Source organism: Trematomus bernacchii, unplaced genomic scaffold (genome assembly GCF_902827165.1).
Source record: "Trematomus bernacchii unplaced genomic scaffold, fTreBer1.1, whole genome shotgun sequence".
NCBI classification, from domain to species: domain Eukaryota; kingdom Metazoa; phylum Chordata; class Actinopteri; order Perciformes; family Nototheniidae; genus Trematomus; species Trematomus bernacchii.
The window spans coordinates 3,819,992-3,964,170 of record NW_022987778.1 but is presented as its reverse complement, the minus strand read 5'-3'; the positions used below and the strand labels follow the sequence as shown (position 1 = coordinate 3,964,170).

At 40.0% G+C, this 144,179-nt stretch overlaps 1 protein-coding gene across 1 annotated transcript; it reads left to right on the top strand.

The window, feature by feature from the left end:
* Positions 1–71,226: 71,226 nt before the first annotated feature.
* Positions 71,227–143,201, top strand: cspg4 (chondroitin sulfate proteoglycan 4). Its single transcript, XM_034149307.1, has 11 exons — positions 71,227–71,319; positions 110,840–111,003; positions 111,787–115,335; positions 116,709–116,897; positions 117,074–117,349; positions 122,925–123,101; positions 132,563–132,761; positions 133,609–133,740; positions 135,069–135,229; positions 137,768–137,951; positions 138,756–143,201. The coding sequence occupies exons 1-11, from the start codon at positions 71,244–71,246 to the stop codon at positions 140,630–140,632; spliced, it is 6,984 nt and encodes a 2,327-aa protein (XP_034005198.1). The 5' UTR covers positions 71,227–71,243; the 3' UTR covers positions 140,633–143,201.
* The last annotated feature ends 978 nt before the right edge of the window (positions 143,202–144,179 follow it).

Sequence of the window (144,179 nt, the reverse complement as noted above, 5' to 3'; positions counted from 1 at the left end):
ACATATTGACCGTGATTTAATTGTAATACACGTTTCAAAGTGATGCCGAAGTAACTACATACTGATACCGGTTAGTAAAAACCATGAATTAATGCTTTGACAAGTCTGCAGACAAGACGGCAGGCGAAAAGCTTTTAAAATGCGTGTTTTCTGAATGGAAACTTTTGTCCAGTTTCTGAACAGATATGAGGAGCTGTGAGCTCTGAGTGTGTGCTAACACTGTTAGCACACACTCAGAGCTCACAGCTCCTCATATCTGTTCAGAAACGTGACAAAAGTTAAACAAGTACAAACCATAGACTGTATATGTCATGGCGAATACAGTCCCTGCTTTATTTATGTCTGTATGACGCTGTTGTGAGTGTGGACGGAGCAGCTACAGGTTAGTTTAGCCGGATGGATCCGATTCCATTCAGAAAACACGCATTTTAAAAGCTTTTCGCCTGCCGTCTTGTCTGCAGACTTGTCAAAGCATTAATTCATGGTTTTTACTAACCGGTATCAGTATGTAGTTACTTCGGCATCATTTTGAAACGTGTATTACAATTAAATCACGGTCAATATGTTCATTTTGTTGTCGAGTTTCACCGCAGCTGTCAGTGTTTACTCCTGTCATTCAAACAAGACGTGCTGGAGAGGGGGCGGATCGATCAGGCTAAACTAACCTGTAGCTGCTCCGTCCACACTCACAACAGCGTCATACAGACATAAATAAAGCAGCGACTGTATTCGCCATGACATAGACAGTCTGTGGTTTGTACTTGTTTAACTTTTGTCCAGTTTCTGAACAGATATGAGGAGCTGTGAGCTCTGAGTGTGTGCTAACAGCTAACGGTTGATGTGTTGGGACATGTTGCGCTTGGGTGCTGACCAATCACGAAGCGTCATTTCTTGACTGGCAGCAAAAACAACCAATCACAGCAGTGCTTCTCTGGCTGGCTCTGTCCAATCACAAACAAGAAGTGTTCTCCCTAAAGGAATACCCTTTCCGTCCAATGTGAAATGCTGTGGTGTTTTCTGAAATGCTGTTGTGTTTTCTGAAATGCTGTTGTGTTTTCTGAAATGCTGTTGTGTTTTCTGAAATGCTGTTGTGTTTTCTGAAATGCTGTTGTGTTTTCTGAAATGCTGCGGCGTTTTCTGAAATGCTGCGGCGTTTTGTGAAATGCTGTTGTGTTTTCTGAAATGCTGTTGTGTTTTCTGAAATGCTGTTGTGTTTTGTGAAATGCTGTTGTGTTTTCTGAAATGCTGTAGTGTTTTGTGAAATGCTGTTGTGTTTTGTGAAATGCTGTAGTGTTTTCTGAAATGCTGTAGTGTTTTCTGAAATGCTGTAGTGTTTTGTGAAATGCTGTAGTGTTTTGTGAAATGCTGTTGTGTTTTGTGAAATGCTGTAGTGTTTTGTGAAATGCTGTTGTGTTTTCTGAAATGCTGTAGTGTTTTGTGAAATGCTGCGGCGTTTTGTGAAATGCTGCGGCGTTTTGTGAAATGCTGCGGCGTTTTGTGAAATGCTGTTGTGTTTTGTGAAATGCTGTTGTGTTTTGTGAAATGCTGTAGTGTTTTGTGAAATGCTGTTGTGTTTTCTGAAATGCTGTTGTGTTTTGTGAAATGCTGTAGTGTTTTGTGAAATGCTATTGTGTTTTGTGAAATGCTGTTGTGTTTTGTGAAATGCTGTTGTGTTTTGTGAAATGCTGTTGTATTTTCTGAAATGCTGTTGTGTTTTGTGAAATGCTGTTGTGTTTTCTGAAAGGCTGTTGTGTTTTGTGAAATGCTGCGGCGTTTTGTGAAATGCTGTGGTGTTTTCTGAAATGCTGTTGTGTTTTCTGAAATGCTGTTGTGTTTTCTGAAATGGTGTAGCGTTTTCTGAAATGCTGTTGTGTTTTCTGAAATGCTGTTGTGTTTTGTGAAATGCTGTTGTGTTTTCTGAAATGCTGCGGTGTTTTCTGAAATGCTGTTGTGTTTTCTGAAATGCTGTTGTGTTTTCTGAAATGCTGTGGTGTTTTGTGAAATGCTGTGGTGTCTTGCACTTCCGGGCCACCGTAGAATGGATATAGAAATAGTATTCATAAATAGTTTCTAGGTTAGTTTTCTTTGAAACCTTTCAAATGCTCCAGCAGGGCGAAAGACAGAGTGGCGACCAACGTGGAGAAGAGTCATATTCAATACATCAGCTGCTGCATGTGGCCTTGTGTCATGATTTTAATTCTGATTAGCAGCAAAAGGCTGAAAAAACCTTGAAAGAAATCTCACTTTTATATTTTTCCTCATTACGAAATCATCCCAATCCTTGTATGTATTGTTTGATTTCCATCGATTGGCTGACACTGGGATAAACAAGACATCCAAAACGTATATTTTAAACCCATTCCATGCAGGAAAACACACAGAGAATCGTAAAATGTGTCTTGTTTAGAAAACCATGAAGGAATCGGACCAAGTGGTTAAAAAAACATTATCTTTCGGTTGCTGCTTCAAACTATTCTGATGAATGAGAGGAGGGCATGTGAGGGACTTGGGCCTGTCATGTTTTAAGATGCAGAGGATGGTTTTTACACCCAGAGGCATGCTCTTTGGTCAGAGTGAAAACTGTGTAGTATGTCATTTGAATTTTATCAGACCCAAACCCTTCGCAGTGCTGTCACAGGCAATAGATTTGTGTGGGAGTTTGGGTGTGAGGGAGAAGGGGACGTGTGTGGGGGTAACATCTGTTTCAAAGCAACCCGGGGCCGCTGCCTGTGTGTTTGACCTTGCATCAGCAAAGTTGGCTGGGGCTGTCTTCCATGGACAACGCGTCGCCCGTGGCATAAACAAGAGGAAGTGATGCTTAAACAGCTCTGTTGTGTCCAGAAAAGAGCAGCATTATTCCCCCCGAATCACACTTGCATTCACTCACACAAAAAAGTCTTATTTGCTTCGCGCTTGATGCACAAACATCAATTCACAGACACACAAGTTAATGCTGTTGTGCTGAGCTCCATATTTTCTTTGCCTTGGGCCTCATGGAGGAATACAGTCGGCTGGCTTGCATGATTGCAACATGGAGTATGGCTTCAAACACACAGCTGCTCCCCCTCACGTATCCCTCCCACCCTATAGCTCTATGCTTATGACAATTATATTAATGTTCGCCGGGCACACACGCATGCAAACACAAGTGAAAACGCAGCACATGTGCATCCACAAACGCAAACGAATGCAGAATGGAATACGCACAAAGCACACATAGACACAGATGCTCAAACAGTCCTGCAGGCTTTGTTTGTATAAACAGAGATTCTGCTGGAGCTGTGCTGCCGACCTGCTTTTCAGTGTCTGTGCCTCCTGTCTTTTGTCACATGGTCTTAAACAACAGTTGTCTAGCTCCTATAGATGTTTCTGTCTCTGTCAGTGTCTCCCCATTTCCCTCTCTTTCACTCTTACTCTCAGCCTTTGTCATCTCTCCAAGCTACTGTCCTCTTTTGCTCTCTCTTTGTCACTCTGTCTACCTTTTGCAATGTCTCATTACATTAGAGGGTGAGCAAGGAATGTGTTTTTCCTGTGTTTTGCCTCCATCATCGCCGTCTCTATGTCGTTCCCTTACCTAACTCGCCCCTCACTCCCTATCTTCCTCTTTTTATGTCTATCCTCCTTGCTTCTCTTCTTTCTCACCTTTCTCTCCCATCACTCTCCTTACTGTCTATCACAGGCAGGAGTTGCCAGAGCTTTTGCATCCCTGCAGCATCAGGACACGGAGAGGAGGAGGAGGAGGAGGGGGAGAGGGTGTTAGCAGGAGGAGAGTGAAATCTGGCACCGAAGTTGGCATGTGACTGGCACAGAGAGCATGGCGTTAAGTGAAAGTGGAACAAAAAGTTATGATTTTAGCACTTTGTGGCTATCCCAAGGCAGGCTAGCAGTGACACTGTCTGGTAACAGCTAAGCTAACTGACTGCTGGCTCCAGCTTCTTATCCAACAGAGACATGTAAGTGGAATCGATTTCTTTACTCGAGTACAAGAAAGCAAAGGAAATGCTAATATTTCCCAAAATGTCACACTGTAACGGAGCGTCCACACAGCAGCGTTAAAAAAATCTTGGAGGTGGGCGTATCTGAAGCTTGGGGATTTTTGGCGAGCAACGCGACCAACAACCAATCACATGAATCTCCCGCCCCCGACATACGAAGCAAAAAAGCCCGAAGTAAACTGGATATAAACTCCCCAAACAGGCGAAAACCTACCACTGTCTCTGCCACCTCCCTCCATGCCTGGCTCCTCCGGTTTGTATCCCGGTAGGTAAATAGGGACTGGTCATAAAGCACCGGGTGATTCCCTACCGCTATAATTAATTTCTCCTCCATTTTTTGGAATATGAGGAAATGACCTGCGGTATGTCTCTCCCAGCATACACGCGGTTTGATTGGCTAGAGCTTGAACTGTCAGATTTGCATAAAACGGGATTTGATTGGCTGACGCTTCCAACTCAGCTTCAAAAGTTGAACATTGCTCAACTTTGAATCCTGAAAATCCTGAAAATCTCCGCTTTGCTTCCCACAATGCAGTTCGGCGAAAAGTGAGGCAAAGTGACGTCACCCCATTCAAAGTGAATGGGCAGAAGCGTTGGAAGATTGTTTTAACGCTGCTGTGTGGACGCTCCGTAACGGCCCGTCCACACAGCAGCGTTAAAAAAATCTTGGAGGTGGGCGTATCTGAAGCTTGGGGATTTTTTGCGAGCAACGCACCAACAACCAATCACATGAATCTCCCGCCCCCGACATACGAAGCAAAAAAGCCTGAAGTAAACTGGATATAAACTCCCCAAACAGGCGAAAACCTACCACTGTCTCTGCCACCTCCCTCCATGCCTGGCTCCTCCGGTTTATATCCCGGTAGGTAAATAGGGACTGGTCATAAAGCACCGGGTGATTCCCTACCGCTAATTTCTCCTCCATTTTTTGGAATATGAGGAAATGACCTGCGGTACGTCTCTCCCAGCATACACGCGGTTTGATTGGCTAGCGCTTGAACTGTCAGATTTGCATAAACGGGATTTGATTGGCTGACGCCTCCACCTCAGCTTCAGAAGTTGAACATTGCTCAACTTTTGAATCCTGAAAATCCTGAAAATCTCCGCTCTGCTTCCCACAATGCAGTTCGGCGAAAAGTGAGGCAAAGTGACGTCACCCCATTCAAAGTGAATGGGCAGAAGCGTTGGAAGATTTTTTTAACACTGCTGTGTGGACGCTCCGTAAGTCAATACGAACCACACAAAATCATAGCGGTGCAGTATTTCCTCCTTGCTTTCCATAATCGATTGTAACTCTTTTCACAACAATTTACATATGCAGGAAGACTACAATAAAGTACATGTTATTTATAGTATATGTGCATTATTTATCTTAATAACATTCCACCTAATAATTGACAAACATTCCAGCATGCCCTATAACATGCACAATTGTCCTTATTGACAACTGTATATTATCTATAGTAGAATTGACACAACTGTTGTAGTAAATGTTCTTCAACAGCCTTTTTTTCCATGACTAAAACTTGACAGTCACAAGGTGTTAACGAGATCATTAAGCGATAACTGCGACAATGTCAGCATGCAGTACTGTTGACGAAAGAAGACAAGACTAAAATGTTGAGTTTTTTTTAATAAAAACGTCTTCTCTATATTTGTGTGAGCTTGCACCATCTGTTCCCCTTGTTTTTAATCAAAGAATGATAATGTGTATTCCTTTATGACATAAGTTTGACTAAAATGACACAATAATTGGTTTTGGCTAGACTACACACTGAAATGTTTAATCTATTTTATGATTAATTAAAAAATGCAATACTCGACTAAAACTTAATTCGAAGATGACAAAATGAATATAATTAATACATTCTATAAGGATATGTTCATATCATTTGAACATGTAATGATTAATCATTGACTAAAACTGGTCAAAAAAGTTTGGATTTGACGCAAAAGGAAATTACTGAAATGTGACTTAATTCTAAAATGGCTGCCAAATTAACACTTGGACAAAAAAGTATGTAGAGAGAAGAGTCCAATCACTTTGGGCCATATAGTGAAGCATTGTAATCAGGCAACAATAGAAGGTCAAGATTGAGTCACTTAAATGCAAATGTTTCAGCAGTATTTTGATCTTTTGCACTTCCCTTTTCTAATTCAACCCCTTCCATTTTTCTAATGCAACCCCCTGCTGCTGCTTTCCATCCGTCTTCCACTTTTCCACTCTCTCCTCCTGTAATTCTCCTCCTCTGGCTCTTTCTGACTTCCTTTCTCTACGCTAATCTCCCATTACCAGAGATGCCATGTTGGAGAATGAGAGTTTTGAGGCAGCAGAGGCGTGTGTCTCTCCCTCTGCAATGAGGCCGGCCTAATCTCAGACTACTCTTTGAAACATATACATCTAAATCTCTTCCGCTCACACACTTCCAATCACGCACTCACCACTTAAAAAGCTATACGTAACTTTACATATGAGTCGATGGGAGGTGAGTTCTGGTTTCATGGTGTGAAAACTAAAAAAACATGGGGATTTATTGAAGCACAATGTGGCCCCCTGGTGACAGGCAGGGTTAGTGCAGGAGCTCTGCAGAGGTTTTCCACCCAAAGCCCTGCTGCTCTGCTGTGCTCTCATTCTGTACACACTCACAGTCTGGGCTTTCTCTGTCAAGTCTGTAGCTGATTTAAGAAAGATACTGCTCTCTGAAGTTGCATCCAAAAAGCAGCGGAGTTCTATTTGTGGAGGCAGATGGTTTACCCTGTTAGTGAGCCTAATTTCTCAGCAGGGAAAAACATTTGCATTATGGTAATAGTTGTAATAGTTTCACTCTAAATGATGACCTTGTGCTTCTGGGCTGCTCAGTGGAGACAGCATGGAGCCAACATCACCAAGGTCAGGAGACTGATTCCCACTGTGATTACCCACCCTTTAAGAGCCATTCACCCATATTACAGAAGAAATACATATTTGTCTCACTAAGTGGTGTCTACCCATGCAGACTGTTTTGAAGCTCTGATTTCTGCCACCTCTCCAACACAATGGGGTAGAATGGAAATAGGTCTGTGGTGCTCACAGTATTGAAAGTTCACACAAGACATGTTGGCCAACAACAAGCATCCTATGACTTGACACAGATCAACTGGCACCTTTGGTACACACAATGCAATAAGAAATAAATCAAGCAGCCAGAATTTCATACATCTCTGTTCCTTTAAAGGACAATATGTGTGGGTTTCACAGGGTGTGCTGGGTGACTGTCCATTTTTTAAAAGGTGCATTATTCTGAAACCCTAAAGGTCCCATTTGACCAAAAGAGGTTGTCATAGAGGTAACTTTATTTCGGACCCTAACCCTAACCCTTAGGTCCAATAGAACATTTTCCAGACTGTAGAACAATGGCAGGGCGTCTTGTGCTTGTCATTTGAAAAGGCCTCCTGTGCTGTAATACCGATATGAGCAAATATATATGAATTATATATGAATGTCACAGTTCAACATTGAACAAATGGCTGACTTCAATGGTTGAGTAAAGTAAAAAAAACAGGTTTGATTTTGATTGATCTTCTTTTTCATTCCGAATGTTTGAGTAGTACACCCAAATAACAGATAAATAGGTCTATTATGAATGCATTAGGTATCTAAACACTTGTTTACGTTTTCTGCTGCCATCCTATTAGAGTTTAAATATATTCTTGTCAGCCTTTCATTCAGCCGAAGACATATGAATACAAAACCTTATATTTCTGAATAACTTCCAGATTGCATTGTTAAGCCACACTGACATAATGAAAACAATACATCCACAGAGACAGGCAGGCAGGCAGGCATGTTGACACTGCCTGCGCCATTTCCATTCCAGTTTTTCTCCTTCCACAGATGCTGAAGCTGGATAGCAGGTTTTCTGTCAGTGTGAGGAGATTTAATCTGAGGCTGGTGACAGTGTGAGAGAGACACGAGTGCAAGACACATCATTATACAGATATCACACAGAGCATCAACGAGCAAGACTACTAATTGTACGTACGCTAAGGAGCATGCACGTGACGAACAGTGCACAGAAGAGCATGCACACTGCAGAAGTAACAGCGGGAAAGTAATTGTGATGAATGATGAGGATTTAAAGAAGATGTATACTGATCTTTGCACCCCTTACATTAGAACTCATCATTATGAATATTATTTATATATAAAGCAACATTACAATCTAAACAGGCCTACCCTGACAAGGCAAGAGTTTCCCCCTAAATCTAAAAACATAATATCAGCCTCCATGTTTTAACGTCTGCCTGTGAGTGCAGCACTATTGCACAACACATGAGCATGATTCATCACTTAGGGAATACTGTACGCAAAGCAGTGGGGGAAGGATAGGATGGTTGATAAGGAAAGAAGCTAATTACTGTTTTTCTTCTCTCTTTTTGAGTAGAAATGTGGCAATCAATAAAATATGAAAAAGCTCAGACTGCCACTTTGCTTTTCACGGGACTCAAATTCCTCGCAGTATGAAATCTCAGTGAGGAACCTTTCCAACCTGCAGCCATCCAAATGCACCACCCACAACCTACCGTCCCCCCCTGAAACCACCGCCCCTCCACAGCCAGACACCCTCATAAACCAACTTGCTGCCCCTGCAACCTTCACACGCTCCTTGCAAGCTGTTCGCAGCCTCACCTCGATTTCCCTTGTTTCTTGTGCAGCGAGGGGCCCTGTGGCAACAGTTAGATTCTGTAGCATCCTCTGCAGAACACTCAGAGACGCTTTGGTGAGTCAGTTCAACAGAAGGAGAAACATATATGCCAGTACATCTTGGTTTCTGTGGACTGGGAACCTTCCAAGACACTAATAAAATGATAAATTACAGTAGTTGTGTCCAGAATCAGCTCATGCTCATTCCTGCGTGGTAAAGCTATGCAGTTGAATACATTGCCATTTAAAAATGTCCATATTCCACTCATCATTAAAGGTGGAACTAAACAGCGATTGCTAAAAAGCTCTCCATAGCAAACACAGGGTTACGTAACAAATCTGCTCCCTGCTCCAGGAGGTTGTCTCTTTCTGTAAATTATGCATTTAAGAAGAACAGTATGTTTGACGTTAAATCAGGGTCTGACAGAAGGCCAAAACTCATTAAGCATGAATTTGACATGCATCATATTGAGTGTCTCCTCTGATGTGGCCATGGGCAAGCCACAGATGGGAGAGTTGAAGCATCAAGGGAACGTCGTTTTGAATTTCCCTGGGCAAAGTTCTAATTAATATATTCTTTAAAGATACTTTCAAACATTTCACATCAAAATTTATTAATTTAAATGTAACACATCAGGCTTCAACCAGTTTGCCAAACTTCTGAAATCAAATCAACATGCAAAAACTTGCTCCTCTGTCTAGCCGGTCAATAATCTCCAAGTTTCATCTAAACCACAGTGTGGCCCACAGTAGACAGACTGCAGACTGGCTGACTCAGACCATCCCAATGGTATAAGATAACTTAGTACAAGACCCACTAATGTGAACAGTTATGGAAAAAGTTGATGCAACAATATATGATCCATTTATTGTGTTATGTCAATAGTAAAAAGCTTGCTGCCCACTAATGGCTCCAGATGTCCCCTGGGGTCTGTCACTTCAACTATTTTTGCCTCCTTCATCAAAAGCTCCTTTTTTCTCATTCTGTTAAGGAGGGTACAGCTGTTAGGAGAGTGTTTCTTCAATAGGTACACCATCTGCCATTTTGAGCAGGTTCACGCTGTTCATTCACAATGAGGTGCTTCACTTCCTGTTTTGCTGATGCATATTCTTTGTGACAAAGTCATTCCTCCGCAATCATTGGGAAATCATAAATGACGCAACTAAATGTTCTACACATAGCTGCCTTATCTTATGGACTGTTAAAGCATTTTTTTAAACATTGCATTAAAGCAGTCTTAAACAATCAACTTTAAAAAATCAGTGATCTGTATTTTTATATGACACAAATTGGTAAGCATGTGAAAGGGATAGCACAGTGATAATCCTACAGAAAATGATCACCCAATTCTGCAAAATGTCGCTCTACTGGTAAATGTATAGCATCTCTTTAGCTTATTGTCCATGTTTTATAGCCCGAAACTTTTGGTATTTATTTTTATTTAAACAGACAGGTCATTGAGTCAGGATTACATGTAAGGGTCTAATTCCAGTCCTGTGACAGCCGCAGATATTTTCTTTAATTTATGTATTTTTGTCAGAGAATTTGATGGATATATTCATACTGTTGGGATATGTAAAAGTGTTTCTACACACTGCTTCAGGGCCGCCCCTGGTCAACTTGTGGCCCCACGCAAAGTTATATGACGAGGCCCTCTGTGTCGCGATCGTCGCTGCCGGGGGGGGGGGGATGGGGGTGGTAGTGGAGCACGCGCGTGAACTGCGAACACCGGAGCCTCGCAGCGGCGAAACTGTGGCGCGCTTACACTAATTGCGCCGCATAAGCACATAAAGGTTTGCGCATTTGCGCTTCAGATGAGGCCCCCTCCGCAAGGTGAGGCCCCCTCCGCAAGGTGAGGCCCCCTCCGCAAGGTGAGGCCCCCTCCGCAAGGTGAGGCCCCACGCAGTCTGCGTGATCTGCGTGTAGAGGGGGGGCAGGCCTGCACTGCTTACATGTAAGCCTATGCTTTTTCCCCATATTTCTATCTTTCTATGGACACATTAGTCACACAGGGATGGAATATAGGGTGGGGCAGGGATGATGTAGTTCTGTAGGCCGAGACAAAAGTTAGCAGCAAAAGGGTCCTTCAACAAAAAGCACCAGGACTTTTCCATTTGATTTTACAGGGGATCACCAGAAATAAGAGCTAACATGAGTAGTAACAGAACTACATCACGGTCACTAAGCTAAAGACTTGCTTCCGGTGATGTTAAGTTGTCTACTTTAGTCGCTTGTTAGCAACTTGCCGGTTTATAACACGTAGCTTCAGACATTGATACCTGGATGAGTATTAAAACGTGAACATCTCTTCTTAACCAAATACCTTATTTCAGGCATCTTCCTAAACACCCATTCAAACAAACATTGACTGAATAGCGAACTAGAATTGTTAATAGCTAACTGCTTTCTGGGTTTTACGACTCATTCCTGCACCACACTATAAGCTACTGTGATGTTTAGGACCTCTAACTTGTGACTTTCCATGTACTTTCTAGTCTTGCTACTTCTCACAAGACAGTGTGTCTGCAGTGCTGATGCTATCAGGACCTGCACAGCGACACTGATGCTCATTGTAGAGGAGAGGAATTTCATTACACGCCTGTCATACCTGGGCACATAACCTCACAGAGAGCGAGAGCTGGCTCTGGGTTCAGACTGTTGACTGTCCTTCGCCCCATCAGTCTGATATCACTGACAGACCTGGCCTCTCTTGGCAAATTTAAAATAACTATGAAGGTTCTTCAGGCCAATTCAATAAGGGACTGTCCATACTTTATTTATCCAATATTTGTATTGGCATGGCCTCTGCACCTTCATCTTCTACTGCTAGACTATTGACTTTTGAGAGCTTGTGTAATGAGTTTTTTTACGTTATGTGTTTCTTACGCTTCTTTCTTTATGTTTTGCTTACGTAAAAAGCTTACTGTATATAGTGCTTACGCTACCATATTGTAAGTGGCAAAGTTAAAAAGGATTTAGTTAAAATGAAACATACTGAAATTGATACAAAGTAAAAATAATATATATTATTATTAATTTCAATGGGATGAATGTACTTTTAAAAAACCCCAATCAGATGTTACCGTCGGTTTTAATACTGTTAATTAACATTCTCCTGTCCTGCCTATATTCCATGAAAACTGAAGACAGCAGATGAATAGACAACATATATATTTTGCTAATGTGTCCAATATTTTTCCATTACTCTTTTGTAGCTATATTTTTTAATATCTTTCTATTTTATTTATTTAAATGTCATTCTGAAATGACTTCATTACGCACGGTTATCATGTTAGATGTCCTTGAAACCGCAATGCCTGGGACTAAACTTCTCTATTGGTGTGAGAAGCCCACATTTATTTTAACGTAAATTAGTGCTATGCTGCCTCTCTTGGTTCGACTAATCCTTTTTACTGCCGGCTGAAAAGGGAGAGGGAGAGAATGAGACGGGATGAGATAGAAAGAGGGCGAGAGTGTGTGAGGGAGTCGAGTGAGAAATGAAGTCACAAGTTGTGAGGGAGGATAGAGGTAGGGATGCAGGAGGGGAGTCCATCAGCGAGGAGGGTGTGGGAGAATGGGAAAAGTGAACATCAGGACAGAGAGGATGAGACGACGGACAAAAGGAGCCAGATAGTAGATTAGGGAGAAAGGTTAGAAGTGCTTTAGTCCATTTTCTACAGCTAGGCAAGACGGTCTCAATGGCTCTATTACCACAAAGGCTACTTAACAACTTTTATTACACGGCTTAGTTGAATACTCGATTCTGATTGTAAATTCTTAACATGTGACACGTTGTTAATACAGTAGTACAGACCACTGTCAAGGACTATAATGAAGGTTGCTAAGGAGGATCAAGAAAGAGAAAGGAAAAGAGGTTCAAAGACGGAGAGCTGGACGTCAGATAAATCACCAGAAGAAGGCAGAGAGGAAGTAAACAATAACAGGAACACGGAATTGCCTCTGTAGTTTGTTTAGTATGGCCGTGTAATAACCGGGATAATGTGCAGCGAGGCGGTCATTATGGGGAAAAGAACACCCGACAGGCTGATCAGGGAACCCGACGCGAAGCGGAGGGATCTTGATGAGCCTGAAGGGTAAACACCAGGTTTAATCTACCCGCACAATTTTTCCCTGGTATCGGAATGTCTGGCGAAACAAAAACAAAACAAAACACCATTTAATTTCGAGTTAAAATGTGTTGTAACTGCGTTACTGAGAATTGTAACGGGTAGTATATTACCCAAATGTAATTAGTAATGCGTTACATTACTTCGTTACAGCAAAAAGTAATACATTACTGTAACTCCGTTACTTTTGTAACGCGTTACACCCAACACTGCTAACAAGTGGCTAAATGAGAATACTAAACATCATCACGTGGAACACAAGTCTGCCGTTAGCTTAGCGGTGGTGACGTGAAGACATGCGAACGTGACGTTGTTTGTTTATAGTCTAACATTAGCTTATAACTTGCTTCTAAAATCACAAAGTGGTGGTAATATGAGTAAATTAACCTGTTGAACAAAACGTGTAAGTATCATAAACGTGTGTCTGCCACAGATCTAATTGGCTGCAATATTTCAAAATCCAATGGAAAATTCCCATTGCTATTTTGTTGAGGGAGCCCTTCACTGCACCACTCTGTAGGCTGCTGTTCTTTCCATGTGTTACTCGGGCTCCTTTTCAAATGGCTCTAAGGAGATTTCTCTATATGAGTCTGACGTCCTCAAATGCAAGTACTGCACAGATGAAGAGAAATTCATTTGAATGCCAAAGGGTGGTGGCGTTGATGGTGACAGCAGGTCACATTAACATTAAAGGTAATTTGTGGATGCCTGGATGGTCAGCCTGTACATGTGCCCTTATAGTTTCTACTCTCAGTGCTTCTTTTCAATGTCCTTGCATAAAGCCTTACAATAAGTTCTGCAATATACTCCTGTCAAATGAATCGTGCTGCATAGTATAATAGCAGTAGGAAAATGAGACTGTGACCTTGTGATAAAGCTCATATTCTTTGCCTGCGTATACCAGTTATTTCATTCAAGCCTTATTTGGTCATATACAGTGCAGAGGGTTAACTCTCATCTTATCTATGGATATTTGACCACACCAGTGCCAAACAAATTGTGTGACAACATCCAAGGTTGTGTGAAACAAGCTGACAAATAGGCAGAATAAATCATAGAAAACAACTCTAGCAGAGACAAGAGCAAACACGTATTTTGCCGTATTTTCTGTTAAAGCACTATTTGGCTAGAGTTGATACGATAGTTGCCCTCACCAAGGTTGAGTCACAACATGCAAAAGTTGCAGTGAGATGCAGTGAAGGAGCTTTAAACGAGGTAAAAATGTATTTTTTCGATTTATTTATGTCCTTCACAAATAACCTCTCAGTGTGAATGATGGTTTGCTTTTAGTAGGGAAGTATGGACGAGCTTTAGGGTTGAGGCAGCAATATTTCTTAATGGTTTTGAAAAGATTCAGGTGGCACAGTTTATGAGCTTTTTAAGTCTTTCAATCAGAAAATACAGCAAGATAGAAAGCTTTTTTTTCTGTACACACATGAGATATATGCCAATTTTCTTTCAAACAACATTTGGGGATTACTTTTAGACACTACTGTGAATAATCTAGTTGTTATCATTGCCTCTAGTGTTGATAATTGCATACTAATCTAAATCCTTTGGCAAGCTAGAACTGCCACACACTCACCTTCCTAGTCTTTACAAATATTTTACTCTGTTTTATATATTTTAAAGTAATTGAAGTGTTGAAAGTAAGTAATGTAATGACTGCACATTTACCTTTACCACATTCTGTGAGATTATAATGAAAAGTTCCCCTCACTTGCCAAAAATGTATGGGAAAATGTTTACAAAAGCCAAAACTAATGGCTACCATGATGTTGCACTCTGTGTATGGAGGGGACTGAGATTGAGCGCTGATTCAGTGTTCACATTAAAATCTGAGTCGGAAATGCAAAGTGGGTATCTATTGGTATGCATTATTAGATGAAAAGATTTAGAGTTGGGAACAATGCAATTTCACTGCAAGTATAACAGGAGGAAAATCAACTGACTCATCGTATTGGCAGGATTATTGAATACAGCTTCACTTTCCCCATTTTTCACTATCTAGGGAAAAGGAAGTCAAATGGCATTTATCGAGTCTATAAGGCTTGGCCGGGGATAATGGAAAATTGCTCATGAAAGCGGAGAAAATGCCTTGAATAGCAGAAAAACATCAAGGCTGGATCCGGCTCTAAGCCATTACAATAGCATATAGGCAGAGCGAAGAGAAAGAATGTAGGGCGAGAAAATGAGTGAGCACGATTAAAGATTATGTGGGACCTGAAATGGTCGATTATGTGGGGATTGTTAGGGGGGGTCAAAGATGGCCTGCCGTCTTGAAATTAACAACTTCATCTGATAGTTTATGTTTGGCCTGTCACACGCAGAAGGTGGAATTGAATCCCACGTCTTCCGCTCGTGCAGCTACACGCCACAAATGCCCAGTTCTTCAACCTCTGTCGATGGCAAACAAGGAAGCAACCTCCCCTCCTGCCAGCTCTACGGCTGACTGACCCCCTCTCGCAGCTTCATTTTGCAGATTAATAAATAATGAAGGCTTGGTTTCTCAGAGGGTTGTCTTCACACTCTGCACCTGGACACCCTGCGTGTCTGCTGGCAGGCGTTAAAAAGAGCCCGCCAACAAAGCTGAGAACCACGACCACTTACCGCCTCCACAACATCATGTTCACTGCATATATGTGATGTATGAGAGAGCCATTTTGACTAAACTGATGCTTTACGTGGGAATTTGAATATTCTGTGCAATGTTGAATTCCTTCTTGAAGTCTTTGGCAGTTACCAAAATAAATGAAACACTGCTGCTTACTACAAAACAAAAAGAGCAACACAGTTTTATAAACATGGAGACCTTGAGGTCAAATCTGCTTGCTTATGTGTCAAGAAGCATTTTTTTGTGTCAGGGACATGGTAAGGACATGACAATGAAAAAGCTCATTTGAAAGGATCGTATGGTCTTTAAGCTTTGGATTTAAAACAGCTCCTGATAGAAATGTGTCATTTCCATATGTGAATCATTGACCTTTTACAATATACTAGTCTGATGAGAAAACACCAGAAACACCAGAGTGGAGCTCTAATCTTTAATATGGGAATCAATCCTTCAAATGGAAACTGAAGAAGTTGGAAGATTAGACAGATCAAATCCCCGGACTGACCTCAGTGAAATTCATATGAATCAGAACAAGATGGATTCCAATTTCCCTTATCCAATACTGAGTTTCCTTTGGGCAAGGCACAGGAAAGGTCCACCCTCAGTTTGTCTTGTATTATTACTGTACTTGTCAAAGTATGTGATGTTAGGTTCATTCCAGGTATTCATTTGGAAATGGTGTAATGTCTTTCATTTGTTGAGTGTATTTTGCTTCAACCATATCCAATTCTACTTCAGGAAGTAATTTCCCACATTGCCCAGAATTACTTTAAAATCCCAAGAGAGCAGCAAGGGACGTATTGCATTTAGCGGTAGAGCTGCACATGGAGGTGGAGAGAGAAATAGTGATAGCAACAGCATTAAAAAAGCAAGGCAGCATGAGCTTTTTCACTCTGGTGAAAGCGCCTCACATAAAATGTAACATGTCTCGTGGCTGCATTGCATTCTGGTCTACTGAGGATTATGTCAGGTTAGAAATGTGCATCTTCAATGATGGACTTCGGCGAACATGAGTGCACAATGGTGCATGACTGAAAAACCCTCACATTTAGATTAATGTTCACGTCTAAGACAAGTGGATTTTTCTCTCTCAAAACCACTTTGTAAAAAGTCTGGAAATAAACATTTCAGAATATATCAGAAACGTTTAATTCCCCAACTTCTACTATTTGGGAAATTAGCTTATTTGCTTTCTTTCCCCAAGATATAGGACAGAAGATTGATATCACTTTTATGTCTGTCCATTAAATATAAAGCTGAAACAAGAAGATGGCTAGCTTAGCTTAGCACAAACACTGGAACCAGGTGGAAACAGCTAGCCTAGCTTTGTCTAGATACCAATAAGAGGCAACTGCAGGAGCTCCATACAAGAAAAATGGTTAGCATTTATGTTGATAAAACCAATGTGTATTTGATCTAGAAGTTGATTGAATCCGGGTTCTTATCAGTAAAAGCTCAGATAATAAATAGGTAGAATGCAAACTGGAGCGAGACGGCTTGAAGCTCCTGCTCAGCGGCCATGCAGGTGTAGTCCAGTCTGGCTATTTCTTCATTTTCCTGCTGACCAGGCATCAGTAGTTTTTAATAAGATTCATTCATCTTCCCTTCATGCTTTCCCTGCTTACTACTTTATTGGATCAGACTGCTGACGGCTATTATTCCCCATGGAATCTATTTACTCACCATTTAGGTAATATTACACTCACTTTGTATCAGTATGAGGCAGCAGGAGAGTATATTAAGCCTGGCAACATGTTTGTAATAGCTGGAGAACAGATAAGAATGTTACAGTTCTGGTTGACACAGTCCTGGAGGCTAGTTAAAGAATGATGCATTAAAATATGAAACACTTTGAATGATGAAACATTAAAAATTACCGTTTCAGTTGCAGTAATTATTATTGCACTGCATAGACACTCTGGTTCAAATCAGGTGAAGCAGACACCTGACATGTTCTGTTTGGGTATTAGTATTGTATTATTTTTAAAGGGTTTGAGTTCAGCATACTGGGAATTTGTTTTGACATTTAAATGCAAACAAGAGTGAAAGATCAAATGCATTAACACAAACAGCGAGTGCTCTTACAGCAAGGTTGAATCGAGCCTGCAATGGAATTAACATGCAACAATGAAAGCTTACATACTTAGTCCTTTTCGTTATTGGTTTTATCCACAGTAAACCTTTTTCATATTTACATGTAGCTACCCTTTCTTCTAGCTGAAAGTTCAAATATCTGAGGTAACACCTCTTAGGTTTTTAATAACGCCTCAAAGGACGACGATGCTTTATAGCATTTCCCACACTCTCACTTTCTTCCTGGAATTCTTTCACATTTTAGACAAAAGACTCAATATCCTGATTTAACCAGACTTCAACTGTTTGTTTGATTGATCTGATCTTGAAAACGCTGTCGTATCTCACCATTGTAGGCCGCAGAAAGCTGTCTGGTTTATATCCTATTGGTGTCAGCCGTAGCTGAAGGCAATGTGATGCATCAAAAAAGCTCTGGGACTCATTACCAATTCTCCCTTCCAAAGAGGGATTAAATATTATTTATAGGGCAGGGGGTAGACTTAAGTTCACTTCAATTGCTTCTGCCTCTGTTGTCAATCTAAATGATACGCTTGCAGGCGTGAGGCCTTTATTGGAGCAATGGATGTACGAGAGAGTGTGAATTCTTCATTTTGCTGGAGGTAGTCTGCGTGATGAGCTGCAGCCGAAATTACAGTGAATGCATGGGAGCGAAAAAATGATATTGATTTACAGCAAGTAATTAAAATCCATCTATTTATTCTGATCTGCAATTAATCATCTGTATATGGCTATTGACTGCTCTCAGTTTAAGCTTAATATAGATCAAACACCAGGATAGTAAAAGCTTTTGCGAATGAAAATAGTTTATCTTAAAGAGGCACATGGTATGAGATATTCTAAGGGGCAGGACATTTTCAAAACATCAATAAACCAATTTGCCAATCACAACAGAGCTGGCCAGCTAACCAATCAGAGCAGGCTGGGCTCTGGTTTCAGACAGAGGGTGAAAAGAGGTGCTTTTTGAACATTAAAGAATGGAAACATGTCACAGTAGAGGCACAAAATACAAATATGAAACCTGAAAATGAGCATAACTAAGCCCCTTTAAATATTCTAACAGAGTCACGTAAAGCAGGGTAGGATTTTTTTTTCTTGCCTTTTTTTCTTCGCACTACCACACCTTTCCCATTGGTCTGAGGTTATGGTGCACTAAAACACACTCCACTGCCTCCACTGACCCTGTCCGGCTCCATGGATCTACATTACAGGCTGTGGTCCTGCACAGACTGTCTGTGTGACTGATTCTGCTTTGTGCCTCTTCCTCCTTCTTCCTCTTCAAAAGGGCAGAACTCTGAGTTCCTGTAAAGTTTTGTCAGGGTGATGGTGCAGTAATGTGTTACAGTAACTCATAACTCATAACTTTTTGTTTATGAAAACCCTTTAATTAATCTGTCAAACTTCATCAATTCGAAAAAATAATCTTGGAGATCTGTTTATAGATAAGCTCTCTTTAATTGTGATGAATGAAAAACGAATTAACGCCTTTGCTGTTGTTTCTAAACATTTAAACTTATTTTGTTTCATGTTAAAAGTCAACATTTCTGTTGCAGGGATTTATCGATAAGAACAGCGATGTCCTTCAACACATCCAAGTAGCACTGATGTTTATGATGTTTACTCTGTTATCTTCTAATCGCTACAGCTCTGCCACCCGTATTCATTTGCTCTGACTGTTTGAATTCTGCTCCAGCAAGCACCAGCATGGGATTTAAGAGGCTTCCCTTTCATTAGCCATGCTGCTCGTCACTTAGCTACCCATCTCAGGATTTGTGCGTCCGTCACCTGCTTTCTCGTTAAGGTCCAAATCCTTTGTCAGAGGATTACTTTATGAGCAGGTTCCCTTTTCGTGTTTTTTTTTAGGTGTTGATTTGATGGCGGCAGAGGATATTGATGGGCTGCACCCAGAGTCTGTCAGAATTAATTTAAGTCGTGGCTCTTTTGATGTCTCCTCCCGCCGACGAGGTGTGGAGTTATTACCTCCTCGTCACGGGCTGCCCCTCTCTCCCGTCTTTGCTCGGCCCCTCTGTCTCTCCATCTGTCTGTCCTTATCAATGTGTCTGCCGTCGGAGAGGGTGGGAACGAAGGGGGAGGAAAAACATCTCAATACAAAGTAGCCTTCAAATTCTCAGCTCCACTAAAAGCAATTCCACCATGACGGCAGCATGGCTGAGCTGTACTGTATCAAAGGTGTCAGCTGAGTGCTTGACACAAGCCGTTGGATTTCTGATGGGGTTATTTCCCAAAGACTTACTTGACAGCGCCTGTTTTCGCCGTTACATTTACAGCCTAACTGGCCCCATACACAGGATTCTTGTAGGCAATGGGGAAAATGCAGTGTGGGAGGGCTCTTGTAATTCATTTCCTCTCAGTTACTTAGTTTTTGCATTCTTAAAAATATCAACAAGCACATTTTCTGGCTTTTTCACCAAGTGCCTTGCAAGGACATTATCTGCATATTTCAATTATTCAACAGTCATCGAAACTAAACCATAACAACATGATATTTTGCCCATAAAACATTTACTTGCAATGTTTTTCGAAAACGAAAAGGATGAACCATTATTTTTTGGCACAATATATAATTTACGACTTCAGCTTGAGTTTCCTTACCTGCAAAAACCATCAGATCCTAGTCTGACATTGTGTGCCAATAGTTTTCCATATATTTCACGGGGAAGGCAAAAATGTTGCCACACAGTGATATCAGGAAAGCAGCAGAATTGTGTTCTGTTCTGGCTTTATTTTGTCTATGATAGTGGCCGTGCTGTCTTACAAAGTGCAGCAGGTAGCTGTTTTGTGTTGGCATTCATGTTGGCTGCAAGTTTATCTGCAAACTGCGCTGTACCCTCTTTTAGCTTAAAGGTCACCTATTATGCAAAATCCACGTTTTCATGTCTTTTCTACATCAACATGTGTCCCCTCTGTGTAAAGAGATTCTGAAAGTTTCAGGAAAAAAGATTCTCTCTCTTTTTGTCCTGAACCATTTATATAAAAACCTGTCTGAAAATGAGCTGATCAGATTTTGGCCACTTTATGATGTCATAAGGATTTTTTGGCTTGAGTAACCATTAGCCAATCACCAACCAAGGTAACCCCCCCACCTTATCACCTGAATCTCCTCCTAGAGCACCATTGTGTTCTTTTTAACCAAATATCTCTCAGAGGGGCGTGGGGAGGGGCTCCTTATTTTCATCTAAAGTAACAGACAGAGAATCAGCACTTTTGAAACAGGGCTGAAACAGAGGGGATTATGGGATGCTACAATGATCTGTTTGGTATTTGGAGCCAAACACTTCAGAGACATGTTTTGTATATAACTGAGACCTATAAAATATTGATGAAAAACAGTATAATAGGGGACCTTTAAAGCTCAAGCTACACTGTGTGTGTTGTCTTTAATTAAAGGTGCCATTAAGCTGTGTTATGTCTAAGTATCACTGTGGGGGTTGTTTTGTTCTTCGTGCAGGTAGAAATTCAGGTAAAAAAATAAGAATTGCAGATCTTTTTGATGATCGAAATGGAGAGCTCAACTCAAGCGATTCCTAATTTAGAATCAAAATGATGACATCCTTAAACTGTATATACAGTATAGTTATATTTGTGAACATGTCCAAGAAATAGTGCGCATGAATTCCATACAAGTTCTCCAATGTATTGCAGACTGAACAGCTCTTGCCTTACATTAGCAAAGTGATAAAACATGTGCCCTATATTGTCCAGTGTAATCTTACTGAAGACCATTAAACCTGGTTTAACCTGGTTAGCCTTATGTACTAGGTCACAGTTGTCCATCATACTAAGGGAATAGAAGGGAAGAAGTGAAACGGAAAGTCGAGGGCAGTGTTCAGGAAGACATGACTGTCCTCGCCTTGTTAAAGTAACATTGATTAACTTGAATTAAGACACAGACGCCTGGCCTTCAGTTTGCCACCATCATTTTGCTAAGGGGAAAGAGTCTGGGAAGAGTAGGGTTATTCCTTTCCATTGTGAAACATAATATAGTTGTTTCAGCCCTACAGTACTTTTCAGTGTCCATGAAATACAATAGCTTATAACTACAGTTAATATGTATTGATATTGGCTTTGATAGCAGTGGTTACTGTCATGATATTTATTTATAAACTCTTTAATACTCTGCTGAATGGTGTTAAATTAGTACCTATTGCTTTATAACAAAGTAAGACCATATATGTCTGTTGTGACTTGATAGTAGACGTCGAAACAATTGTATTTTAAAGATAAAGTCAGTTGATTCATGTTTTTTTCCCTGTTAAAGAGGACATATTCATTTTCAGGTTCATATTTGTATTGTGTCCCTCTACTGTGACATGTTTACATGCTTAATGTTCAAAAAGGTCTTTATTTGAAACTGTAATTTGAACAATGCTGCTTTCACTGTCTGCTGATCTGCAGGTGGTTAACAGGGTTGTATCTGTTTAGCATTTCCAAAAATGTGCTTTTGATTACTCTTGCTTTCAGGCTTGTGGTTTTAAATAGTGTGTAAATCCATGTGAAGTCAGTAAAGCTCCCAGATGACAACCTTAAGGCTATTTATCCACATCACTAACTAAGCTTTGTTCCATGTTTTCTTTAATGGGCTAGTGGGGTAATGCATGGCATTAAAGGGGACCTATTGTGCACATTTTCAGGTTCATATTTGATTTGTGCTTCTACTGTGACATGTGTCCACGCTTTAATGTTCTTTTCTTTTTTCATACTGCCTGTTTTCACCCTCTGTCTGAAACCAGAGCACAGTCTGCTCTGATTGGTTAGCTAGTCGGCTCTGTTGTGATTGGTTAACCGCTTAAAGGTCCCATGTCATGCTTTTCTGGTTATTACCCGTCCCCTTGTGTGTTATGCAGCTTTTTATGCATGTAAACGGTCTGCAGAGTCACAAACCCTCAAAGTACACCCTGTAGCGAGTAAAACTCTAACACAGAAAAGACCTGTCTATGCTGCCCCAGAACGCCTCGTTGGAGATTTCTCTTATTCCATTTGTTTCTTCCGGGAACCAAAATGGACCAATCCGCGGAGCTCCTCACACACCAGGACCTTTAGCGTACATTTTCAACTAACAGGGAGTCCCATTGACTTGCATAGAGCTCCCTGGTTGGTAATAGACGAGTTGGGATCGCGGAGAAATGCTCTCCGCAGACCCATTCTCACAGTGTTTATAAACCTTTTTCTTACTCAATATCAAGCCACACTTATTGTTTTTACTTCGGCTGTGAGTGTTTGTGTGTGCTCAGGATGAGTTTCGCGCTGTCTCGCTGTATCGCCGACCAGGAAACCACACCAGTAAGCCAGCTCACTGAGCAGCGAGCCTCGCAACATCCCGACCAATCAGAGCACACTGAGCTCAACAATGGAATTATGATCAGTAGAAATGGCCATGACATGGGACCTTTAAAGATGTCCCGCCCCTTAGCCTGTCACATACAATTTGTTGAAGCGCTAGCCAATAGAAGCATGAAAGTTACATAGTGAGGTCACCCAAAACCCCAGAAAGCTTAACTGAATCAATGGTCTAAAGATGGCGAGTTCCATATGTACAGACTGTTAAGCCCCTAGAGGGTTATTTGTGAAATTTGATAATAGCTCCACCTTTTTACCTTAATCTTGTGGTTTATAAGTCTTGGAATAAATGGTGCATTTAGAAATTGATTTGTGATTTAAAATGTATTTGTAGAGCGCCTGGGTTTACATCAGACTAAACTCATCTGTTGTTTTTTCAAGTCTTTAAAACATCATGATCATAAAGTTAAAATAAAGTGGAATTATTTTGAAGATAAGAGAGCTATAAGAATAATATTAACCAACATAGTTATACAAAGAAATTATAAATGTTCTTATTAAATTACTCTATGCTGTGGGTCTGCACTGATGTGTGGCCTTTATGAGATGCCATAGTGATGATGCTGCATTTCAAAGATAACACTTTCATTAAGCTTAAATAAATCAATTTAGGAAGGCAAAATTAAAATTACCCAGCTATGAACAATTTGAGGCAGTCGCATATTAGCAATCTGTAATTAAAGTGAAATGTAAAACCAGTTAGTCATGGCTCATTTAAGGCGAGAAACCAGCTTGAAACTTTCGTTCAAGGAGGGTTCAGAAAAGTAGTGTCTAGATACAAAATATAGGCACCGGAGAGGGCATGGTCAAGTTTCCAAGTACGGGTTTTTGATCAGGCTAAGTGAGGAGGATTTGCTGTGATCTTGATGCAGACCTGGCCAAGCAGCTTGAAGCGTGAAGCTGTGTTTAATTCCTTCAATGTAACTACATCTAATCCTGCACTCTTAATTTCACAAATTCTTGTTTCTCACGAATCACTGACTGCTTATCCCTCAGAGCCATGTCGTTGAGATGAAATATTAAACACGCTGTAAACAGAGTGGACCCCCGTCTGTCTTCTGGTCATACAGGAAATGAAAGTTGAGCGTTAGCACGAAAAGGGCATTTGCTTATTTGTAATACCCAAGGCACCACTCTGACTAGCCATGCTGGAAGGACGAGGACTGGGCAATAAAATGCAAGGACATCGGGCCCCCTCCCCACCACCACCACCACCACCCACACATCGCCCTTCCCTCCACACTCACAATGAGGAGGGAAATGATGCGTTAAACACGATGGAGCCGCTCATTCTATAAAACAGCTCCATGAAAGAGAGGAGATAGTGCCGGTAAAAAATGCAGAAATGACACGTTGTTTTTCACAGTTTTCAGACACTGTGCCTGTTGTTTTATGATTATGAGCTCCACAACCGGGCACAATGATAAATCTACTCGTAAATCTCTCCACAGAATAGACGTAGACTAAAATCAACGACTTAGTAGCCGGTCAAAAATTCATCATCATGACAAAATAGACATGAGGATAGCATTGCTGTTTCATATTTAATGAAAATTGTCTTGGCAACATCCCCTTGACACTCTGTTGTTACATTGTGCTATACGTAACTTTCTGCTTGGCCTACATCACAATGTGGTGCTCTTCAATGATTCAACTGTGTAGCCAAGTGAGTGAGCTCCTTAAAGAAGCTGAAGGCACCTGGGAAATGCAATCATATCAAATGATATATTGTTTGCTGCTACGGTTTATCTTTTCCCCATGTGGACTCTGTAAAAGGATCTCCGGAAGCACCGGGAAACATCTCTAACACACAGAAGCACACAACAATAATATGCACATTATCCACAATGTAGAGCGGAAATAGATTGAAGCAGAAATTGGATTGCTAAACCTTATTTGTCAGCGAACAAAAAGCAGAGGAGGGATGAAGTAGAAAAGAAGTGCAGCACCAGTGTGAGAGACGCTGACATTCTTCTTCGCCTTGTCTTGTTTTAATTGCTTTCTGCTTCCTTTTATTTCTCCGGCTGGCAGATAACAGTCAGTTCGCCTTATTGTGCACAATTCTGATATAAGTACAAAAACCATCATGTTGATATATGTCATCTTTATGTGGAAATGCATCTTAGCCTTTGTGGTTTTTAATTAAATGTATATACAACGCTTAAGTGAATCACAGTAACAGATGTCCCAAACCAAACATTAAGATAATTATTGAGGCAGATCTTGGCTTTTTTTTTTTATTTAACTCTGCTTCTGCTTAGATAAAGCCAATTAAAATCCAATGCTTTCTTTACATAACAATACTTGTTTCTCCATCTCAGCCGACAAATGGTTACATGGTAATCGTGTTAAGAGTAAGTACAAGTGCACACGTTTTTACTTCTACTCCACTACATTTCCAGCCAACCTATTTCCCTTTGTCTTTTGAAGACAATTAGAACAAAGTGAATGAAAAACACAGAAAATATTCCTGACTGTCCTCAGGACCAATTAATAAATATCTGTGCTGATGTCAATCTGCGTTTTTTGCTGTTTTGCCCAAGGGCCCCGAGGTCGTAGAAACAGACTTATGTTATAAAAACTTTGCTCAAACACACCGGGGCTGCCGATGAACCGGGTCACGGCTGACCACCTTTGCAGAATCACAGCACATTTAGGGGCTGTTTCCTTTAATTGTGCATCTTCCACTTTAGTAGAGGCAGCATTAGAGCTAAATACAACCTGGTGATCAGCTGTCGGTGCAAATGTGTCCAAAATGAATCCATGTGTAGTTTGATGGTACAAATAACTATAGATTTCATTTCGGAGAACTGTGAGTCAGTTGGATGGGTTGTCTGCTGCCTCCAGACAGGACAGGTACATGAAAGCTAGGTGTTTGTTGTGCAGACAGCGGTAGCGTCAGGGTCTATTGATTCAGCAGCTAGCTCCAAGCATAATCAAAGCCCATCCCAGAGGCAGCAGCGTCACTGCTCCACTGCACTCCAATCATATTTACGCTTGATCACATCCCAAAGAGCTTGTCACCTTGGTGTTTTGTGACACTTAAACCCAATATATACACCCTGAACTTGTAAGGAAGAAGTTGCCCTTCTTCTCCTCTTCAGGTAAACTGCAGGCTCCAGTGCTCTCTGAATGAGATGTTTCACACTGCCACCATGCAGCGCTGTTAAGGTTACAGAGGCCCTATTAGCCTTTTTGGAGGTTTTCTCTTTCCTGTAGTGTGTTAAAAATGTTTTTTGTGCATGTAAGTAGTCTGCAAAAGGCTAATATCCCAAAGTCCCCTCCTACTTATGTAACATAATGACATCACTTTGTAACACTGGTGCTTCTATTGTCTAGTGTTCCAACACATTGAGCGTGATAGGCTAAGGGGCGGGACATCTCTCTTAAGCAGTTGACCAATCACAACAAAGCTGGCCAGCTAACCAATCAGAGCTGACTGGACTCTGGTTTCAGACAGAGGGTGAAAACAGGCAGTATGAAAAAAGAAAAGAACATTAAAGCGTGGACACATGTCACAGTAGAAGCACAAATCAAATATGAACCTGAAAATGTGCACAATAGGTCCCCTTTAATGCCATGCATTACCCCACTAGCCCATTAAAGAAAACATGGAACAAAGCTTAGTTAGTGATGTGGATAAATAGCCTTAAGGTTATCATCTGGGAGTTTTACTGACTTCACATGGATTTACACACTATTTAAAACCACAAGCCTGAAAGCAAGAGTAATCAAAAGCACATTTTTGGAAATGCTAAACAGATACAACCCTGTTAACCACCTGCAGATCAGCAGACAGTGAAAGCAGCATTGTTTGAATTACAGTTGCATGGGGTGAGACAGGACTTTAAATCTTGCATACTCTTTACTTTAGAGTAGGAAGACACAGATGTTGGAGATGTTGTCAAAGATCATAAACATGAAATGATGGCACAGCTCTACTTCCACCCACTCCCTCTTTTAAAATCCTCTTGTGACCGTTAGTATTACCATAATAACTTGTTTATTGTATGGATTAAAATAAACAAGTGCGAAATGAGGCCTTGATGTGCTATGCAGTAAAGTTAAGTCGGTCTAAACTATATATGATTAATTATTAAAGAATGTTTTCCGGATGTTTTATAACAGTCAAATTATTAAATTATGAATGTCTACTATGCAACATTACATTACACTCACACACTGTAGGCCTTCACATGTAATATTCTCATGCCCTGGATGCATTTATTTTATTGCTCTTTCTACCAGACTGTAACCTGACGACATACATGTCGTCAGGGGAAATGGAAATATCACCTATATAGTGGAGGCTGAGAAAACAAGATTTGTTGAGAGTTAGCTCAAGCTGTCTGGTGTGTTCAGAGTCAGTGAGCTCCATCCAATGGAAACTCCTCAGAGACAAAGCAGTATCTCTGTCCTGTCTATCAGACTGCCCTCCACCGGCCCTATTTAGCTTCTGGGTTTCTCAGTCTCTCCTTTCTCAACTTTTCCTTTTTTTGTCCATCCTTTCACATTCTTGCTGCCTTGCCTTCAAATCCAAATTCTCCAAATGCACAATTATATGTCATTTTCTCATTACATTTATTTATGTAAAAGTGCAACCATAAGACCATAAGCTATACCAAGATTGAGGGCCCAGGCACATACAACATATTACTTCTATATTGAGTTATATGCCAACCCATCAGAGCAGACTGGGCTCTGGTTTCAGACGGAGGGTGAAAAGAGGAGCGAAATCGAAATAAACGAGAGAAATAAAGAGCTTTTTGAACATTAAAGCATAAACATAGAGGCACAAAATACAAATATTTATTCAAGCATAAGCTTAATACCATAAGAGTTTAAAACGTTTTTCAAAGTGTGTCTCCATTTAAGCAAGGTTTGTTTTTGGTGTGTTGGACATTGCAGCTTTTTCTTCATCAGGCAAATCCAGCCTGTTGGCCCTGAAAATATCAATAAAGCAGTGTCACTGCTCCGTAACATCCCTGTGAAATGGAGCATGTCACATAGAGGCTTGACCCTGGAAAAGCAATTGATTGATAGATGGTCCGATGGATTAATGGCAGACAGCATTACACCAGAGACTGGCTGGCAAAAAGACATATCCGGTAAACTGTGTACGAATCGCCATTCTAGCCAACGTGCCCCTTGCTGTCAACCTGCATCTGTCTGGTGGGGCGAGTGATTGATGACAGCTGTCAGTCTGCTATCCGCTCTGCCTCGTCACCCCCGCTGGATGCAACTTCTGCTGCGGTAAGAGTCCATCTCCCTCTCCTGGCAGGTTTGACAGAGTAGAGCCACATCCAAAGTAGGTCTCACACTTCCAGTCAACAACAGATGCCCTGTATTTCCCTCTTGCCATAGAACCCGGTGTGGGGGCTTTCAAGAAAGATGTCCTTATATTCTGATTGAAGTGATAAGTTTTCTAGGACAAGGACGACATTTGGACATTCAGAAATGCGATCACAGCCAACCCCACACTGTAGGAAGAATTGAGCAACTGACTGCATGAATTTTCCTTTAGCTGCTGTTACTAAAAAGAGACGTATAGAGACTAAAAGGAAAAGAGAGAAAAAGTCAGACAGGTAATGTCAAGTGAAAACCACAGCCGCTCATCATTACACACCAACTGTGGTTTGGCTGTAAGTAAACCTGCCAGGATGACGACTGAAAGGCTTTGAATGTCATTAATTAATTAGTCTAAGTAAGATCACAGGCCTCAACATTCACATCAAAGAAAGTAGCTCTACTTTCATTTTTGCTAGAAGCACCAGGGTGCAAGATGCAGCAGTGTGGGAAGGGTTATGCTATCTTGCTGTTGGAGTTAAAACTTTCCAAACTGAATTAAAGAAAGACAGAAATCTCCTATGTTGGCTAAATATCAAGGCACTCATTTGTCAAATAGATTGCAAATGCACTGCATCTTTACTCAGGCACCACAGGCTAGTGAAATGAACCCTGACCTGGATAGTCAACATGAAGAAACAAAGTAAAACATCTGTTTGGGTCTTGAATGATGGCAGATTTTGTACATTTATATTACTCAGGGGGTCTTTGCTTATTCTGCATTTTATATACTTATAATTTGTATATTCATTTTCCTAGCATTTTCATTCCCAGTAGGAAAGGACATATGCTAATGTTAATAACAATCTTTATCACACACCTTTAAAATTGTGCAGGTACGAATCATTGCCTCGGGTTTACCATCTGTTCAACCTCATCAGCCACACAACTCATTTGGCTGCCAGCTGCCCATTGGCTGAGAGCCACAGCCATACAGTTATTATCAAATAACTATATGACAACTTATTAAATCCTGTATCATAGAAACTACACACCTGAACATATATGCTACTTATCCAGGAAGCTTTCTTAGAGCGAAATTGGACGTTATTTGATATAAAGGTATCAGTCACGTATCACTCAGACATGTTGTTGCCCATAACTGTAATGCACCAGTGAACTTGATGATTCATGAAATTGATGATTGATGATTGTCCATAAAGCATCTTCTCCATACACTCCGTTCCTAGCACACTGTTACAGGGCGAGAGTGTTTTTCTTCCAGGCTATCAATAACTCATGACCTTCTGACGCTGTGCACTTCAGACTTTTACATGTTCAGACGACATAAAGCTAACCTAACATCATATAAATCTGTGCTTGTCGTATTGAATAGATCACAATAGAGAAGCCAAACATAGCGTTTTAATTACTGTAGAGGAATTGCACACGCCATATGATGTATTTGAATGTTTTACTGCTACATGTATACTCCAGCACATACTATACTACATCACTGACTTTCTGTTTTTCCTTGTTTTACTTAGTATTTTAAAAAAGGCTTAAGGTTGTGCTAGGGAGGATACACGTATGAATTAATGGACCCATCTCCTCAGCACGAATCGAAATGAAACACTGCAACAGTGAATGTCTTATCCCTATTGATTGATACTGAGGAGATCTACTCTATTTTTCCTAATTTAATCCCATGGATTGTGGCAGCAAATCTATTTCATGCATAGGAAGAGGTAAAACTTAAAGCAGATGGAAAATCCAGTCTTCACTAGTAATGTATTTCACTACGGGGTTGAAATTGTAAAAAAAAGAAATCAAACTTCTTGCTATTTTCGGTAGCAAACCTTGTTTCATTTCATTTTTTCATTTAATCATTTATTTGAAGAGGGACAATGCACATTGATGAACATTTTTAACAATTAATGCTTCAAAATGTAAATATGCCGGATTTGAGCTTTTAGCTAATTTCCACCCGTAGTTCCGTCACATACAACATTTCAGAACATGACATTTATATACATAGCAAAAATAAATACATGATATGCAGAAAGAGCATGAGCAGCACACACAAGCATTTACCACATGGCAGTACAATATAGCAGCTATGACATATAAAGTGCAAGAGGAGATACCCCTGTGTTAAAGTGCATTTAGCGGTGATTGCACGTTTGTTTGTTGCTCAACCATTCTCTGAGTTGACCTTTGAAGCTATTGAGAGTGGGACAATCCCGTATCTCAGTTGGGAGGCTATTCCACAATGAGCTGCCCTTAATGGAGAGGACATTTTGACCGAAAGTGGTCCGTCTGTGGTGGACTTCACAGTCTCCTCTGGTTTCTGACCTAGTGCAGCGTCCAGTGTGTTTTTTGTGGATGAATTCCCCTAAGGGGGGGAGGGGGGGGCAGTCCATGTAAACATTTATTAAAAAAACACATACTTTTAAAAGACTTAAAATTGTCAAAACTCAAGAAATGGTGTTTCTCAAGGATGGTACAGTGGTGGTATGAATTAGGCTTTCTGTCAAACACCTTGATAGCTCTCTTGTACAGCTGTTCTATTGGTTTCAGGTGTGTGGCACAAGCAAATGACCAGTTTGTCAAACAGTATTCAATGTGGGATAGAATCATACAGTGGAGGTATGACTTTGCAGCATTGACAGTTAAGAAAGGTCTGATTTGTTTAAAATGTTGCAAGTTGAATTAAATGGTATTGGATACTTTCTTAATATGTTTCTTATAAGTCAAGTTCGAGTCCAGTATGACTCCAAGATACTTGAAGTGGGAGACTAGTTCTAGTTCTGCTCCGTTTAAAAACACGTTGGATCCTTCGATTTTGACTGGTCGTTTACTGAACATCATGCATACTGTTTTTTTTACATTTAACTGTAAGCAAATGTTGTTCAGCCAGCGTTGAACCTTGTCCAAAGCATTAGAGAGACAAGATGAGATCATTTCAGTGTTTTTCCCATGTACAAAGATGACCGTTTAAATGTGTGGGGTGTATCTTTATATATATCAATTATTCAGGTCAACTTAAACCTGCAATATACTGTAACGGCCCGTCCACACGGCGGCGTGCGTTGAAGCTTCAACGCTTCTGCCCATTCACTTTGAATGGGGTGACGTCACACTTTGCCGAACTGCATTGTGGGAGCGTCGCTTCGCGTTGCTCGCTTCAAAAGTTGAGCAATGTTCAACTTTTGAAGCTTCGACGGAAGCGTCAGCCAATCGAATCATATGCCAGTACAAGCTCTAGCCAATCAAACCGCGTGCTTGTGTGTCCGGGGCGGGAGATTCATGCGATTGGTTGTTGGTCGAGCTTCAGACACGCCCGCCGGCAAGCTTCAACGCACGCCGCCGTGTGGACGCTGCGTAACAGATCATTAGCTCTCGAAAGTGGTATTTGTATATTTCTATGTCTTTACCCTTTTTGCAAAGGTCTTGGCATTGTCAGCATTAAAACACAACTTCGCAAGTAATAAACATCATAGACTTTTATTTTCTTGTCGAGTGATTTTTCAAAACCTTCAATTCTTAAGTTTGTCAGGTTCAATGTTGTGCAGTGTACAGTGAAAGATAGTGGCATGCAAAACAACCATACTAAAACAGAGTATATCTTCTTAAATAAAGTCAAAACAAACTCATATAGCTATTTATCATGAGGCATCAAGCCGTAAAGCTCTGTATATCCGAGGGTAAAATGATGCAGATTCTCCCTGGACTTGTTGTTAGAAGATATGGCTGTTTGTATGTGCAAGTTCCCTCTGGTGACTTTTTTCGCAAGGGATTAAAAACATAAATATGGTTGGGGAATCCAATAACAATGTGCAGTGAAGGGAGAATACACATCATCTACACCTCGCAAACACAAAATGTCAGCAAGCATAGCTGCAGCTGTAACCTTGGCAATGACAATAACGGCTATTAAAATGGAAATGATGACGGCTTTACCCTGTGGGATTACCATGTCTGATCTGTCTGTGCAACACCGTTAGAGTCATCAGTAGCTGGAATCATAAACCCTATTACAATGTGATCATAATGCCAGCGCCACCAGAGATTGATTACCTCGTAAACAGTTTACAGAGTTTCATATTGAGTTCCAACAAAGGCTAACCATGCTAACACAAGAATCAGCATTCGTCTGAACCCACATTACAGCCTCATACATGGCACGATTAACCGTGGTTGTAACGTGGAAGCCATATTTAATTTCCATAAGCTACTTTATTAGCTTTATCAATAATACCACAATAAATAAAATAATAATTGCTCCGCTTCCTGCCTGGTTATTGGCATCAGTGATTACTTATTTCCTGTGGTTAATATTTCACTTATGTTCTGTGTGCAGCCTTACAAAACTAATATTACAGTGGCTCAGTCAGTAGGGGCTTGGACTGTGAGCCGTAGGGTCGCCGGTTCAAGTCCCCGACCAGACCTCTTCTACTTGGAGAGGTCCCAGTTCACCTCCTGCCCTGCCGTGGTGCCCTTGAGCAAGGCACCGGACCTTCCCATTGCTCCCTGGGCGCTGTACAATAGCTGCCCACTGCTCCTAGTACTAGACTCCTGGTACTAGGATGGGTTAAAAGCAGAGAACACATGTCACTGTGTGTGCTGTGTGCTCTGCATGTGTGACCCTTAAAGAGGGTTTTATCCCTCCCAATTCTATTCATGCAGCCAAGACAACGACAACATACATCCTTTTAATCCCAAAAAATCATGCTTAACGGGTGTAGTTTGTTGATTTCGCTACAGATAAATATGAACTAATAAATGGTCTAGAGATAAATAAGTGAGTATTTCTGAATAATACATTGTTATGGGCAAACTGTTTGCAGGACTGATCTGTAAAAGGTCTTGAACTGCTGCAGAATTTGAGTTGAACCAGCCAGTTGTGCCTCAAGGCCTTCTCATCACTGAATACAAATGTGGCCAATAATTCCCTGCACACCGTCTGCAGCGTGAATAAAGGGAACACCACTCAATATTATTTGCAGCTAAACTCGTGCACTGCTTAATGTCTAAAAAGTGGTTTATTTGTTTGGGCTCATGCTTAGCAACTGACAGGCTATTTTTGACTTGGATTATAGAAACTGAAGCTGTTGACTTGTGTGCGAATGTTTATGTGTGTGTCCGTGAAGAGCCATCTGCGAACAAAGCAACTATGGCACATAAGTGGCAAGACGGATGAAATCCCCGGATCCATTTCTGCCGCTACCCAACTGCTGATCACTGAGAAGTGTTCGCTTAGCATGCGATGAAGCGCCCAGTGCCCGAAATTAGGTCTGCTGAGGACAACACTAAGAATGCATGACACAGGATACAGGGAGCTCTTGGCAGACTTTCTGGTCAAATCAATAGAAATGAAGATGTCTTTTTGAAATAGGGCAATGGGCCCCTGCTTCTTCCTGTTTTTGCTCCGCTAACGGATCAATTTGACGAGGTTGCGTGCGAGGCAGGTCTACAAACACAAGTCACTTAAGCATAAAAACTGATCCTGGCTGTGTTCCATCCCCGAGATGTCATAGCACCCTCCCTTACAGATCTCAGGTGATTGGACATAAAGCCTTCCCTCTATAAACCTTGTTATTTACACTGGGTATTTCAGCTACATCTCTAGAGAAGGGAGGAAATGAGAGTGAGTGTGTGCTTGTGAGGGGATTTAAGTTCCAGTAGAACAAACAAAGACTAAATCCTGCTCGTGTTTAATTAGGTGCATCAGCTTTAATGGCAGTTAATATTAAAGCTTACATCAGTTTGAATTTGGATTAGACGTATTATCACGAGAGGGTGCATTGCCCTAATCAATGGGGAAATCAGTGTTGGAGGTAATTACATCTGCAACATATCACAGAGTTTATGCTGTAAGCTATGAGAATTGCAGAGCTGGCAGTTCATTTATAGCTTTTCATTGTCTCAGCAAATGTGAACATACTTCAATTACTATTCTTAGTATGCCTATTTAAATGAAGGACAGCTATTCTTAATTTAAATACGTTGTTGTCGGATCGGAGAGTCTAATCAGTATTTGCGTGCATGCACAAACATATTGCGTAAAAGCATCCTTGGTACTAAATGGATAACAGATGTAGTTTAATTTGTTAGCTTTTTAGTGCATCATGCTTATTATTCTGTCCTTGGTGTGTGTACAGTAGCTGCTCTGATTGTGGTACAGGTACATTCCCTGCAGGGCACAATAACGAATATACAATTATCAAACTTGAGTGAATTCATACAATATTGTGTTGGAACCAGATGAAGAGTGAGTTTGATTATGATATGTTATTTTTTTCACAGTCCACAGATGGATTTACATCACCATCTGGAGTTGAACTGTCAGCTGACAGTTTGTGTTGGAGAGATGGAAACATGAGCATTGTGTGAGTAAAGGCAGTTGTTTGCTAACATAGTAATTATACTGTTATTATCACATGATAATAATTACTTTTCCGAATGCCTCAAAGTAACTCAAAATAAGAAAAGGTGCAGCTTTAAATATTTGTTGGGTTTCTTGAAAATGCTTCATAAATATACGGCACCAGCACATCATTTGTTCCAATGCAGACAATATAACCACCATTGTTGTGCTTTATCTTGACTAAATAGTGCTAAATAGAAGTAGTTTACAATCCCCAAACGTTTTTGATTGCGTAGTCTTAAAAAATGTGTTGTACAGACGGATATATACAGTATACCACATAAGGTGTCACATCTCAGCTAAGAAAGCAGGACGAGCTTTGTTCGTATTTCTGAGTGTAAGAAGGCGGCAGAAAATGTTCACTAATACAGACAGTTTTTCTTGGAGTGTAAGAGCAACACACAAAGCTAAAAACCAGTATTATCCCCCTTTTAAGCCCTTGTCAACTACAGACAAGCAATACTCCATCAAGCTTCAGGGAATTGTAATACTCCCACACAGACTGTGCAGTATTGAATAACAGCCTGATTTAAGTTCCCATCACTGTCCTAATTGGTTTCCTCTGGCTCCGTGTCGACTCTGCTTTCTCAATCTCTCTCTACGGTTCTGACCATCTCTCTATCTGTCTTCCTCCCTGAGGCACCGGACATCTCTCACGCTCTGTCCTCCCTTACAGTACTCCCCTGCTCGATCTTATATCTCGCTGCCTCGCCCTCCCTCTACAACAATGACTTTGATCAAATAGGGATCCAGTTAAAATCAGTCCTCTTTCAGCCATTTTCTGTCCAACGGTGACCAACCACTGTATGGACAGATTGTATTTTGACGGGTGCTTTAATCACCTTAATCTGTTCGAATGTAACTTTGAACTTCGTATTTGAAAACTTCTACCAATGCTTAAGAAGGAAAATACTGTGATCATTAATTAAATGCACATAAATATAAGTTTGGCTTTCCATACAGTCAGATTTTATCATTTTGACCAACTCTTATCTCTTCTGTGTGGATAGAAAAGGAGAACACCACAGTGTACTGTACATGGTATTGAATTCCAATAATGTAATTTTAAAGGTAAAACGTAATTAAAAAGTAAATCCTGCATATCCACATATCAACAAGCAATACAAAAGGTATATAAGCATATTAAAAGGAAATTACTAGCGATAAGTCCATCCGTATTGATTTCCCTGGCCACATACATGCAAACATTGAATACACAACCTTTGTATCCCCTCTAAAAATGAGAAACATTGTCATATTTTACATATAAATAACACCTAAATTAAAGTTTGATGGCCCGTGTAACATAGCGTGTACCAGCAGAAAAAGTGTGGGTCCACCAGGGACACACGTGCAGTTCAAGAGGACAACATCTGACTCACAATGGACAGTAGACACCATGTCACCACTGTGTGTACTGAGGCAGCATGACATACAGTGTGGGACACGGAAATAAAGCTCAGTCAAGTGGAAAAGAACCTCAAATAAACCTTCTGTGTCCCAAAAGTCGGTCTGCCCTTCATCGTCAATGGAGCAGCTGCAGGCTTTACTGAAATAACTACAGCAGGCTAAGGCTTAATAACCTTAGGTACATTGTAAATGTTAACATACATTTCTCAGCCATTACTTCTATATTTCTTAATAGTATCTCCAGCATTTCTGTAGCTGGTGGGACCCTAAGGGCTCCAACTTTGGCCTTTTGTTCCTCACTTATGTGAATATGTAATCTAATGTTCTCTAATTTCATGCCATTGGCTCTCTCATTTGCAAGACTGCTCCCGATTTGATTTGTTGAAATACATGAATTATACACGGATACAATTGGAGTACCAACTAACTATTATTTACTATATTTACTGGTGTCCTCATTTCTGAAGCAAATCAAATGTCAGAAAGTCAATCAGATAATGTCAATCACAATGTCAGGAAGCATCGTATTTAAATGTCATGTTTGAAGATAAGATAAGATAAGATTGATCCCCGTAGGGAGCTCAGATGTTAAAGCAGCAACAGAATAAAGTGTAAAACACAAGACAGCACAGATAAGAGTTCACACAAGCATAATAATAAGAATAAAAATAAGAGTAAACATGTAATGGCGCGTTTCCACTACAGCGCGCAGCCCGGTTTAAGAGGGCTGTGACGTCAGCGGCCCGTTTGTGGTTGCGTTTCCACTTGGCCTAGTACCGGCCGGCTGGTCCTAATTCTCAGTTTTTCTGGCCTCATAAAATCGTGGGGCCAGGGCCGAGACAACCAGGCTGAGTTTGTGACGTCAACGCTCTCGGCTGCTGATTGGTCGGAGAGAATCGTCACAATCTGCGCGCGAGATAATCCATTTTTACAAACAGCATTTTTGTTAACAGAGGAGCTACAACAATGGCAAAGAAAAGCACACCATGGTCGGTCGAGGAAGTGACGACGTCCATTATATTGCAGATGATAAGGTCCAGCGGGTGCTCGACGGGACAACTCGCAATATCAAAGTCTTTCAGGAGGTCTCTACACAGACACTGGACTCTCCAACGGCGTTACTGGAGTCTGCATGGTACGTTTTTGCTAACGCTGTTATTTGCTTGAAAGCTTTGTGTCCCTGCTTTGTGTCCCTGCTTTGTGTCCCTACAGTATCTGTTTTAAAGCTCACTTCTAACAAATAAGTCTATTTTATCCTTACATTTATGTTCGACAACCCCGATGGAGCCCCGAAGGCTAGCTAGGCAGATAGCATTAGCGAGAGCTATTGTTTGCTAACACCATATGTGCCATTGTTTACGTTCAGTTTGTCTTTTCTATAGTTGTTGTTGCTATTTATAGTATTGTGCTGCAGTAGTTTGTGGAATTTACAAGTCATGTTTCTGTTCTAGATGATTACATTGGGACTAGCGAGGAGGAACAGTTCCGAACAACGTCCTCTGCATCAACAGCACAAACCGAGGAGGAGAGGATTTGGCCCTGCAGGAACGGCAACTGGCCCAGCAGAATCAATGCCATGTCTTATCTTATTGCTTGTTGATAAATAATTGCACCCACCAGCGATCACACAGAAAGATGGCATCATCTAGGCGTCCCTCTGCAGTCAGAAATATCATAAACACCATCATCCACAAAGCACTGTACAGGGGTTTATGGATTTAAGAGAATACTTATCACAGTGAAACCTTTATCATCTGTTGCAATTAAAGCAAATAAGAGAATAAATACTTGGTTAAATAATACATTTTAACTCTTTAGCAGGACAACTCTGCATACTGTTTGAAATTGAGTTTGCTAGCTTGAGGTCCTCCTCTAAAACATAACATTACATATTTTGTAATGGTATTAAGAATACATGATAAATACATGTAGAAAAATTACTCAATTGTAATACCCTCGTTGTGCTAGACTCAAACACATTGCTTATATATTTCAAAGAGAAGAGAACAAAAGAAAACACCTATACAAAGAGAGCGGTGCACAGCGCTTAATATTTACTTGCACTATATTTCTGTTGATCTGGGTTATTGTGTTGCACTGTTGGAGGAGCCTGTGACCTAAGATGTTCATTGTCATAACTACACTAGCTATGTTCGTATGACAAAATAAAAAACCTTGAACCTTGAGGCTGTGTCTTTCAGACAAACCATCATAATCATATTATTTTATGCTGTGGATACTTTAGCCTCCATCCATGTTAACAATTTTTTACACTTGCATTTATGAATATAGTTCTGTTGTGTTTTACACTTTTGTATTTATGTTTATAGTTTGCTTTGATATTTGCTTAATTTATTAGATTATTATTATGGGGGCAGTACTGGTGCTTGAAATTCAAATATTTACTAAATAGTCAATTCTGATAACATTTTTTTGGTTTAAATAATTTGACAAACACATGTATGTGAAAAAGAAAAGATGTATTTATGTTCAATACAATACAATGAATATTTAGGTATTACACGTAGGTTTTCCTCAGGCATCCTGAAGTTCTCCACCCACTGAGTGTGTGAAAGATGGAACAATCACATTCCACCACTCGGTAGCTCGGTCGGTAACTTCTGAAATACACAAACAAAAGCATACATATTTTAATACGTAAAAGTGGTAGCTACAATTAATTAAATACTTGAAATACTTTGGTCTTATAGGGAGAGTGAGCCTAAACACATTGCTAGTTAGCGAACGTTAGCTTACCAAGTAGCATTGTAGTTAGTAGTGATTCGAGTCGTCCTGTAGTCTGCGGCGTAGGAGGACTGCCCGAACTCTCGCGTCAGCTTCTTCTATACCTCGTCTTGCTATACGTCGCCTCTTTCGAAACAACTCTTGTCTATTTCTTGTGATAATAAACCACACAGCAAAAAACAAGCAAACGATCGCTTTCACATCTCCATTGTTGTGTCGCATTGAAGATGACGTCACGGCAGTTTTAAGCAGCGTCGCTCCGCCTACACTGTGTTACTATAGATACTGACCCGGTTCCTAAACTGTAATGGAAACGCGCCACAGATACCCCTTTCACACCAACGGTGTTTCAGGGCCGGTTCGGTGCTGGTGCTTGAAAAGCACCGGGTTTTCCTGTTCACACCGCAGCGGAGCAGCGTCATAGCTCCGGAATCCGGTTCGTTTCGAGCACCAAAAAGTTGTCCGTCTAGAAGCAAGAACCGCATACGTCACGCTTACGTCGGAGGGGGGCGAGATTAACCTGAGCTAACACTTAAGGCGAGTACGGCAAATAAAAGTTGTAACAAGCAGTAGTGCTGAGCAAAGTGACTAGAACGCAACCACACACTTGTTAAAAAAAACACACTTTATAAAGTCAGGCAACACTAACCAGGCTTCGTGTGATTCTGTTTATTTGTACCTTACTTTGACCATCCGTTCGCTGTTATTGATCATTGTGGAGAGCAGGCAGACGTTTTGTTTGTTATTATAGCAGCTATCGGATGGAATCAATACATGGGCTGCACAGGTTGTCATGTCCGACTATCACAAGTAGAATCATAATGAAAAATACGTCGGTAAAAAGTGCCTGTAGAAAACTGCTTAGCAAGTAGTCAGTTTAGCTTCGGTTGCTATGCTAACATCACCCATGTTATACCAGAGAAACTTTCATAACAGCGTTGTGATGCCAAACAGCGTCAATTCAGACTGACACCAAACAGCGTCAATTCAGACTGACACACATTCACTTAAGGGGAACTGGGGATATGTATCAGCTGCTTGTGTGACAGTCAGACAGTGAATACTTTAGAGCCGTGTGAGCTAACCCGGAGCTAACGGGAGAATACACCCGTGGAAGAGCAGCCAGCACTGCAGCGGTCGGTAAATGCCGCTGAAACACATTAATAAACAATGAACCACGGCACTCTGGAGAAAAGTATAAGGTTGGAGAAGTCGTTATTTAATTTAATCTGGCTTCGTATGATTAAAAGCAACGCAGTCCCCGGCCCGTTGTTATTGTGAGGTGAGCTCCGGCGTTGGGGAGAAACTCAGCGACGTAAACTGTGACGTCATGACGCAGCAGCGGCAGCACCAGTCGGGCTCTGAGCGGTGTGAAAAGAGCCGGCGCTAAACCGAAGAACCGGTTCTGAACCAGAAAAGCTCTAGCACGGAGCTTGAACCGGAGTTGCGTTGGTGTGAAAGGGGCAAAAGTGAGCTGGTCCTAACGAGGCCGGGCGCGGCCAAAGGAGGCCGAGCGGGGCCGAGCGAGGCTGTGTAGTGGAAATGCGGCATAAGTAACAGTATGAATAGAAATAACAACAATATGGTAAAACACTGATCAGCTGAATGTACATACAGATTATGTGAAGATGGTAAATATATACACATGTATAAGTACAGGAGTGAGTGTAAGTCATATGCACATATAATGAAGGTTGTTTTTACATGTGTTTTGTCTATCCAACAGTGTAAAGAAGACAACAAAAAAACGCACATATTCACATTTGGTAAATCTCGCAATCAACACATTTGTTGCACTCAAATTCCATAACGTAGCAGTACACAGACCTATAGCAGAGACCTACAGTATAACCTATTTACTTCAGCCTAGCCTGCAGTGCATGCAGAATGCAATCCAAAATGCAATATATTAACATTTCCTAATTTGGGTTGACTTCAAATCACAAATGAAATGTTAAAACTAGTTTAAAAATAACTGCTGCCCCAGATAACAAAACATGGCTGTCTTATTAAAAGTATCTTTAGACCATGTGCTTGCAGAGACTCTTCCTGTGGATATCAGGTGATTGACAGGAAGTAGAGCATAGCATAATGTGTGTAATGATGTAAAAACACTCTAAGCACAATAAAACGGCACACAAACAGCCACAGCTCAGTGTGTGATGGATAATTTAACTCCAGTGGAAGTTGTTTTTGTTACTTCTTCATACTGGGCAAGAATGAATGGCAGCAAATGGAGAAGAACAAGCTCTGCCACATCAAGATGAGTATATGTGGAACAACAGGAGAAATAAGGACAGGAGCAGCCTCTCACAAACTAAGGATCATAAAAATCCAACTAGTTCTAGTTTAAGGATAAAATGAAGTAAAAATGAACATGTTAAATTAAAACAATGCATATTGAACGACTAGACGTTAAACCCCAACATACTGAGCCAAACTGCGAAGGGTATTATCAAATAGGTTAAACAACACATTAATATGTATGGTAGCGTGTGCAAAATAAGAGCAATTTCTATCATTTTTATTTCATTTTTTACAAACGCTCATTGGCTGATGACCTGCCTTTATCTCAGATATGTTTTTTTAATTTAAAATTATTATTTATTATTAACAAATATGAAACATTTTAGTCGTAGGCTAGAAAAACAATTACAGTTCAGTTTGACTGTAAGCCTACATGTTATAATAGCATATTGTCCTAAACAATTTAAAAAATATGCATTTAAATACTGCTTAGCTTAAAAAACACAGGCAAAGCTGGCTTTTTTCTGGATAATTTACAATCAATTTAAGTATAAGTAATATTCAATAGTACACTAACCTGCTTGAGTTGTAAATATATTTTCCAAAACGGATACACCAGAACAGCATAGCCCTTTATCTAAACACAACACACAACAAAGGACTGCTTGAGAGATTAATATTATGACTCTGTTACTATGACTTATAAAGACATTACACAACACAACTTGGAACCAGTGCGCTGATTAAAAAACCCAACGAATAAGCACAGGCAATGACCATGGAAACGTATAATAGCCTGTGTTACATTGGGAAAAGCCCACGCATGGGGACAACACACAATGACTAATATGAGTTGCATTAACCCTAACAATAAAACACCACAATCAGTAGGGTAGATAACATTATATGTATGTACTTAATAAACAAGAACAAACACACAGAGCAGAGAGAGGGGGAGTTTTCACTCACCTAATACCTATTTTCAGTACTTCATGGTGGGAAGGTGTCCCAAAACCACTTTATATTTCCCACTGCATTTGAGAAATTCCACAACTCCAAGTGTTCCATTTTCTCATGTGCACAGTTGCCCTTACTCTATCCTATCTGGGCTCAGGTCCAGTTCCTATTCCCAGGCAGTCAATTGGCTGAACAAGTCCTGAAATCCAACTTCTGTAGCCGCTAGCTAAACAAAACAAAAACGTCCCATAAAAACACAGTATAGCTGATATAATTAGCTTTACTGGAAAACTTGCTAACTTCTTCAGCTTCTTCTAACTGCCTGGGATCCATTTGTAGGGAAGCTACAGTGGCTCCTCTCATTGTTTCCCTTTCCCCAGAGAGTCTTGGCCATCCACTTTCACAGCGCCACTAATACATACAAAAATACACTTCACCTGCCAATGCTGCTCTATGCGTTTGTAGGTTGGTCTATCCACCCAACAATCTGCCAATGAGATTCTTTGGCCTAGGTTTGTTACACATTTTCATAGCACTATTGGCTGAGTTTTCATTACCTTTGTAGTTTTTTAGTCAAGGCAAAGTTTTACATTATTAATCCTTAGCAAGTAGCAAAATAATTTGTATGTTGTGTTTTTGTTGAAAGTTTTTCATATTATTGTATTGAACTTAATGAACAATAGAGCCGGTAAAGGCCGCAAATGGGGCTTACTGTAGGTGTCAATTGTTTTGTTATTGAAGGATACAATTATTATAATTATCATTAAGGTGACTCTTTAGTCAACTGGACATCATTATCAATGCGCAGATCACTGCACTGGTACAAATTCATCTACAGTATACCGCTATGCTTGGACTGCTGCCTCTCTACATATCCACTTACATATCACACAAACAGTACAGCTATAGCCTACGATCTCAACATTACATCACTCTGTCCGTCCCCTCAGTTCGCACGGTGCTTGGAAAAAAAGCCATATCATACTCTGCCCCCTTGACCTGGAACACACTTCAGCAGGAACTTAAGCTGACCAGTTTGATACCCATCACGGATTTTAAACTAATTTTAAAAAAGCTGGAGAAATTATCTGTGGGTGTTTGCACCTGCTATATCTGAATACTTTCTATGGATTTCAATGGCTACTTTTTTTACGATGTTGTATTTTATTGTTGCCTCTGTGTTTAGTGTCCTGTCTGTCTGTAACTTTGTGTGGTAGTGTTACCACTGACAGGTCTCTCTTGGAAATGAGACCTTGTGTCTCAATGAGATTTTACACCTGTATAAATAAAGGCTAAAAAGAATTTTTTTATAAAATATATATAATTTCTTTGTTTTGGGGCAACCACTGCCTGTATCTAAGTGACAGTGTTGAAAAGGGGATACTGGGTCCGGTCAAGCCGCAGTAGATGGACCGCCACGTCTACCTAATATCTAATATTTAATCAGTTGTTACCAGATATTGGAATAGAAAATACAAGATGCACAGATATGGCAGCATTGCATATCATGGAATACTGATATCTTAAAGCCAGGTCTGGCAAATTCTTTAAAAAATAATAAAAATGTCAATCGGCAGCTCATATGAATACAAAATTGAACAGATCTCCACACTCGTCTGAGGCAGCAAGGGATGCATGCTGAGTGGAGGTTGTAATCTGTGTCGAACAATGATTGCATGCATTCAGCAAAATAATTCATTTACTGTGTAAAGACACTTAAATGGCATCCTGCGTGTTTATGGCGAGGTTTCCAGCAGAGCTGTCAGACGTGAATTTATCTCTATATTCTGTAGCAGCCAAAACACCATCTTCATATTGAAACGTTGCACATAAAATAAGATTACCCATGATTGCGCTCACATTGTGTTCAATGCAGTCACATGCTCTTCAACTCGCTGTGTAAGGTTCTCCTGCTGGCTTCAATATCGACTCCCAGTGTAGTATTGGGCCTTCAAGTCAGATTTCATGAATGTTGGCAAAATGTTGAACACTAATCTCTTTTTGAGTTTTCATCCTATTAAATCACATTCAGTTAAAAGAGTGTTCAAGCTCTCCCACCTAAATGTGTCACTTCAAGTTAAATGTGGCCTTCAAGGGTAAATCTGGATTATTCGTTAAAAATATAGAGGAACGGTAAAATTCGTATCCCAGCTTTTCATTGTGATTTGGCTTTGACCTACTGCACTTCCACAAGTTCTGCATGTACTTATCAAGGTTTTACCTCCAAGTAAAGTAAGTATTCTGCATCAAACTAGTGTGTTTAATGCACATTTTGGGACTGCTCGTTCTTCTTTGGATGTACAGTAATGTCACAGAAATCATTTTTGCTGTAAATTATTGTATCTGAAATTAATAATGGGCAAACTACAAACAAAAGACCAACTTGGAATGAACTGGAATTATCCTTCAAACTGGCCACAATTCATATTTTTATAAGGACATTGTTTCAAATGAGAAAAAGACAATGTTAGAATAACACTTGTAGTGAGGAAAGTACACAAAAGCTGAAGAAGCAGATACTTTCTTAGCTGGAAAAACAAACATACAAATTGGACTTACATTGTCCATATGGCCATAAACATGACTTCATGAATGAAGATGTTGCTCAGTAATTGCTAAATGTTTTCTTTTTTTTAAGGTTTTTTATATGACCTTAAAGGTGGGGTAGGTAATTTTGGAGAAACCAGCTCGAGTGCGCTAGAATTTGAAAATACACAGCCGGAAAAAATCTGCCACTTCCTTACAGAGCCCCTCCTCCAACACACACGAACGCGCACATGACCAATGAGGGCACAAGATAAGTTTGTGCACAGATGGAAGGCTGACAGGCAGGTAGGCCATCCAGTTATTTTAGCCGGGCCGGCTAAAATGATTGGTCGTACTTTTTACAGTATTACGGCTTCCACAGATGACATTTTTTTATGGATTTTTTGTCAAAGCACTTAAGATATTCATTGCTATAAAATATTTTGCACATTTCTGTTCAACACTTCGTCTTTTTATACTTATGCTGCTCTGAGTTTTTTTGATGTGATTAGATTTAAATGTGTTTTAATAGTTGTATAATAGTACAATGTATTCCTCTTACTGTGCACCATTCACACCAGGGCAAATTCCTCGTATGTGTAAACATATACATATACTGAATAGCATAATACAAATTACTTTGTTAAGACTTGTGTTTTTCATATGTACAAGTAAAAGTTTGATGAGGAGTTTTGAAAGCCATAAATATTAGCAGAAGTATTTTCATTCTCCGTCACTCAAACATTTAAGTCTTTATTTTTCAGTGTTATTGCACTTTCATTTATTCATGTTTCCCAAGTGGGCTTCCAAGGCTTTTAAACACACATTTGCTCTCTGTCATGGACTAGTGATACAATGGAAATGTGTTTGAAATTGTTTACCTCTGTTTTCCGCAGAGTTGAATATGGAGATGTGGCGGCATGTTATTGTTGTTCACACAGTTGTTTCCGGACTAGAATCAGGCTTTGACTCAGAGGGACAATCTCCTTGAAACTAAAAGATGGCAGCTCAATTTTTCCAGTCTCTTTGAGCTGTGAAAGAAAAGTGCAATCTGTTTCAGTGATTACCGGCTGACTCACAACAAACCGCCAACACTGAAGTGCTGCAAGTGTCTTACCTCCATTTTACCGGTGTCTTTTTTTCAAAATGTCTAGTGGCATCTTTAAAACAGAGAAAAAGGAACACTTCTAAATCAGCCAAAGTCTGTTTTTCAAAGGAAACTTTCTCTATACGGTACATAAAGAACGAAACTTGATGCTCCCCTCCATGAAACAGATTAATAATGTTGACATGAGCTGCAGGAAGGATATTTTCCACAGCTGGTTAGATTCTTGTGAAACCACCTGTCATGTCAGTGAAATGGCAAATCTGTGGCTTCATTCCCATGCGCATAAAAAAAAACCTTTATATGAATTTAAATTTAAAATCAATTCCATGGGTTTTGACAGCCTCCTGTTCAAACATCATGCTGACATTGTACAACGGTGTGAGTCATTGTGCTCCTAACAGAATGATTCTTCACCAATTACATTTCGTAAACCACCGAAACCCAGAATGATATCTCGTATGGTTTGATGTATTCCACCATGAGAAAAACAGATATTATAATTCAGGGAAACAGCTGTTCTCACTGTAGCATTTCTTCACAGAAAGTCCCAGGTCTGTGTAGGAAAAGGAAAAGTCACTCGTCATGCTTTGGGACCAGATATTTAATTTAGCTGACTGGATGTGAAGCTTGAAAATGTGTGATTTACATATTCATTTGAATGTCACAGTGGATCTGTTTCAGTGTGATGTTGTTAGACTGCTGTGTCTCAGCATACATTGTTAAATGGGAATGTCAAGGCCGGTTGGAAAAAAGCACCTTCACAGAATGTGTTTCATTGTTGGCTCCCTTCAGGAGCAATTCAGACTTTGTTTCTGTGGTTTGTTGTTCTTTCATCGATTGATTAATTTCAGAATGTTCTCTTGAGGTCCACATGGAGGTCAGAGGTTGACACAGAACAACACCTGAAGTTATTTAGGTTTTCATTCAAGCAGACGTTTCCTGTCACTCAAAGTGCCAAAAGTGTATCTGTTACAATTGTGTAAGCATTACGTAACACAATAAACCTTAAAGGAATATATCCAGTGTTCAAATGCGAATGACTTCATGACTAGAGGGTCATTTGAGGTCAAACATACACCGAAAACTATAACATACATTTTCAGCCTCCTTTTTTTTACCTCACATGAACTGCCTGCGTTGGATGATTTCAGCAATAAGCTCCCAAACTTACTGTCTGCTTCCTGCTCAGAACCCTTGTAATCACTGTTAGCAAGAAGCTCATGAAGAAAGTCAAATATCCATGAAAGCTCAAGCCGCAGATATTTCTTTCAAGAGTTGGTTGAAAAGATCTTAGAGCTAAGAAGCCATTGAGTATTGGCCTTGTATGTATCGGGTAAACAAACAGGCATTCAATCTAAATTACAGGTAAGGTTAGTTATTAGCCATTAACTTAACAAGTTAGGTGTTCCTGGACTTTTTTAATGTGGAAATAATTTGTTAGTAGCATTACTATTACCTTAAAATATAATAATGTTACCATTTTTTCTTCACTGCCAATCCTTGAGTTGCAGAATCTGAGCATGAATGTACGCAATTTGTGTGTTAAGAGTAAGGAGGAATTATCTACTTAAACTGACAATTTTTTGTCATTTGATCTACATTATTATGTTTTGAGGGTTGTTGTATGTTATGGGTTAAAACATGCAATTGAAAGTCTCACTCTAGTTCTCACTTTACGTAATTTTCCGCACCATTTAGATCAAGTGTCAGATAAGATATTTAAAACAATAAATGGTCATATAATATAATGCTAACTAAGTGTACCCAGTGAACACTTTCATAAGGTTTGCTGCAGAGCTTAACACTGAGATCCAAGATGGCGTGCCATTCTTTCTAAAGGTTCTCTCTCTGTGAAAATAAAGTTCTTCAGGCTTTCACATTATTGGGTCTAAAGCACACATGATAGGGATGTTCATGTAGTTTAATTGTTGTATTCGCTCAGATTGTGAAACAAATAAAAAGGACATGTCAGTGTGTCTGATGGTCATGCTTTTTTTCTTGATTTTTGCCCTTTACTTCTTAATAATTATATACGCAGGAAAAAGCTCTTTGGGAACAAGTTGCCATTGCGTCTGTCGCCCAACTGCTCTTCATGACAGCTTCTCCTACATCGACGCATTCATTTTCTTTTATGCAATCAGTTATTTTTATTTTAGTATTTCTCTGAAAATAGAAAATGTCCAAGTTGTCAAAGGACTAGTTTTAACATCCATTAAAGCGACACAATTCTGAAATGCCATGTTTTTTTTTGAGAAGGCAGTAGAGCCTTGTGTTGCACAGCTTCCATTATAATGACATCCAACCTTTTCACGATAATAAAATGTAGTTTCAGAATGATTTCGCTGAATGCCTGTCTGTTTTATTATCACACAAATGATAATAAATTGTGGAAACAGTGAGCCCTGCAAATTAAAACAATTACTTTGACTGTGAGACACGTCTATAAATGAAATTGGCAAGCCGGCAGCTTTGAAGAGGTTAGGGAAAAAAAGGAGACGAAAGTAGAGCTGTTGCGCTTCCTCCATCAGGTTAAGTGCTCAAACTCCTGAAAGTCTGATTGCAAATGAGGTCTGTGCACTTCTGTGAGCTGTGTTGTGACAAGCTGTGTCTCAGCAGAGTAACACTGCTCTACTGCTGCCTGGTGAGCCGCTCATCACAGGTGTGTTGAGCTTTAAGCAACAGCTCCCCCTTTAGAACATGGCCGGATCACATTTCTTTGTGTCATATTGAATGTATGAGGAAGTAAGACCAATTAGAGTTACGTCTATTGAACTCCACCGGCCATATGTGCCCTGAGGGGGTATATGGACTGTCTTTACTCTCTCCTCTTCCTCCTGAAGCAGAACAGACAGCTGTGGAGATCTGAAAGCTTCAACATATTTTTTCCGACAGTACTGCGTTAGACAGAAGGGGGGCTGAGGGTCTGCAGTCCTTGCTTATTGTGTGATTTGTTGGGGGGATATCATGTGTGTGCAGTTACTTTTAACACACACAAGTAGTACACGTGCTATATGTGACATGTACTGTATGTACAGTAGTAACGTGTGTGGTTTATTGTTCTCTTTTATCCTTTCGCCTGTACAGTATATCTACTTGTCTTTCATCCTTCTTTTATAACTAATGCTGTTGATGTATTGTGATTTTAAGGGTGTCCATTATCATCTGGCCGGGGACAACAGCTGGAAACTTGCAATGTTGGCTAAAGCTGCCCCATTTACTGTTTTGTGTGACAGTTGATCAAACCAGATGCCATCAGCTCTGAAATATGCAATCAAGTAAAGGGTAACATTTTTTATTTGGAAGAGAGTATCTTTTCACTCTATATTTATTCAAAATATTTTATGAAGTAATCATTTTTCATTCATTTTTGTCCTTTGATAATACACTTGCCTTAGATGTTTAATTGCATTTTTCTCCTCTGAGTGAGAATACACAAATGTGCACATCAATCACAGTTTTTGATGCAGTTTAATTAAATGTCCTTGTGCTTGTAACCTGGACCATGTCTTTTCAGCAAACAGTTGTGTGGATGTGTTGCAAACTGTCTCAGGATAAAAGAAGTCTTTCAGAAGAGGTGTCTTTTTGATGTTCTAAAAAAAAAGGTCCATGTTTCATGTCAAATATCTGTTCTGTGATGTATCATGTGAATTTATATACATTATTATTTTCATTAAAGAGGAGATGTTATGATCATTGTCATGTCCATATTTGTATTTTGTGCCTCTACTGTGATATATTTCCATGCTTTAACGTTCAAAAGGTTTTTTATTTTTCCCTTTTCACCCTCTGTCTGAAACCAGAGCCCAGTCTGCTCAGATTGGTTAGCTGGCCGGCTCTGTTGTGATTGGTCAACCGCTTAGAGATGTCCCGCCCCTTAACCTATCACGTACAATGTGTTGCAGCGCTAGCCAATGGAAGCACCAGTGTTACTGATGTCCCTTACAGAAGTACACAAAGGAGTCCAATTGAGGTGTTCCCTCCTCCCTCTGGATGTTAGTTTTTGCAGACCATTAACATGCACAAAAACCTATATAAAACACTACAAGAAAGGGAAACCCGCGAAAAGCATAATAGGGACGTTTAACATTACATGAATAAAATCACATGGTAAATATTGAAGATATTGAAGCTATTGAAGCTCTTCACTACACTGCATTACATGTATTTTAGACTACACATAAAGAAACTACAGTATGTTTAACCTTTAATATTCACTTCCAACTCATTAATTTCCTCCTTAATGAGCCGAGCAAATGGATTTTATATCACAAGCTGTAAATATCAAACCAGCGTTTCAGCCCCTAATATCACAGCGGTTCGTTGCAGACACAGGAGCTTCTGAGATACTCTGTCTGCTGTTTCATACCTCCTCTAATTCCCTCGGCCTCTTTGCGTCTCATTTTCTCTCCCTCAAACATAATTCACTAAAACATCTCTGAGAGTTTATCACTCTGTTTTTCATACAATATTGAAACGTAGATACCTTGACCCTGAATACCAGCGTCTCATTCAAAGTGCCAGAACGTCATTATGGGGGTTGGTATTTACAATTGATCCACTCCTGGCCCACAGTTATTGATTTATCTGTCATAGCGTCTTATTTTACAAGTGTGCTACCTACTGTTTCTATGTTTCTTTATTTGTACCTCTTATATGAATACAGTCATATCTGCTGATAGCAGGTGCTGTCAGTGGCAGAGGTGATGCTCTGCAGAGGGGTCACATCACAAGGCTGTAATGAGGGCAGCAGAGGTGGAGGTAAAGGTGACAGGGTGTGTGTGTGAGTATTTGTGTGTGTGTGTGTGTGTGTGTGTGTGTGTGTGTGTGTGTGTGTGTGTGTGTGTGTGTGTGTGTGTGTGTGTGTGTGTGTGTGTGTGTGTGTGTGTGTGTGTGTGAGAATCAGTGTCACAGAAACATGCAGTGGAGAAGGAAGCATTCCCTTCGTTTTTGAGTAAATGTATATATGATTGAAAAACAAATACTCTGGCAAAGGTGAAGTACTGTAGTATGAGCTTAAATTAACTTTAAAAGATGATTTGTTTCACCTGTCTTCTGTTACATTGTTGTTCGTAGTTTTTATTTAAAAGTGACCTGTCATTGTTTCTTCTTCATGTTTGTTGTAGCGGACCAGTCATGTCACCTTTGAAACAAAACTGATCAAGCAGCATTTTGGTGTTACAGCCATCAAGGCTTAGCTAATGCAAGCTGTACCTCAAATTGTACTTATGTACATTCAGTGGTGGATTGTAACTAAGTACATTAACTCTGCTCTGATTGGTCATCAATAATTACAATACAGTAATATAATATGTATGATTCTTAAATGGGCGATACCACATAATGAGAACCTAACTTTTGGTACTATAGGAAAAGTGTAACGCTAATACCTTTTTACTTTTGCTTGAGTACACTTTTGAATACAGATCTTTTACTTGTATCTTGTTTTTTAACACTGTAATGTTCTGAGTACTTCTTCCAAAACTGAGTACAATACTGAAGTATATCCTGACTTTCCACCACTACAAAACAGGAAATCAGAGCTTTTTAAATGAGTAATCTCTATCCTGAAAGCTGTGTGGACAGTGTCATGGCATCGGTCTTCTCATTCATGATGTTCCCACTCTGTGTTCTTATAATGCCAGCTCCTGACTAGCCGACCTTGTATTTGTATTTGTGAGCATGCTGTTTGCTCACCCTTTGTTGCATGTGAATGCTCACCGGCAAAGTCAGCGCTGAACCTTTCTCCGAGCGCACAACCCCTTCAGAGGAGCCTTAGGCAGGTAGAAACGGGTCTTCTCTTTATACTCAAAGCTTCTCACCAGTGTATCACTCATAGATATTTGATGAGTTGACTTCGAAAGAGCATTTTTTTTGGTTTGGCTTTCATTCTTTTATGCTTGTGTGTGTTTTTGACGCGGAGGACGTGGCGCTTGTTGGGTCTGGGGAATGTGAGATCTGAACAGGAAGCAGAGCTAACACATCAGAAGCTATAATTGGATATGTGAGCTGATGTAGCTGAAAAAAGTGTTTGAAGAAAGCCGAAGGATTAATGGATAATAAAAAAGATAATTAATGGAGATAATAATAATAATATTTGTTATAATAATAATAATAATAACTTGGGGGCTCCTGGTACATTCCTCCATATGTTCTGGGAATGCCCGCCTGTTGCTCGCTTTTGGAACGGGGTCTCCTCTAAGTTGTCCGACATATTTTCGTTGACTGTACCTGTATCTGTATCTGTTTTTCTTTTGAATGACTTATCTCAGCTGCCGGCTATTTGGGTACCAGAAAAGACCTCTCTATGCTGGCCTTACGGCTGCCAAGAAATTGGTTGCTATGAGATGGAAACAACCCGACAAGCTCTCAGTGACATGCTGGTTACTAACGTTTCTTGACGTAGTCTACATGGAACTGTCCACTGCACGCGTGATTGGAGTTAAGGAGTCCAATATCGGTTTATGGGTGTCGACAGCTGAAAAATTGAAGGAACGGATCTAGCTATCTTAACTGATATAGTTGTTTGCAGTGATTGGTCCTGAGGGGTCCTGGGATTGGAGATTATTATTATTATATTATTATTTTTATTTTATTTATTTTTTCCCTTAGTTTTGTCCTCTTGTCTGATTGTTGTTATTGTTTGTTTTTTCTGTATTTTTTGTAATTTGTGTTGTGATTGTACATTGTATTTTACGAAATGTGTGTGAATAAAAACATTTGATCAAAAATAATAATAACTAAAAACATTAATAAATAAATACATAAAGAAAGAAAATAGAAAAAGAATGGGAAAAAAGGCAGCTTTATATAAAAACACTTTTCATTAACAGGATGAAGCTCAAACTGCTTCGCTTTTACTAGACATGTTATCATTTTGTTTATCAAAAGCCTTTTTGTGGATGAATACTAGATAAAGAAAGTGTCTAGGTTATTGCAAACTACCAAGGCTACACTTTGAGTTTTATTCTACAAATGTAGTTCCAAGCTTTATTACACTGGGTGTTTGAAAGAGTATATGGTACGTATTGCCTCACCTCATCTGCCTCTATTTCTGTAGTGACGGATGTATTTTCTTATCTGTTGAAGCTGCGTCCTTCATATGTGAAATGTATAACACTGTAGAATCCAACACAAAACAGAGCATCCTGCCTCCTCTGCACACCTTTATCATTTGCTACCAGTCAAGGGACTCGCTGTTTGTCTTCAGTCTCAATAAATAAATAAAAAAAGTCCTTTTCACTACGGCAACATTTATCGTACAGTAATGGATTGTGGGTTCAGGCTGACAACGATGGAGCTGAAATCACCTTTAAAGCCGAAAAGAATCCTCTGAGCTAATGTGACTTTGAATTTAATGTGCCGAGACACGCCATGCAACAATCTAGGTGAAGTGGGAATGGTGCAGATATACTTTAGATGAGTGATAAACCTTAATAGCATTGTTTTTCATTGTATTCTTAAAGTGCACCCACTGGCATTAAGACATGTTTAGCCTGTGGGGAAACGACTTCAATGGCTGCCTGGGCGTATGATGTTGTACATATGACTGCACAGACATACCAGATATTAACACCTGCAGCTTTTGTATCACCATCTGCAAACAAGATTTACTTTGCACAGATGTTTAAATAAGTTTAGTCAATATGGTGGTACTTAAAGAAATACTAAGCAATCAATACATGTGTGCAGTCTTAAGAAAGTAAAAAAGGTTCTTCACAGTCATAGCTTCTGGAAAGGTATTCAAAACAGCAAACTGTCTGATGTTTGACATGTCTATAAAGTAGAAAGCTAAATTCCTAATAAATCACAGCACGAATAAAAGAATAACACGAAAAGCTACAGGGTGCGGTTTATTTCTGTGCGTTCTCCAGAGAGAAATAACGATCCACCTCTTTCCTTCTCCACCTCCTCTTAATTGTCTTTCAAGTCCTTCTTTAGAGATCTCAAAGCAAGGCGAACGGATTAACAGAGGAATTATTGACTAGTTTTACTTTGAGGGGGAAACCATGCAGCCGTCTATTTGTCTCTGGCTCTGTTTTATCAAGTGCAAAAGTCCAGCAATTACTTTTCTTCCAACCTTAGGGAGATCAGAAAAGTAGGCTTCTGTAATCCTTGGTATTGTGCAATGGAAGCGGTGTCTCGTTATATTCACACCAGCTTACATTAGAATTCACCGCTCATGTCTATGGAGGCCAGAGGGATCAATCCATTGTGAAAGCCTCAGCACGGAAGATCTCGGTCAGTATCGGCGTTATTTAGCCGTCATGTGCTACATTTAATTAACCGCCAGTGTGTCAGTTCCTGAGAGTCTAACAGCGTTTAGCATCTGGTCATGTCAGTAGTGCTACTAATGGGGTTCAAGTTCAACTTTGCCATTACTTTATCCTGTTTAGCCCGAGAGCCCCCGGTGGAGGGGGCTGCGGGGTTTTTTTTTCACGAAACTGTGTCTCAGGGCTTCTTAATATTTAAAAACCTATTAATGTGTCAGACCAGATTAACGGGAAGAAACTCAGCTAACTGACAATACGAACCATTTTTGCCAAAACAAAACACAAGTCTCATAAGAAGCGTCTAAATGACCCCTGAGCGGAAAAATGCTGACGCACTTGGCACAGAACTCAAGGTAAAGATACCCTTATTACTTATCGTAACTGCACATACAAGATATCCGATTAAAACTGAGATTCCACAGATTATATAGGTATGAGTATCATCACTGAGCGTTCAGAACTCATGACAGGGGAAGCAAACACAGACATCACAACACGTAGCATTACAGAGCAAACACGGGAGATCGTCTCACCTTAGCTGTTATTCTGATCAAAAGTCGTGTTCAATGGCATTAAAATGAGAAAAAACGCTGCTGAGGGTTAATCCATAGGTTAATCCAATGTGTCTGTCACTTTTAAAAAAGTATTGATAATCCATAATTCAATTTTTATGTAAAAATCGGAGAATAAATATTAGCTGCTAATGGTAGCCACCAGAGTGTATCGCAGCTTCCGCTTTTGGCTACGCATCACTCTCACTCCTTATTTGGTAACGTGTGTGTGTGTGTGTGTGTGTGTGGAACTTCCCCTCGATTCCATTGGCTCTAGCGGTTAAAAAGAGATGTCAATCATCAAAATCGACCAAGGGGGGCCAGAGATAGGTCAAATCCACCCAAATGACCCCAGAAGTGGTTTTTTTGTGCTAAATCTCTCTATAAAGGTCAAATTTCCAGGTTCATATATGTATTTTGTGCTTCCACTGTGACATGTTTACATGCTTTAATGTTCAAAATCTCTTTTTTTTCTCATACTGGCCGGCTCTGTCGTAATTGTTCACATACAATGTGTTGGAGCGCTGGCCAATAGGACTGCGATAGTTCCATAATGATGTCAGTATGTTATGGAAGTAAACAATGGATCAAATCGAGGCGTTTCAAGCGGTTTCTTCAGATGTATTGTAGGGCTAAAAGGACAGCATGATGACGATGAGGCCATGGCTGTTTGAGGCACTCGACAATAATGTAATCAATGGGCTTAATGAAATCTAACTTCCATAAAGAGCAAACGTTGATCTGCCTTTGCCAATAATTTGCATGAAGAACGCTGTGGCCTCAAAAACACTGCAGAGAGCCATCTGGAGCTGCAGCCCAATGGTAGCAGCATGACTATGTCATTAGCAATAAGAGCTGCTACTGTACCTGAGCCAATCAACATCACATAAGGAGCCCACCGTGTGGAGGCAGCTGAAAGTGGCTTCTTCCCAATCCGGCCATCTTTGTTGCTTCTCCTCTTCATGAGTGTAATATATTTATTTCTTATTTTCTACTAGAATCCAACATTATTCTTAAAGGACAATAACTTCAAAGGAGTAAGAGGGTCTCAAGCACACTGATTGATTTCTAGACCTTCATTGAAGTCACCAAGAAGTCTACATATTGTGACAGAGGCTCCATAAGACCACTGATGCTTGCCATAATCAGGGAGGGAAGGGGGGGGTTGTAAAGTGGATTTATTTACTTTGGCAGACTATGAAGGCATATTAGGCATCATGTGACGGTCTATTTCGACACTGATGAAGATACACTATTGTCCTCACATTAGTCTGTTTATACAATTAGAGGCTGCAAATCAGTTTGGCTCCATTTCTCTTTCTTTGGAAGTTTCTCTTTTTCTTTCTGTTGACAGAAATGTTTGCACACAGCCAATTCAGTTATTTATAGTTTTCCTTATTTAATGGATACTTATCTATCATTTGTTGATGGAGGTCCTACAGTATGAGCTACTTTCTTGTATAGAGTACGTTTTTTCATTACATGAATACATCGTCTTTTGCAAAATACACTTCCGTGTTTCAAGGAAACAACTTTTATGTTACAAGGTAGTGTTTAGGCATCAAAACTACTTATAAATGTTTTTGAAAAGAATGTCATTGGGCATTTGATACTTAAATTATGCAACTAGGGTTAGGGTTAGGGTTAGTTAAGATAAATATATTATACAATACAATGTTATTTCAGATTGTGTATTCATGACTTATCGAACTGACGAGGCCTTAAAGAGTTTGTGAATATTATGTAGACCTAGTTAGTATACCTATCAGTCATAACAAATATTAGCTAAACGTTTGACTACAACAGTCTAATTCTTAATTTGTTTTACTTACTACTCTCTTCTCAGTAGAGCTGTGCAACACATTACAGTAAGTCAAGTTTCTTTTATGTTATTATATTTGGCTCACTTTTGCTTTATGATTAAACCCATTGGCACTTAGCTGAGAGTGCTAAGTGAGTAATAAAGTGTTTGAAAAGATGGACGTGGGAAACATATGGAGCAGTTGAGCTTCTGCAAAGCTAGTGTTGGCCTACAGTATGTGATGTATACAGCCATCCATGTGTTACTATGTGCACTGGTGTCTGTATGTGGGCGGGAGTCTTAGCTACAACCTTTACAGTCTAATGTACTTACTGAAAGATTTTCACTTAAATAAAAAGACTACATGTTTTTTTCATTTCTTTATGTTTTTGTTCCCTATAAAGCTAAGAACTAAAATAAGAAAGCTTGCCTGATATTTCTAAAGCAATATGTTTAATAGGCATTTAATATTGCTTTTAAAATGCTTATTATTTTGAAAATATCACCTATATTATGGCACTTTTACAACTTAATAATTACCATTGTACATCCTTGTTGACCAATCAAAGCATTTCATTCTTAGGTACCAGAACACTGCTGAATGTTAGAATGAAAAAATAACTATAATAAAAAAGGAAATAAACTATAAGTGGCAAAATGTGGCGCTGCTGAGCATCGACAAATGAAGCAGTGCACAGCTTTACTGCAGTATTTTCTTTTGCCAGTGTGTGAGGCCTTATTATTGCAACAGAAGCCAGGAATCCTTAATCCACAGGGGTCTCAGTGGGAAGGAAAAGCTTCTTGAACAATCCCCGTTCTTGGAGCCTGTGGTGAAATCCAGCGATCAGTCAACCCTGAGCCCCTGAGCCTCCTGAGGGCTTGGGACTGAGGCCAGTGTTTTACAATGGCCCTGGTGCACTGAGGAGAAAGGGAGGAAGAGCAGGAGAGAAGGAGTGAGATGAAGAGACAGAGATGTAGCGATAGAGAGAGAGACAGCCAAGGTTGGCTGGGAAAAAAATAACAAAACACCATAACTCACACACATAAAACAAATTGGCTCAACATTGGTGTATTCATAGAGCTGAGTTACAAGGCTGGCGGGAAAAAGGAGTGGGTGTTGATTTCGCACAACGCCTACTCACATATATACACGTTTCAACATACACTCACCCGGTTAAATTTAATTAAATGTATAGAGCAATGGTTGCTTTAAGAAGCTTGATTTGGAGAAAGTCATTTGTTTGAGTGAAAGTAACATGAATGTTAAAAGAATGGAAGTAATAATGTTGGTTTAATAGACTCAAAGCACAATCATCTGTACTTCTCTTCTGTAAAATCAATTCTTTAAAATAGATCTGCTAACTTATGAAGTTAGCAGATCTATTTTAAAGTAATGTCATCATAAGCTGACCAAAAGGTGAAACTATGTGACGGAAGACGATTAGGGCTATACATGCGAGAAATAAAATGTGAGATGTAACCAAAAGTGATTTTTATTTTATAGTTCTGAGATTAACAGTGCTCTCTGTTCTTTGTGTGTGTCCGACCCCTCAAAAAAATAGTTTTACCTTTCTCCTCAGGGCTTTCGTGCAATTCAAGGTTCAAGGTTCAAGGTTCTTTATTGTCAATCTGACATAGCTACAGAGTAATTATGTAGTTGAAAATCTTATGTCACAGGCTTCTCCAACAATGCAACATAATAACATAATAACAATAAGAGCAAGAGCAATACAAAAAGAATAATAGTTATAAAATCAAATAAAGTGATGATGTGGAATAGTGCAGTACGAATCTATATACAAGTTATTGGAATGATATATATATATTAGGTATTAGATACATACTACTGAGTAGCAGATGAATGTTTGAAGTTGTTTCAACAGTTCAATTTTTTAACAGTCTCACTGCCCGCGGGAAGAAACTGTCTCCGAATCTTCTTGTCCTTGCCAGGATGCTGCGGTAACGTCTGCCAGACGGCAACAGAAAGAACAGTTTGTGGCTGGGGTGATGGGGGTCTTTGATAATCCGTAGTGATTTCTTCCTGAGCCGCTGGGAGTAAAAAAAAATGAAATATCAATCGTTTCAGTGTTTACTAAAAACTGATGTAAATGTATTTAGTAAAGCATTTGCATATGACACATTTTCATCCTTATAAATTAATTTTAAACATTGCATTTGTCAGGGCCGTTTATGTGGGAGCTCATTTTTTAAGAAGGTATATTCTGGGTCAGTTCACCTCTCAACAGATGTTCAACATAACCTGTTGAATGAAGTCAAACGTTTTTAGATGCACTTTGGAACTTCAAGTGCAGTGCAGTGCATAAATTGGGCCAGAGGCTGCCCGAGGCGGGTGCTTCAGTTCATCACGACAGCACACTCTTTCAAAATGTTCCCTGCTGCTGGGTTCAAGTGAGGAGAGGCCATGTTTTGGGCCTCTTAGATCTTCCACATCAATATCCTACGAGAGTGAAAGAAACAAGAAAAAAAGGATATTGTTATGTCCAGTCAACATTTCTAAGTGTTTCTGTGGCACGCTGATGTGTATCTGGATGGAAGTCTTTGCACAGTGGACCATTTGTGTGAACAAAACCGCCTTTCAAACTTCACCGTCAATATCATTCAAGTCATCAGGGTCCGATAGAAGCCCGCGGGAGGCCATCTTGTTCATTCTGAAACCGTGATTTAGAGACCATTCATGCTGCACATTGCATAATCTTTCGGAGGTACTTACCAGAGCCTCTTCTTACACTCTGGAAGGATATTGTTGAAACGCTGAGGGACTGCCACGTAGTTTCACACAGCTCATAAAGTAAGAAAGGCAGCTTTTGAAAAACGGGAAAGCTTTAGAAGCGCGATTGCTTTTGTGTTAATACAATCCACTGCTGAAATGAAACGTCACTGGAATTATCAGCTGTGATTATAGTTGTACTAATAAAAGAACAGGATTTTAAGGATCTGCTTGCTGCCCTTTGCAAATAGCGAGAAATCAACATCAGATAAAAATGTTTAATTAAGCACGGATCCACATATTTCCATACACATCAGTCGCACTGCTCATGTGTGACAAGATCCTCTGCTCTGATTCATTCAGATGCCCATTGAGTGATGACAACCTTTGACCGCAGTTGACTGAGGACATTACGCTCACATCAATTCATTTTACAAGTATCCTGCACTGTGTTGTTCCCAGGGACCCTGCCTTTGACCCTGCATGTTTTGACCATCTCAGTTTGACTATGTGCAACAGCGGAAATGACTGTTTATTCGCCACAGTGTTTATTAACATGGCTGACTCATTCCACGAGTGGTACTCAACAAAATCTAAAGTAATTACTCTGTGAACCGGAAGCATTTAAAAGGAATGTTCCATCCATGGAGCAGACTCTGGTTAGTCATCAGATTCTTTCATAGCTAAAAGTTCCAACAACACATTTATTACAATGAGTGTGATTACACTTTCAAGTGAGTGTAGGCAAAGAGGCCTCATGGGTGGTGATCAACGCTCATTTGATCCTCCACCAGAGGGCAGTGCTAAGTGCTCTCTTGACCTTAGAGCTCTGCTAGACTCCCCATGGTGCCGCGGCTGCACATCTGTACCTCAGAGCTGTGCTTATTAGTACTCAGCACTCTCAGAACAATAGCCACTAATTAGATGCTAATACTGTCCAGTAGACAAGGGTTGGGAGGGTGATTAGAACTAAATGTATTCTATTACAATTACTAGTTGCCTGTAAAAAATGCAGAGAAAATAAATGACAATAACATTTGTTTGCTAAAGTTTATAATGTAAGACAACAGAACAACGTAACATTAAAAAAGAAGAAACCAAGATATTTAGAATCACACGTGTGTTTTACGAATGCTGTTTTTGTTTAATACAGGATTTCGGAGCAAACACAGCATTTTTGTTTAATAAATTAGCTGTCCAGTTACTGCTCTTAAAACAAAATAGTCAATATAAAGAAGAATGAAAGTAGCCTGATTGAAAACAAAAAAGAAAATTCAGGCAGTAAATATAATGTAGTTATTGCTTTAGCCAGTCTTTGAACGACTCCTCAAAGCACTTTTACATTCAGCATTTACCCATTCTCACACACTCAGAGGCAGGGACTCCATGCTAGGTGCCACCTGCTCAAGGAAGCTAACATTCACACACATTCACACACATTCACACACATTCACACACATTCCCGAGACAATTGGTGTTACATTGACAAAAAGAAGACTGCAGGGGCTGGGATTGAACCCAAAACCTTCTGATTCAAAGACAACCGCACCACCTCACAGTCACCCACAAAGTACCTATGATACCTAAATTAAATCGATCTTCAAATGTATATTAACGCTGTTCTCCTGCTTGTAATCCCCATTTGTTTGTAACGTAACAGTAATCTGATTATGTCTTTTTTTATGGAATTGCAAGGGAATTCAGTTACCTTCTTTTTGTGTATCAAGCCATTCAATAGATTGAGGGTATTTTCTGTATCCCTGCAACACATCCAGTCTGTTTTGTGCAGCTTTAACTTCCAGACAGTGCGGGATGAAACTTTTATTTCCTTTGACTCTACAAGGTATAAATCCTCAGTCCTTTTTTACAAAGCATAGATAGGAGGTGCTTTGGATGTGTGCCAACACCCCTCAGAAAACAATACAAGAACAGAATCGTTGAGAGGCTTGAAACTGAGCTGTTTTAATAATCAAACACAGTCAAATACTTTTTTTCAGCTCGCAGAAGGTATATTTAAAATGTTTGAAATATGAAGGATTCTGGGTCTCCGCATGGCATCCTCAATCAAGGTTTTCAGAATAGGAGTTAATTAAGTCGTTTTAGTCTCCTATGATCACAATGAAGCGCATTTCTGCTTTTGACAAGAGAGCCTGGACAAGCTGAAGAAATGACAAGGATTAGTAATAGAGGTGTAATAATATTATTAGAACAGTATCAAAGAACAAAATGAAAACACATCCCCTTGACCTGTAGCCTCTTCTATTAACACATGTTTTTCTTATACTTTGATAGTTGGGTTATTTGTAATATTTGAATAAAACACCATCTGTCAATAGTTTATTTTTGAGTATCATATCTCGAATCAAAGTATTTTATCTGCTCGTGATGTGACCGAGGCTTTGCTCAGACCTCGACTGTCTCTCCGCCCACATCTTGGCATTCAAACTACCGCATCGCCTCACACTGATGTACAAACATAGATTTCTAATTCAGGAGCTAATAAAATGCAAGACATATGTTTCTCAAGGTTGAAAAGATAACAGTGAGGATATATTGGAGGACAAACATGTCCACTTGCATCTGAAAAGATGTCTTGCTGAGAGCAGTGAAGTGTTAATCATCTGACTTCATGATCATAGATTCCACCAGACAGAAGATAAATATATATTTTAAAACATCTGTAGAACTGCCAGTTCATATTAAGGTTAGATTATGTTTTTTCTGGACAAAATCGATTTTCTTTACCAGTGTGAAGGGCGGTGTATCTTGTATAGACACAAAAGTATGATAAAAACCTTGCAATACAAAAACAATATGAGACAGATGATTAAATTATTTCCAGTATCCTACTACCAGTGTAGTTTGCAAAGGTTTCTTGGACAGTCCTTTCTTGTTTGTGCTTTTCCAGGAATATTCTGCAGAACATTGCTTATTGATTTCAGGAGCAAAATCAAAGGATGCTTTCTTTGACTTCAAACTAAAGCAGTCTCACAGTCTCTTGCGCTCTGACTGTTGTTTTCGGAATGTTTCAATCATCCCCTGACTCCCCTCCAAAGAAAATTAGCGACTTCATATGCTCTGTGTACTGCATGCTGCATATTTGCTGCCTTAAATCACTGTGATGTTCAAACACAGCAGGGGGCTCAGTGTTAAAAGAACAACGCCACTCTGGCACCCTCCCATCCTTCCTTCCATTTAGCGAGTTCATATGACAGAAGCTGGAGCGGCGACATTCCTCTCTTTATCAAGTGAAACGGCGCATGAAATTCAGAATTTAGTTTTGTGTACATGCCGACTGGCACACAATTGATTGTTAGAAAGATTTCTGTCCCACTCTGTCACACTGATGATCTGTGGGCTTTGATGAAGGGGAAATTCAGATCTGCTGTGATGTTCTGCCTCACAGCTCTGGGAGTGTCAAGAACTGAAATTGGAAAAGTTTTTGTACCAAAGACAGCATATGTTAGAATTTAACCTTGAAATGATCACATATTTGGTATAAATTCAAATTGTGGCATAGAATAGATAGCTGGGAGGCCATTGTTTCACTGAAAAAGGAAAAATAAAATGCTTTCTGTCGTCTGTCAGATGTTTTATGTGTTATCTTTGACATTTCCGCCTGTGTTTTCATTATAGAAGAAGGATTATGCTCATTTTCAGGTTCATATTTATATTTTGTGCACCTTTGTATTGTTTTTCTGTGTTTACTTTTCTCCTCAAGCATCATTTAATACCGGGATCCCCATTTATTTGCAGACAATTCGCCCCGGGTATTAGAGAGAGAGATTCACAAGTCACAAAGCTGACAGGGAAAAGATAAACAAATTGGATGTGGTTAGGATTTAGCCAGGAAAAGGTGTGTCTGTGAAAACCACATGTTAATAGATATTTAAGACCCTGAAATTATGCAGCCAAAAAACACAGATTAGGCTAAAACCATTCATTATCAACTGACATGGCTCAGGAGCTATTTGATTTGCAAACTTAATATGTTACTCTCCTTGAGAAAACACATCTAAATAAGTGATTAGGGACCGTACTTCAAAATAACTGAATGTGACACAGTTATTAGCTTTATTAATAAATATTGGAGACACAGAATTGAATCTGTATACACCTGGAATTAGTCAACTACCTTTCCAGTTTCATGCATTAGCTGAGGTGAGAAAAGGCAAATTAAGTTGACATCGAAGATGAATCGTCAAAAAAGGACTGTAATAGGCTTATGGCAGAAAGAAAGTTACTCTGACAACTAGCATCTGCTGATTTAGCTGCACAAAATAAGACCCTGGAAAATTATATTTACCATGCTTTTATATTATCAGCAAATGCTGGCTGTTGGTCGTTGGGAGTGGTCTGAAAGTTGAAGTGTCCTGTGAGGAAACTGACTTTATCAGGTACTCTCAGACAGCATAGAAAATAACTTTTGGTACATTACATGCAGTCTGGATCTTTCATTTATTAAAATTTGATAATAATTAATCCCAATAATTCATTTTGTGGAGTTCAATCAACACATTTGTGACGGTGTTAATCACCCTGTAACACCCCTACCTTTCAGTACGAGGCAGACTTGGGTTCTCACAGCTTAAAATAGATTTAATTGGATTGATATTCCACCTAAATCTATCCATGTAAGCCTGGTATCGTCCACAGTGTAGGACATGTTCAGCTATTTGGCAGTGAGCCCTCGTGCAGAATATACAGACGCTACAATGCTAATCTTATCTTAATATGTTGGTGACACCTTCTTCTCTGGACTCAAGGACTCGCTCCTGGACTAAAACACTTAACATTCATTCAATCTCTGCCATGCATCAGGTCACAGAGTAGAAAGATAGTCTAGAATATATTGAAATGCAGAATTTGATTGAGATTTACTATGGTGCACAATTTGTAATTTACAATTGTTTTCATCATTAGTTAATCCGCAGATATTTTTTTTGATAAATCAATTGATCATTGTAGTGTATGAAATATATAAAAACATTTTAAAATGGCCATCTCAACGTAGAAGAGTCGACGGCAAAGTCTACAAAAGTAAAGTTTTGTATAAATTATAATGATATTAAATATATAGGATATTAAAGGTGGGGTATGTCATTTATTTCAGAAACACTTTTTGTTATATTCCATGGAATGCTCTTAACATCCCGATAGCAATGAATATATTAAATGCTTTGACAATAAATACATAAAAAAATGTCATCTGTGGAAGCCGTGGCGCTGTAAAAAGCACGACCAATCATCTGAGCCGGCCCGGCTAAAATAACTGGATGGCCTACCTGCCTGTCAGCCTTCCATCTGTGCACAAACTTATCTCGTGCCCTCATTGGTCATGTGCGCGTTCGTGTGTGTTGGAGGAGGGGCTCTGTAAGGAAGTCTGAAGGAATGGGCAGATTTTTTCCGGTTGTGTATTTTCAAATTCTAGCGCACTCGAGCTGGTTTCTCCAAAATTACATACCCCACCTTTAAGTGTACACAAAACAGAGAAATTATTTGTTGTTGGTCATTTCCCTTGATAAATGACCCAAAGGGTTAATCATATATCAAAACAGATAGTGATTAATGATCTGTGATCAAATATGTCCATGCAAATTGTTATTTTAAGACAATCTTCTAAATAAGTCTTAAAATTTCATTTTCAATGTTTTCAATTTGTAACACTTTGACCAACTAGTTTCATCAAACCATAAACAATTTTCATAAAATCATCTGTGTACAAAAAGTTCTTCAAATGTTGTCAATTATTTACAATACTTACATAAAAACAATATTTTAAAAATATAGGCCTGGAGGCTTGATGCTCTATTACAATACAGTTTGGTCTTACAGCAAAATGGACAACACTTGCAAAGTAACAAACTTATATATATATATAAAAACCTTCATTTAGAATGATGACGTTCTCTTTCATTGATTCATCTGTTTGGGCTATTCTTCACAAATCCTTGAACTATACCAGATTACATTTTCAAAGTATAACCTTCTGCCCCTGTGGAGAATGTCACCCTGAACCTTGCCTCTCGGTGTGCTGCTTTCTTTCACAGCTTCTCATCAAAGTGTTTACCTTTGCTATTAAATGACAGAGGCTGCAACCTGCAACCTCCACAAAAAAACGTTTCCACTCATAAAATCTTGTCCAGCAACCATGCTTCGGGCACAAATCGCATGGGAAGCGCTGATATTATGCAGGTGGTGTCAGTTTTTTTCCCCAAATAAAGTTGGCATGGAAAGTAAAGAAAATGAATAAGGAGTCATGGATTAACATTATAAATGTAGTCATAAGTGAGCTGTACAAAAGAGACAAAAAGTGAGTGGGCTTCCATTAGCTGAAAAGGCGTTGAAAAATGTTAACTCATGGACAAAATTAAGAATCTCTTATAATGACGCTGTCCTTCTACTGCCAATGCCATTAAGCTCTTTGTTCAAGGATTTGATTATTACAGGGTTATTTTTAAGTAGTAAATAATGGTGATTAAAACAGACTGCTGTGATTATCTGACTGGCATTTGACTCAAGTTCTTATCCGTGACATTCGAAAAAGCAGGTTTAAAATAACATTGAAATACTTGCTGTGGTTTAATCAAGTCTAGAAGTTTGAAGGCATAGCTGTGGTCTGGCCAGACGGCTGCAGAAACACAAGAAGGTGATATTTGAGACGGTGTGGTGAAAGCTGAGCTCAAGCCCATGAGGTGATATTTCAGCAAAATGTCACAAGTTACTGCTCTGTGTGAAAATAACAAAAACTTGGGAGGGAAATGAGATCTGATAAGATTTCCTCCAGACTCAGGAACGTTTGAGATGTAACTGTGAGGTGATGTGAGATGGCACTGTGTTACAGAGAGGGACTAATATATCAACCCGAAGGATGGAATGAGATGTAGGAGATAGTGGACAGCCTGATTTATTCAAATGAACTATGAATCTTACTTTACATGATTAACTTGTCTGTTTAATTCAAAGCTGTGTGCTGGGGAGAGGACACAATGAGGGAATTTCATACAAAAAAATATTATATTTTGAAAGACACCAGTTTGATTTTAATTCACACTGCTGAGAGCCTTATCATCCCTCTATGTGTAAAACATATAGTATTGTTGCACCCTTAGCACTGTTAGCATCGCAAGCATATGGCATTCCAGGTCAGACCCCATCATGGTTGTCTGTGATGTCATTGAGACGGGACATGTGATGTCATGTGATGAAAGTGAACAATAACGTGTGTATCCTTCACCGTGAGTCAGATCCGTTTCATATTTAAACAGTTACTCTTTTGTCAATGCTACACCCTCCCACCATGTGTCATGAAATCATTTTTTTCCGTAATCCTGTTGACAGACTGAGTAACAGACAAACAAAACAACACAGCTAAACATGACTTTCTTGGCAGAGGCAACAATGACCTAAATGACTAAGTCAATGCAGAATAACCACCAACAATTCAGCTGTTCAGACCATTTTAGTCTCTTTTAGCTAATTGACTTTACATGTTATAGCTTGCAGTCTTAGCTCATCAACTTTGTTTCCAGACACAACAGAGAAGCTATTTTCAACAATAAAGCTCTGAAAAACTCGCTGAATGTCAACTGTTTGGGTGCCAGGAAGGTTTTGTTGAACACAGTTGAGCATTTAGCAGTTTAAGATCAAGATGTATCCCGCAGGGAATGATGGAGACCAAAACAAAATCAAAAACAAAATATCTACTCAAATGAAAGATGTTGCAGCTTGTTTTGGGACCCCCCAAGTGGCCAAAAACATCCAACATTTTTTGTATTAATTTCATTTTTACCACAAGTGTTTTTGTGTAATGATTCCATTAGTGAGTCTTCAAATTGTCCACCAGAAAGATGCACATTCCTAACATGTGTAGAGAGGTAACTTGTTACAGGTTCACAGTAAAATGTAGATATGCCGCTTTGAAAGAGTAGGAAAAGATGTAAACAGGTGTCTCAAGTTTTATAAGGTGGGAAATGCATTCAACATGTTCAAGGCCTAAAGGACACATTTAATATTGAGGTGAGAAGAGTTGAATATACACCAAACCCTGTTGTTGTTGACAATAAAGAACTCCGCAGGACACCTTAAATCAAAGCATTTCAAAGCGTTATTAAGCCCCAAAACATCTCGTGAATTGCATCATCTTGTTTTGATAAAGAGGGGTTTACACACATCTACTTGCATCAGCTGAAGTGCTTACGCTAAAGGGGGCCACTGGTGTTGTGGATTATATAAGACAGCCTGTGTGCTCACATATGGCAGGAGCCCACTCATATCAGTGGGTGACATCCCTCCGGGGCCCTTTAAGCTTCCCCAGGGAGACGAGAGTTTGTCATCGGCGCAAACGGTTGGCTTGAGCTCACAGGGAGCATTTTAATTGTAGCTTGTGTCACGCTGAAATAATCAGGGAAGCCGAGGTTTCCGAAAAGGTTGCCTGCCTGATCGTGTTACAGGCGCCATGTGTTATTTTACAGGTTTCCTTACAGCCACACACACTCATAACCTTTTTGCAGAGTAAAGGGATGATCTGCCCTCTTTCTCAACACATTCATGCCTCCTTAGTGGCTGTTGCCACTGGAGGTGCTGTTGATTCAAAGAAAAAGACATATTCAGATTTAGTTTGAGGGGGAACTTGTTCTCTTCTGCACAGATCAGAGGAGTCAGATGAAAGACATATTCCTGTGTGGATATCATGTTCTCTCCCGATTGAGAAAAAGTATGAAACTTGATATTTTTTATGCATGTGCAAGTTTCTGAGATGAAAATTATCCACTTGTGTTGTCTCATTCTCCTGCTTTGGAAGGGTTTATCATATTTGATGTTCAGCTAATTTGAAGGCAATTTCTGAGGAATTGTCTGTTCAGTTGAAAAGAAAACTAATTGCACTGCATGGGCTGCGCTCAACAGTGAAATACTGCTGCAGCGTTATTCCACACCTGAAAGGAAGTGTTTAGGAAATTCTAATTGTATTCAGCCGTCTGCAAAAACGATAAATAATTTGCCAACTAGCTAACTGTGAGACAGGTGAAATTGAACGTTCAAGCTGTGAGAGTAAACTTGATGTTTAATCTTAGCATCCAACCAGAAAATACAAATCCTAGGGAGAAGTGTGAGCATGTTCATTACGAAAAAGAAATGAAGTAAAAGCCAAGTGGAGAACAGCCAGCGACAGACTCTGTGAGTGCCTCAGATAACTTTAGCTCTTTTGTCGCTGCCCTATCAATAAAGCGGAGATAGTGAACGCAAATGCAACACAAACCGCCTCTCCACGCTAAAGTGTGAGCTTAATTAACTTCTGTAGCAGGTTTGTTGAACAAAAACATAAAGAATAAGACATTGATCAAGGGAAAGGCTTGGAAGATAAAGTGCCAAGAGAGTCGGGCAAGCTGATTAGTCTTTAATTAAAAGTAAAAGGTTTATCCTTGCAGAAGGCAGTGGTAGTCTCAAAAGGCCACTCCAATTACTGAATGAGACGAAAGAAGCCGAGATCTTCTATTCCAGAAGTAGTCAGACTGAGAGAAAGGCGGTGTTGCTTGTTGGATTCAAGGGGTAAAACAGATATATGCGAATGTGTTTGTATGTGTGATGTCACTACAGTGACATCTGGCGTAGGTTTTGTAAGACATTTTTACTTCCGCATAAAAAAAAGACCACCCTCGTGTGACGTCACATCAGGGAGAGCATCCGGTCTAACGTATTAATAAACATGGATCACAATGCTAGTTTTGACACAGAAAAGGTTGAAAATGTATATTCGTATGCATGACGGAGCACAACCTTATAATTATGAGCCTGCTAGGCGTCCAAGAGACCAGGAGCAGCCAAGGATTAGAAGAAATAATGGCCATTGGAGAGAAATGGAGCTGTGGTGTGAGGAGAACCAGTGGGGAACTGGGCAGCTGTCTTGGTGAGTGACCGGCATTAGCTACAGTTAATCATTAACTGATTAACTGATGTGACCGGCGTTAGCTAACATTAACTTAATGTTAGCTAACGTCGGACACATCACAACATTGTAAAGTTAGCTATCATATATCAGGCTATAACTAAAGTAGTATTGATAATATAGTAACGTTACTGGCAGGACTGTTGATACTGATCCACAACAGAAACTAATGCGCAAGAATCAGCCGTATCTCGCGTTACCTAATGCAAGTCCACACTACGTCTTACGGTGCTCTGTACCGGAGCGGAGAGAGAGAGGAGCGAAGGGGGGAGAGAGAGAGAGCAGCGAAAGGGGGAAGAGAGATGTAATACGGTTTCCTGATGAACGTTTTGTTTGATAGGTGCTTGTGTGGGAAATGCCAGCCCTCTGGAGAGAGTATGTGCTGCAGGGGGGTGGATGCACCTCGCACAACGCACCCAGGAACGAAATCTAGCTCCGGTCCTTTTCCTGTTGGGAAACTGTGGACTCGATGTCCTGACAGGCTGGAGTTTGTGCAACCTGCACAAACACAATAGCTCACCATGATTAAAAATTGTGAAATGCAATGTAAAATTACCGAAAAAATACCAGCTCACTAAATCACAACCGCTCAAACCAACTACCAACTACCAACTACCGTGAATTGGGCAGAGAAGAGGCGCTTTCACACCGCAGTACTTTTCCCACTTTAGTTCCGATATAGTTCCGAAATGTCGCGTTCACACCAAAATAATCCGGAACTAAAATTAGTTCATCAGAACCTTTTTTACCCCCTTTTCCGTCCCTGCTAGAGAGCAGGGACTTTCGTGGGAGAAAAAGGTTCCTATTTCTGATTGGCTGGGCAGAATGCAAACCACGCCCCGTAAAACTCCCAAAAGGTTTTGTGAAACCGCCATTTTATTATCCTCGCATTAGCATTATTAGCATTAGCATTAGCCCAGCGCACAAACGCAGAGAGACTAACTTATGGCAACACAAAAGAAAACATGGGAGCGGTGGAGATGAGGAGGTGTCGGCGTTCTGGCGATTTACTCGGAAGGCTTCAGAAGAAGCTGCTGGGAGTTCCAGCAGCGGCTTAATTTGCCTAATCCTCCCCCAGGGACTTATTCCGGTGTGAACGCGGTCATGAGAACTAAAGAGTTCTCATGAACTAAGTTCTGATGAACCTTTGTGGGAAAAGTACTGCGGTGTGAAAGCGCCTATTCACTCAAAAATGCCCTGATGCAGTGAGTCAGAGCACCTCCCACTGGGACCTTTTCTCTTTTGGAAAAGTGATTTTTCTTTGTAATTATTATTCTTTTTCAAAGGCCGCGTTGCAGTACAAACAGAGGGACTCAGATTGTTTTTGTATAAATGTGTACAATGTGTCCATTTTTCTGATGGAAGCACAGAAGTCAGCCTCTCAAAATATGTTTGTTAACAAAACAAATAAAATGTGATTATCATTACCATTTAAATGTCTTGTTTGTTACAACAGCGTAACATTTTAAGTTCAGCTTACTTGAAAATGTTGAGGCAATCGGTTTCCTGATATTATCCCAGTAAAGTGAACTGCTTTGACATGTAAGGTTCACTTTTTATTATGAGTTGTGCTAATTTAACATAACTCAGATCTTTAAGTTGTCTAAACCAACTTTGTATAGTCATCATAAGGAATGATCTTGAGTTGAGTCTACTCAAGTTTACTGTAATTATATAAGTTGCGTGAACTCAGTACTTTTAAGTTGAAACAACTTAAAGATTAATGATTAACTTTACTTGGAAATGTTGAGGCAATCGGTTTCCTAACCTTTTTTAAGTAAAGTCAATTTATTACAATTTACAGTGTAGAGTCATTGCGTGCCTATTGATTTGAACACGATCCGTGTATCCATCATTTCCTGGTCTTCTCTAAAGAAGAGGGACCAATGAAAACGTTGTCATGTTGCCGTTGTTCAGCATGGAAACATTCATTAGCTAACAATGACATTATTGTTCTATTAATATAAAGTGAGGTCAGGTACTCTTTAAAACAGCTGGTAGTTATGGGTACTTTTTACTTAAGTACATTTCGAAGCCCATACTTCTTTACTTTTACTTGAGTAAAGAAGTTACTTCTACTTTTACCAGGTTATTTTTAATCACCAGTATCTGTACTTCTACTTGAGTAAAGGTTGTGTGTAGTTTTTTGCCATCTCTGGATTTTTCAATCTAAAGAAGTCTGTGTGTGTGCTGGAGAGAAAGGGGGGGGTTGTAAGAGGGCGTCTCTCTCATCGTCCCTCCCCAGCCCAGCCCCTTGACATGGAGGAGTATCCTGCAGCAGGTCCCAAAACTGGAAACTCATTCAGTCCCCTTCTGAATGGAGTGTCTTTAACGTGAGAGTGGAGGACTTAACTTTCAGCACGAAAATATGAGAGCCATGCATTCGGTCCTGGTCGGTGCCTTTCTGACCCTGCTGCTCTGCCTCCCCAGCCCCGCTCTAGGAGGTAAGTGCCACTGCAAATCACTCTGTCAGTGTCCTGTTCCCCCCTTCTCCCTTTCTCCCCCTCTGTGAGAGATGCACGCTTCCCCAATGCATAAATCAATGCTTGACACGCTGATGCCTCAAAATTAACTTCAGAGACTTTCACTATAACTTGCACCAGTTGAGCAGAAAGTTAGAGAAAACTCTACATTATGTTTTCTTTATTTGTATCTAGTGCTGTCCACTCTCATAGTCTTTGCACAGTAGTGAAATATTATTTTTTCTTGGAAGAAACTCAATACATCAGAGGAAATGTGTGCCTAACCCTGGTCCAAGGTCTGAGACAACGTCTGTCGGTTTTTCATCCAAAGCTGGGGTTTTTTTCTCCGCCTTTCAGCCTTTGACCTTCTGAGTGTGTCAGAGCTTTTACCTTGAGAATGTTTGCGTTGAATGCGTGTTGCCAAAAGCCAGGAGGTAGAGAAGTTGAAACCCTCTGTGCATAGGAGGTGAGCCGAGGTCCCTGCGCCGGCAGCAATGAATGGCTCTTTCAGAGGGAAGTGCACAGTGGCAGGCAGAGCTGCTCCTTATCCACCCAGAGAGGGGAGATGAAAGTGAGAGCGAGAAAGGGGGCTAGTGAGGGAGTGAGGGAGGCAGTGTGCGTGTTGGAGAGGGGGATGCTGGGAGGCCAAGGCTCATACAATGGACACATAGTGCATGAGTAAATTCAGCCACAGATGTACCTTGCTCAGTATGACTTGATGCAGGAATTCTGCTTCTTAATCTTCCCGAATGTGAGTACAGTTAGTGTTTGGGTGAGGCAAATCCAGTATGTGGATGTGAAGTTTTAAACTGCCATCAAACAGCTTTACCAACTCACCTCCGCGCAAAATTGTACATATGGCGAATTGGCAGCATCAGCCTTGGACTTAGAGCAGCTGTTGAGCTCATTGTCTTCGTCCAGCTGTCAGAACTTCAAACTCACACTGCAAATTCCACTCCAATTAAGTCCAAGGCAAACCTCTCCATGAGTGTCTTATTGGCAGCTAAAGTACAGAAGTGTCTCTTGATCTGAACGGGGTAGCATCGCTTTGTTTCAGTGGCACAGAATCAAAGCTCAGCTGGAGAGCTGGATTCACATCGTCGGCACTGTGATCTGTTCACCACGAGCACTGAAAGTCATCTGCCCTTCTGTTTGCTCATTTTTAGATAAACCCACTGACTGCGTGACGGCGACACCCCCGCTCTAATTTGTTGTACCCCGTGCAAACAGTGTCAGCTGTGGTCGCATTGCATTTGCTGATGACTCACAGAAACTTTTTTGCATATTACAATATCTATGCAAATATACATACAATAGTTAGCATTATAGTTAGGTTGGTGAGATGGTGCAGTACATGTAGGTTCCACATTTCTAAAATTAACTTTTCCTCCATTTCAAATAGCAGAATAAAACTGGAAACCCCAGGTACAATTTCTCCTCATCTTATTATGTGCTGGCACAAACCTCGCTGCCTTAGTGTGAACAGTAGACCCACTGACCATGGAGAACTAATTGCTAATGTTGACCAGATGTACCAAGTCTTTGATTAGATTTTGGCCCCCCTTGGCTCGACAAAATGCCTGCCACCAGCTGTGTGGCGGACTCTTCCTCCAACTCTGTAGAAGGCTTACACGGGGATTCATTTCATTCATTTTCCCTGTGTTTACATCTTCAAATGTCACAGGCCATGCGTCACATGATGTGTAGATGCCTGGGTGTTCAAGTCATTGGCACCTTTCTTCTTACAGTCTGCCACCACGTGATGAATCAAGTAATTCTAATCAAATCATAAACACAGTAAGCCTTCACCTATAATTACATTTTTTCCACACGTTTTTCTTGCAACCTAGCACTTTTGCATGCTTTCACACTTTCATGTTTTGCCACATAATACATAATGCCATAATACTTATTCAGTGCCTTCTTGGGTGCCCTACCAGTGGAGAAAACGTATTTCTGTGCTTTTTAGGGGGCCTTACAGTGGAGAAAACATGATTTAATAATCTCAATGATGCTTCTCCATTGGAGAAAACACGATCCTGTCACTCTAGGGTCCCCTGCCAGTAGAGAAAGAAAGCTTGAATCAGTGCTTTCTATGATGTCCTTCCAGTGGAGAAAACTTGAATCAGTGCTTTCTATGATGCCCTTCCAGTGGAGAAAGCTTGATTTAGCACCTTCTGATGCCCTCCTAGTTGGGAGAAGTTGATTCAGTCCTCTGTAAGGTGACCTTCCAGTACAGAAAACTTGATTCAGCCATATACAGTAGTTTGCTTATAGAAAGCATTTTGTGTGCCAGTGCCCCAACACATTCAACCTGTGCTTTTTTCTTCACCCCTTCCTCTCAGACAGCCTATGTCTGCTTCTGAATAACAGCATACACAAGAGCTTACCAAATCAATACTATACAGTTCTTAGCATAGAATAAGTGGAGGAAATATAACAACACTAAGGTAAAAGATTAAATGTTTCACCGACCTGCTTGTTTAACCTCCTGGTGATCATTGCCCTCAATTCACCATTGCATCTGTGATTGATTCGAACATATTTTGCCTACCAAATGTTTCAGTGAACACCATTTCATCATATCATTGAAAAGGAACATTTTGCCATTAGAACCAAATGTTCCTGTATTCAGCAGCAATGTGACAGGACTTCAAGTGATGCTCACTTTATCACGGTTGAATCTGAAATTGGACATGACATGTTCCTGTTCAGAGTCTTTAAAACTGCCTGCAGCTCTGAATCCCTTCAGCTGCCATCAAGGCTGCTATTTAACTGCCACTTTCCCCAGGTTTGAATTGGCAGGATAGTTATTTCCAAACCATAAATTGCTCTCCAGGACATGCTTTTTGTTGGTTGGCATGGTAATTGAAGTTGTTTTCCTGTTTTGCTATCTGTTGTGTGCCCCACAAAGTTTGAGGTTGTTATGTAAATCTGTTAGAAGGTTCTGTGTTCCTTGGGGAGCCGTGTCCGCCGCCACTCCCCTCTGTTGGTCAAACAGTGTGAAACGTTAATGAGTTCTTTCTCGCCCCATTACCAAGCTTTCTACAAAGCCCCCTGTTTGTTGTTTTTGTTTTGCCTTGTCTTGTTTTCTGGAAATCCATCTATAAAATATGGATTTTCTCAAAAATACAAATATGACCCAACACATGAAGAGACAGGCAAACCACAGAAATGGAGAGAAAACAAAACACTTCCAACTTTTGGCAGAAATAATTATGTGTAAAGCTACCAGATAATGCTAAAAGGGTATTGACTGATTTATCTCAAACCTAATTGAAAAGGCTTATTTTAAATTGTTAAAAAGTGTAAAATAAGTCAAGAATATCTACTCCAAACATTGTCTAATGTTTTTTGTGTGTTGGTGAGTGTTTTAGACATGTCTTGCATCCTGAATGTGTTTGCATTTTCAATTGCAAGGCTTAACGATGGAATTTGCATCCCAAGACTGCATATGAGCCTGCTATCTCCCCTAGAGTATAATGTCGCCATGGTAACAAGAAAAAATAAATATGAAATTTGGCTTGGCTTTGTGAAATGTCTGTACACAAGGCCTCCTTGTGCTCCTTGAGAGTTGGCAGGGGAAATGGTGTGACTACAAGTGTCTGCACAGAAGATTAATAAATTCAATATTTGCATTGGGAAATTGATGAGATTAGAGTTCAGCTGGTTGTGCTGGTCCCACCATACTTGCCAACCCTCCCGATTTTCGCGGGAGACTCCCTATTTCATAACCCTCTCCCGGGTCATATTTCTCCCGCATTTCTCCCGATTTCTGACAAAATCAGATTTACCCTGGACTGTTTCCACTCGGACTTTAATACAGCTACACCATTGTTTGGTTTCCATGGTAGCGCGTCTCTTTAGTAGCGCACGCAACTGAAAGTCTGAGAGGGTGAAGAAGATAGTCACAGTAAACAGAACAAGAATCGACAACTCCACCCTCTGCTCACTCCTTTCCTGGATACAGGTCCAGCCCACACATATGCTCCATGGTGCTACAGGTATTGCACTTACAACTACAATAAGCATGTTAATGTTAATCGAAAACAGCTCCGGCGATCCACTAGCAATCCCCCCCCCCCCCCCCCCCCCCCCCCCGCAGTGGTTTTGAAATGCTCCCGATTTCTGAGGTCTCAAGGTTGGCAAGTATGGGTCCCACACACACTTGGTGACCCTCTCCTCACCTCTTAGTTTAAACACCACGCAATGTTAGGACAGAGAAAAAATGGGACATTTGGAGAAAATCCAAACAAGAAAATCAGAGTGTTTATACAAATGCAGAGCAGAATGCGCGGCACCTTGACTGCTTTCTGTCTTTGGAAATACCTAAAAAAGTGCCTAAAAATCCTACCAAAAAGTAGTCTCTTTAGAGTCATGAAACATTTCTCAGGAGAGAGTTTTGGATATTAAATTAAATCACTTAGGTGCAAGAACCTCCAACACAGACCTTTACACAAAAAATGAATCTAATCAACTGATTGAATGTCATATACCTTTCATGGTCAAAAAGGAGCAAGAAGAAGAACATCTGTATGATGGTATTAGTAAACTGTAACAAACTCTTTAGTGGTTTTTTGAAAGATCATACACTTTGATTGCTCAGCTTTAAAACAACTTCATTTCTTTTAAAACGTGCAATGTAGTCATTCTTGTAGTCAGTAAGACATCTTGCTCATTGAGAGTCTCCTCCTGTTGGCATCATGAAAATAAGACTCTTACAACTTCTCTGAGCAAGGAAGACAATCAATATTGATAACACTTCTAATATGATATAACCTCCCTTACTTCTGGCTGCCTGGTCTCTATCCTGCCACTTTCAGAGAGAAAGTTTCAGTGAGTCATGGTTTATTAACTGTTTTTGGGGGAATCTGGCCCCCGGCAAACATCATTGTGAGAATCTAAACTTAGCTGTATGAGCAACCTGCCTCACCCCGCTCCTTTCCTCTCTATAACTTCATCTTGTTACAGGTAGATTTTTTTATATCTGTCCTGCAGCAACAGGGTGGGCAGCATGTCTGCCCGGTGATTACATCGGCGTTCCAATAATGGAAATGCGAGAGGTTTGACTCTTGTAACAGCAATAACTCCCGTTGAGGTGTCCTTGAACAAGACATTATGCCATAGCTGCCCTTTCACAGCGAGCTGCTGTGTTAAGGTAAGCATGCCAGCTACATTTAAAATGCTAAAGACTGCCTTCATGACCATTTAATCACACATGTAAACTACAGCTAGTTAAAGGATCATTCTGGTTAATGTTGATTTGGGTCGTGTTCGTCATGTTATTATAACGTATTCACAACAGTAACAGCGGAGATTTGAAACACAGAGCAATACCTACGGAAAGATCAAAACACGCCATAAAAAGTGATATGGTTGATCAACGTTAAACTTCTAAATCAGTCTTTGGTGGCTGTTTACAAGAGAATGGTTTTTAATATTACTAATCATCTTTCTCTACTTAATGAGTTTGGCTAACCTTAGGGCAAGGCTATGACCAACCAGGCATGCCCGGGGTCTTCAGACTCCCAGGATTCCCAAAGGATCCAGGTTCACTGTGTGGTTATTACTTTGTGGTAATGTGATCGTTTGTTAGTAATGCATGCACCCTGAAACCACAATACAATAACTTTTATATTATGTATCCTCAGAGGACTTTTTAAAGTGGACCAAATAGTTACAAAAAATGGTTTTAATGCCATTAGTATTTAGGTTTGTATTTCAGCTAGAATAACACAACTTGTTTGCTTGATTAAATCCCCATAACGTAATTATGAATACAAATGAGTCCATACAGAGTAAAAGAGGAATGTGCAGAAATTCAACACCAAAAGTTACTTAGCATGGCATCTGGATTCTAGCTGTATTATGAGATCAAACAACAAATCCATTTGTCTTCAAGTAATGCATTTGTGTCCAAACCAACATTGTTCAGATCAATCCACGTCCTGTCAAGAGCTAGGTTTTGGTTTCGTGTGAGACGACTGATCAGAAAAACGACAGCAGGCCGTTAGAGAGTTTAGCGTGGATGCTGCAATAGCATCAGTCAAATCCAAACTGGAGACATTCTTAGAGAAAAGAGAAAAGTATGAAACTGACAGCTTTTCTTGATTTTGTTTTGATCTTCCAACTGGGGGTAATAGACAAATGGTTCATCAAATCATCTGCCAAGTATTGTTTGAAAGTGCCAGCCAATTTCCAACAACAACTTGTTTAATAGTTATATTTACTAAACCTTCTGGTGCATCAGGTTGGGTCCCATCAGCACATCTTCAGCCCAAGGCCCCATACATTGTTAATCTGGCTCTGCCCACGGGTTTCTTTAAAGCCAGTTCGATCATCTGACTCTTCACGTTTTTTCAAGCCACCCAGATCTTAACAGTTAACTAGAAGAGTCCAATGTTGTAAACTACACAAGTAAGTATTCGTATTAAATCACAAGAATCGTTTAAAGCAGAAGATTTATTTGATGAAGCTATCCAGTTTTTCTTCACATTTTACAGATGTGCCAGAAGCAAAAAACCTTTGAAATAAGAGAGAAACTCTGCCTTCCTTCTGAATGTGTGATTGGCGTTGCTTTCAAATTGACTGAGGATTGATTGACTTCAAAAGCACATAATAGCACAGTTTCTTCTCATTGGGATGCAAGAACAGTCAAAAAGACATGACTTGTCCCTCTCCTTGAGGACTCAATAGTCCCCTGGCAGATGATCTCTCCCACATTGCTCTCTTTGAGGTTGCTGGCTGTCAGCGGCAGGCTGCACGGATTATATTTTAGGGCCCTGATCTGCTTAGGGCGGGCAGACGGCCCACACACAGACCTCATTTAGCCCTGGGTGTGTACACAAAAGAGTTTCTGTACATAAACACAGCTCCAGATTCTCTGCTTAGGTGGAGGGTCAAAGGCCATCTCATGGTGTGCTCCCATGTTGTTTTAACCCTTTGCACGTCAATCAGATAAGTGAGTGAAAGGGGGTTTCACAGCAATTTAGTGACGAATGATACACTGAAGTTTCAGGTCTGTTACGGCAATTTGGGGATTTCAAATGTTGTTGTTAAACTGTGATTGCCTTGTCGCCGTGCAATCATAGGTAATTTTAAGGACACGGTATTATACAGCAGCAGAAGCATGGGGTTAGAATTGCATGGAAATACAGGAAAATAGTCAACATTTACATAAGAGGACTGCAATGTAAAAATAAAAATTTTAAATGTCTTGGAAAGTGGCATTCTGACATAAATGACTCTCTCCACATGTATTAATACTTTGAGTTTTACAATAACAGGTCATGGGCAAGCCAGGTTTTATTAATGTTTTTTTGTGTTGGATCCATTTAATAGAATATAAAAATGTTACAGATATATTTAGCAGACTTTACAAAGAGTGGACATGTTATAGAAATATTTATGCTTGTAATACTTCTCACTATGATATTTGCTTACCATTTTTATGTTCCAACAGTACCATGCATATTTGTAGCAAGAATGATCTAGCAATCTTCATCAGTATAGTTTAGCGTGTTATAGCCTGTTAACATTTGTTAAAAAGCACTTGATCTAAAGTACAGCTGAACTTTGAATCCAACAGTGGACAAAGAAAAAGTTATTGGAACGAAAAGTCCTGAAAATGATGTGCCTTTGGCCAAAAGCTTGACATACTCGGAAATCTGGAAAGTTTATTAGATTTGGCTCATGATGTTTTTGAGGATAGTGGCTCTTTGTAGCAGGCAACAGGATATGGATTAGATGAGATTAATGTCAATTACTGAACATAATAACAGTAAACATGTTAAAATAATAATAAAACAAACAGACAGTGGTACAGAAGATAGAAGACAAGACCATCTAAGGATACCTGTAGGACGACAATGGGGCAGAGATCTGAAGGAACGTGAGTCTGACCCCGAGTAAGACGGGTTTAAATTCTTCACACACTGCAGCAACTAAACTGTGCGTGTTTATTTTCGATAAGAGCTGTTGGGGAGTTTAGTGCCCAAAATGAAAACTCTAGAGAAAATTCTCATCATCACAAAACTGCCAAGTTTTCAATAAGCAGGAATTATGCATGACCAGATGTCTCGATATGAATGTCCTCTATGGGTTTTTTCTTTTTACATTTTTTTTTGGGAGAATCTGGTTTATCATTTTCTGTATGAAAAGAGAGAAATGTGCTATTCTGGCTATCATTGTTTCTCTTATCCATTTTAAGTAAATTAAAAGGAAAAAACAAAACGTCTTCTCACCCTAAAGGGCTGTTATGGAATTAATTGACCCCTTAAGATCATCTTTCAAGATCTCCTCTTCCTGTTTATCATGAGTGTTATCCTGGTATTATCACTAGATTTTGTTATCGCACATCATCATATGATATAAACTAATGCCTAAATCAGATTGAGGAACAATGCTTGCTTTGTTGAACGCTCTGCATCGCATGTAGCTCACATGCTCTGATCAGTGGAATCAAACCAATGTGGCCAATGCGGTAACAAAAGGCTGCTCGCACTGGAAAAGCAGTGTGCATCATGGGAAATGTTTCCAGTGTTGGGCTGACTCATCTGAGACGTGTTAGGAAAAGCCTGAGCTTTCCACTCAGACATCTGGAGAGGGCTTGGTCAGTTAGCAGCGAGCCAAACCTGGAAGCTTTCATCAAATTGTCCCGCCGCTTCTCTTGCCTAATATAGACAAAACAACTGCGGTGAAAGACTGCCAGGGTGCCGCAATTACTGCGAGACCGGTTTGTTATCAGATGTGTTTTATGTTTGTTCTCTCAGCAACCCTCAGACTCCTGGGGAATTCTGTTTAGAAAGTAGCATATACAGTAAGCCACCCACAGCAGGGACTCCAATACATCAAATGAAACAAGAGCCAAAATGGAAAACATATTTAATATTAATGTTCTATATTGCATTTTACATGTGTTGGGTTATAATCTACATAGCACTATCCAGCAGGGACATAAGCTGACACGTAAACATGACTCACTTTTTTTTAAATATACTGTAGAGAAATCCACTGTGAGTGCAGGGACTCCCTCCAACTCAGACGGTGTATGACTCATGAGCACCAGGCCGCTGTGTTGAATCATGGGACATCTGACTCCAAACTATTAGTTTATTTCTGTAGTTCGAAAACGACTTTTCTCCAAGACTAGGCGAATGAGTTTTAATCTCCTAGATAAACCTTTCTACTTGCATTTAGTCAGACATGTTGACACTCTAACCAAGTTGAGCTGGCAAACACTTAAAACATGATGAATAACTTTCCAAAGAAATTGACCTGCATAATCATACTGTCATTTTCTCTCTCAATCAAAACAGAAACAAGAAACCGTTTTGTGGCATCCATTGCCGTGATTACAATCAGATTTTCCTGAAGCTGAATAATCACAGTTAAATCATCCTGTTAAAATGTACATGTTATCAAATGTGGTTGATAGAAATATGCCTTATAACGCAATAAAAAGTCAATTAAACTAGATCGCTAATGCATGCGCAAAGGACCTTCCACTATACGATTACGGATATTGAAAATGGTACACATCTAAACAAAATAAGTAATCGTTTTTAGAACTTTTACGATTCTACACCCAATCGTTTTTATCTCAAATGAGGATACTTTCGAGCTAAAAATGAATTTGCAGATCCCCCTTTCATATTTATCCAAATAGCTAACCTCCTGCTCTGCCACTTCCACAACATGGCAGCGGGACTCTGCAGTTATGAGAGCTACTTTTCACAGCATGCTGACATCAATTCAGATCTGCGCCAACTTCCATCCTGTTCAGAATCTTCATCGGCATCGCAGAGGGATCATGAAGTGTTCTGAGTAATTTCACACCAGACGGCCTCATTACAGGCTGGGTTCAGACAGAATCAAGGGGGCCGGGAGCGTGCAGATGACAGTCTGGAATAGCTCGCTCCAGATAAATATAGCCAGACTGGAGAACCAACAAAAGACTAGGTTGCTTCACATGTAGCTGACGAAAGAGGGGAAGGGGGGAGGAAAGGGGATCCAGGGTGGGGCATTTGTGGGTGTGTGTGTTTGGTCTGTGCTGCGGTTCACACAGATCCCAGTGTTAGGGAGGCCGAGAAAATGTCGTCATCTTGCTGGTTATGAAGGCTTAAAATAACCGTAGGAAAAGATGTGTCCCATGAAGATTGGTTTGACTGACTGTACGGCCGCCTGCAGTAGCATGAAGCTCAGAACAGCTGCACAGTGGAGCTGAGAGTCACCGCCAAGCCAGACAACCAAGCCCCTTGTGCAATCATGTGTTGAATCTTTCACACATGGAGTACCAAAACAGATGCTCAAAAGTTCTTGCTAGTATCATGCAATATTCTGAAGTGAGCACAGACTCCGATTATGTACTGTGGGCAACAATTACATGATAACTAAATGTTTCCTCCTCTTCTAAGATGATATCATGTGCTGTATGTCTCATTCAATATTAAATCCATTAATAATTTAACCCATGAAGAACAGTGTTGGTGGAGAGAAGCAAAACCTAGCCAGTGAAGAACTGATGGGAAACACACTATTGAGGTGCACAAGCAGACAGTAGAGAAATATTTGGACATTGTGGAACGTACATTTCCTATCTTCTGCACATAAACTATCTTGCAGAAGAGAAACAAGATTAGGAGGGAAAAGAATCTCTGAGCAACTGGCAACAACAGCTGAAGTCAACAATGAGCCAAACCAGAAGAAAAGCAGAAGAAAGGAGTGATGTGTGCATGCTGAAAGTAGTTTTGTGGCCAACTATGAAGTGTGATGTATCATATTGTGCCTGACTGGGCCATGGGAATAGGCTCTGGGGAATTTAAGGATTCGGCGCAGGGAAGCTGACCACGCGTGACCCCGGAGCATCCTGTCACTCTAAAGCCAACAACGCATTCCCAAGCTTCTCTTTTGACAAATCCCGATTGTAAAAGTGATCCCAAAGGAGACAGTGTAGGTGTTTTGAACATTGTTGACTTCGGTGTAGATTTATTGCAATGCTCTCAGATGTTTGGAGCCATTTCCACAACAAGAGATCCTATTTCTTCTTTGCAAACCAATGACACACATGGACTGTCCAGGTATTCCAATTTGACAGAAATGTGGTCCAACCCTGGTTTAATAACCTCCAGAGGCTGTATGGCTAATTCACAGTGTGAGAGATCATTTTTGCTACACACAAAAGTACCAATAAGCCTAAGGAGTCTAAAGGGGAAACATTGTACATGCTTGTTCTTGCTGCCTGATTCTCTAACGCAAATTAATTTAAAAGAAAAGGAGCATTCACCTGGTGCTTGTTTATCCTCTTTCCATTACACGCTTAAACTGTTCTTAGATGTGTAAAACAAAAAAAAGTGAAATGTGTCATATAATCAGAAGGCCATTTAGTCAAATTGTATTCAGGGGAAAGTCTTGTGGCATCCAATAAAGGACTTAAATACTTTAAAATTATACCTCGGGTGTTAAACTCACATTTAAACTCACTGGTTTCCATCTGTGAAAGTCCATACTCAAAGTCATAAGACCATGTGCTATTTCCACTTCAGCCAGTGAGTACAGGTGAAAGCTAGGATCCTTTATCAGCATCAGTCTCAAATGAGAGATATAAGTAAAGAATCTGATTTAAGTTATGACTCAATGGAGACTAGATGGATGGGAAGGCAAGTTTAAAGAGGGTGGGCCTGAATCTTTAATCGCAGGCTTATACTTTACTGTAGCAGACGGTGAAATAGAAATATCTTATCCCTGGAAAGTGTGGTCCAAACTCTAAGATAGGAATATTTCCCTATTATTAGATGTAATTCCAATTTAAAAAAAAGTTTTAGAACCACAACGATAAGCTAAACCTATGTTGTCTACTTTACAACCAGACATTATCAAACGAGACAGCAGATCACTTTGTTGAGTGTTGGTGGATGTTAACATCTGATCAAATCTGAATTATGAGAGAGACATTTCGGTACCACTTTACAATAAGACTACCCTTATAAAGGGTTTACGAATAGTTTGTAATTCATTTATTAATTAGGTTGTGAACACTTTATAAATCATTAATAAGCTTTTATAAGACATGAGATAAACAGGGCACCTGTGACCGGTTGCTTGCCAAATAGAGAGCCCACATGTATCTGTCCTGCTAAGCCTTATATTGGCTACCTAGCTTACTTCGTCTTCTTCATCAGCCAGCATCCTTGGTATCTGTTGCTCACTGAGTTGATTCTCGCTAAGTAGCCAATATAAGGCTTAGTCATCTTGCCAAATAGTGAGCCTGTGTTGATGTATGAAAACTATGTTAGAACTGGTTTATAAATGGTTCTTAATGATTAATAAAGTGTTTACAACCTAATTCATAGCCTAATTATAAACCCTTTATGCATCCTTTATAAGGGTAGTCTTATTGTAAAGTGGTACCGACATTTCTATCTCTGAGTGAGTAAAGATTTGCCTTTGGTAAGTTGTCGTTTTCTGTATCTTGGTGGAACTCTGACTTGCTGTTGTTGCATCCTTGCATCATTCAACTTGCAGCTACTTTCGAGCACACATATTTTCCTGGAATAAACTGGGTTCACTGCCCTGATGAACTGTGGATTTCATATCCAGATCCAGACCTAAGTGTACATAGTTTTAAAATAAATAAATATTAAAGCTTGTGTGTGTATTTCTGCTTTTACATGTCAAAACAAAAATAGCCAGGATTGCAATTATCCCGGTACTTAGCATGAGAACATTCAAGAGTAGGGCTGAATAGAAGATCATTGATTAGTGTGTAATCATGGATGTCCTTATTAGAGGCAGTGCAATCTAAACACAAACAGGACCACTTCAGGCTGCCATTGCTGCTTGTAGCATAAAACAAATTACAGCCTGAGCTTGTTGTAACCTTCCCCTCTCCTCTAATGGGAAACCTTCAGCCTCTTTCATAACTGACTGACTTTTCGAACATACTCTTCTGATCAGCCAAATCTGCCTCACCAAAAAAGTCTTCTCAATGTTTCACTAGGAATGCCCCTTCCTCACTATAGCACTGCAGAAGACATGACATCTATAGTGTTGTGCTGAAAGGTACATTCCAGCACACATTGAAATAAAAACATTGTTTCGCTGGTGTCTGGAAATGTGAAATAGTGCATTACCGCCAGGGAATGTCCAGCCGTTACCTGACATCTGTCTCCGTGTGCAGACCAGCATTCCTGAGTGGAATCAGTTTGGGAGCTGATGCTGCGATCAGCTCTGCAGTACTTTCAAGTGGAAATGAAATGTAAAACAGCTGCATAGAAGTGAGTGTGAGTTAGGATTTTGATGTAGCTTTTAGAGTTTTTAGTTTCACACTTGAACTGATGTTTCTGTTTCTGAATGTCAATTACCCTGTGTTGATTGGAGGGTGATTCAGATCACCTGTTGGATCCTAATTAATAACTGGAGGCAGCTTGTTGCTTTTTCCTTCTTGGCCAATCAGGGTGTGGCGCGAGAGAGGTAGAAAATAGAAAAACCTTATTATGATAAAAGAGGTATTTTTTCATTTTGCAGGTGTGTTGGGAGATGTGCTTCTCCAGGTTGACATTTTGTATTTAAACGTGGTTGGGAACATGTTCTCAGTACCGTGACACTTATTACTACACGGCTGTTTTACTGTATAAAACATGTGGATTCTTCTTGGTGGTTTACACGAGGAGTTACTATCAGATTTACAATTCATTCACAGACTATAATGCTTTCACCATGTCCAAGACCTCTCAGACATCTTTTTAAATTCAAGTCATAAACTACTGCTGGTGGTCTCCGTTTGAACTCACTGCTGACTCCTATACGGCTCCACGGTGAGGTCATATGGAAACAAACTCGCTGGCCCAGAAACAGACTGTCTGTGACTGCGTACAGAAATGGGGGAGTTGGGTCATTTCTCCTGTAACACGCTATTGTACTGGATTTATGAATGAGGCTTTAACTCTAAACATGTGTGTTGTGTTAGACATACTATACTCCTCTTCTTGTCTTGAGCTACAAAAACAGTGTTGAGAAAAAAAATGGCGCCATTGCATTGTTGAGTGAAATATAGATAAATACTGTTCAACCACTGAAACTCAGCCATACCAAAGTCTCCTATGGGCACATGGTAAACGATTTGAGTGAATCACTGTGAAAACATAGAACACACATTGTGTGAGGACGATGCTGAGGTGGTGCAGAGCTGGACATGTTATTGCCAAATCCAACAGGAGCAGGCCTCCAGCCTCCACCCTGCCTCGCCCTCTCTGCCCGCTCTCCTCTTTCTTCACACTTGACAGTCAAAGAAAGTCAAAATATTTGGATGCAGTGACTTCATTGTATATATTTGTATATTACGCTTATATTCAGGTTCATAGACAGTATGTAATTTGTGTCTCTACTGTGACATGTCTCCATGCTTTAATGTTCAAAAAGCTCTTTATTTTTCTCATACTGCCTGTGCTGCAGCACCTCTTTTCACCCTCTGTCTGAAACCAGAGCCCAGTCTGCTCTGATTGGTTAGCTGGCTGGATCTGTTGTGATTGGTCAACCGCTTAGAGGTGTCCCACCCCTTAGCCTATCACGTACAATGTGGTGGAGTGTTAGCCAATAGTAGGGCGAGTGTTATATAGTGATGTCATTATGTTACTGAAGTAAACAAATGAGTCCAATGGAGGCGTTTCATGTCGGGAAGTGTTTGAGAGAAACTCCCTATGAAGCTTAACATAAAGAGAAAGAGAAAACTCTAAAAAGCATAATAGGGCCCCTTTAACTATCAAACTCATGATGGAATAAGATCAGATAACAAATACGCTTTGACAACGTTTTGTGAATTAAAAAAAGTCAGAGTTCATAATGAAGCATGTTTACTCTTTTCTCTCTTGGCTTTTCACTTCACTCCATCCTACTTTGACAAATGTGTGGTTTCTATGGCCCAATCTAATACATGTCCACCAAACTAAATGTTTTCTCCGTTTGCAAAACAACAATTTGAAATACACATATAATATAAATGTATCTGTGAACATCCATATTCAATTGTAACAGAGATGTTTTCTGGAAATATAACGTTGATGTTTCGGTGTGGTTTTCTGTAATTTCGGCTATTTTATATACAGTTGACAACAATTACAAATATGTGTATGACATGTCAAATCGCTGGTCACCTCATTTGGCTTTAGGAGTGTGTAGCATGAACCACAGCAGCAGTTTGAACCAAAACACTCAACAGCTAAAGGACTATTGTATATCTGTAGTGTTACTCAAATCAAAACAGTTGGCTTTGAAGCAACACAGCTGAGGATGTTGAAAGTGAATCATTTACGCTTTCCATACTATGCAGCGCTCTGGATGCTTTTTTTCTCCATGGTCCTTATTCTTGGTGAATCCAACGCAGAACATCTGAATGCCAGCTGGATGGCACTGTATGCCGTTGGCAGGATTATCGAGAATCAGTACATTTCAGAACATCATTCATTAGTAGTCAGAATTATATATGCTACCTTATTTAGCCTGTGGAATTCAATCCGTCAACCTCATTCAAATTCTAATAAACAACTGTGAATATATTCATAACTAAAGGCCAGAACTCATTTACATTAGATTCACAGGATCAGTGTTATGAATTGTGAAGAGCTCCCACATACTGGGTTACACACATGTTTCAAAACCCATTATAATATCTAGCATCCTGACGCTGACATATATACTAGGGATGGGAAAGATTAATTTTTAAAAGAAAGATGAGATCCCTTTTCGGGAGGGGTGCCTAAGTCGATTACATATTATCAAATGGAATAATTCAATGTATACGACAGTGCCATAGCTAAGTGTGTTAGGTCTAAAGGTGTGTTTTGCTCCGCTCACCGGTCCCTCACAGCGGGCAGAGCTGCAGGTGCTGATCTCTCTCTCTCTGGTTATACTTCACTCGCGTTTATGTCCAAATCCATCAGATCTAGCTAGTTCTAGATAATGATATGTCTGCTGCCCCTCCCTACACGCAGATCACGCAGACTCAAACCTCATCTTATGCCCAAATTCCAGCTGAGAGGGTCTTCTCTACAGCTGGCCTGATTGTGAATCGTCTCCGCACCCGCCTCTCCCCTGAGTAGACATGCTCATATTCTTAAACAAGAATGAGTATTGAATAGCTGCATCTGTGCATAGGCCCTGTTATAGGTTGTTGATCTCTGTTGTAATAGGGTTACGTTACCCTAACCCGTTATGTTGTTCGTGTATGATCCCTCTTTCATAAGCCCCAAGCATATTTTTAAGGTTTCAGGCTCGAAAATGACATGCCCAGAACAAATGACTATAACTTCACTTCTAAAAGGGTTAAATTAATAATATTTTTTCTCAAAGCAAGGTTACATCTGTGAGATGGATGTAGAAGTGTCAGAATCAATATAGATGTTTCTGTGTCAGAGTGAATTCAGATGGAACATAGTAAAAAAGTGTAAATTCTTACCTCCGCCTGAAGAAAAAACATTACTTATAGTGAAAACCACCCTTGAATGATGGGTTAGTAGCCTAAAAGCTTTAGGAATCCAAAGTATAACATATAATAAGTACCCTGTATCAAGATTGAGGCAAAACAAGTGAAAATTGACCTTTTTAGAGAGATTTAGGGGAAAAAAGTCCAGGCGGAATAAGCTTTGGGCACATTTGGGCACATCTGGTTCCATCAGTGCCATTTGACCTTTTTCAGGTACCAGACTGTAAAAATTATTTTATAACATTGAATCATCACTATAGTTATTCATTCCATAAAAAAAAAAGAAAATAAATTATTGTAAAATTTAACCTGCTAATTATTGTCATGGATTTGAAAACGGATGTTGTTTATTTGCTATGTTCTGGCTGCTAGCTCAGTGAATTTTTGCCTGCAGTGATGGGGTGTATACCCATGGAATCTGTGGAATCTCAGCTTTCAGATGATGTGTTGATTGTGCAGAAAGTATAATTATAAATGATAATTTTTGTGAGTTATGAGCAGAAATAGCATCAGTCCGTATTTGCTAAGGGCTCATTGAAAGGCTTCTTGTGGGAATTATTATTATTATTATTTTATTTTTTTTGTATAGTCAGTTAGCTGAGTTTCTTCCCGTCAGCTGGGTGTGGAACATTAATAGTTTCATAAATGACACTTCAGAGATCACACTGGTGCTAGCAGATGTAGCATTTTCGGACCCTTCGGCGGGTCCGTGGGGTTTAACAGGTTAATAAGTTAAGTTATCTTTTAAGCATGAAAGCTGTAGGCCTATAGCTGTCAACTGTTCAAACTATGATCACCAGTTCAATACATTTGACAAATTCGACTTGGTTTCTATACTTATTTGAACATGTATTTATTTTTATTTTTTTGTCAACATTTTTCCCACATTCTTTTTTTTTTATAGGATATGTACATTTCGGTTAATCGTTTAACCGTTTTTTTGGGGGTCGAATATTCGAATATACATTTGCTTTCAAATTCCCATCCCTAATATATACCCAGAAAGTTCATGTTTCAACTTGGATAAGTTTTGATTTCACAAGCGAGACCTTGAAGTGAACTGCATTAGAAAGTGAGTTATGTTTATTTGAAAATGGATGTCTGTTGTTAGATTCAGAAGATTTATTCAGATGAAAGGATGGCTTATTTTATTTCCTGACATAGCATACCATGATAAATAGTAAGAGCACCAAAGGCTTGAAGTTACACATGAATAATTGTGTTGTAATTGACTCTCATTTATCAAATGGGTTTCCTTAAGTCGCAGGGTAATGGCCAAGAGGATAAATGTCCATTAGCAGTTGTTCAGCACTGCAGCTAATAGAGGTGCTCAGTGTACTCATGTGTGCTCTCCATTGACAAGCATTTCAACACATTTCTCCAATGTATGTCAGAAATCCTCTCTTGTATTTTGACTGCAGCTTCTCATTGAACATGACTGTTGCAGTTAGTGCTGCCACATCGAATAACAGAGGCAGTTAAAAATAAAACACGTTATTAAGGTCTGATGAAGCTGCTGTCGCACACAAAGTGACGCTATTGGAAACAAGACCAACGCCCAGACACAAAGCCGTGGCTTCTGGTGAAACAGCGGATCAGAAACCTCCAGAAGGAGCTCTTTTGCCCAAAATACATCTTTCTGCTGCTCACTAGAAAATCCCCTCCTCCCACTGGGTACACTGCGTACTTTTCTCTTTGAGTCTTTCTTTCCATTAGCACTTCCCTTTGCTGGACTTAGGCAAGTTTCGGTTTGAGCTTTTTTGAGAACACAAAGACTCCTTTTACACTAGTCATCTGAAAAATAACTTTTGGTGCCATTTGTTTAGTGTGCTTTTTTGTACGGGGAGGCTGTTTGCTCCACAGCCTGTGTTGGATGACCCCTCCCTTTTGCAGGCCTGCAGCTCATAAATGTTTAAAAAAAGAGCCTTCTTCTCTTCGATCCAAAACCACCTCAAAGCTTGGCAGAGTTAAAGAACGAACGCAGTAAAATGTAGCATTCCTTGTCATCAGCTGCAAAAAAACACTGTTGTTGCGCCTCCAAGGTGTTTGTGATTTTAATCCCCATGTGCAAGTCAGTTTTCCAAAAGTTATGTAAACTCACATGTATGTTTGCTTACCACACCCCATATGTTTATCTATCATGTAGCAGAATCATTACTGTAGATATACTCTCCATATGGCAGGTGAGGGGGCGATGAGCACTTCAGAGAATGTTTTTTTCAAACACCCGGCTTCACATTCATATCATTAGGCGCACAGGGGAGCCACTAGTGTTAACTGCAGCTAACGTGGCTTGCTCAAAGGCACCTCATTGGACCTTTTTAGTGGGAGGAAACGGCATTACCCAACCCCCAAGCTCATTCGGGGATTCAAACTAACATCCCTGCAGTCATAAACCCTCTGTAACCTTCATGCCACCAGCACATGCATATGCTCTCGCTCAAGCGTGAGCTCTTTTATCTGCATCGAAGGCTGTGTGGATAGAATTCAGCGTGTCTTATCTGTGAGAGCAGGAAATGGGGATCTGTGTGTGTGTGTGTGTGTGTGTGTGTGTGTGTGTGTGTGTGTGTGTGTGTGTGTGTGTGTGTGTGTGTGCGTGTGCGTATGCGTGTGCGTGTGCGTACGTGTGAGTGTTCGTGTGTGGCCATCCGAAGCATAAAGACAGATGGATGAGTCATACATTATAAGCTTCTCACTTTGGTCGCTGCCAAAATATTCAGTTCTGTTTGTTTTATTTATCCATATTTATGTCCTCCGTTGATCTGCGGAAACTTTTTAACAAGCGTGTTTGCCAAAAATATGGTTAAGAAATAAGTTTAGATTCCTCCCAATAGTGACAATCTTTATGTGATTTGGTCTGTGAATACACTTGTGACAGCCATAAAATAAAGACTTATATATCAGGTATTACATTTAACATGCTGTTGATATTAGAAGTAAAACACTTATTTAATGCTCGTTAACAAATATAAAATAAAAAGTGAGAATGTCACCCTTCACATGATTCAAAGAAAGGAAACAAAATGTCTTGCAGCTTTGAGAAATAAAAACAACTGATGATCAAACTGCCAAGTACCCACTTTCAATGGTATGATTCAGACAGCCACTTCTCAACCAGCTATTTGCAGTGCAGTTGCATCATTCAACATTATTCAATTAATTTGAATGTAAACTCAGCAGGAAGGCTTCAAAATGTCTGGCTCTTTATTTTTAGCAGTTTAATTAAAGCACAAAGCAGCAGTGCATTTCCTGTAACTTCTCTGAAAATGGGAGGTGTTGTGTTCACACCTATCATTTTGAAGTGAAGTGTGTCTCGTGTTCATGCACGCTGAAAGCAACATATATAGCCGGGGGGAAAAAAGTGTGTACTACTGTAGATGTCTTCCTAAAATGCGTGGTGTTTAATTTGTCAGAAAACTAACCAACTCATGATCCCTCAAAATGTTTAAATTATACCATCTGAACATCAAACCAGCCAAGCGAGCATCTTCTCCTTTTTTGTCTTTTTTGGTTAGACCTTTGCTTGTCATTAAGTCTGGGTGACATTTGGGTGCACGCACTCTAGTGGCTTTCACTTTTTCAAAGGAACGGAGTCACTGATATCAAAGCAAGACGATTGCACACACTAAAAGAGATGAAAAACATATCACCCACACACATGATGGGAAAAACTGCGTGATAATGAGTCTTTATAAATGTCTGACCCTAGTAAGAGCATAATCGCATTGGGAGCTCTGAAATCATATGTTCACCCATTAGCAGAAGGAACACACTTCTCAGTCTCTCCGATTAGTCCAAGAAGCTCCCAAAAGGGCCGTTAGCATGCACACTGGAGAATGTATTTAAATCCAGAGGAATTTTAATTACACTCGGATAGCTTTTAACTGGGTTAGCTTGTGTTGTTTGCGTGTTTAATTAATGGATTCGTAAGCTGTTTTTCATTTCAACCCCGAACTCAGACTGAAGTAAACAAGCAGACACAACATCGCAGGTGACGTCGAGGACTTCTTTGAATCTTGAAAGAAAAGGGTTACAATTTAAAACGTATTTAACAAATTAGCCAGTCACGAGTACTTGAATCCAGTCTGCATTTCACAAAATGAGGGGGGTTAACCTCTTTTGATGATCAGCTGATATATCGACTGATTGTTTGATTGATTTGAACACTGTTTTCAAGCATGTGTTTGACAGAGGCATCTTTGAGGTACTACTCATTCAATCAAAAAGAAGAATCTAATAATAAGATGTCTAATTTCATCAATGGTTAGACATTTCTACAATGATAGAAAAATATGATTCTATGATTTGTTTGTCTGATGTGTGAGGCTGTGAGGGACCCGAGACTTTTTGCAGGAAGCGTGTTGCCAGCTTGACAGATCATGCAGATCTGTGAAAAGCTAAAAAAGCTAATCCTCAGAGTTATGATTATCACATCCGCTGGCATCCCATTTCAAGGGATTGGATCTCCCTGTGAGGTTATGAGATGTAATATATGCATGTTCAGACCATGTGCTGCAGAATGAGTGACATTCTGCAACATTTGCTTACTTAGCGTGTAAGCACCAGCGAACACATCTGCAGATGGTTTACGTTTGTAATGTAGGAGGCCTCCTGTCCCACTTTCCTCCAATGCGTTACAGGTGAAAGCGTATATCATTTTAACTTTAATGAGGCTAAAAGAGAACGGAAAAGTTTAATCTTCACAAACTCTTCCTCTTCCCAAACGAGCCAGATGGAAGATAAAGCATGATAATTCCCTTTTTTGGAAAAAGTTCACAGAGATTTTATACGGCCGACCATTCAAGTAACAACCGATGAATAACAATAAACGGCCTACATACATACATACGGTGTCCAAGGGGGAATTCTGCTGGAGGTCAAATGAAGAGCGAGTATAACCGAGAAAGCCTTCCTGAAGCCTCGTAAACCCCAAAAATCTAATTTTTTAAAAAGGGATTATCACCAGTTTTCTAACTTTTGGATATTTTGCTCCATTACATTCCATTACATTGCATTTAGCTGACGCTTTTATCGAAAGCGACTTACAATAGGTGCATTCGACCAAGAAGATACAAACTTGAAGAAAACAGAATCATATAAGTACATCAGGTTTCATAGAGCCAAAACATTTCAAGTGCTACTCAACTGGCTTTAGATAAGCCAGTCCTTTGTTAGTATACAGTATAAGTGCTTTGTTAGTCATTTTATTGCTCGAAGTGGAGTCGAAAGAGATGAGTTTTCAGTCTGCGCCGGAAGATGTGTAAGCTTTCTGCTGTCCTGATTTCAATGGGGAGCTCATTCCACCATTTTGGAGCCAGGATAGCAAACCCACGTGTTTTTGCTGATGGGAACTCGGGTCCCCCTCGCAGTGCGGGTGCAGCGAGCCGTTTGGCTGATGCAGAGCGGAGTGCACGTGCTGGGGTGTATGCTTTAACCATGTCCTGGATGTAGGAAGGGCCAGATCCATTCACAGCATGGTACGCAAGTACCAGTGTCTTGAAGTGGATTCTAGCAGTTACTGGAAGCCAGTGAAGGGAGCGGAGGAGCAGTGTGGTGTGGTGTGGGAGAATTTAGGAAGGTTGAAGACCAGAGGAGCTGCTGCATTCTGGATGAGCTGCAGAGGTCGGATGGCACATGCAGGTAGGCCAGCCAGGAGGGAGTTGCAGTAGTCTAGGCGTGAGATGACGAGAGCCTGGACCAGCACCTGCGTCGCTTTCTGGTTCAGGAGGGGACGTATCCTCCTGTTGTTGTAAAGAGTGTATCTGCAGCAGCGGGTTGTAGCAGCGATGTTTGCAGTGAAGGACAGGTTGTTATCTAGGGTCACACCCAGATTCCTTACCGTCTGAGTCGGGGAAACAACAGAGGGGCCGATGTTGATTGTTAGGTCAAGAGTGGCTCCATGATTGACATCCAGGGTTTTTTAAGACAGATGAAGTGCTTCCTCTGAATTTAAAGACACTGGAGTACTGTATATTGGAACAATTGATAGTTCTGTAATAGTTAACACACACACTGTGATTATGAATGAGCTGAGGAAGTTAAAGTCATAGATCAATAGACATTGATTCAAGTGAATCACATGAAATCTCTGCATTGTTTAAGGCTACGCTAGGCGAGTTGTTACTCTTTATTAAAATATCAATTCCTTATAAAACTCATGTGAATAAAGTGGGACTGTATCAGAAAGGAATATCAGATATTGGAGAAGTCATATTTTGGGGTACGGTATATGACTTTTCTTTCATTCTTTTCTCCCACATTTTTATTGAGATGATTATAAGTCATTATGTTTTTACGCCATATAGTCCCAGTTCAATATTGCTCTTTTATAAATGTTACAGATAGAAAAAACAAAAAGAAAGGACAAATACCAAACACAATACAACCTACACAAAAGGAGATTTTTTCTTGAACTGTGTCCGTGAAATACTGTAATGCCAATGTTGACCTTATTACATCCAATACACCTGTCAATTCAGTCAAAGGAAATCCCACTGGAGGGAACTTTGGGATTTGTAGCCTGTGTGTATCATGTGCATGTATCCTTTATAACACACTTCAGGAAAGGGAAAACCCCAAAAAGCAAAATAGGGCCCCTTTAAGACACATCAAAACACACCCTCTCTAAATCTTGATATCATCCCAATAAAACAAGAAATATCACAATTGACATATTGATATATACAAGAAGAAAGTCAGCTTCAGAGGCATCACTTCTTGTGTAAAATCATATAACGACTAAAGAAGAGTCCTCATCAATTTCATGCATCTAAAATTCATCTATGGTGGTTGTCACTCGATGGAAACTTTAAGAGCAAAATATAAATGGACTTCATAAACAGCAGTGAGCGGTCTGAGCAGAAGAAGTTAGATCTTTGGCCGCACTAATCATTTTTGTCATCCTTTGATATAAAGCGATCACAGACTTGCTGAGTTATAGCTTTAGGTTTAAAACTCCCTTTGCTGCTATAGCTGCTGTTTAAGTAGAAATGCAAAATCCCAAAGTTGAAAGTCAACTTGTCGCTATTAAAATAGGATTGAGTCTATATAGTACGATATAATTGACCTCCAATGCTGTTAAACAAGACGTGTGGTCAGAGTGCCAATGTCTGCCAAATGGCAGCATGTTAAGCACATGTTCATAAAACATTAGGAGGGAAATGGAGAAGAAAGAAGGTGAAGGACAGAGCACTTGCTCCAGAAGGGACCATTATCTGTAATGGCACCATCATGACGTACGTTCACTCATCCACAGTGCAGGGAGCAGGAGCAGAGAAGTAGACCCTTAATGACTTCATTTACATATTTCAAAACCCATGGTACACAATTTGTTCTTTGTATGATGCTAATAAAGCTTTCTGAATAGCTATAGTATATATATGTAACATACAGTATGGAACAGATGATTACATTACAGTATGCTGAAATGAAACTCGTTCTAAGACATTTATAGTTTGTTTTCTATAGTAGGTTCAGCATCTAACAGTTGTAAATTAATTAATTATAAGTCTTATTATATTATCACTAACTATCCAATATAATACCAATTCTAGTTTTCTAACTTTAAGCTTACAAATAAGTCACGTATGTTAAAGAGGCCCTAATGTGCTTTTTGGGGTTTTCCTTTCCCGTGTTGTGTATATTATAGAATGCCTATAAATGGTCTGCAAATGCTAATATCCCAAAGTCTCTCCAGAGGGAGTTTCTCTCCCACACACTCTGCCTGAAACGCCTCCATTGGACTCCTTTGATTACTTCCGTAACATAGTGACATCACTATGTAACATTAGGGCTTCTTTGACTAGCACTCCAACATATAGAGTGCCACAGTGACGCATCCTAAAACCCGGAAGTAAGTTAGCATTTTTACCACGTCCGGTTCCTTCGACAAAAAGCAATGCAATTTCTCCATAGGATTTTGGAAAATAGCTGGAAATAAGGTCTGTGTTTGACACAAATTGAAGAGACAGATCACGTTTTGTTCTACGACATTAAATACATCAGCAGTGACCCCACTGGTGATTTTTGAAGAGTTTACGCGTCTGAAAAACGATGGTTGTTACCAAGTGGCTGAATAGGACTACAGAAGTTGTCGAGGCCGTTTTACGTCATTACGCCGAACACGTAAAACACTCCCGCTAAGTTTGTTTGCCCTGTTCTGCTTGAAAGCAAGTACCTGCCTCCTGCAAACTGTTCAAACAAACGCTTCAACTTGTACCATTTAGAATCTGTATGTTTGAATATGGATCTTAAGTTGGCGTGACGTTGAAGCAGCGACCCTGCTGTAGTTCGTTTATAGCATAACGTTAGCATTTTGCTTCTGGCGACTAGATTTATGATTCGAAAATTATAAAAGGGTAGACATGTGGATATTATCCGGCTGAACAAAACGTGATCCGTCTCTTAAATGTGTGTCAACCACAGACCTTATTTCGAGCTATTTTCCAAAATCCTATGGAGAAATTGCATTGGTTTTTGACGAAGGAACCGGAAGGAGTTTACTTCCGGGTTTTAGGACGCGTCACTGCGGTTCTCTTTTGTACATGATAGGCTTAGGGGCGGGACATTTCGGTTGACGAATCACAATAGAGCCGGCCAGCTAACGAATCAGAGCAGACTGGGCTCTGGTTTCAGACAGAGGGTGAAAAGAGGTGCTGCAGCACAGGCAGTATGATACAAATAAAGAGCTTTGTGAACATTAAAGCATGGAGACATGTCACAGTAGAGACACGACATACAAATATGAACCTGTGGTTTTTTTTCGGATAATTTAGAGACAATTCTTGCCTCTCATGTTGGTTGAATGGAAAGTATGTGTATCAAGTAGTGTTATTGTGGATGTGGTTGACAAAAAAAGTCAAGATATATCAGTGTTAAAAAGTAGCATTGTGGACACATTTGAATTACAGACTCCAACTTAACAAGTAAAACTTTTCATACAATAAATATCTGTATTTGCAAAACAGACTTTAAAACCCTCAGGATGTGTTTTTTATTTTTCTCCACTACTTCAAAGTTTACAATGCTCGTCTCGATCAGGTGCTTTTTTCGGCTGCAGGGTATTGCAAAAGGCGAGCATTGATTTTAGTCATCGCCTTTGTTTTTAGTCTCCAAGACAGTGACTCTGTCTCCACGGAGCTCTCGCCTCTAGCAGTGAATTAGAAAAAACATATTCCTCACTTCCTCTTTCGCCAGTGCTCAGTTCTCTCCCCTGTTTTTTTTTTCTTCTTGTGTTTCTATGACAATGATGCATGCCAGACAAGCTCCAAGTTCAATGCAGAGTTGTTCCAGCAGTGAGATGGGACGGTGGTAGAAGAAAAATATTTTCTTAACGAATTATAATGCGTTTGTTTTTTAAATATAAATTGGGGTCCAGGTGTAATCCGTTCACAAAACAAACATTTTAGACAGAGATTATCTAATATGAATGATCTAAGAAAAGAAGAAAGTAGAATTACATGTTAACTGGGACTAATTGAATGGCACAGGAACCTTTTCTTTTAAACATGTATTTCTTACACAGTTTATTTCAGATTAAAACAGTAACCCATTATAGGAAAATAGAAAAAAAAAATGTTTAAAGTGGACCTATCATGCTATATTATAATAATATAGTGTAGGACCATACCTATATAAGGCATATTTATCCTTTTTTTTTTCAAAATACCAAACAGATCATGCATTCTAGCCATGCCTCATTTCGCTCAATTTGACATTTTTTAGCTCTGTTTTTGCAAGGGCTGATTCTGTGAGAACAGCACCACCTACAGGCCTGGCATATGTACTACAGCGTCTCCAGCGCTTTCGAACGGCAATGGCCGTGGCTGTCTCCTCCTGATTGGTGGAGTTGGCCCAATAGCCGTAGCGCCACCGTCCTGACGTCAGGACAGTGTTCAAATCTGGATCAGTTTTTATCAGATCCGTTGCAGCCCCTTTTTTAGAGATTTGGGTATGGAGGAAAATAGAGAGGGTTGTGTTTTCTGACACTTGGTGAGTTCCCTGGAACACCGGGGACACATATTCATGTATAAAAGACGTACAAAAGTGCATTTTGCATGATAGGTCCCCTTTAAAATAGTTCTCGTCTCGTCTCGATCAGGTGCTTTTTTCGGCTGCAGGGTATTGCAAAAGGCGAGCATTGATTTTAGTCATTGTCTTTGTTTTAGTCTCCAAGACAGTGACTCTGTCTCCACGGAGCTCTCGCCTCTAGCAGAGAATTAGAAAAAACATTTTCCTCACTTCCTCTTTCGCCAGTGCTCAGTTCTCTCCCCTGTTGATGATATCTCTGTCTCCCCATCAGTCCCTCTCATTGTCACTGTGTTTCAACATGGTGCCCCTCCAGCCCCTTGATTCATCTAAGTCTGACAGCCATGTCAATATCCACCAAGCAAAGTGGGCAAAAAGCCATCTCGCGTCACGATGAGATGAACAAATGTGTTCATAAATCTAAATATAGCAGAGAAGCTGTCAGCATTGTATGTAAAACTACGTGTAGCGATTTGGGTGTTATGCACAAAATCTGTGCGAGCCATCTGCGCCTATAGCACGTCTTATACCATCAAATTACTCACCCATGTGTGGCACCCTCATCAGTACACGTATTGTGCCGTGGCAAGATTAAATATCTGTGATGATGGATGAAAGGCTCACAGGACGCACGCTGTTTGGATTAGCAGATTTATTCCAACACACACATTCTCAGTACATGTGCCCTAAAACATAAAGCAGGTACATATTAATGGATGCTATGATAGTTTATTGATGGAGCAGCCTTGAGACACAAAAGCGTTGAGACACTTGATAAATGGATTGGACAGATCTTGTCAAATGAAAGCAGATGTGGAGAACTACATTTCAATCCAAGGAAAGCTTATGTTCCCAGTGTCATTGAGGATAGTTATATTATATTACATTACATTACATTACATTACATTACATTACATTACATTGCATTACATTTCATTTAGCTGACGCTTTTATCCAAAGCGACTTACAATAAGTGCATTCGACCAAGAAGATACAAACTTGAAGAAAACAGAATCATATAAGTACATCAGGTTTCATAGAGCCAAACCATTTCAAGTGCTACTCAACTGGCTTTACATAAGCCAATCCTTTGTTAGTATATAAGTGCTTTGTTAGTAATTCTATCGCTCGATATATATATCAGCTGTCTTTTCAACATGCTGAATCATGGGCAACCCTTAAGCCCAGGGACACCAATCATTTTCCAGTTCTTTCCAGCAATATTCTAAGCAAAATGCATATCACTCGGCTGGATGTGAACCTTTTGACATCTAATTAAAAGCTGATTTAAACTGCTTAATCTCTACAAAGCACATTATCTAGCTTCATTGACACAAATACAGTGGATATTTCTGACCAAGGTGCTTATTTTGTCCCCATGTTTGTATGTGTACCATCTTGTAAGCTATACCTTCAATCTTTTCATTGTAGTCCAACCTCCATAAATGAGTCCTGAGAAGCAATCAACCTCCAACAATAGCTGCACTGATCCACTGTCAAACTCGAAGTGGGTGGTCAAATATGGGAGGGAGTTTAATTTCCCCACAATCATCTGCAACACATATGGTTGTTTCAAACACACTGTTGAGCCAGGCACATTTAGCGGTTACACAAAAGAAGACGAGCAACTTCTCTCAGATAAAATGAAGAACTAACACTGTAATCAGTCAGAGGCAATGAGGTTTATTACTCGTAATTATATCTGTTGGATACACTGAGAAGTTGTTGGAACAACAGCCCATTCAAACTCCCTGCTCTTGTTATCATCTTTATGCAAATTGGATGTAATAAGGTTTGTGTCTGTCTATCTGCAGAAGTTCTTTGCCAACTTAAACAAACAAACAAAAAAGCTGCCTGATGAGGCTCTCAATATTTTCTTCACTCGCTCTTTGTACTTTTTAGCAGATTGTTTTCAGCTTCCCAGAAGTATTCTTCCCAGTTTCTCCAGGTCTCTCTCATCATATTTCTTGCTCTCAGAACATTTTGTCTGTCTAATCTTTTTCTGAAGTTGTTTGTTGCATTCTGTCTTTGAGACAACCCTGATGATCAGGAAGTCAGGACGCACATGATCAAATCAAATCTGACTCATGACCCTTGTCACAAGTTACCCTTTTTATGAGGACTTAAAACCAATGAGACGGTTTTTCACTCATAAAAGATGGCACTGTTTGTTTGTTCTAATTCCTAGTACAAACGTTATTCAAGTATTCATGACAAATTACCTTTTGCAGGTCCTCCAAATATTGACTGTGCTGTTGGTAGCAAAGGTGGACATTAAGTCACTGTGTATACAGGTTCAGGTTCAGGTACAACTTGTTCATTTGTGCGATGGCTGCTGGAATACATCCACAAAACCTCCTGTCCCACATAACACCTTCTGATTTTAGAGAGGATGCATCACCAGCCATGGTAGAACTTTCCGCCCTGCTTTTGTCCTCCACTGGCCAAGATGGATGATTCTGTCTCAAATGTTGGAAGCTATAAGTGAATAAAGTGCTTCCAGGTGAAGCAATGGCTGCCAGCCATATTGGAGGTATTTGGACCTTTAGAGTAAATGTGACCATGAGCAGCAGAACATGTCTGAGCTGAACATAATTCAGTGGTCATTGGGAATAATTGTGTGGTTTATGGTGGGAAACAAATATCTACTACATTATTATCAGCGACTGCAAAGCCTTTGTTGTGAAAACTGTGACGGATGCCTGTAAAGAAAGGTTTCATTTCCAGCAAGGTGAAGGTTAGTGCAGCCGTCATAGATCACACCATTGGGCTTCTCCTATTGCTACATCTGTACTCTGCACAGCTGCCAAAGGGCGTGAGTTATGTACAGTAAACATTGGCTCTTGCTGGAGGATGCATGTTGCCACGACGTCCCTCCAGGCCCACTGCAGTGTGCAGAGCTGCTGCTGTCGGAGAATAATTTGGCAGGGTCGCAGGATTTGTTCCCCCCTTCGGTCAATTTGTCACCACATGTTTAGACCATTACCAAGAATGTGATATGAGTGTTTAGGCCCAACAAGAACAGTGTTTACGGTTAATGTGTATTCTTGTGTTGAAGCCTCAGATGCCTTGCGTAGGCAGTGATGACTTCCCATGGCAGATGGCAGGATTTTTTTAGGGTCTGAGAAAATGTAGTTGTGAAAATGACAAGTGACAAGACTTTTTGCCGGTTCCAGTTGCTTTACACATGTGGTGCTTGTTTTATCATCATTTCTACCACTAAGGAGCTCTTAAAGCTACTTGCTTTCTACTGCATTTTTTACTTCTAGGTGTGTGTGTGTGTATGTACGTTTGTGGAGCAGGGCGTTCCTGGAAAAAGTAATTCACACTCTGTGAAACTACTCTGTTTAAAGAAAGGTTAAATAAACAAAGGTCATATTTTCACACTGGACCAAATCCCCACTTCTGCCACTTAGTGCCTTTTCAAAAAATCATTACTGTTTTGACTGCTTTGGTTTGGTGTACTTTAAATTAACAATTGATAATGTCACTTCCATAACAACAATAAACTTATATGGCGTTCAACATCACTTAGTGTTAACAAAACACTTAGCATATATTTTTTGTTTACAAATCAAAACTGCTTTAATCAGATCAGAAATACATGTGTTTGTGGAAAAGAAGAAAGAGCAAGACCTGTTTCAAATTCAAATCACATCTAACTACCACCATTTTCCACTGAAACCAGAGCTATCCTTCTTCAAGTCAGAACTTCAACAATGAAACCAAACCGTGCAAATTGTGGAAAAATAAAATGGATGTACGAGTTGCAGCTGGAACATTAAAGTGCAGTTTAAGTTGTTTCTCAGCGTTCCCGGGTTTTCCATGTTATATGCTGTTTATCTTTGGGTTGAAAACGGCGGGAAGCAGGAGTCCTACTAACTTCTTCCCAAAGGAGAGTCGAGCTGTTGTTGGGAGGAAAGTGGCTGTATGGTCTGGGTGGAGCAGGGCGGGCCTCCACAACGGTAGCCTGGTGGAAAACAGTTAAATAAATGGCGGGACACGGTGGGCTGAATCAGCCAGCAGGACGTGGATGAGTGACTGCCAGGTTGTGAGACGTCTAACTCATGGTGGAGAAAATGAGTGTGTGTGTAATTGTGTGTGTGTCCATGGCAGGATATGTGCATGGGTGAGTGTTTATGTTTGCACCATGTACTTCTGTCTTTGGGTGTGTGCACTGGAATAGTTTAGAGTAACGCCGGTTGATGGAAGGGTTGGAGAGCAAGCATCTGGATAAAGCATTTATCTGGGTCTAAATTCAGTGGAGTTAAGCAAAAGAGAGGTGTCTCCAGGGTTTTAGGGGAAGGGGTTGGCTGGTGAGGGGGATCAGTCTGAGCTGGAGAGGGTCAGTCTGGGTGTGTGTGCCTTCAGCTGGTTCTCATTATGGGGCTAATGTGACGCTCTGATCTCAAACACACACTGACTTTGCAGACCAGGTTAAAGCCGGATATGGGTTTTGGGAGGCCCCTTAACTGCAGCTTCTGTATCATAGTTTCCCTCCTTGTTGCACAGCGAGACTGAAGGCCTCATTTATAGAAAGGCCTCACTATCAGATTCGGTCATGGAAAAGTGTGTAGCTATGACCCTAAAATTGATGTGACAAAGGGGCTCTAGACCTGGGGTTTTTCTAAGTTGGCCTCCCCTCAGACAAGCGTGGAAAAAGGTTGCGTATTTGGGAAAACTTTGGGTAAGGGGCTATCTCAATGACACTTTGACTTTGACACTTTGATTGTTGACATCAAGCCAACAATCCAACAACGAACCCCAGCTGAGGTTTTGAAGAAAATAAAGTTGATATTTCTCATTTTTTTCTTATTTGGACAAAAACATATGTATGTTATCGGGGCATGTATCAATGTCTACATAAAGTCGAAACATTTTCTGGCTTTTGAGATGAGGGACCCAAATGAGATATAAATACGAAAAATAGGCAGAGAACGAGGGGGAAAATAAAGAGTGAGTCCGTTAATTTATGAGCTCTGTCTGGGAAATATTTAGAGCCTGAGCAGCAGCCAAGCCCAACTTAAAACCAAATCTCTATCAAGTGTTCCCTTGCACTGGACCTCAGCTTTCTTGGGGTCCAGGTCTTAAATCTCTTCCTGTACTGACGTAAAATTGGAATGATTTATGACGGTGAGCTGGAAGTGTTTTCCAGCCCGCTGAAAAAGCCAATGTCATTCTGATAATTAGTGGTGAAGTGAGTGATGCCTGCAGTCATACTCATAACAGCAGTCATAAGGAGACTCTGAGCTACAGTAAAGCTGAATGGAGCTATTGATATGTTGAAAATGACTGTTAGCGATGAACGAGGCAAACCTAGAGAAAATCAGGATAAGAGCAAACCTGCAAATATACCATTCGAAATCCCCCATAGTGGAAAACTACAGGATCAAACCTGTTGTAAAGTGCTCTCTTCTTATTCATGCTTAAAATTGCGACAGTTTCAATAGTGCCTTAGGCCCTCTCAATAATGTGCAACAGCGTACCGTTCATACTATAATGGAAACATTAGAACCCACACATGACCCTCAAACGCGCAATATGCTGACATTAAGTGAAGTAACAGAAAGTGTAAAGGGGTGTTTAAATCATGACGCCACATGCTACATCAAGAATGTTTTATGACGGTTAAAGCTGGAAACCCCACACATACAGTAGAAGTAAGGGAATACTCCACTGAAAATACATTCACTATTAAACATGTGTGCTCTCTTACACAATATGAAATACTTATTGGCTTGCTTGCCAAGAGTTAGATAAAGAGATCAGTAACACTCAAGTGTGGCTTAGCGTTAGCCTGGAAATAATTAGCTTAGTTTACCCGTCTTTCTGCTTTTCCAAAAAAAGGTAAAATGATATGTAAATCTCAATGTAGTTTGTTTCAATTAGATTAAACAAACTACATTTAAATGTAAATATGTCAAGAATGTTGGTTTATAACTCAAAACAGAGCAGGGCTAGCTACATTCCCCCGCTGCCAGACTGTATGCTAGGTAAGCTAGGCTAATTGCATCCTATAGCTCGAGCTCTACAAGTAGACCAAAAGCACAAACAGAAGTGTGGCATTGATGCATTTTCCTAAATGTACGACAATAACTCATTCAGCATGTGGCAGCTGAAGTCTTTACTCTTTCCAAATGTCGGGGATATCACAATAAAGTCAAAGACATGTTGGAGTCATTATGGACATCTTATAACTTGGATAGCTCACTAACTGTAGTAAATCACAAGGGATTCCTCTCAGATATGCAAAAAGAACGTCAACACATTTCCTAGAATTCTTTTTGCAGTAAAATCCACTTTTGAACTGCATAATTTTCCCACCATTCATTGCTTTGCCAATAAATTGCTAAGCTTTCTTCTTCTTATGGAGCCCTGGAGTTATGATGTGGCGATAGCATGAGAGTATTTTGCTATGTTGTGGAGAAAGAAATTAGTGTTGATTTGAGTGAAGGAACAAGCTACAGTTATGAAAGTGTCATCTGCCCCTTTATATGCAAGACACTGTATATCTTGACATTTTGGATTTGTAGACCATAATGTGGTTTAAGTGTACAGGTCATAAAAAATGGGAAGAGACCCCTATTTCGGAAAAAGGATCTCAAACTGGTGGCCTAACATCACAAAACATTTAAATAATGTACTTTAATTATCCATGGTAATCAGTTGATGTAGCAACAGGACACAGAACTTCTCTGCTCTCACAAGTGTTGACTTTGTAAATATTAGAAACTTAAGTGGCTGTGCTTAACTGCTGTCTAATTTCCTCTTGCAATTACCTGAGACCCTCAGTGCTGTTCAACAAACCCAGAGCAGTCGTGTGAATGCAGTGCACTCCATTTTAGAATAAAGTACCATAGGATAATGAAAATCCTTTATTGACCTCAAAGTAAATGTAAAAGGATAATTCAAGTTTAGTGAAGTAGACATTAAGGATCCTTTGTATTCTGCAAGTTGAGGAAAGTATAATTGTAAAAGTCTTGAGTTTTGATTAACATCGCTACTTTGCACTACTTTCTTTCTTCCTGTCTTCTCCCTTGACACACTTTTTCACATGGTGAGATTTATTTCACGCAGGAATTCATAATGGGTGTGTTAAAATGTTCTTCAACTCAGTCTATAAACAGCGTTGTTCTGGCTGACAGGAAGCAGAGAAAGTCACAGTTAACGTATAAACAATCTCTTGTTAGAATGTGTCTTGCAGTGCATGAGTATTTGGCAAACCAAAGTGTGTGAGTAAATGGGTGTGGAGGGGATAAGTTGGTGTGAGAAGGGATATAGGTGAAAAAGTATGAAGTGGGGGGCAATCCTCTGATGTCACAGGGGGGTTATTTTAAAAGGACCCACCCACTGGGACCTTGTTGGTTGATGGCTTCCTTAGCTTGGCTGTTCTGACAGAGGCATGCTTTGTATTAGCCAGTCATAAACTACAGCAGAGCCCTGAGTCACTACAATGCTTCTGTTCACGGCTGTGTTTGTGTTACAACGTTGTTATGTGAGTGAGATCATCAGTCCAGTCATTATGACCCACAAGTCTTTTAGTTGAGTGTGATGAGCCTGGCCAACAAACTGAATTTGTCACACGCCTTATTTGGCTGCAATAGTGGACTTGAAGAAAGACGTTTACCTTGAAACTGAAAATGTAAGAATGTCCCGTTGTGTAGTTTTGGAGCAGTACAATATTTCTTTGTTCGCTGCTCTCTTGAAATACAGTAGATCAGAGTTAGCATGAACCTGAAATGCAGCCAACATTGGATGGAAATGTTTTCACTGGCAGCTCTGCAAGAACGTATACACACCGCAGAGAAGAGGTCATGGCGAGTTTTATGAAATATAAAACAATGATTTACAGTGATTTGATTGGATGCTGCTTCATAACGTCTGATTTCCTGTTCTCAATCTTATCTCAGTCTAGTTTTAAAGGAAGAAAATGGCAGCAGCTATGAAGTCAGTTGTCCTCAACAAAACACATTTGCTATAAAGAAAGAAAGACCCTTTCGTTTTTTTCTGAAAAGGAAGGTGGTCTTTTCCTTTTCATTTTGTATAGAAACCCAGCCTTTCAGACCCCCTTTCGCAGTAACAGCACCAACCCAGACAACACTGAGTCTTTCACATCCTTTCCATGCTTTCCCTCCCTTTTCTCACAGGTCCATTTTCCTAAGGTGAAATTACATTACATTGACATTCTCCTTTCACAAGGAAAGGTCATAATTTTTTCGTTTCTGCTGCCACCCCTTGTCTGTTGTGTTAGTATGCGTTTTACAGAGAGCGAGGCTGAAACGTTTTAATTATCGCCTGGGAGAAGGCCACCCGCTGAGCTCCACAAGCCTGTTTTTTTTGGTGTATTGTACCTCTTCACTCTGCCTAGTGTTGGAGGGTCTCAGAGGGATGCGGAGGTAGGTTGGGATTTGAAAGAGGTCTAAAATGATGCTGTGTTTGCTTTCACACTGACATAGTCTAGGCCTGAGAAATGGCTCTCTAAAGCTTGTAAAAGTGTGTCCCTGGTGACTTCTGAAAAGTCAGCGGGGAAGGGGGGTTCTTTTTAAAGCAGCGCTGTCAAAGTATGTAGAGTTGTGGCTCTGCTTTCTGCTGTTTAACGGTAATGGAGTTAGCAGTGTGTTTTATACAGACTTCTGTATTCAGAGTCAGGTCTGTAAACATGTTGCACAAACATAATCACTTCCTGTAAAAGCGCCAAGTGATAAGTGTGGGAATATAAATTGTTGTTGGCTTTCTGGTTATCGAGGGTTCAGGTACATTGTAATACATATAAATCCAAATAAACAGATATTAACACAAAAATAAGTCAACAGCAAACATTTATCACTAAATGGTCACATCTTTGAGACTTTTTTTTACACTTTTCGTATTTAACTTACATTCTTAAGTAAAACAATTTCTGTAGTGATAAACCTAAATCAGGATTCTTCTTCTTCCTGTGAAGAATTATTTTTAATTGTTAAATGATTGTTACAAGAGGGAAAAGGAAATCTGGGGATTTGTAGGATAATGCTGGGAAAATAAGGACTTTTTGTAAGAGGCAAGATACATTTTTGTATAAGGATATGTTCTGGTAAGACTGTATGGCTCTGGTTATCCAGCAGAAAGGACAAACACTAACTAAATGAACAGTTTCTGACACATAAAATATTTTTTTGTACATTAAAGATTTGCAACTAATGAATACCTTTATTATTGATTAATGTGGGGATGTTTGAGCAATCTATTGTTGAGATTATTCAGATACTTGTTTTGTCCAATAAATAGTCCTTGACTCAACGGTATTGAACTTGCAATTATATTAATCAGAAAAAGCAGCACATTTGCACATTTCAGAGACTGAAAACTAGTAAATGGACAGCACTTTGATTGGTTGAATGACAATCTATTAATTGTTAAAGATTACTCATCAATTATAGAATCGAGCCAGCCTTAATCCATGTGCTTAATAGTCCACTGGGTTGCTATCTGCAGACATAACCAAATATTTCTCTTGTGTTGTTTATCACAAATCTCAAGTGCTATTGACCTTTGGGGTTGTTCATAATGGTGATGAGAGTGTTGCCATATGGTGAATGACATTTCAGCCTTAAAAGCTCTCCATTTCTATCTATGGTTAACAACACGCTCTCCTTCACATAATTATACCCAGAAGCTGTTCTGCCCTGTTGTAACAGTGGCACAGCCCAGCAAAGGAAACAAATGACCAACATAGTCCCTATTTTTAGTGAAGCCAACCATGGTTTAACCACAGGTTACACATGTAGGTGGTTTGTTTAGATTCAAGGCAGCGTTACCATGGCATCATTGTGGTAGAGGAACACACTCTTTCACTTCTGCATAACATTATAGAGAAGTAAGTCACATTTTCTTTGTTGACGGATACAATCAGGCCATCAAAAGTATCCAAAAACCTCAAATCTTTCTGCCGCATCTTCACACAAACTTAAAATATGCCTGAAGTGACTCTGACTCACAGGCACAGTCAAGTCATAGGACAAAAAAGTCGCCTGAATGTCTCCAATCTCCCTGCACTTGTGGTCAGCGTCTGTCTCTTCCGGACATGTGTTGCTAGATTGAGACCAAACGAGGATGGAGAAGAGGAGGAGGAGGAGGAGGAAAGGGAAGAAAGACAACAGGGTAATTCATTCACTGGCTTGTGAAAGAGAGGAAGACTCGGTTTCCTCAGGACATTATAAATACAAGCGCAGTCAGTCATCAAATTATAGCCATCTGCATTGGCCCTGGACCAAGATTCTGCCTGACGCACAATAAAGTAGTGTGAGGAGGGGTGTGGTCGCTAAAGGGGATCAGACGCTGTCCTCTTCGGTGGTTAAACCTCCACATGAAGACTGACACCGAGCGTGGCAGCAGCTTCACAGCTTCAGGGGTGATCCTATACACATAATGATGGCTTGTCAGCAAAAACACCTCGGCTACATCCTATATACACCAGGCCCCAAGACCCTTGAAGATGAACAATTATAGTGCTAAGATCAAGAAGATGACAAGAGTCTTTTGATGCACATTCTAAAAGTCAAAAGCCTCACATGGTTGTGTTTTTCCATCCTGTAGATGAGAGGAATTTTTGCACCTGTATGGACACAGAAGAGGTGCAAGAGTGGAGAGACAAAAGAAGTGTAACAGAGTAGGGCAATTACATAGATATCATATTAAAAATGTGCTTTTCCTACACAATGCCAATTCTGAACAGAGCTTTACAGCTTAGCTGGGGAACTAATGATTTCCAGGTCCAGGTACACTGCAGAGAGCAAAGCTTTTGTGTGTATCATTTGAAAATGTGCTGCTTTTCCTCAAGGCAACTGCAGCAAGCTGAATACGAACCAGAAAATCCCCAGGCAGAATTGTCTTGGCATCGCTCTCTCCTTCAGCTTCTTATCCCCATGCTCAGCGAACAATCCGACAAAAGCTCGGGTTTAAGAACCATGGAGCTCATTGCGATTTTCTTTGTTAATGCAATTGCCTGTAAGAAAAGATTCTCTTCCCCCATTTTTTCAGTTTCAGCCTGAAGGCTCTTGTGCAATTAGCAGTAGTCTTTCGTTTGAAATACCTTCGCCTTACAAGAAACTCTCTGAACTATATCATAAGAGCCTCTGGCATAGTTAGTAAAAGCTAACGACAATAGCCCCTGAAGAGTGACATTGTGAAAATAAATGATAAGTATCTGTGATAATTCCTTCGATTCAGTAATACACATACAATGTGCATGTTCAGCATCATTCTCATTTTGAATAACCAGGAAGGATCTTTAGTTTTTAAGGTTTTCTCTAACTCCTTTTAGAACATATTTGAGAAATTGCATAATATGACAAAATGTGATAATGTCAAAGAACATTTCCTGTGATATTTATTTCTGAGAGATGCCCAAATGACGTTTCTTTGGCTGCAGGAGACCAATGCTGTGCAGCAGTGTAATCGAATGTCTCTGAGTATTTGTCCTTGTGCTGAGACTGTTCATCACTGACTTTGTTCGTGACAGTTCAGCCTTGAGACCAAAAGCAAACACCTCTTAGCTAAATCACAAAAGCATGGGCACGATGATAAAAGCTCTGTTTCGTCCTTGCAGACATCAAAATAATTGTCTTTGTTCCAGTTCTGGGATGGAGGGGTTCATTTGCAGGATTGTAAAAAACCAAAGGACAAATGTACCCTCCAGTGTTTTTGAAGTTGGCAGCGTGGCGTTAATGTAGAATGCAACACAGAGACAAGCTGCCCTTCAAAGGCACACATACACGCACCCATTTGCTCCCACACCTCCTAATAGAGTCTTCAGGAAATACTTTTTCCATTTATAGCTATGAAAGGGAATGTTTCATATCTTATTTTTTTCTAACTCTGAGTCTTGTCTGAGAAGTTATTTTGCAAGATCTTTGCCTCTTTGGAATCCAGCCCTGCTAGGCTACTAGATGCTACTGTTGATTTTGATGGAATATTTTTGTCCACGTGATCTCAGAGGAATGTTCTATCTTCGACACAGCAATGCCTCGCTCTGCTTCACTATTTCAGAGCATTAGCATTGTGTGATCAGAAGACTGCCTTCTTCGCTATGTTCCAATGAGATGCTGTGTCTTGTCCCCTGTGAGGGTGAGTGGGTGGCTAATGGAAAGCCCCCTTTCTATATCTCTTGGCTAAGGCCATGGAAAACGAATGCTGAGGAAACGGAGGTCTTGGAGGTGGTCCAGTTTAATTTCAGAGCATGTGCACTGGGAAATAATTGACTTCCTCCGTGGTTTACATTTTGTCGAGGGCCTCGCAGAGCACAGTCCGAAGCAGGTGGCTGAATTTGCATTTCATTGGAAACTTGACAGCTCAAGCCTGGGAAATCCTGCGCCCCAGGACTCTATATGCCCGGAAAGCCTCTGCAGGGGTAATGACTGATGTCTCAGTGAGAGAATCCCTTTGAGGCCAGAGGAGCTCCCCTCAGCCAGGAGCAGCTGTAGGACACCTGATAATATACAAATCAGTCTCGAGCAAGTTGCACTGTAACGTGAGATGCAGATAAATGCTCATAAACAGTAATTGGTTTCTCCCACATTAGAATTCACTGTGTTGCCATTCTGCAGTTGTAGGATACATGTATAGCATCTTATGCACAAGTGTGATGTTGCTAAAGGAATGCAGTGATCTGTGAGGTCAGGCATTTAAAATTGTTTATGGAAAAACTGAAAAAAGTGGCCTATTTGTTTTGATTCAAAAATGTAATTCTGAAGAAAAATGCGTATTTCTTGGGTGACAAACTGTGAACAATTCTGATACGTTCCCTATGCATAGCATTGGAGCAATAATTAAGTGATTGTTTGCAATACAACAAAGCTAATTAAATATTATCCATAAAAAAATGGAAAAAGTAAATTAAAAAAAGAAATCATTTGTTGGTCACAGTAGAGAAAGTTCAAATATAAATTCAAATAAGATATGAATCCATTTGTTTTGTAAACACACATTTTCAAAGCTGACTTTTTTTTTCCCTCTTCACAGTATCCTACTTTGGGGACAGCCACTGCAGTTTACAGGCCATCCAAGATGTCTCCTCCTTCCACCTGTCTCTGCAGATCAAGACGAGTCGGCGCAGCGGGCTGCTGCTACTGGCTGCAGGGAAGGAGGACTACCTGTTCCTTGAGCTGCAGAATGGGAAAATACAGGTGGATGATTAACAAAGTGTGGAGAAGTCTGAAATGTTTTAGTAAACAAAATAAAAATATATTTATAGATCTGCCACAACATCTCGGAAATGTGTATAAAACTGTAAATAAGTTACAAGAATAAAAGATAACACATCATCACCATTTTATATAAATAGTCTTTTACAGCCAGTAAAAAGTGCAGTCAGGCACAAAAATACAAACATTTGTATTCAACGTTGTTGAAGTTGACGTCAAGGTAAGAAGGTTCTTGTTACCACCAATAATGATCGAACCAAACGTAATTATCAAATGATATGCCTAAAAAATATGATAAATGAATACTTTAGCTGTGTATTTGACCGTAAAATCACACCTTAATTGGTAATAGAGTTTTCAAAAATCATTTCAAAAGCCCAGCAGAAGTGGATAAGCATAAAATATAACAGTGAAAATGCTCAGCATATAAAAATGGAAGAAATGTTATTATTCCTTTTGATAACAACCTAATCATTAATTTGCTATAAAATCACTAAAACATTACATATGAAATGTCTTACTTCTTGGCATTCATAATGTATTCATTACAAATGCAGATCTCTGTTGTGAGGACACACATCACAGTAAATGGATGTTGTAGAAATAAATCCCATGGATGTGCTGCCCATTGGTTGAATATTAACTTTACCAACCAAAACCACAAGCATTAATAACACGTGTCACGATGTGCATGTACAAAGGCTGCAAATATTTAGTTATTTCAATGTATGAATACAACAATTACATATGTTTATTTTCCCTTAGGCTCGGATGAACATGGGGAATGACGAGGTGACACTTTCTTCATCCCAAGGAGTTCAGCTGAACAACCTTCTGGAGCACAAAGTCTCCCTCACACTGCAAGACGGCAAACTCACCATGACCATTGATGAGCTCTTCTCGACGTATGTTCCTGTGGAGGATGATGAAGAACAGCTAAATATTGACCTGGGCATTTGGCTTGGAGGAACAGGAGACTTGGATACTCCCTACCTCAGCAATGCCATTCCCCCTTTCCGTGGCTGCATGACTGAGGTCAAATTTGAGTCCCACCAGTTTGATATCCTCAGCGCAGTGTATAAAGACTGCCAACACACGAAGGAATCCTGCAGCACTGAGTTTGAGGCTGGTGATGGGGAGGCAATTAGTTTCAGCACTCCTGATTCCTTTGTGTCTTTCCCCACCTGGAGCGGGGCTAGTGGTGCCCCGAGGGCCCTCGAATTCCTAATGAAGACAACCATCGAGGATGCTCTACTTCTTTTCCACCCTGGCAGAGAGTCTGACTTTGTAGCTGTTGGTGTTGTGAAAGGCTTTCTCAAAGGTATGCTGGACGTCGGAAATGGCTTGGAGATCCTGGAGAATACCCAGGTGCAGCTGGATGATGATCAGTGGCATAGAGTTAAGGTTCAAGTCAGTCCGGATTCATTTGTCATCAATGTAGATAGCCAGTCTTCCTCGCTCCCTCTTGATTCATCACAACAATTGGATTTGGTTGGAAACTTGTATTTGGGAGGCATCCAGGGGAGAATGAAGGATGTGTTTCGTGAGAGCGGGTCCTTAAGTCAAGTAGAGGAAGAAATGACAGCCGAATCCTTCATTGGTTGTTTGGGAGAAATCAAAGTTAATCAGAAGGATAGAAGCCTGCAGGATGCTTTGATCACCAAAGATATTCATGTTAAATGTGAAGGAGAGGACTATGACTACTCAAGTTACTATGACACAGACACAACTACAACTTCTTCCCCTGTTCAAATGAAATATGCTGATATAGACATCATTGATCAGTATTGCTATCCAACAGATGACACACCAGAGATATACAGAAATGTATCAAAACTTCTTGATGTCACTACACTTCTCGTGCCTGAAGGTGGAGAAGCTTTAATTGATATCAACAACCTACTCCCCACATTTGACCTCAGTGCTGCAGGACTGAGAGAGTCTCAGATCATATTTACTCTCCAGACTGATCCCCTGTATGGCTTGGTTGATATGAACACAAACTCAAGACGCACACAAAAGTTCACTCTTCTCGATATTGTCAATAAGAAGATCAAGTATATGCATGATGGAAATGAACGGCATACAGATCTAATCCAGCTGCAGGTTGTTGTTCAAAGTGATGACTTCCTCCCTGAATGTTTGAAAACTTCTCAGGAGTATGTCCTTCCAGTTGAAGTTCTTCCCGTTAATGACATACCACAACTTGGCGGAGGAGAAATCACCCTTACAGCAAACGGAAGAACTCGTTTGAGTCCAAGCCTTATTAAAATCACAGATTCTGACAGCCGCTGTGATCAATTAGTAGTGACTGTATCCTCAGAGCCTTCAATGGAAGTTGGTTACTTAGAAAACGGTCAACAGCCAGGAAGAAGCATCTCAGAGTTCACCTGCAGAGAATTGAAAGATGGAAATATCTATTTTGTTCACAGAGGGGGTAGTGCTGGTGAAATTACCCTGGAGGTGTCTGATGGGCAATCAGAAAGCCATTCAACTACTTTTAAGTTTTCTGTGACACAGCCACATATGACTATTGTCATCAACACTGGCCTCCACTTGGTTCAAGGAACAAACACGTCCATGGGTGTTCAAAATCTTGCTGTCATAGCTCATCCGCGTAATGGAGATGTCATGTATAACATCACTAAGCCTCTGATATTTGGAGAACTTCAGATAATGACAAGCGATGGAATATACAGGCAGGTTACAACTTTCCATCAGTCAGACCTAGATCAAAATCAGCTGAGATACATTAGCACAGACTCGAGAAACCAGGAAGAAACTTTGAGCGAACAAATTCAGTTTGATGTCCACTTGGGGAAGTTCTCCCTCTGGAACAACACCTTCTTAGTCAATATCATCCCTGCTCAAGTAAAAGTTTCCACTATGGTCCCGCTAGAAATGGATGCTGGTGAAGAGCAAACAATTGGATCCACAGAGCTTCAAGCCGAAGTGATAGGGGAAAACGTAGATCCAGAAACTGTCAAATACATCCTTGTCAAGCTTCCAACACTTGGCAGTCTGCAGCTGTCAGACACAGAGTTGGCTGAGGGTGACATCTTCACACAGAAGGACATTTTAGAAAATACAGTTAGCTACAGGGTGCCTGTGCAAAGAGCTGTGGATAGCATAGACCAGTTCCAGTTCAGAGTCATAGTGAATGATCAGTATTCCCCTCTGTACACCTTCCCAATTACCATCCTCGCCAACGCCGATGCTCCAGTTGCTCCAGTTTTGACCAATGAAAGGCTGTTTGTGTTGCAGGGTGGTGAGCATACTCTGAACAACAAATTCCTTTGGATGCACTCTGCAGGTTCTACAGATATTGTGTACCGAGTCACACAGGGTCCAAAGTACGGAAGATTGATAAGGGACTCCCCTCCCGGGCAGCCTAGATTTGAGGGGGCAATAAGAGTATTCAGTAATGAGGACCTCCAATCTAACAGGCTTATTTACAAGCACGATGGCTCCAAGACAAGCAGTGATGAGTTCCGTTTTTCAGCAGAAAGTCAAGACAATCAAGAAACAATAAACGATGTTTTCAGGATAACCATCCAATCCAAGAACGAGCATGCTCCTGTGAGGGTTGTGGACAAATTCTTCAATATAGTCCGCCACGGTCAGCGCCTGCTAACAACAGATGTCATCCAGTTTAAGGACGACGACTCAGGTTTCAATGACACCCAAATTGTCTACGCCCGTGAGGGAATCCTCTCAGGAAACATTGTCTCAACATCTAATCCCTCGCAGCCCCTTTTCCGTTTCACACAAGCCGACCTGAGAGATAAGAAGATCCTCTTCATTCACCACGGAGCAGACCGGGAACGCTTCCCGCTGCAGGTGTCAGATGGCTTTCACAAGACCACTGCGCTGCTTGAAATCCAGGCAGGTGAGCCCTACCTGCGAGTTGTAAACAACACAATCATTGTCATCGACCATGGAAGCACCAAGACCCTTAACACCACACTGTTGAGCGCTGACTCCAACATGGACGTCAGAGATGACAGTGAGATCAAGTTCCAGATCACAACGCCACCCAGCAACGGCAAGATTATTGTGAGTGGGATTGAGTCTTCAGAGTTCACCCAGGAGGACCTGAAAAAGGGAGTCATTTCATATGAGCATAATTACGAGAGTCTGAGGTCCAAGGACTCCTTCGGCTTCACCGTCCAAGCAAGAGGACATTCTGAGGACAGCACATTTAGGATAAGAATATTCAAGCAAGGTTACTTCTCTGAGCCTGAGGTGGTGAACAATGAGGTCATCATTTCCTATGAGGGAGAGCACACCGTAATCAACCAGGACAATCTCAAGGTAATGTTTACTGACCCCTTACATGACCTAAGTTGAGCAAAACTCATTTTTTGCTAACTAGAAGATTTTCATATGTGATTGAGAGCTACAGTTCACATATTTAGACATTTATTCTACAACACACATTTGTTTTTATTAATCTAGACAGCATTTCACACAACTTGGCAGGAATTATCTGACACATCTTGTCTTATTCAAGTATATTTTTCTCTTTGTGAGACAGAACTTTCACATGACTAATTTCAAGCATACTGCCCTGTTTTGTAGCCCTGTCTTTAATCTACATTACCACCACATGAAAGCAGGGCTAAATATGACTGTGCAGTTGCTGCTTTTAATCTAGTTTATACACTAAATTGCGGTCTATTAAGTGTGGAAAATAGAGCCCTAAGTATCCCCTGAGGAGCTTCCTGAAGCCCACTTTAATTTATAGGATGAGCCTGCCTGCACTTCATCTTGAATGTATTAATGAGGTTAAAATGTTTAGTCAATTCATGACACATTCTCATGTATTTTGACTTAAAATAGGGAGGGACATTTCTGAAAGTAAAATATTCTTTTAAGTTTTTTTATCGTAAACATTTGAGATCTGCAGTATTGTCTGGAGTCAAACCCAAACACATAATACACATGTTGTTTTGAACAAAGCTTTAAAACACTGGGCTTTTCAACAATTTATTGACTTGGCTTCGGGGAGCTTTTCCAATGTGTTTGCTTTCTATGAAATTAAAAAGTAGTATGATCTTTTGAATTATGCTCAAATGCAAGTACTGCACAATTGCTCAACACTCCTTCAAGCTCCAGAGAGTTTATTAAATCCTCTCAGTGGGATGACTATAAATCTGCAGCATGACTTTAAATGTTACCAAATGTCTTTTTGTTCACCATGCTATCACAGTGTTCCAATCCGATACCATGTGCTACTTGTAACATTAGGTATGATGTGCAACAAAGTTGACAGTGCCCTATTTCTGTAGTGAAAATAAAACGAATAAGTGAAGTGTGCTGACATTTACTTACAATACTGCTCCTGTCCTCAAAGCCAAATGTCTTGCAACATTGAAACACTGCTGCCAATTTCTAAGGAAAACAGAATTTAAAGTTTTATGAGTTTATTTTTACCAACTGTCACTGGAATAGTTGCACAACATTCACTTATTTTTGCCGTCTCTGAGTATTTTCATGCATTGAGACAAAAGTGTCTATCATTACCAAGGGTAAAAAGGCAAACTATTTTATTGTGTATTAGCCTATTTGGGTATATTCAATTTGTCAGAAAGCTGAATAGATCCACTACAACACACACTTAGATGATCACATTGACATATAAAGAAGTTAAAAATAAATTTACTGTTTGTGTCTTTGCTTTCTAGGTGGATCAAGCTGATATACTTCCTACAGAAATGCTGTTCACCATCAAAGAGTCTCCTCGTTTCGGACATGTGGTGAAGCTGACCAACAACTCGGACAGCCCAGACTCGCCTGTCCTCGACTACATTTACTCCTTCACTCAAGAGGACATTAATCAGGGACACATTCTTTATGTGTCTGCATCCATCCAGGTTTGATGTCCTTTAATTTATTCTGTGGTAGTAAATCAGCTGTGGCAGCTTGTTCCCTTTAATATTCACACTGAGAGTACAATTGGACAAAAGACAACCTCAGCCTCTGATGAGTCAAAGGTACAAGGTTTATTTTTAGTAGATCAATAACTTACTTGAACATCCATCTCTTTCAGGGCAGTGACGCCTTCACAGTTGATGTCAGTAATGGTTTCACTACAGTGGAGGACCTGCACGTCTCTGTAAACATCGTGCCGCGGATCATCCCCATCCAGACCTTCAACTTCACAGTGAAGGAAGGCCTCAGCAGGGCGATCAATGCAGAGATTGTTAACATCTCACATCCCTTCTACAGCTCAGCAAACATCGACTTTGTTGTTGAAGAGGCACCACAGCACGGGGACATCCGTTACCTGGATGGAGACGAACTTGTTTACTTTACATGGGAAGAGGTACGTTATGATATGATGATATCCAGATAAATATTCCAACAAAATCTGACCAAAGATCTCTAAACATCTTGATCCTCATTCAAGTTATACTGTATACACTTCTTTATCATTGATTGATATTGATGACCATCTTATTTCATTATACTAGCTTAAAGTGGACCTATCATGCTACATTTGAATAATATAGTGTAGGACCATACCTATATAAGGCATATTTATACTTTTTTTTTTTCAAAATACCAAACAGATCATGCATTTTAGCCATGCCTCATTTTGCTCAATTTGACAATTTCTAGCTCTGTTTTTGCAAGGGCTGATTCTGTGAGCAACAGCACCATCTACAGGCCTGGCATATGTACTACAGCGTCTCCAGCGCTTTTGAATGGCAATGGCCGTGGCTGTCTCCTCCTGATTGGTGGAGTTGGCCCAATAGCCGTAGCGCCACCGTCCTGACGTCAGGACAGTGTTCAAATCTGGATCAGTTTTTATCAGATCCGTTGCAGCCCCTTTTTTAGAGATTTGGGTATGGAGTAAAATAGAGAGGGTTGTGTTTTCTGACACTTGGTGAGTTCCCTGGAACACCGGGTACACATATTCATGTATAAAAGACGTACAAAAGTGCATTTTGCATGATAGGTCCCCTTTAATTGATAATGAGCATGCGTCATTGTGGCCTTTGTCAATGATCTATCTCCTCTTCTCTATTTGCATTATATTTTAGATATTTGTTTTCTGTGTATACTTACATGTATTAACCTCTATAATTACATGTTATCTGCATATTAGCCCGGCATTTTTGACGAAGCAGCCTCACCACAAACTACTGTAACATAAATAGGAGAACATGCTGATGGATCATCTTACATTTTTTCATTGTGTTTTTCCATTTGGTTTCCCTTGCCTGATTTTTTTACCCTCAAATGTCTGACATTTGTTTTTGCCCTTTTTATTAAGCTTGCATCATAAAACTTGAGGCTTTTTATTTACAGAATGGTTGGTTTGACCATATAAGCACATGTCTATGGTCTAACCCCACGAAAACTTGGACATTTTCTCTTGTGCCTGAATTTTAGGGAACCTTATATTTTAGTATGTCTTGGGCCAAAGACTTCAGAGAACACCTAAAAAACAACCAATAATTCATATTAAATACTCTCTAAATGACTCCAGGGAGTATAACATCTCTCAAAACTGGATCATTTGGCTGTTTAGGCGGATTACACAGTACGACTTCCCCATGAAACTTACTTCTCAGTGCTTTGTTGGATGTGTTGTTTTTTTACCAGACAGAGAGGAGAGAGGGAGAACACGGGAGCTGCTACATCACAGTTGCCTGGTCTCATTCTGTGTGATTCAGGGTCCCCAGCTATGGGAAAATATGAAATATGTATGCATAGTTACTGGTGAAAAAATCCTTGTGCATTCTGAATGGACCACATAGCTTACTGGAGCTAGTTAGAGACATATCATATTGCTCCTACATGTAGCCCCAGTATGCCTCTACTCTGCTCTACTTTGCTGCAGGATTGTGGAAAAACTGACGATGCCTTTGGACTGCCTGAAGCCAAAATAAACTGGCCCGGTATATCCCTATAATAATGTATGAGTGGCCACAAGTCCCGCGCTTTCCTACCGTCCGACTCACCCATACTTAATTTCAAAGATCCCAATGTAAATCTCAAATGGGTCTTAAGCGTAACGATAACGTAGGTGGCAAGGAAGCATATAATTTAACATATCCTTAACTGCCACTATAGACATGTCCCAAAGACAATACATTTTTTAATTTTTGTTGCTTTTTTATGTGGGTACTCTTTTACTGTTTTCCTTATAAACATACAAAGGAAAAATTCATTCCTCCCAAATGAGTACCACATTGGAGAATAAATGTTCTAGCCACAGCCGGCACTAGGTTTAAACCAGACCGTAATTGCTTCAAAATCAAAGTTGGATGTGTCTTCACTTTTCTGTAGTATAGGGTTTTTCCCCCCCCCTATGTTCTATGTTGTTTCAAGCTTTGTTCAAGTCTCTCGTGACCTTGGGACAGGACACTGGATTAACTGGTGTGTGTAGTAATTGTGCGATAAACTCACCAATTGGGGTAGTTCACTGAGGTTATGTAAGCGTACATTAACATTGTGGGTGTGCAGTGAGAAAAACTGAGAGTTTTCGTGAGTGTCTACATCAGAAAATCGACATGAACACTAACCACAAGAATGTAAAGTTACTCTACAGTAAGCTATGTGCCATGTGGCCAGGATGTGTCACATACTGTACTGTACTGTAAGCAGAGATTCTGTGTCAGACAATGTTAGGCATTTTCCTAACCACAGAGCCAACTACGATATATTCCATCTTTGAACAAGAAAGTTCCAAGCACATTCTGTTACATAGGCATTGTTGAGTGGGATCCAACCTGAGGGAAAATAGGACATCTGAAACACTTTCCTCCAATACACCTTTACTCTAATCAGGTTCAGCTCTCCATCGGGTCTCAATTACGTCCTCCATCTGTGGAAACCTATTAAAGTCCACACAGGCATCTTTTTTTTTCACAGAGGACAAAATGTTTTCGGAACAAAGTCTTCTTGAGTTTACATAACTAATTTTCCAAAATACAGTAGGCACACAGAACTTGACGGTATACATCAATCAAAACTCAAAATAAAATAAACATTGGCACAGGCATGAATCTTTCTCTGAGTAAATCTTAATGCCACGTGTCCAACAACCACCTACTGTTTATTGTCCCAGCGAGCAGACTGATTGTCTCGCTGGCTTTCCCCGATCAGTACTGCTGATGGGGGTTGTTATTCCAGAAGGTTGCCCGTCATATGGGATCCATTTGGCACTTCCTGCTCTCTGAAGCAGGTCCTCCCATCACAGCAGCTTACTGGCTTTTGTCAAGACAAAGTTCCAACTTTCCTCTTTGCACACAAGGATCCTGAGTCTTGAGGTAGTATCAGGTGTGATTATGTGATCCAGATATCTTAGGACTGAGAAACAAGAATATAAGATGCTGGCTGCTGTAAGTCCTGTTCAGTATGCAGAAAATGAACAGAGTTGGCTTGGCCTGGCCGCAGGTGCTGTTCTCTATCTAGCCCACTTCAGACTGAATGACTGATTCCTTTGTGCATCTGGTTTCCCTCAAGGTTTCGTCCCATAAGAGAGATTCTCCTTGTTCTTGTGCTGCTGCCAGACTTTAAGGCCTGAGTATAGCCTCTATCTCAAAAGCTTTGAAAACATCTATTATCTGTTTAGGTCAACAAAAGATATATTGGATACCGTAAAGAAATATAGGTCTTTTAGAAAAAGGGTAATTAGGTTTTCTTGTTTACTAGAAGCATAGACCCTTAAAGGAATTGTTTCACAATGTGTGATCAGTCTGTTCAAATACCAGACTAAAGACAGTTAGCTTAGCTTTGAAAAAAGGCTTGGAGCAGGATGAAAAAGGTAGCCTCACTCCATTCAAAAATAAATCCAGCACATTAAAAGTTCAATAACACGTTATAAACGGTTTCTTTAATCAAACAAAAGCTAAGCAACAAGTTTCCTTTTTATGCTATGAGGTAAAAACTCATGTTTACCTACAGGATTAAATTACTCATGATTAAATTGGGTAATACTATGCCGTTATTCTAGATCAATTAGGCGCTTTCACACCGGAGTACTTTTCCCAGTATAGTTCCGATATAGTTCCGAAAATGTGCGTTCACACCAAAAAAATCCGGAACTAGAATTTAGTTCATGAGAACCTTTCCACACACTTTTCCGTCCCTGCTAGAGAGCAGGTACTTTCAGAGAAAAAAGGTTCCCATTTCTGATTGGCTGGGCGGATTGCAAACCATGGCCCGTAAAACTCCCAAAAGGTTTTGTGAAGCCGCCATTTTATTTTCCTCGCATTAGCATTATTAGCATTAGCATTAGCCCAGCGCACAAACGCAGAGAGACTAACTTATGGCAACACAAAAGAAAACATGGGAGCGGTGGAGATGAGGAGGTGTCAGCGTTCTGGCGATTTACTCGGAAGGCTTCAGAAGCAGCTGGGAGTCCCAGCAGCTTCTACTGAAGCCAGTCCTCAACTCCGGGGACTTCCGGCCAGGGACTTCGGGTGGCATTATACGCCGTGAAGTTGTTTGCGGCCTGCCAGTAAACCCAAAGCAGAAGAAGAAGAAGTGACGTCAGCGGCTTCATTTGCCTAATCAGCCAATCAGCGCGTCATAGCGATTTTGACGTTCCTGACAAGCCCAGAAGGAAGTGCCACAAACTGCAGTTCCTCTAGTGGCCGACAGGGGATGGATGCAGAAAGGAGCAATTCCCATAGACCCCCATGTTAAAATGCCCAACTTTACAGCAGAAATAAACAGGTTTCTAGCCTGGATCCAATAAAACTTATTCTGGATATAGTTAGATTCCACCTTCATGACAATGGAATAGGGAGTGCATTCTTTTTACCGTGAGTAAATTAGTAAGTAAAGTAAGTTTTGCCGTGAGTGAATGAAAGTCTTATTTCTTCTTGAGGTCTGGAGTGAAGCGTGTACACATTTGCTGAATATGAAAAGACTCTCAGTGTGTGCCCACTGTGCGACTGTCGAGGATAAACAACCTGTGGCCGCAGAGCCAGTCATGTGGATGTCAGTTTTACACACATTCTGAGGCCGCCGTGCCTATGTTTTAGTTTTCACTGCTAGGCTTATGCTTATGCTTAATTAGTGCATTCATTTAAGTTTCAGCTCAGACCCCACGCTTAATAAGTCTCCCCCTGGCCCACCTACATTTCTCCAGGCCCACCCACACAATAATTCCTGGCTACGCCACTGCTTATAAGTACAATATAAAAAAGTCCTGCATATGAAGATGACATAGGATAGAAAGTGATATAAAGGCATACTCTTGAGATGAACTGCTTCCATAAAGTTGGTGGGCTCACAAAAGACAGATTCATAAAACAATGGTAAAAAGTTGAAGCAGCAGAGGAAGAGATGTTCTGACTTTTAATCCCAATAGGTCTAAACCCCTTAGATCCTAGATCCTTTCTTCCCCATATTGCAATCAACAGGATCTTTTTGTCAGATACTCTCGGTCTAGAGAAATCCCTCAAGTTTCAAACTCCCCTTTGTAACACTGGCTTTCTATTATAAATTTGTCTCCAAGCCAAAGCTGAGATAATTAGATCCCCCAGAGCCACAGAAGAGAGATTATTCATTATGTTTTCACAGGCAGAGAAGTCTCCGAAATGATTATAAAACTGACTATCATGAGTGAAATTTGAAATTCCAAGTATCAGAACAAGGAGAAATATCTGAGAGGATTGTGCATCGAAACATTTCAATCAAATTAAGAATTTGACAGAGAAAAAAAGCAAATGTGAGTTGCTTTTGACTTTCTTTTCAGTTTGTACTGGTTTACCAGGATAGGATGGTTCGGTGTTTCTTACTGTTCTTTGGATATTGTCACACTGTTAAAATTGTATTCCACCTTTTAGGCTCACGCCTGCTGTCTATGTTATGCCTTTCCTACAATTAAGTTCTGATTCAAAATTGAGTGACAGTTGGATCCTTTTTGTCTTCTCCAGATAAAACTCGGACACATCTACTACATGCATGACAGCACTGAGAGCACAGAGGACAGTTTTACACTCTCTGCCTCGGCTTATGAGATCGACCGCCGGAGCCTCCCTGTCACCATCTCAGTGACTGTCATAGCAGTCAACGATGAGCCGCCAAAACTGACACGTAACACGGGACTGGAGGTAATGTTTTGCTCTTTTTGCTGCTACTTTGAGCTTTCCTCCAACAATTGTAAATGTTGTTGCTGTTGGAAAAAAATTCTAGCTATAAAAAGTAAAAGTTGTTGGAGTCTTTTATTTTCCTGTAGCACTTTTCTTGTGATGAGAATTCAAGCTGACCACAAGCGTCACTTTGTATGAGGAAGGAAAGAACACACTTTTTATTGCGACCTTTCAAAACAAGGGAGTATTTTATACTAAGAAGACGAAACTTTGGAGAAAATAAGTTTTCTTCCTTACAGAGTTCCAGTGTTCATTTCATTTCATGTTACCTTTGTGTATATATTTGCTTTCGTTCCTGCAATAAGCTGGAAATAAGAACGAAGAACATGTGATAACTGTAGGCATTCCCACATGATCAAGACTTTGCATGATTGGTCTGATGCCCAAGTCACTAAAGATATGAAAGAAAGGCATATAAATGGCTATACAATTGGCTTTAGGGTGACTTCTAGCAGAGATTTAAAGAGGCCTATTTGTGCTTTTTGGGTTTTCCTGTTCCTGTATTGTGTTATATAAATATGTGTGCATGTAAATGATCATGTAACTGACTTGATGCTTTATTTTAATTAAGTTAGATTTTCAGACAAAAAATAAGTATAACTGCCAATTTAGAAGTCACGATAATCACAAAGACTTAAAAGGCCTTGTGTTGTATGGAATAGTTTCCGGTATAGGTTCAAGTTGATCGAAAATCGTATGTTTTAATAATTAATTAAATCTGAACCCTGGATGAACTTTTTTCACATCTATACTGTATATCTTGAACTGCAGTGTGAATCCTGAATGAAGTGAGAATAGATTTACTTCATGCCTCAAGTATCAAATCAAGTTTTATTTATTTATTTTTATTTAGTAAAAAAGTATAATAAATGCAGAGAGTTTTTACTTGGAAGCAGAAACATATTGACCTCCCTAACAATGACACATGCTGCATCAGTTCAGCAGTGGCCTCCACAGTATATAATGTTTGTTTTTATAAGGAGCCGTAAAGTAGAAGAGAATTAGCATATTCTCAGCTCGACTGCTTTAAAATGTTGCAAATGAATCATGTAAGCCTCAAGTATAAGAGGGCAGTGATTTACTTCTGAATGCACTTAGTGCAATGTCAAGCAGTATTACAGGAACTGTATGAAGTATCTGTAATCCTTTGAATGCTTTTTCACATCTGCTGATATATCAGATGTAACTGATAGAACAAAGGTATACTCACATTATGTACCTTTATCTCAAATATACTTTGTTTTATGCACAATTCCAGATTTAATACATAACTTTAAGCAAAGGACATTATATAATGTCTCATTTGGAAACATATTTCAGTATATCATTGAATTTAGTTAGATAGGACATATTACGCACATTTTCAGGTTCATATTTGTATTCTGTGCCTCAGTCTGCTCTGATTGGTTAGCCCCCCGGCTCTGTTGTGATTGGTCAACCACTTAAAGTTGTCCCGCCCCTTAGCCTAACACGTTCAATGTGTTGGAGCACTAGCCAATAGAAGCGCGGGTTTAACATAGTGCTTGTCATTACACCGCAGTACTTTTCCCACTTTAGTTCCGATATAGTTCCGAAATGTTCCGTTCACATAAAAAAAATCCGGAACTAAAATGAGTTCATGAGAACCTTTTTTACCCCCTTTTCCGTCCCTGCTAGAGAGCAGGGACTTTTGTGGGAGAAAAAGGTTCCTATTTCTGATTGGCTGGGCAGAATGCAAACCACGCCCCGTAAAACTCCCAAAAAGTTTTGTGAAGCCGCCATTTTATTATCCTCGCATTAGCATTATTACGATTAGCATTAGCCCAGCGCACAAACGCAGAGAGACTAACTTATGGCAACACAAAATAAAACATGGGAGCGGTGGAGATGAGGAGGTGTCGGCGTTCTGGCGATTTACTCGGAAGGCTTCAACTCCGGGGACTTCCGGCCGGGGACTTCGGGTGGCAGTATACATAGATATATATAAACACTAGATGGTGAGTCATCTAGTGTTTATATATATCTATGGCAGTATACGCCGTGAAGTTGTTTGCGGCCTGCCAGTAAACCCAAAGCAGAAGAAGAAGAATTGACGTCAGCGGCTTCATTTGCCTAATCCTCCCTCAGGGACTTATTCCGGTGTGAACGCGATCTGTACTTAGTTCATGAGAACTAAACAGTTCTCATGAACTAAGTTCTGATGAACCTTTGTGGGAAAAGTACTGCAGTGTGAAAGCTCCTATTATGTTAAGGAAGTAAACAAAGGAGTTAAATTGAGGCGTTTCAGGGAAGGGGGTGAGAGAGAAACGTTGGGATTGTTGCCTTTTAAACATTTTGTTTAATTTGTATCATGTATTACAGTTGGGCTATATTAAACGATTACAAGTAATGGATTTTAGTCCCTCATTAACTAGTAATGAAAACACATCTGTTCATTTAAACTCAGCTTTTAACTGTCCCATCAGACTAATTGAGGAGTAATAATACAGAATAACTATTTTAAATTATGCTGGGATTAATGGATTTGATAACTCTGATAACTCTTTAACTTATCACTGGAAACTATCATCATCACAATAATAACGTTTAGTTGGTGAAAAAAGGTGTTTGTTCAAAGTCTTTTTACAGATTTGAATGTACAGTCGTTTTTTTTACAGAGTTTGTTTGGTAGACGCTTTCTAACTGATTCAGCTCAGCCATGAAAGAAAGGTTTTGAAGGATCAATTATTCTACTGTAAGAGCAGGCAGGCAGATGGAAAAATCCAGCAGTAATCAGCTCACAGAAGTGGAAACCCACTGTGCCATTCAGCCCTCCCTGCTCTGCCTGCGGCTCCACGTCGCCCTGGCAACCCGTATTTTTGGAAAACCAAGATGGTCGCAGAGACCACGGCTTTCTGGCAGGGTGAGGGCGGCATCCAATCCCTGAGCCTCCTCTCTGCGGCTGCGGAGGGTAACATAATGATATGTGGATGTCTCCACACACAGAGCCAGAGCTATCCCAGCAGCGGCGCTCAGATTGATTTAAAGCAGGAAGTGTGCGTGTGTAGTGACCTCTGCAGCAGATGATCAGACACGATGAGTAACATGGTTGGGATCAGGCTCTGTGCAGGATCTCCATTGATCCCAGTTGGCCCAGTCTGCAGGATACAGCTGGTCTCCATTAGAGTTTACACTCCTCTCGGTCTGGCTCTACTTCACTTTGCTGTATCTCAAAATAGTTTTCAATCTGAGTCAGGCTATCTATCTCATTTGTTTTCCCTGTAAAATCATTTTTTTTACTAATTGTGTCAGGGTTTGAGTGCCCTACGTTCAATATGTAAACATGAAAAAAGGTAAAAAATAAAATGCAAGAACAAAGAAAAGGATAGAAACAAAAATGTGTTGTTAAAAAAGGTGTGTCGTCAAATATTATATTGCATTCCCACTCCCACAAGCATGTACTATCCATCTATCCACATCCATCTATCCATATTTCTATCTATCTATCTTTGTATCAGACTTTCTGCCATTGCCTCCTCCTCTCTGACTCACATTTTCCAGAATTACACAAATATCCCCAAGAAAAAGTAATGCCAGCCTAGTCCCTCCCTTGTAATGTCTGAACATGACCAGTGAGTGACAGATTGAGTACTGGTTCTGTTGTTTCATCTCTCATCAGAGCAGGAGAGATGTAACACTATAGTCAATATGTCTAACAGAGAAATCCCACAGCTGCAGATGGGGAGCCAAAATCAAAATGGAAACTGTTATTTTTCTACAGTTCAGGTATTGACAAAAACTATCAACATCATCCTGTTGTTGCCTTTCCCCAAAATATACTATTTCCTCCTTGTACTTACAGTACTTCAGCCAAGATGTTGGATGCCCAGGCAGTTTGGGACACTGCTTCAGACATCTGGCGCCCCTTAGAGTCTCAAACATTTTAAGTATGGCTGTATCCTGTTGAGTCATCAGCAAACTAAGTCGTTGGCCTATGGCAGCTCCTTCATTACTGCCTCCAAATGAAATATCAGCCATTGTGTCCAATAAAATTGAATTTGCAGCCCATCCTCTAAGGTGCTTAATGCATTGATTGTTATATAAAGCATCAATTTGCAAGGCCATTTTCCGAGTACCTGCCCTAGATTGCTTTGTGTGTGTAGAGCAGGCTGATGGGGACATCTAGTGGTGGGGAGTGTGTATTGCACTGTAGAAAAGATATAACTGACAATACTGTTATAGTGATGTGACCTAATTTTAAATATTAACATGTATTTCATTATTAAATAAGTATAATTTACAGTGCATATTCTGTTTTCAGTTTGGGAACTTCTATATGTTTCTTACAGTAAAAGTATTTAATAGAAAGTTTAGCCAATTGACGTTAAATGGTCAACATTCAAGGTTCAAGGTTCAAGGTTCTTTATTGTCAATCTGACATAGCTACAGAGTAATTATGTAGTTGAAAATCTTATGTCACAGGCTTCTCCAACAATGCAACATAATAACATAATAACAATAAGAGCAAGAGCAATACAAAAAGAATATTCATGTGTTAAAAAACAAGCACTGTCTCTAATCAGCTGCTCAGATATATTCACACACACACACATTTTATTTATAAAAGCGCACAATTGATTGACTAATTTATAACAGAAAGAAACAAGCTACAAAAACAGTGAAATCCCTTTTACTGTAACTCTGCAGGCGATTCTATCCCTCGGGAGGTCGTACTTCCTGTGTGGGTGTTACATAAGACTGTAATTATAGCCGTTTAATCAATGGATTTGCCTTAAGCTTGCATGTGAATTAATTGTTGAGAAATTATTTTCACAAGAGTGCTTAAAAAATAGAAATAAATGTCATTTTCTGCTCTTAACAGATGATTCTAAAAATACGTCTCATGATTAAAGCTGTTGTGCAGCAAAGTGAATAACTAACTACATTTGAAAATGCTTGGAGGAGACAGATTGTTCCTTTGTAGCGATAGAAGGAAATAATAATGGTTTATATTGACTCAAATAGAATAGTTAAACTACTATTTCTATCTCACATGTCTTACCCAGTTTTGAGTTGAAGTGTCACATTTACTGTGTTTTCATTATATTACATGTCACTTGTTAGACGCTTTTATCCAAAGCGACTTACATACTCAATACTGTGGACAATCCCCACAGGAGCAATTTGGGGCGAAGTGTCTTGCCCAGGGACACAACGACATGCTGACTGCAGTGGTGTTTGAACCTGTGCTCCCCTGATCAGAACACCAACGCACTAGCCCACTGCGCCACAGCCTCCCTCCCTTCATATTCAAAATGTCTTGGTGCATATTAGGGAAATGTTGGATATTGGGCCTCATATATCTGAAATAGCAGCATTCCCTGAAGATTAAAGAGCAATTTACTGTATCAACCCCCTAAAAATATTACTTTTTCTTTACTTCAAATGCTTTAATTGACCAATTCCCTGCAGGTGAAGCACAGGTGTTCTCCAGAACCAAATTACACCACAGTTGAAAGTGGTTACTCACTCCCATCCACTCCTATCAGCGAGCGTGAAAGAGACTCTCTAGTTGAAGGTTTAAACTAATTGCTTGCAGGAATATGGAGACATTTGTACATCTACTGTTTTTAAAATCCTCCTGTTGGCAATAAATGGCGACATCTCTCGATAAAGTTACTGAAATTAGTTCATGTTTGAGGTGTCTTTAAGCTTTTGTTTTGAAGCTGTGGTATGTCAGAGCAAATGTATCTCAATATGAAGACGGTATACTCGGTTGCATCTTGAAAGGAGGTTGATCCCACGCTCCATCTTCAGCTTTGTTAGTAGTGTTGACAGAATGAAGTTAAGGTATTGTCATGTTAGTTTTTGCTTTCAACAAAGCTTTTTAAAACTGAGAAATTGTCCAGGTGGGTGGCGCGATATCAGATAAAAAAATCTCTGCATATCATACCAGCCTCTCATTTCTCTCTTGATAAGGAGATGCAACAAAAGAAAGCGAATCTACAGAGCATCTGTGTTGTTCATGTTGCAATAGGGGGTGTCCTGCCTTAGGGCACACTGATCCACTTCTATCCTCCCTAACTGAGTCCAGATCTGGCTTTAGGTTGCGTCTCCACTCCCCCATCAGGGCTGAACTCTCAGACAAGCTATCAGGCTTTCTGCAGCCCTGAGATGTAAAAACTGCCCACAGGAGGCAGAGATTCTCCGAAAGCCTGATATCACAGGCTCTCTGCAGGCTTCAAGAGCAGGATGGATAAAATGCTGGTTGTTGGTGTAGGCTGATATGATAGCGCTGTCAGTTCTGCCAGAAATACCCTCACAACCTATCAGTGGCTTGAAGTGATGCAGAACCAGCATTTCCAGTATGGGAGGTTTTTGTGACTTTCTTCCTCTGAAGGTGACATGCCACCTATGGAGCTCTTCCTGGCAGGTTACCCTCATTCTGTCAAACAGGAATCTGACACATGAAAGGTTATTGTACCCATAGGTGTCACTGCAGGAAGCAGCAGCCACAGGGTGAGCTGCTGAACTCTCAGGTGCTGTACTTTATGGGTGGCAGCTGGGGTTCCCCACTGTCTGTGAATGCAGCCGGCGTCTATCCCCTCTAATCTGATGGTACAAAAGATTATCCTGAATTTAGACACCTGTTTACTTCCAAACATCGTCACCCTGGCACTGAGACCGCCCATTCAAATGACTATATTCAATGTGAAACAGGGCTGAATGCACATTCGATTACAGTCATTTAAATACCGTTTTATGTCATGTAGGACTCTGAAAATGTTTACCTTTCAACCAGATTTATTCTGCTTCACTTAGACATCACAACATATGTTGAACTGATCCTGTTTGAACAGGCTTTTGTATACATTTGTCAGATAAGATGCTCTTAATATTGTTAAAGAAAGCAAGATAACAGATTTACTACCACATCAAAGATGAAGAATTCAATGAAACCTTCTAGTGCAAGATTCTCAGTTAGTTTGAATGATATACTACTGCTGGTTATGCTTCTCCAAATACTTTAATTGGTTTGCAAATAACATATTTTGTATGTGTTACAAGTGTTTCTATGTATTGAAACATTCAATTACCTCTGCAGTCAGTCATTTTTAAATGAATTGCAGCAGCAGACACTGTGCTAAGACCTTGAAAATATTGTTGCTTTTACTCAAAATCTAAATTGCCTGTGAAGTCAACCCCTGTTGTGAAAAGATGCGATCTACAAAAAATGTGAACTACAAAAAACTTGTGTAATGGTGGGTTATGGATTTCCTCTTTTGACGTTGTGTGTCACGATGATAAATCTTTGATGGATTGTCAAAGTTAATGGGATGTTACAAGCACTTCAAGGCAACTAAATAATATACTTCACAACACATTTGTTATACTGAGACAGTCGAGACGCGTCTACATTCCAGAAATTATAGAGCACTGAGTGATTGTGTTGCTGTCAGAACAACTCCAAACAAAACATAAAGAATAACATCTCAGAGAAATTAACTTACATTCAAAGTGTGGGTAAAAAATGGCATTGTGAGGATGTTACCATGCAGAGCCGCTATGAGCGTTGCTGTAGTCTTGATTTGAAAAATGGTTTATATTTCATTGACAAGGCTCTCACTGCTGTATTGTTTTCAACTAGATTGTAACTGTGTAGATCAGGGGTGTCAAACTTAAATACACAGTGGGCCAACATTTAAAAATGGGTACTAGTCGCTTGGGTGCAAGTTCATCAATGTTTGGGGTCAGGCTCTGAGCTGAGGAAACCCTCAGGATTGAGTGAAGGTGTGCGTGCAATATACCGGAGGGCCAGATCTAATAGGAATTAGAAATTATCCTGCGGGCCGAAATTAAATAAAGTCATTACAAGTCTTTAAAGTTATCTTGGGGACTGGGATAGGAGTGGATAAGGCAGGTTGAGAGAAACTGGAATCAACAAGAAAAAGTCAATAACACCACCTATACGACACGATTCAATATGAAACAATAATACTTCATTGTCAGAGAAAGGCGGACAATTTTCTTGAATCCCTGCAGCTCCATTTGCAGCATCAACAAGGACACATACTTAAGACAAGAAATACAGAAACAGATATTTAACACAACATTTCAATCACTGAAGACAACATGTTCAAGATTCTTTAGAGTATATTTGACCTGGGATTGACTGGGGCACAAAATAGTTTATTAGTCTTAACGTAATAAACCGTGGGACGCTGTATCTCCGTTTTGATGGCGACCATATGTTACTAGTGTTAGAACTCTTTAGGTAATAAACATTAAGGATTTACACATGCCACATAGCCTCAGTTAACGTCTACATATAACCGACTCTCAGTGATTGACACCTGAAGCTTTAATATATCGAACTGAGTCTTCTCCTCTCACCGTAAGGCTTCTTGGTCTTCATCCCGAGTCTTGAGAAAGAGAGCGTGAATGTCTTCAGAGATCGATATGTGCCTCTAACTGCAGGGCCCCATCAGCTCACCTTCCCCACTGATTCCAGCTATTTAAGAATGTCTTTCTGGGGATCTGGCCCATTTCTTTCAATTAATGCTCCTTTCAGCCAGCCAACCATTAGAAGTCCATTATAGCCCGCTCCTCCCAGGGAGAGTCATTCAGCCGCGCTCCATCTTCTGATAACAGGAGCGTCTGGACTGCCATGGAGAAATAATTAACCTTTTTAATTGTTTCTTCAGAGGTTGCTGTTTGATGCAAGGCTTTTGTATTTAGTTTCTTTTTATTTCTTTAATTCTTTTGTTTACTGTTTCTTTGGAAATGACGTTGATACTCTTTCAATCAGGAGAGACCGTTTTGTGATGTAACGATATATATTTATTGCCGGGAATACACAGATGCATGTAATGGTATTCGGTGATTAGACCCCGTTGTGCTGCGTTGAGTCACCTGAAATGACAACTGCGAGGAAGGGGAGAGAGCAGATTTAAAGGTTTAGCAATGCACTACGATAGGTTTGTGGGAATAGAGGCAAAGTGATTTCGCTGGGGAGTGACGCCCCCGATTTCTGATTGAGAGGAGAGAGAGTAGTAAACTGGGAATATGTGAATGAATGACTAAAAACGGTCTTCCTGGTTGAACTTGCGTTAAGCTTCATTTAGACTTACTACTATGTGCATGAGTGGCTGTGGCTCAAGAGGCCCCTGCATTCAACATGTTAATTTGTCCTTTGGCAAGATACTTAACCCCAGCAGTAGATTACCTTAGCAGACTGTGTCACATTGTATCGCAGCATCTATCTCTGTAGGAATGTGTGTTAATCTGTGAATGCAGATTTCTTTTTTTTTTTTAGGTATAAGCACTTTAAAGGGTGAAAACCGCTATTTAGTTCAGTTTAGTTTATTTGTTTATAGTGTCGTGGAGAGTCGTGGACAGTCCCCATTGATCAACTTTTCATCTGTGTTTCTCTTTCTCTCCCTGGTGTCTCTGATATCTCACAGGTTCTTGCTGGAGAGGAGGCCGATATCACCTCCAGCATGCTGAACACCGATGACGCAGACACCGCTGCAGAGAAACTGGTGTACAACGTCGAGTTGCCGACCAATGGGATGGTGGCGTTGAAAGAGGCGCCCGAGGAGGAGCTCCTGAATTTCACACAGTCTCACATAAACAAAGGGGAGGTCATCTTCATTCATGAGGGTGAGGACACTGCGATGTATAATAATATTAGACCACTGTCAGTCTCTATCTCAGAGAGCTTGTATTACAGCAGCATTGTATAATGTGTCATCTTCTTAGAAAGTGTCTAATAAGAAATCTGAATGCCTCCAAAAGTTAACAGTAATACAGTGGTTATGACCCATGACACTTTTAAACCCCTACTATACTGTATATGGTGGAAGAAGTGTATTTTACTCCAGTAAGAGAACGAATACCCACAGTTAAAATACTTTACTACTTATATAAATCTGCATTTAAAACGTTACATAAGTAGAAAGGATCTTTGTATAATCAGCTGCGTAAACGTAGTTGAAATATGAAAAGCAAAAGTGTTCATTTCACAGTAAATCTTTAAATGTGATTGTGACAATCTATTTTCCAGCTGATCCAAGAGGCTTTTCAAATAGTTTCAACTAAGTATGAGGATTTCCTCCTTAATCCTATAGTTTATCGCAAACATTAAAATTCAACACATAGCTACAACCAAAGCTGCAGTGGAGTAAAGAGTTTAAAATTGCCTCTGAGATGTAGAAAAGTATAAAAAAGCATAACATAGACAAACTCAAGTGAAGTGCAAGTTCCTCGAATTTCTAAGGAAGTATGTCATTAAGTTATTGTGCTTAGTTACATTTCAAGCATGGTCAAGATATCACCGTCATTTTTGTCCCTTTGTTGTGCCAAATAAGTGTGATTTTCATTAAGACAATACCCAGTTTTAAAATACCTTCTGCTTAGTAAACAATAAGTGGTGTATATAAATAAATAAGTATAATAATAATATGATATATAAGACCAGTCAGTCACTTCCTCTCCTCCGTCCCTGCAGGTGAGGAGTCTGGAGGCTTCAGTTTCACGGTGTCAGACGGAGAACACACGTCTCCTCTCTACCAATTTGTCGTCACAGCCAGACCTCTCACCATCACCATGGTAACGCAGGAGGAGCTCATGGTGTTTCCAGGTAAGACGCCAAAATCCTGCAGACTTTAAGTTGTGAAGACGGCAGTGATGATAGGATTACCGCTCGCTCAACCTATAGTGTTTGCAGCCACATAATGATAGGTCTTTTTTTTTACGATTGTATCTCAGACATACGAAACAAGGTCAGAAATAAAAAAACTGATATGATTGTGACAGTTGGTCGACTTTCCAAACACTAAGAAAAATACACCATCTTCTTTTCTCACTTCTTCAGTTACATACACGAACAAATGATTAAATTAAACATATTTAGGACATTAAAGACGATCATCAAATCTATGAAACAACACAGAAAATACAACGTTTGTCCAAAAATATTGATAAAAGAGGACTTTTTGTAGGTTGATTTAGTCTCCCTTTGTCCAGTTGTTTGTATTACTATCTTATGTTACATGTAAATTAAGTTATATAGATCTTTATTAACTACTTGTATCGTACAAGTTTGAAGAAAAATTATTGTAAAGAACACTTTTTTATTATTTTCTGCATTTCTATTTTGCAGCAGTGACCAAGGAAGCTTGTTGCTGAAAAAAACGATTACATTATTTAAGTCCGAATTTAATATTGAAAGTGCATGCACAGTAAAATCCGGAGTGTTAATTTAACACTCTGAGATGAGGACCATATGTTCACTGGCTCTCAGTGTTAAAATGAACTCTTAAAGTGTTCATTTAACACTTGAATCCCTCCCTTTAAGTCTTAATTTAACACTTAAAGAGTCATTTTAACACTGCCAGTGAACATATGGTCCTTATCTCAGAGTGTTAAATTAACACTCCGGATTTTACTGTGTGTGCTTCATTTTTTTACATAATACAAAAGGAACATACTCTCACTTTAAACTTAATCTTCCTTTTGCAGTTTAAATAGTCCCAGTACACCACAGAGAAGTTATTAAGTTTCAAGTGTAAATACTCTGGAAATAAAATGTACATTTATTTTTGGTTGTCAAAAACACCACGACTTCTCCAGATGGAACCTTTGAGAAGTTACTAGTACAGTGTCAACCTCAGCTCTACTCATAATAAACGTAACTGTAATGCATGACATATGAGAGGAGTTGTCACATTTTTGAAAGCTTGGATAAATTCGGGTGTGAACTCCAAATCAGGAAACTTTTCTTCACAGTAATGTGCATGAATTACTGTATCTGCTAAAGTTGCATGCAATTCTAGCCTGCTCAATTCCACAAGCTACACTGTCATGAGGCCATTTTCCACAACACTCAGTGTGTGTGTGTGTCTGTGTGTGTGTGTGTGTGTGTGTGTGTGTGTGTGTGTGTGTGTGTGTCTGTGTGTGTTATTACAGGAACAAGGCAGTCTATCACCAGTGCCAATCTGGGGGCCGTAACGAATGAGGATGGAAATGAGATAAGCTACTCTCTGACCCGCCCCCCTCGTTTGGGAAGACTCATCCTGGCCAACGACAGAAACCAATACGAGGAAATTACCCGCTTCTCACAAACACAGGTAATTACTTTCACTGTGTGTGTGTGTGTCTGTGTGTGTGTGTGTGTGTGTGTGTGTGTGTGTGTGTGTGTGTGTGTGTGCGTGCGTGCGTGCGTGCGTGCGTGCGTGCGTGCGTGCGTGCGTGCGTGCGTGCGTGCGTGCGTGCGTGCGTGCGTGCGTGCGTGCGTGCGTGCGTGCGTGCGTGCGTGCGTGTGTGTCTGGGATGGATGTGTTTCTTTTAGGAGACATTAACTAATTTCCTTTCCTCCCTTGTTAAAATGAATGTTCCACATTAACCTTTGAAGATAATAATACATCATTAGTAGCAGTGAAAAGTAAACATTAAAAGACATTAAGGGAATAACAATAATGAAAAAGATGGATTAAATGTTTTACAGGGAAAGCATCTCTTGATGGATTTTTGGTTGAAATGATCCGTTGCATTTAGGGTGCACTGTAAGTTCAACTGTTATTATTCATTTTCTTCTTTTCAAAAAGCTTTAATCCTCTCCACCTTCAGGTATACATTCCTATTAATAGCAGGTTTGTGTTACTAAGTAGTCACAGCTGTTAAAGGCTCTCGAGTCGTCTGCGTCAGAGAACGTCAGACAGACATATAAGAAGACATAATGCCACTTTAATGCATAAAAACGCAACTAATCCTCCTTTCAACACCGACTGGTGCTGCTGATCTCACCGCTCTCCCAGAGGTGGAAATTAAGTCATTTAAATGCTTGTGGTTGCAGCTCTTGACTTCCCTGCCTGTAATTTGTACTTTTAATATTGTAGATTTTACTCAGCATTGTGTTGTATTTAAATTGGAAAATTCAATGCAATAAACTCGATAGTACAGCTCACACTATTTAGATTTAAAGAGCCATAACTTTGTGTTTGTTGACAGAACTGTTAATGACTGTAAAGAATGTTTCACCTTTATTAATCTTACTTTAATCACCTAACAAGTAAAATGTGTTCCTTTCAGAGAAACAAATTAAACCGACCTATTACGTAGCTTGTGGAAATGTAACTAAATAGTAAAAGTTCTCCTTTACATAAATTACAGCCGTACCAAACATCAACAGACAATGATATATAATTGCAGTCCATTTTGTTCATGTTCCTCTTCTTCACCAGCAGGGGGCCTCATTGAATATGACTTCTTCAAGGTTCAAGGTTCAAGGCTTTTATTGTCATTGTACATAGTTACAGTGTAGTTATGTCGATGAAAATCTTAGGTCCCAGGCTCCTCCAACAGTGCAACACAATAAACAGATAAAATAGTGCAAGTAAATACAATAAAATAGAATAGAAGTAGTGCCATAAGAGTCTATATACAAGTGATACATGTACTTAGTGCCATTGTGATGGTTAGGGTCACCATAAGCATGTATATTTATTTATTTATTGATCTATAAATTCTTTTTTTTAATGTATATATATTATTTTAATTGTAATTATTTGGTTTTTTTTATCTGCATTTTTAAGGGAATTAACAGCATTTTCAGTTTTGACTGTACTGTGTTGTAACCTCACAAAGAAGAGAACATTAACACTTATTGGCAGTAAAATAAAAAGCTTTAGGCTTTATTGGCCTATGTGTTTTCTGGGTGTGGTTCCTGATTTCAAAGAGCCCCTTTCTTCATTGAGTGTGATTTATAATACTCAGATTATATAATCAAATCTCAATCTTTTACTGTTTTTACATAACTGTGGAATTTTTTTGCAATTAATAGATTTTGTTAACGCTTATTGAGTACATTGAACACTACACATGCAGTAGGCTCATGGCAGAGTTCTTCTGCGATGTGTGTTCTAACTATTGTCTCCATCCGACTTCCATCCCTGACATCTTGACCGTGCTTGAATGAGCATGAGAAAGAATTCTTCCCTGCTCTGTTTAGAGAGTGACAGAAAATCTGACACTACGTCGAGTTGAAAACCTGATTTGATGATTGGTGTAATTCAGTGTGTTTGTGTGAATGAATGAATACACTCTTCAGCTTGCTTTGTGTCTCTGTGTGTAAGAGGAGAGTTGAGTTCAGGACACAGTGACCTCAGAGGCCGTCACATCCCAGTACAGATGAGCCAAACCACTGCTGCCATTTGAGCTTTAACTGGTTCTTACAAACGTTAGAGGGAAAACAGCAATAAAATACTTTACCAAACTAAAATGTCTTTCTCTTCCAAATTACTGAAATAAAAAATAAGTCATTAACAAGTGACTGAAAACAGGAGCTCAAAATGCAAGCTCTTATTGACAAAATATTGACTTAAAAATGATTTCTTGTATAAAATGCTTGACCAAAATAAAGTCCAATTTTCTTTTTAAATTACTGGTACTAAATAGTTATTATATTTCTCCACAAGACACATGAGCAAGGATATGAAAAAGTGAACTACCTTTCAACTAACTTTGAAAATGTTTCTTTACATGATCATCTTATTCAATAGCGGCCCGTCCTAATGGGCAAAAAATAACATAATGCAATTATCAAAAGTTTTCGACAGCTCTGATTCTGATTCTGATTATCTTCTGATTTTGTTTCCCCTGACACACAGCTGGAGTCAGGCGCGGTGTACTATGAGCACCAGATACCTGAGGATCCTTTTTGGGTTGTGAGGGACTCCATAGATCTGACTCTGTCCTCCCAACCAGCCCCAGACGTCCGTCACATTTTGCCCATCACCATCTCTTACTACGGCGCTCACAGCAACATCTCCTCACAGCTGTGGAGGAACAAAGGTAGGATAAATTGTGTAATAACAAAATCTTAACATATCAACATATTTGCCACAATCACAGTTGTTCAAGTATTCCCCCAGATATTGAGATGCAGAGAAGATAAGTTAAGCCTGTGAAGCCCCATAATAGGTCTGCACCTAAAATAATAGTTGCAATCTGAAGGTTTAGTCTTTAGTCAATTTAATAGATGCATATTCAATCATTAAAACTTTATTCATACAGGGTAGACCGGCTTAGCGTGCATGATCTATTACAGCAAAAACCTGTTAACAGTCAAAGAAAACAAAGAGTCTTATTAGAACAGAAATCAGACAATATTGTTTTAGCTTGCCATATTCCTGAAACAGAAAAAAGACAATAATACTGAATACCGTGAAAAAAAAAATATTTCAAGTAACAGTCCCTCTGCTTATTTCATGTTTTTGTATTATGTAAACAATACAACATGGTTTGGGCAGAGTAACACTTTAGAAACTGAATAGTGTTGTGTTTAAACAGTAAAACCTTTTTCTTTTTCATTTTGGAGAATACCTACATTTGCATAGGATTTAAGTGATACCCTAGTTTAAGTGGGAATCACTGAATAGCACAAGTGTTATCATGTTATCAACTCTATTTACAATGTCACATGTTTGCAAAAATGTCCAAAACAACAAGCCGGTCCCTCCACCTGTCTTTCCTAATGTGCCAACATCCAAAATGAACTGCATGGTTTGCACCAAAAAACCTGTATGTCATTGATTTAAAATAGTAAATGATAGTGACATTTATCTTCATTTTACATTTTTGTTCCCCTTACTGTAGGTTTGGATATTGTGCAAGGCCAGAGGAAAGCCATTGACGATTCAATTCTTGACGCCTCAAATCTTCTGGCTATCCTACCTGAAGATAAGCGGGGCAATGTGGATGTGATTTTCAATATGAAGCATTTCCCTGACCACGGTCGTATCACCCTTGGTGGTCAGGACCTGTCCGGTGATGCCCAGTTCTTTAAGCAGCAAGACCTAGCTCAAGGAAAACTGGAGTATCTCCATGATGACTCTGGTGCTTCCTCTGACAGCTTCTCCTTCAGCGCCAGTCTAAAGTTTAAGCGTGAGTCTGTGGCCTCACCTTCGGATACGCTGGTCCAAGAGGAGGTATTTCACATCGCAATCAAACGGCGGGGCTCTGACTCCCCAAAACTAGTAACAGTAGACATGCTCTTGGAGGTTTTCCAAGGCTCCCTAACCGTTTTGTCCCAGAAGCAGTTTAACACTCAAGACGAGGACAGTTCGCCAGATGAGGTATACTACAAAGTGACAAAAGCCCCCAGCAACGGTCGAGTGGTTGACCGACTCACAATGGACCCCATCTCTGAGTTCACACAGGAGATGGTCAATCATATGCAGGTGGGCTTCGTCAGCGATGGCAGCCTTTCCGATGGTTCTATGGAATTCATCGTTTCGGATGGAGAACACCAAACAGAGCCACACACGATCCACATTGGCGTCCTAGCTCGGACCTTGCTTCTTGACAAAGCCCCTGAGATCAAGGTGAAGCAAGGCGATGATGAGACCCTGGTGACTGAGGAGATGTTGAAGGTAACTACCGGGGGCCCTGTTGAGGAGGACATCCTTTACAAGATCACAAGTGTACCTAAGTATGCAGCTGTTATGGTAGACCGGCAGCCTACATCCGCCTTCACCCAGAAACAGATCAAGGAAGGCAGAGTCAGTGTCCGCTTTGTAAAGTCCACTTCACCTCGGGACAGTGTTGCATTTGTAGCCCGTAGCAGGGGTGCCAATGTCACCTCTGTCCTCAACATCACGGTGCAGCCTCTGGCCAACATCGCTCAGGATCCTCTCTTACCTCAAGGCGCACTTGTTAAACTCGACAGGAAGCTTCTGGATGCAACTCCTTTGGCAAACAAGACAAGAACCAACCCTACGTTCACTGTCATCCAGCAGCCTCAGGGGGCTCGCTTTGTGTGGTCTAGAGGTCCTGGTGCAGGTCAGCCAGTGGACACATTCAGCCAAAAGGAGCTAGATGAGGGCCGCGTAGCTATGGAAATCCTAGAGAAGAGCCCTTCTGGATCACGAGGTAGTGTCATTCAGGATGAGGCCCGCTTCCTGCTCAAAGCCCATGGGGTTCCTCCGGCAGAATGTGTGTTTTCCTTCCAGACGGGCCCCTACAATGCCTCGGGGGTCTACCCTGCCACTCTGTTGAGGCTTCCCTTAGATGGCCCATCAAAGGAAAGTAATGACATCCCTGGGGTAGCCGGGTCCCCTCGATCCACTCAAGCTAGCCCCCGCTGGAATGGTGACATGGACAGGCCCAATGGAGAAGCCTCCACCACAACATCTGCAGGCGTTGACTCCGACAGGAATCCACATGTTTCCCGGCGCAGCAGCTTCTGGTCTATTCTCATCCCAATCCTGGTCATCCTTCTCCTGTTGCTGCTGGCAGCCGTCTTGGCCTACTACTTGATACGTAAAAACAAGACAGGCAAACACAACGTCCAGACGGCAGCATCAAAGCCCAAAAACGGAGAGGTGGCTACCGGCACAGAAACCTTTCGCAAAACTGACCCGGCCAATAACATCCCAATGTCAAACATGGACTCCAAAGACGCAGACCCGGAGTTGTTGCAGGACTGTCGGACAACGAACCCGGCCTTAAAAAAGAACCAGTACTGGGTCTGACACACTTTGAGATAGGACACAGAGGGAGGTGGATCCTCGAGTGTTTGGAAGTCTCCTTAAATCATTCCTCTCAGTATTAAAGACCTCTTGCCACACCAGTTTAGATGAAGATTATTTTTTGACACCATTAGTTATTTACTTATCTCAACATAACTGTGGACAAATTCTCAGGCAATGAAACACTGAATACGTATTGGCAAATAAAGAGGCAGTTTCTTATCCAAGGAGACTCAGGCCATGTCTATTTATTTTAGTTGTATCATTCCTCTTTGTCAAAGGGCACACATTAAGACATAAACACGCTGTGTGTTTGCAAAAAAGTATCCTGGGTGTGCTCCATCATTGTAATCCATATGATATCATAGGCCAATATTATTCATTTGAGTTGATAGGAGATTGAAAGTCTTTGTGATGATTTGATTTTTTAGTTTACCCGGAAAGTTGATAAGCCTTGTACATAGCTGAAGAGGTAAACATATGCTGTATTATCGAGAAAATGAAAAACTGCCTCTTTGTGTTTTCTCTTTTACTTTTCACTGTTTTTAAGGTACCATTTTATTGTGTTTCTCAGGGCTAAATTCAACTTAAAGAAATCGTTTTTTCAAAGCAATATCAAAGAATGATACCAATTTCATATTTGCTTATTGAAATATGAAGTAGCATCCAGAAGTTAGCTTAGCTAAGTCAAATGACCAAGGTGTTTCCATCCGAAAGTATAATTATCCATTACCAGCGCTTCTAAAGCTCACTACCCAACATGCTATATCTCTTTTGTATAATCTGTGTAAAAAAGTGACTCGCTGAATGTGGCTAGTTGGGAGAAGCTAGCTGTTGCATGTCTTTAGGGTTTGCTATGCTATGCTATGCTATGCTATGCTATGCTATGCTAATGGTTTCCTGTCCTGTTGCTTCATTTTGAACGGACAGATATGAGATTGGTGTTTACCTTGTTATCTAACTCTTAGTAAGAGAGCAAATAAGCTTAGGCTCTTAAAATGTCAAACTATTACATCACACAAGAACATTTCAGTAGTTTTACTTTTGTCTGGAAGGAAGATCATGTAATGAAAAGCTTGTTGCATTCACATACATAGGTTTAATTGAATTTAGCTCAGAGTAACGTCATCGTCGTCTATCACATGATATTATTGTTGATGCTTCCATAGTGCTTGTAAATATTCACTGGACTGGCACAGCACTGACATCGAAACCACACGGTACACAGTTAGCAGACCGCAGGCAGAGGTCATTCTGGTAGCATCGGTCTTTAACACATCCGTAATGGCTGACAGGCCGGGGTGAGGTCATCTACTACTGGGATGTTTCCAGTTTCCTAGTCTGCAATTAACAATTTATTAATAAAAAGACAGTTAGTGCTGGGATGGGGATAATGAAAGGAAATACTCTGCTGTTTAGGTTACATTGGTGAAGCAAAGGAAGACATTGACAGAGTTTGTTTTTCACAGCTATTCTTGATTTTAAGCATTCCATATGTAAGCTATTGAAATCCTGAGATTTGTTTTTTTTTACTTTTTACTCTTACACTTATTTTGTATGTTGAAGCTTAAAGGAGCATTACTGTAAAAATACTCCTTTTTGTTCCTCATTCTTTGTTGTCACTCTGACTTGTGACGGTTATCTTGTTTTTGAATGTTGAATGAAGTAGGTGAATTAGAAAGTGTAGAAGAAGACTACGGTGAAGAAGAAAGTGTTTAATGAAATATCAGATAACTATTTTGGATCCACTAAAGAAAAAGAAAAGACTCAACATTTATATTTTGAAAACTGTTGGACTATTTGCTGTACATTTCTTTTTACCATACTGTATGTCAATGACGACTTATTCTTTGTTAGTCATTTACTGAAAATACAATAATTCCTTTGCAGTACTCATCGTGTATTGATCTTCTATTTTTGTAGTGTGTTCAAGCGGAAAATATAAGAAGAGATTTTACAGCACAGAGCTCAGGAAGTGATGTGTTTCGGGAGACTATGTATTTCCATTGACATCGCTTACATCAAATCTAAATAAAAGTATTGGTTTCTCCTACAGGATACCACATCCACAGCTTATCAGTTTTATGTGTACATATTTGTTTTTTAAGTAAGGTTTTTGCGCTTAATTCATGTCTTGAATCATATATTTAGTGGATATCATGTTTGTCGTCGAAGGTACTTGTACATGTAACTACATTTAATTTGATCAATCAACTGCTAAATATGTCTTTGTTGGTGTTTCTTTTTGTGTTTGTCTTTGCAGGTGCCCATCACTCTACTCTGTCACTCTTTTGTTTTCTCCTTACAGCTGAGATCATGGCATATTTTCATCACCACACCTCATTCTTTTCATTATTTATTATTTCTGACCATCCCCATACATCAAGTCATACTCAAATGGTGTGCTTTGTCAGAGATTAAACTGTAATCTGTAACAACAGGTGCCTTTAAAAGATAATAACTCAAAGAAATGTTTAGATTTTTGAAAAGAAGTAATGTCTATTGCTGCAGAATGCCTCCGAGCTTCTTCTCGGCACTAATTGAAATAAAAACGTTCATGCAACAAAACCAGCGTTAATTGTTTTCAGTCAGTGACTCTTTAGTTATACTCAAAGCTCATTTTATTATCTAAATAGTTTTTGATTGGCCTTTTTATCCAATTAAAATGTTCATGAATCAGATATCAGATCATTTTATCACTTGAAAGTGCTGAGAAATGACTTTGTGCGTTCATGCCTCAATTACTGTAATGTATTACACTCTTTCCTGGGCAGAGGCGTTCTTCTTAGGATGATATAATGCAGGGTGTTATCTTGTTACACAGACAAAGTGCATGGCCGGTAATCATTGCCTCCATTGAAGAACAATGTAATTTGAAACCTGAGTTATTACTGAGGGATATTTCTGATTTAGATAGATAGATAGATCGTACTTTATTGATCCCAAATTGGGAAATTGTTTACCGGGAGCTGCATGCAACAGGCAGCCACCAGCACGGCGCCTTACGCACAAGTGACATTTGTTCATGTCTCTTGTCGACTGACCAGAGCATGCATTTGCTGTCTTTACTTATTAACTTTAGTTCACTTCTCACTATTAGACCTTACAAATTATTCACAAAAAAGTGACTTGTGCACTTTCTTGCTAGTTTGATTTATGTTATATCTGTTTTAATTCAGTTTTTGCTGATGTCTGTATAATATTTTAAGCTTACTGCTTTCATTTTTAAGCAACTTTCGTAAAGGAAATCTTTACTTACTTAATTGTTTCTGTCTGGTCTTCATTTAATTTGTCTTTCTAATTGTCATAGTCGTGGATATTAATAGCATGCACGGAGTTGCACATTACATTTGATTGACTTTAGGACATTATATGTTCTCTTTTCTGAGTTGTTTGTACTAGTTATAAGCATTTTATTTATTACAAATCACTTCGCTACTTTCACATTACATATTGACACTATTCTGTAAAGGCTGTTGAAATAATTTGTATTGTATTATTTACATATAAACACAGTGTTATATACAGTGATGGCTTGGGGTAAATGTGG

Coding starts and splice junctions, on each gene's coding strand:
- cspg4 (XM_034149307.1), top strand. CDS start 71,244: ATGAGAGCCATGCATTCGGTCCTGGTCGGTGCCTTTCTGACCCTGCTG. Junction 133,741..135,068: donor GGAGCTCATGGTGTTTCCAG/GTAAGACGCCAA, acceptor GTGTTATTACAG/GAACAAGGCAGTCTATCACC. Junction 137,952..138,755: donor ACAGCTGTGGAGGAACAAAG/GTAGGATAAATT, acceptor CCCTTACTGTAG/GTTTGGATATTGTGCAAGGC.